The 131,546-nt window shown below is 36.6% G+C and overlaps 12 protein-coding genes across 37 annotated transcripts; 3 read left to right on the top strand and 9 right to left on the bottom strand.

Moving 5' to 3' along the window:
* The first annotated feature begins 3,918 nt into the window (after positions 1-3,918).
* LOC122306086 (bifunctional TH2 protein, mitochondrial-like) lies at positions 3,919-8,895 on the top strand. The gene is made up of 6 exons (XM_043118472.1): positions 3,919-4,356; positions 4,439-4,547; positions 5,853-6,143; positions 6,238-6,652; positions 6,784-7,050; positions 8,119-8,895. The coding sequence occupies exons 1-6, from the start codon at positions 4,157-4,159 to the stop codon at positions 8,529-8,531; spliced, it is 1,695 nt and encodes a 564-aa protein (XP_042974406.1). The 5' UTR covers positions 3,919-4,156; the 3' UTR covers positions 8,532-8,895.
* Positions 8,896-20,436: 11,541 nt separating this feature from the next.
* LOC122306084 (auxin-responsive protein IAA11-like) lies at positions 20,437-25,353 on the bottom strand. Of its 6 annotated transcripts, none has more exons than XM_043118470.1 (5): positions 24,461-25,353; positions 22,454-22,758; positions 21,779-21,914; positions 20,906-20,967; positions 20,437-20,810 (listed from the first exon to the last, which is right to left on the bottom strand). In XM_043118470.1, the coding sequence occupies exons 1-5, from the start codon at positions 24,859-24,861 to the stop codon at positions 20,761-20,763; spliced, it is 954 nt and encodes a 317-aa protein (XP_042974404.1). In that variant the 5' UTR covers positions 24,862-25,353; the 3' UTR covers positions 20,437-20,760. The 6 variants fall into 6 exon arrangements, with proteins under 6 accessions (XP_042974404.1, XP_042974405.1, XP_042974401.1 ...); XM_043118471.1 differs by having other exon boundaries at positions 21,779-21,908; XM_043118467.1 differs by having other exon boundaries at positions 21,779-21,908; positions 22,433-22,758; positions 24,461-25,348.
* Positions 25,354-27,721: 2,368 nt separating this feature from the next.
* On the bottom strand, positions 27,722-35,677 carry LOC122306083. The gene is made up of 4 exons (XM_043118464.1): positions 35,468-35,677; positions 35,239-35,373; positions 32,873-33,060; positions 27,722-28,093 (listed from the first exon to the last, which is right to left on the bottom strand). The coding sequence occupies exons 1-4, from the start codon at positions 35,524-35,526 to the stop codon at positions 27,900-27,902; spliced, it is 576 nt and encodes a 191-aa protein (XP_042974398.1). The 5' UTR covers positions 35,527-35,677; the 3' UTR covers positions 27,722-27,899.
* A 1,042-nt stretch (positions 35,678-36,719) lies between these two features.
* On the bottom strand, positions 36,720-41,502 carry LOC122306082. The gene is made up of 2 exons (XM_043118463.1): positions 41,002-41,502; positions 36,720-39,427 (listed from the first exon to the last, which is right to left on the bottom strand). The coding sequence occupies exons 1-2, from the start codon at positions 41,108-41,110 to the stop codon at positions 37,845-37,847; spliced, it is 1,692 nt and encodes a 563-aa protein (XP_042974397.1). The 5' UTR covers positions 41,111-41,502; the 3' UTR covers positions 36,720-37,844.
* A 3,361-nt stretch (positions 41,503-44,863) lies between these two features.
* LOC122306079 lies at positions 44,864-46,896 on the top strand. The gene is made up of 4 exons (XM_043118458.1): positions 44,864-45,160; positions 45,290-46,140; positions 46,256-46,428; positions 46,550-46,896. The coding sequence occupies exons 2-4, from the start codon at positions 45,343-45,345 to the stop codon at positions 46,683-46,685; spliced, it is 1,107 nt and encodes a 368-aa protein (XP_042974392.1). The 5' UTR covers positions 44,864-45,160; positions 45,290-45,342; the 3' UTR covers positions 46,686-46,896.
* Positions 46,897-48,053: 1,157 nt separating this feature from the next.
* LOC122306078 (nuclear transport factor 2) lies at positions 48,054-59,491 on the bottom strand. Of its 2 annotated transcripts, none has more exons than XM_043118456.1 (9): positions 59,081-59,491; positions 58,844-58,978; positions 55,313-55,622; positions 54,193-54,446; positions 53,322-53,514; positions 52,658-52,779; positions 52,500-52,565; positions 49,324-49,405; positions 48,054-48,595 (listed from the first exon to the last, which is right to left on the bottom strand). In XM_043118456.1, the coding sequence occupies exons 1-9, from the start codon at positions 59,117-59,119 to the stop codon at positions 48,450-48,452; spliced, it is 1,347 nt and encodes a 448-aa protein (XP_042974390.1). In that variant the 5' UTR covers positions 59,120-59,491; the 3' UTR covers positions 48,054-48,449. The 2 variants fall into 2 exon arrangements, with proteins under 2 accessions (XP_042974390.1, XP_042974391.1); XM_043118457.1 differs by having other exon boundaries at positions 54,193-54,443; positions 59,081-59,490.
* Positions 59,492-62,132: 2,641 nt separating this feature from the next.
* On the bottom strand, positions 62,133-83,370 carry LOC122306076 (pre-mRNA-processing factor 39-like). 9 transcript variants are annotated; one of them, XM_043118448.1, is made up of 14 exons: positions 83,154-83,370; positions 81,664-82,115; positions 75,093-75,202; positions 73,570-73,799; positions 72,793-72,960; positions 71,983-72,355; positions 71,085-71,228; positions 70,206-70,358; positions 70,016-70,132; positions 65,414-65,494; positions 65,162-65,311; positions 64,172-64,471; positions 63,268-63,381; positions 62,133-62,472 (listed from the first exon to the last, which is right to left on the bottom strand). In XM_043118448.1, exons 2-14 carry the CDS (start codon positions 82,112-82,114, stop codon positions 62,368-62,370), a joined length of 2,496 nt encoding a protein of 831 aa, XP_042974382.1. In that variant the 5' UTR covers position 82,115; positions 83,154-83,370; the 3' UTR covers positions 62,133-62,367. The 9 variants fall into 9 exon arrangements, with proteins under 9 accessions (XP_042974382.1, XP_042974385.1, XP_042974380.1 ...); XM_043118451.1 differs by having other exon boundaries at positions 62,133-62,469; XM_043118446.1 differs by having other exon boundaries at positions 63,268-63,384; positions 81,664-82,157; positions 83,154-83,369.
* A 4,679-nt stretch (positions 83,371-88,049) lies between these two features.
* LOC122306935 (plasmodesmata-located protein 1) lies at positions 88,050-89,858 on the bottom strand. The gene is made up of 2 exons (XM_043119509.1): positions 88,920-89,858; positions 88,050-88,387 (listed from the first exon to the last, which is right to left on the bottom strand). The coding sequence occupies exons 1-2, from the start codon at positions 89,680-89,682 to the stop codon at positions 88,251-88,253; spliced, it is 900 nt and encodes a 299-aa protein (XP_042975443.1). The 5' UTR covers positions 89,683-89,858; the 3' UTR covers positions 88,050-88,250.
* A 7,031-nt stretch (positions 89,859-96,889) lies between these two features.
* LOC122306072 (probable inactive histone-lysine N-methyltransferase SUVR2) lies at positions 96,890-104,860 on the top strand. Of its 7 annotated transcripts, none has more exons than XR_006241441.1 (11): positions 96,890-97,444; positions 99,387-99,622; positions 99,760-99,795; positions 99,891-100,389; positions 100,653-100,861; positions 101,063-101,899; positions 102,081-102,343; positions 102,535-102,649; positions 102,736-102,802; positions 102,921-102,971; positions 103,517-103,542. XR_006241441.1 is itself a non-coding variant. In XM_043118443.1 (11 exons), exons 2-11 carry the CDS (start codon positions 99,440-99,442, stop codon positions 104,410-104,412), a joined length of 2,271 nt encoding a protein of 756 aa, XP_042974377.1. In that variant the 5' UTR covers positions 96,890-97,203; positions 99,397-99,439; the 3' UTR covers positions 104,413-104,860. The 7 variants fall into 7 exon arrangements, 4 of the variants coding, with proteins under 4 accessions (XP_042974377.1, XP_042974375.1, XP_042974376.1 ...); XR_006241440.1 differs by having other exon boundaries at positions 102,505-102,649; XR_006241442.1 differs by having other exon boundaries at positions 102,464-102,649.
* A 477-nt stretch (positions 104,861-105,337) lies between these two features.
* On the bottom strand, positions 105,338-110,658 carry LOC122306071 (cellulose synthase A catalytic subunit 4 [UDP-forming]-like). 2 transcript variants are annotated; one of them, XM_043118438.1, is made up of 12 exons: positions 110,561-110,658; positions 110,158-110,365; positions 109,923-110,041; positions 109,413-109,470; positions 109,141-109,291; positions 108,318-108,930; positions 108,057-108,194; positions 107,754-107,879; positions 107,444-107,656; positions 106,831-107,346; positions 106,306-106,656; positions 105,338-106,147 (listed from the first exon to the last, which is right to left on the bottom strand). In XM_043118438.1, exons 1-12 carry the CDS (start codon positions 110,588-110,590, stop codon positions 105,566-105,568), a joined length of 3,105 nt encoding a protein of 1,034 aa, XP_042974372.1. In that variant the 5' UTR covers positions 110,591-110,658; the 3' UTR covers positions 105,338-105,565. The 2 variants fall into 2 exon arrangements, with proteins under 2 accessions (XP_042974372.1, XP_042974373.1); XM_043118439.1 differs by having other exon boundaries at positions 110,158-110,362; positions 110,561-110,640.
* Positions 110,659-114,722: 4,064 nt separating this feature from the next.
* LOC122306069 (cellulose synthase A catalytic subunit 4 [UDP-forming]-like) lies at positions 114,723-121,606 on the bottom strand. 2 transcript variants are annotated; one of them, XM_043118432.1, is made up of 14 exons: positions 121,474-121,606; positions 120,167-120,422; positions 119,984-120,082; positions 119,672-119,879; positions 119,402-119,520; positions 118,910-118,967; positions 118,650-118,800; positions 117,914-118,526; positions 117,670-117,807; positions 117,228-117,353; positions 116,919-117,131; positions 116,283-116,795; positions 115,690-116,040; positions 114,723-115,534 (listed from the first exon to the last, which is right to left on the bottom strand). In XM_043118432.1, the coding sequence occupies exons 3-14, from the start codon at positions 120,071-120,073 to the stop codon at positions 114,953-114,955; spliced, it is 3,162 nt and encodes a 1,053-aa protein (XP_042974366.1). In that variant the 5' UTR covers positions 120,074-120,082; positions 120,167-120,422; positions 121,474-121,606; the 3' UTR covers positions 114,723-114,952. The 2 variants fall into 2 exon arrangements, with proteins under 2 accessions (XP_042974366.1, XP_042974365.1); XM_043118431.1 differs by lacking the exons at positions 120,167-120,422; positions 121,474-121,606 and having other exon boundaries at positions 119,984-120,146.
* Positions 121,607-121,685: 79 nt separating this feature from the next.
* Positions 121,686-131,209, bottom strand: LOC122306070 (protein PHOSPHATE STARVATION RESPONSE 1-like). 4 transcript variants are annotated; one of them, XM_043118435.1, is made up of 10 exons: positions 130,950-131,188; positions 130,809-130,858; positions 129,252-129,289; positions 128,518-129,162; positions 128,183-128,393; positions 128,020-128,096; positions 127,363-127,402; positions 124,471-124,528; positions 123,484-123,553; positions 121,686-122,422 (listed from the first exon to the last, which is right to left on the bottom strand). In XM_043118435.1, exons 4-10 carry the CDS (start codon positions 129,154-129,156, stop codon positions 122,066-122,068), a joined length of 1,452 nt encoding a protein of 483 aa, XP_042974369.1. In that variant the 5' UTR covers positions 129,157-129,162; positions 129,252-129,289; positions 130,809-130,858; positions 130,950-131,188; the 3' UTR covers positions 121,686-122,065. The 4 variants fall into 4 exon arrangements, with proteins under 4 accessions (XP_042974369.1, XP_042974367.1, XP_042974368.1 ...); XM_043118433.1 differs by lacking the exon at positions 129,252-129,289 and having other exon boundaries at positions 130,950-131,187; XM_043118436.1 differs by lacking the exon at positions 129,252-129,289 and having other exon boundaries at positions 122,408-122,543; positions 130,950-131,209.
* Between the last annotated feature and the right edge of the window lie 337 nt (positions 131,210-131,546).

Genomic DNA, 131,546 nt, shown 5'->3' with positions numbered 1-131,546 from the left:
GATTTAAATTTTGAACTCAAAGAAAGCTTGTAAAATGATTGTGACAGACTGCTAAAAATAGTGACAAAGAGATATACAAATTGAGACAGACTGCTAAAAATAACTGATAGACAAATATATAGACTGGGATAGAGATGATAGACTGCTAAAAATTGATCATAGACAGAAAAGGTAGACTTTCTTTGTTTGTTCGAAGAAGGAAAATGAGATCGCACCATATATTTTCCTTTTAGTCATAGTTCAAAGTTTAGAAGTCGGAGCGGATATCAACTCTTAACTCTAACAATTTTTTTCACAATAACTCCGACTCCAACTTTGAATTTCAATTTTTTCAACTTCGATAGAGTCAAAATTGGAGCAGACGTCAGCTGAAGTCAGAGCCAGCAGAGTTTTGGCCCACCCCTAATCTTCACCCTATCCCTTTCTTCCTAGGAAAATGAAGTTGGCAATGCTTCTCCCATGCTGTGTATGTTGTGTTTGGATCATCAAAATGCCCTCAAAATAACTTCATGAATACATTTCAATTTAATCCGGTACAAATATGCACTCCAAGGACATTAATGCCACTAAAATAGGCATAATCTATTGAAGCTTTGCTATTTGTAAGTTTCGTACTTCCGACTACTTCTTGTGGGATTATTAATACTTTATTATCATTGTAGCATTTACTTTAATGTTATGTTAGGTGCATCTAAAAACACAATTGAAAATATACTTTTTCTTATCTGTTTCTCAAAATGAAGAGAGGTTTCGACAATTTATCACACCGTCTCATATTTAAGATGGGTGATGACTTATTTAGGTCAACATGTATATTCTTAGGAAAATTTTATATACCACTAGGTGGGAGTAACGTGCAAAGCACGTTTGTCTAATTTTATGAAATGATTATTTGTAAAAAATAATATATATTTTATAAAAATTATTGATGTCACTTAATAATTTAAGGCATATTGGAGAAAATAAAAAAATTAGTTCAAAATATCATATAATCCAATATAAGTTTATAACATCTATAATTTTAGTAAAGATATATACGAAAAATTTAATAAAAGTCTAACACAAACAGTAGTTCAAAATATGTGTCGTTTGATGTTTGTATTATAATTCATCAATTTATGTCATCCTGTAGATAATCAATAGAGACAATACTGAAATTCTTATTTTGCTGTTGGTTGAGTCGATCAGGGACAACATAAAGTTAAAACATAATCTTTTTATAAAATTTGTGGTATAATATTTTCTATATATAGCATATATATAAATCATAAAATATATTTTGAAATTGTTGGTCGAATTTACTCTTTCTTAATTAGCTCAAGGATCACGGCCTTTGTCACGTGCCTATCATAGCAAGCCCACGTATGGAATATGACTTAGCGAAAGCTACGTCCTACTACCATGAAAAAAAAAACACTTTGATTAAACACACTTGTATTATATATTATATGAGATTTTTAAATTTGGAATACTCAATAATCTGAGTTAATGAAACATATAATATACATATATTATACTTAGGGATTCACGTCTTATGCACCTAATACACGTGTATATGTTAAGGAGAAAGAGAAAAATATAATAACTAATCTTTAATTACTTATTATTATATAAACTATTAAGTATTATAATTATTGAGATTAATAAATCATATAACAACATTGAATGCTATCTCTTTCAACATTTATGTCTTCATTTTATGTGTCAAACCGTTAAAACAAACGGTGTTAACTTTAACGGAAAAACAAGAAAAACCGTTAAAACAAGATTTTCCGTTTCATATACACTTTTTATATATAGAAGATATTACTATCTTACTAAATAAAATGTAGTATATTTATTATTATTAAATAATCATATTCTTAAGATTTAATAGTCGGGTAAGATCTGAAGATTAATTTTTAGTTAAATGAAGGGAGTGTAGCATATTAATAACATTATATTCTTTGTTCAAAGGGAATCATCTAACAATCATGATGCAAAAGACAATTAACTCCATCAATAATACTACAATTCACACAAGATTATGTCCTATAGACTGGACACACATGCATATTGTGTTCATATGTAAGTACAATTTCATACGAATTTCATACGGCTGGAATTAAAACCCTTTGTTGTGTGGGTCCCATCACCGTCCATGCATGCATATATGCCCTCCATGTTTATCATATGAATTTCTAGCCTTCTTGAAAGTCTAAACACCCTGCGGACCTAAAATGCATTCACTTTTATCAAGTCTCCTCTTGATCAAGAAAATAAGTGGTATCAAATTATGAATGCACATGACATTGCAAAGTTAAATCTAAAAAGACCCAAAGTTCTTCATTTTTATGGCTTTTACACAAGAAAATCTTGATACAATTTAATTTTGACCCACAAAAAAAATATTTATATAATTTACCTACCCACTATTTTATATTTTCTGGTTCCAGCCCTTACCAATATTCTCTTGAAAATTAAAAGAAGAGCTTTATACCATGAAGTTATAAATGACACATTCAAGTAATACTAAATATAGTCATAAATTTTGTAAATATTACACAATTCTTTTGAAAAAAATACAATATATTATTAGAAAATTAATTTTTTCATGTGATATCATATTTAATTACTTTTTTCAAAATAAATGCTCAACACTTACACAGCCTATAATTATAAATATCATTTTTTCTTTTAAAATATCAAGTCATTTGTATTCTAAAAATAATTTACATAATGCAACTGGACACGTGGTAAATTGTAGTGGACTGGGCGGATACGATCAATGGATCTTCTTTGTATTCAGATTCTATATGGAAATCCATATCAAAAATTCTTCTTGGTTGATTAACTAAACTTATAAATTCTCACGTCACTAAAAAAATAATTTTGCTATGTATAAGTAAAGTCATGTACTAATCTACATACTAATATTGATTCTTTCGTATTCAAAATTTAAATTAGTATTATTTTCAATAAAATATATTTTTTAACCAATCATATTATATTGATATACATATTAGTATGCAGTTATACTTGTAACTAAATTTTTTCTTAAAAAAGGCGGACCTTCTTTGTATTCAGATTTTATATGGAAACCCAAAATTAAAGATTTTTCATAGTTGATTAATTAAACTCATAAAAAAGTAGATCTCACCTAAAACAAGTGTAAAAAACAATCATTCTTTGTTAATAAAATTTATTTATTTATTACAGAGAACTTACAAGAAACTTTATATATTTAAACTATGTAATTAGTATTACTCGTAAGCAAATTTATAATGATGTTCTTTTTCTTTTATTTTTCGGCGCTCTCAAACTCATCAATTTCCATACGGAAGGTCATGGCTTGATTTCAACTGCGACATCATAGCATTACGTCAGAATCAATATAGACAGCCCTTAGCACTACCAACAGAATGCTAATTTTCATGTCTATTTTTGAGTGCTCCGTCTCTACTTTTTTTCTTTTTTCAAATAATTCGATTGCATTAATAATATCTATTATCTTTTTCTTTTTTTTAACTTTTACGTTATAATAATATTACATATAAATTTAAAATACATTTAAAAAAAAAATACATCTATTATAAAATATAAATATTTTCATATGCATATCGTTATTTTTACAGAATAATATTAAATATAAATTTTAAATGTATAACTTTCTATCATCTCTTTATAAAAATAAATCTTATAAAAAATTGATTTCTTTTTTTTTTTATATAAAAAATAATAAATATATCAGAAATAAATAGATCTTTCAGGGAGGGAGCCCACGTAATCCATCCCAGGGATCAGCACCGAATACGTACTTTTATCCTAGTCGGCAGTGCAATTGAGCCCATCTGTCCTACGTGTCAAACCCCTACGGACGTACATACCCTCCAAATTATACGAGCTACCCAATTTACCCTCACCTCGCTCTTTCCCACTTTCACGGTCAGTCCTTTTCCTTTTAGCTGACCGCCGGCCTCTCTCTCTGTCTCTCTCTTTCTTTGGAGCCCGAGAGAGATGTATGGAGAGGGATTTGTGTGAGTCCAGTCAGTGACTGTAAAGGAGTCCATTCTTCTCACATCTGGTGATTTTTCTTTGAAGCCTTTAGAATTTTCTTGCTGGATCATCCATCCGCAAAGCTTTGATCGCCGAAACGGCGTCCTTGAGAGGGAGAGTGATGCTAGGGGGCCCTGGGCCTGGGACCGTGGTGGACGTCGGAGGTATCGCGAGCAGATTCTGGATCAAGGTCCGGACTCACTCCGTATTCGTTCTCTACACCCCCTTCTTCGTTTGCTTGGCCTCTGGTCACCTTGACTCCGATGCTTTCCGCCGTTGCATCTCTCAGGACGTCCATTTCCTCAAAGCCTTCGCTCAGGCGTAATCTTCCTCATCGTTGCGATCACATGACATTTACGTAGCTTCAGTTCCCAATCTGAGGACTATTCGATTGTATTTGCAGGTACGAAATGGCTGAGGATTGCGCGGACGATGATGACGACAAGAGCGGAATCCGCGACTTGAGGAAACGGGTGGTGCAGAGGATCAAAACGCACGATGCTCTTGTCCGAGTACGCTTTACTTACTTTACCAAATCAATAAGCTGTTTTTTTCCTCTCTATTTTCTTTTCTTTCTTTTTTGCTTTTCTTTTTACGTTGATTTTATGATCTCACTGTTGTTTATTCTCGTCATTTTCAAATTTGGTTCGTATGTAATCAGTTTTTAGGCAAGGCCTTTTTATTAGGTCCTGTTTGGCTCCCGAGAAAACCGATCCAACAAAAGGAAACTAATTATCCAAGCTAAAGCTTCTTCTTCTCTTTTCTTTTGTCACCTAGGATCAAGTACCTGATTTGCTCCCGATAAAACTAAACCAAGAGAAGCAAACTAATTGACATGACTAAACAACCTTTTCTTCTTCTCATCCTCCTCCTTTTTGCCTCTTCACTTGATCAGATTGAGAAACAAAAAGTTGGAGGATAAGTTAAGCATCGGAGATTTACCAATCCTTATCATACTTGTTTAACTAAACAAATCTTGGAACTGGACTTGTTCCTTATCCATTTCTGGCTATTTTATTCTGCCGTTCATGCGTGTTTCCTGTTCCTCAATATTTACTTTCTTGCTTTCTCTTTCCCTGGGTTTAGTGAACCATCAATGGGCCTATATTAATTTCACATTCGGAAAGATTCTCTTTTAATATTTATAAACTCACGTAAACATAAAGTGTTTCTTGGATAGTGTGTGAAATATAACACTGTGATCTTTTAATTTATGCGTGTTGATGATCGCTACAAGAGCTTTGATTATGACTATTATCTTCATTGCCAGTATCCTCACATGTGAGTGAGTTACAGTATGATACTTATCTTCAGACTAATAAAAAGAATCACTGCCATATGAAATGAATTAGTATGGCAACTGACTTCTATTTCTAGCTGTCCGTTGTGAACTACTCCATTAATGGAAGGGTTTATTTTGGCATTGATCTGTCAGATTGACCGTTTCTTGCTATTATACCATGAACTAAATTTTTATTCTTTTATTTCATTGCCATGGTGATGGAATCAGTGGGAGCAAGTTATGTTCATGTTAGTGAGGTTAGTTTTTTGTTGATTAGCTAATGTCCACAGGCACCACAAGCATCTGTCTGTGCCTACCATCTACATTTCTACTACCCCTTCTCCTCTCCTTTTTATTTTTTTCACCTTTGTCATATGGGCATTGAATGGGCTTGTTTTTCTTGTAGGCCGGTTACTACTAGGTTTGTGAAATGCTGAACACCATTCTTTAATTGGAATGCTTCTTTGTTACCTATATTTTGTATTCTCATTGGCTATCATATTCAGTATGATTAATCACAGGATTACCATTGCAGGAATGGGGCTTTGAACTCCCAGATGAGAGCATTTCAAACAATGCAACAGTCAAATACACAGATTTCTTAATGGCAGCAGCCTCAGGGAGAGTTGAAGGAGAAAAAGTTCCTGGTAAAATTGCTACTCCCTTTGAGAGGACAAAAGTTGCTGCTTATATTCTTGGTGCCATGGCGCCTTGTATGAGACTCTATTCCTCTATAAGTAGAGAGATACAGGCTCTTCTAGTTCCAGATGATAGAAGTCATATTTACAAGAAATGGATTGACAGTTATTCTTCTCAAAATTTTGAGGTCTGTCATTGTTTTACCTTTTTGTTCCGTATGTATTGAAGTAGCTGGGGAAATATATGTTATTACCAGACTATGATCTTCTTTCTGAATTCAGGAATTTGCTTTCCAAATTGAAGACATGCTGGATAAACTAAGCATCTGTTTGACGGGTGAAGAGCTTGAAGTCATAGAGAAACTTTATCATCAAGCTATGAAATTAGAAGCAGATTTTTTTTCTACTCAACCAATTTCTCAGCAAACCATAGTCCCTTTGGCTCGTGTGCTTGATCCTGCAGAAGGTAGTCTTACCATATTTTGTGACTTTGACAGAGCATGCACTGCCTTTGATTCCTCTGCTATATTGGCAGAGATTGCAATCATAACAGCACCAAAGGCTGACTTGGATGGATCTGAAACCCAAATTACTCGAATGTCATCAGCAGACTTGAGGAGCACATGGAATTTTCTTTCCACCCAGTATGCTGAAGAGTTTGAGCACTGCATGGAAAGTATTGTGGGTGGCAGACAAGGTTTGATAACTGATAAGTAGGATTATTTCTTGATATATGCCTTATACTTTGAGTTCTAAAATTCTGAGCATTTTCTAAAAGTTAGTCAAAGAGATTTCTTACGACGAATTTACTGGCGTGTGTCTTTCTAGCGGAAAAACTTGACTATGAAGGTCTGCGTAACGCCCTTGAACATGTTGCGGAGTTTGAAAAAAGAGCAAATACACGGGTGATTAACTCAGGAGTACTTAAAGGCTTGCATTTAGAGGATATAAATCGGGCTGGCCAGCGTCTAATTCTTCAGGAAGGTTGTAGAGAGTTCTTTCAGAAGATTGTGACAAATGATACTCTGAAAGCTGAATTTCATATACTTTCATACTGCTGGTGTGGTGATTTCATTAGGTCAGCTTTTTCATCAGGTATGATTTGCAAACATATATATGAATCTTTACCATGTAGAGATATCCGTATGTATAACGTGCGAAGAAACATTATGTCAAAAGAACCTCAAAAGAAAATTATTGCGAAAAGTACATTTTACACCCTCAAATGACCAGAGGTTTTGCATTTTGCGCCCCCAACCAAAACTGTTATATTACACCCTTCAAAACTACTAAAAGCCTACACTTTGCAACCATTCAATTCTGGTCATTAAGATTGATGAAAATAGGTGATGTGACACAATTTTGAGGTGGAATCTTAATGGGGGTGCAAAGTGTTAGTTTTCAGAAGTTATAGGGTGCAATGCGTCGGATTTTGTGTATGAGGTGCAAAGTGCAAAACCACTGGTAGTTTGAGGATGTAAAGTGTATTTATCCCAAAGTTAGTTATTGATCATCTTGACTCATCCTTCGATTCATTTGTATATGTGGGCTATCAATGGTAATATTTAGCTTGATGTCTTTATCCCCACATGTTCTGCGGAGCTAAGATGACACCTGATATCTTCCTCATTATCCTCCTCATAGGATAATCAATTCAACACCTTCCGTGAAATTTTCAACCCTCATAGAAAGGTGCTTTGGGAAGTCTCGAGTCTTACGCAATACTAATCTGAATCTGCTGCCTGCTTTCTTGTTTACAGATTCATACTGTAAATCCACCAAATTCTAAGACTTGACCCAGCATCTTCTGGTTAGAATCCCATTATTGAACTAAAGACCCACTCCCTTCTAAGTTATAAATATTTTATTCTCTAATAATTTCAGTTATGGGATTTCAAGTTGAACAAACTTGTCTTTCATTTGGTGGCTTATTTTGGAAGGGATGGAATTTAGGGTATGCCGGTTGTGTATTGCTTTTGACATTTTGTAGGATGAATAATCTTCTATTAATCTTGTTACGATATTGAGGATGTTGAAACGAATGTACTCTCTCTCTCTCTCTCTCTCTCTCTCTCTCTCTCTCTCTCTCTCTCTCTCTCTCTCTCTCTCTCTCTCGTATTGGCATTTTGATGATTGAGGTCCCTTTTCTATTTCACCGAGCAGGGGGTGTAGATGAATTAGAAGTACATTCAAATGAGCTTACTTATGAAGAATCTGTGACAACGGGTGACATTGTTAGGAAGGTGGAGTCTCCCATGGAAAAGCTTCAAACCTTCAATGACATCCTAAATGAGTGCAACAAAGAAGGCAGGCGGTTGACAGTATATATCGGAGGTGCAGTGGGTGACCTACTTTGCCTGCTTCAAGCAGATATAGGCATTGTGATTAGTTCAACTCCAAGCCTGAGGAGACTGGGAGATCAGTTTGGTGTTTCTTTTGTCCCATTGTTCTCTGGTTTGGTGAAGAAGCAGAGAGAACTAGTTGAAGATGGCTCCTGTGATTGGAAAGGGCTATCTGGCATTCTTTATACAGTTACAAGTTGGGATGAGATACATGCGTTCATTTTAGGGTCGTAAGTACCTCACTTAGTCGGGTGTGTCTTCTTATTGTTAAGACAATTTCTTAAGGGTAATTTATTACGCATTAGGATATGTATATAGTTCAAAATCAAATGGTGGCTACTTTATCCAAAGGACCACAGGTGGCCCTTAAATCTTTTTTTACCTTCAGGGTCTACCACCCATAAATATACAGAAGTTTTACTAGTGGGGAGGAAAAACCGAATACTAGGTATAGTCAGACTCGAACAATCCCTGTTCATTTCATTGATTTCCTGTATTCATCTCCAGCTTATCTTCAATTTTTGTCGTTGTTGTATGACTTTGATGTTTCAAACTTGTTCATCGTGATAAAATTTAAGTGGCAACTTTCTCAGAGTCAGAGATCTGTTGATTTGCTCATTATCTAATTACTTTTTGTGTCAATAGATGCTAAGTATCTATGAAGGAGAATGAGAGTGGTTCCAAATTCTGAAGCTTCTGAACTGCTGATTAATTGCATATATGTGACATTTCCAAACTGGCTTGCATGCTTCCTTGTATAAAAAAACCGTTACTGCTTTTTGGAACTTAGTTTGGAGATGTCAATGGCAGTTTGAGTTGCAGTTGCAGAGCTAGTCGGATGGGCGAGTCACGGCAGGTGCTGACAGTGGAGACGACTTTGCTCGTGGCTGCAACCTAAGTCGGTAGGCATAGCCCTTAAATCGTTTTTGAAAAAATTATGTATAATTTTTTATGTCCTCACAGTACTAAGAGAGGCAAAGCCTCGGAGAAAAAGTAAGAGAAAAAAAATCCACGGGGTTTCCATTGCTTCATGCTCATTACAAGGGAATATCACGGATAACCATGTCACAATCCTATTACCAATGCTGGAATTATTTGATTTTGAGGTTGGTTTCAGGCATCTCACACTCAGCTTCTGACAAAATCATTCCCCTGAATCATTCGAGGTTGGTTGCAGGCATTGGCAAGTCATCTCATACTTGTACATTACTCTCAGTTTGTCACAAAATCATTACTCTGAATCATTCGAAGTTGGTTGCAGGCATCTCATTCTGCTGTTACTTTCAGTTTGTGACAAAATCATTCCCCTGAAATACATCCCTCCTACCAAATAACAGAGACAAGAGTCCGAGTTACAAACTTTAAACTAGTTACTCACCAACCCATGTTGAAAGAGTATTCTGGCAAAATAACCCGGTTAATTTAGATGATGCAACCCGAGTACTTACGTACAAGTTACAAAATTAAGAGATCCTATGCGCCTATATCGACCACTTACCATGCGATACGTGATTTTATATATCGACCACTTAGATAAAAGTTCATTTAAAATATACCACATCAATATCCATGATAAAATTCGAAGAATATTATCATCTCATTATCTGCATTTCCTAATTACTCATTCCAATAACTTCCCTAAAAATGATAAAATATTCAAGTCCAAGACCAGACTTAGCCCACCAGGCCATCACTAGAAGACAAAAGAAAAGAAAGTGAGAGGAGACAAAGGTGGGACAAGGGAGTGAAGGTGTCAGTAAGAAAGGATGAGAAATAAAAGAAAAAATGAAAAGGAAATAAATAGGTCAAACACGCAAAGGTGACCATACCTCATCACTGTAGACGACACATATAAATGGGTCAGATAAAAAGAAAGTGGCCAAACAACAAATGGGGAACTTCAACTTTCTTGACTTCATTAGCTTCTTCAACCTCTCGAAGGGAAGCTCCAGCGAGAGAGCTTTTTTTTAATAAATATATTTAAGATCTCTATTGTACAGTAAGAAATGAGGCTATAAGAGACTATAAATAAATATATTATGGTAGATTTTACCTTCCCAAACTCTCATGGACGTAGACATTATGTCAAACCACGTGAATCTCTGTATCTTAATCTCGTACTTTTTCTATATTTATTTTCTACATACCGTGGTGGATGTACACACCGATACCGTACGACAGCACTGTACCACTGCTTGAGGCACCAAAGCATACTAAATGAGACCTAAATTGTTATAGAAGACCAAGAATGACTCTTTCTCCTCTTCCGACTTGTGCAATTTTTTAGGCATCAACATTCCCAACCATCATTACCAATCCTGAATTCATGATCTTAAATATTGTTAAACCCAAAGTTTCAAGTTTTATGTAATTATAAATCTACACATGGATTTTGATGATAACAAATGAATTCAAAGAATAAAGGAGTTTCAAGCTCAAGTTGTTCACACAATAGAATCAAGCACGTCAAAGAACCAAGCATGAGCAAGAAGGAAACAAATTCACATTAAAGTCATAGAGTAATGTTGTAAATCTCTTAAAATTCAAAATTAGGATTAATGCTCAAAATTAATATTTTATCATAAAGCATTAAAATACATTTTCCACATGTGCATGAATATTTTTGAAAATTAAATTTGAAAATTTTGAAAGATGATTGATTGTCATCTTTTGTATGTGCATGCCTTGATTAAAGGGTTGAACTTTGAAAATATTAAAGATGATTGATTGTCATCTTTCACATGTACATGTTTTATTTGAATATTTTCAAAAGTGATTGATACTTTTTTAGACTTATACAAAAGGTAGATGATTTTGTTTGAAAAATTTGAGAAGTAAAGTGTGCTCATTTTGTCATATACAAAAAGTAAAAGATTGGTTTGAATTTTTTGAAAAGGAAAGTGTGCTCATTTTGTCATATGCCAAAAGTAAAAGATTAGGTTTGATTTTTTTGAAAAAGTGAATGATATTGTCTTTGACAATTAAAAAAGAAGAACCTTTTATTTGAATTTTTTGAAAAAGTGAATGATGTTGTCTTTGACATGTGAATCTTTTTAAATTTGAATATGAAGTCTCATATGCCTATAAATAGATCATTTGAGAGTTTCACATTCACAACACCAAGAGCATACAACATTCATTCAAAGCTTTCATTCTCTCTTTTCTAAACATTGAGTCTTAATCCTTGTTCATTTTGAGAGATATAGTTTGCGCTGTATTGTTCTTATTTTACTCATTGAGGAGTGTTTTCTGATAACCTACCCACTATCAGCTTTTGTATTAGAAAAATGGTGTGTATAACCCTTGTGCGTGTAGAAAGTATTCTATACGGGGAATAGTTGAATCACCACTTGTAAGGTGATTGCAAGTGTAGAGGGTGTTCTACACGGATCCTTTTGTAGCGGTGTTGTTCAAATGTGTAATAGGTTTCTATCTCCACCTGAAGGAGGTTGAATAGTGAATTTGGGAATCCTCAAAGGGTAGCTTGAGGCGAGGACGTAGGCAGTGGGGCCGAACCTCGTTAACATACTGAGTTTGCTTCTCTCTTACCCTTACTCTTTATATTTATTGTTATTTCATATTTTGTTTATATTTTATATTATATATTTGATTTATAATTGTTATTTTTTTAACACAACTCAATTCACCCCCCCTCTTGTGTTAGTCATCTGGGCAACACTTTGTATCAGAGTTAAGAGCTCTATTATAAGATTAACTATCTTTTGAGTTAAGATTTTATGGCTAACATTACAGTTTCATTTAGTGAAGGTCAATCTAGCAGTCGGCCTCCACTCTTTTGTGGAGATAATTACTCATTCTGGAAAGTTAGAATGAGAATATTTCTTCAAGTTCAAGGTAGAGAAATCTGGAAATGTATTGTAAATAGACCTTATATTCCAACAAAAGTGGTTGATGGAGTAAAGGTCAAAAAGGAAGAAGAAGAGTTTGATTGTGAAGACGATAGACTTTATACTTTAAATTTAACTGCTATGAATTTATTATATAATGCTCTTAATGGAAATGAGTTTAATAGAATAATGAATTGCGCTACGATAAAGGAAATTTGGGATAACTTGGAAGTAACTTATGAAGGAACTTTCCAAGTCAAGGAATCAAAAATTTATATTCTTACTCATGAATATGAAATGTTTAAGATGAATGATGATAAATCTATTTCTAATATGCACACTCGTTTTACTAACATCATAAACAGCTTGACAGCTCTTGGCAAAGTTTATTCCAAAGTGGAGATAGTAAGAAAAATTCTCAACTTTTTACCAAAATGTTGGGAATAAAAAATTACAGCGATTTTTGAAGCTAGAGACCTCAAGAAGCTCGAAATCAATGAACTCATCGGGTCACTTATCACCCATGAGTACACATTGAAAAGAGGAGAAGAAGAAGGAAAGCCAAAGAAGAGCTTAGCACTTAAAGCTGTTCCTCATGAAAGTAAAAGTGATGAAGATGAGAAAAATGACGATAAAGATGAAGAAGTTGCGATGATAATAAGAAGAATTCAGAGGTTCTTGAAGAAAAATAGAACTCATCCGAGGAAATCCTTCAAAAAGTTTTCCAATAAAGATTCAGGTAAAAATGACACTTTAATTTGTTATAAATGCAATAAACCTGGTCATATCAAGCCAGATTGTCCTCTGCTAAAGAAAGATCAAAACAAGGGCAAGAAAGCAATGAAAGCTACATAGGATGATGATTCAAGTAGCTCAGATAGTGAAGCAAGCAATGAAGAATCAGTAAATCTTTGTCTTATGACTAAAGATGACATTGAGGTAACAAATCTTGATAATATTGAAAATCCTTCATATGAAGAATTGCAAAATGTTTTAGAAGAGGTTTATGAGAAATTTGAAAAATTAGGTATCAAATATACTGCTTTGAAAAATAAAAATTTTTCTTTAACAAATGAAATTGATATTTTAAGAAAAGAAAATATTATTTTGAAAAATGAAAATCTTGAATTGAATAAGAAGAAAACCGATTTAGAAAATATTGTTGAAAACTTTACGAATGGAAAAAGAAATTTTGAAAAACTTCTTGGTAGTCAAAGATGTGTTTTTGACAAGGCAGGCTTGGGATATATGCCAAAACAAAAATACAAACCTTATAAAAATTTCTTTGATAATCCTTCTATATCAAAAACCAATAATCAAAATTCTTTTCATAAAAATAATTTTGTCAAAAAAAGATATTATTATAATCATTCAAGTTCTTCATAGATGTCACATACTATTTACAATTTCTGTAATAGAAATGGTCATAATTATCATACTTGTCCTATTAGAAGAAATTATACAATGACTGTTAGGGCCATATGGGTATCTAAAAATCTTGTTTCTTCTAATACTAATAAATAAAGGACTCAAAGAACTTGGGTACCAAAAAAAATCATTTTAATTGTTTTATAGGTATGCATGAAGTCATCTACAATCTAAAACAAGTGGTTTTTAGATAGTGGATGTTCAAGACACATGACGGGAGACAAGACTAAGTTCTTTGATCTTAGATCTAAAGAAGAAGGACACGTGACATTTGGAGACAACTCGAAAGGGAAGATCGTGGGAATAGATAAAATTGGTAATGAATCTTCTCTCATAATTGAAGATGTTCTACTTGTTAAAGGTTTAAAACATAATCTTTTGAGTATAAGTCAATTATGTGATAAACGATTTACAATTACTTTCAAAATGGATAAATGCATTATTTTGAATGATTATGATTGTAATATTTGTTTTATTGCTTTTAGAAAAAATAATGTTTATACAATCGATTTTGAAGAAATTACCTCACAAGATGCTATTTGCTTTTCAGCTCAAAATGAAACTAATTGGCTATGGCATAGAAGATTAGGTCATGCCGGGAACTTATTTCCAAACTTTCAAAAAATGATCTTGTGAGAGGTTTACCAAAAACAAATTTTCTTAAAGACAAAATTTGTGATGCATGTCAATTTGGTAAACAAACAAAAACTTCTTTTAAAACTAAGAAACATATTTCCACTACTAGACCATTTCAACTGATACACATGGATCTTTTTGGACCAAATAGAGTTGCAAGTCTAGGAGGAAAATATTATGCATTTGTTATTGTTGATGATTTCTCTAGATATACCTGGGTCATCTTTCTTGCTCATAAAGATGAGGCACATAATACCTTTACCAAGTTATGCAAGAGAATTCAAAATGAAAATGGCTATACTATTTTAAGTATCCGAAGTGATAGGGGAAAAGAGTTTGTTAATAAAAATATTGAAACATTTTGTGATGAAAACGGTTTTGTGCATAATTTTTCTGCTCCTCGAACTCTTCAACAAAATGGGGTAGTAGAGAGGAAAAATAGATCTCTTCAAGAGATGGCAAGAACAATACTCAATGAGAACAACTTGCCTAGTTATTTTTGGGCCGAAGCGGTAAGTACTGCATGTTATGTTATAAATAGAGTTATGCTAAGGTCTAAATTAAATAAAACCTCCTATGAGCTTTGGAATGAGAAAAAACCCAACATTGGTTACTTTCATGTATGTGGAAGCAAATATTTTATTTTGAATGACAGGGATAATTTAGGCAAGTTTGATGCAAAATCTGATGAAGGTATCTTTCTCGGGTATTCTACTAATAGTAAAGCTTATAGAGTATTCAATAAAAAGACTTTGACTATACAAGAATCTATACATGTAGTATTTGATGAATCTAATTCTCCACTCTCCAAGAAATCTATTGATGAAGAAACAGGAGGTATAAATAACACGGAAAGTCTCAATTTCAACAAAGAGAAAACAATAGAGGAAGTTCAACATGGAGCCATTAGGAAAGATCATCAAAATTTAATACAAGATGCAACCAAACAGTAGAAATTTGTGAAAGATCATCCAGTGGAACAAATTTTGGGAGAACCTTCACAAGGTGTAAGTACTCGATCATCTCTTAGAAATATTTGCAATCATATTGCTTTTCTATCTCAAATTGAACCCAAAAATATTGATGACGCACTTCTTGATGAATTTTGGATTCTAACTATGCAAGAAGAGTTGAATCAATTTGAAAGAAATGATGTTTGGACACTTGTTCCTAGACCCAAAAATCATACTATTATTGGAACAAAATGAGTTTTTAGAAATAAGAAAGATGAGTCCGGAGTCATTACTAGAAATAAGGCTCGACTTGTAGTCCAAGGTTTTAATCAAGAAGAAGGAATCGATTATGATGAGACATATGCACCAGTCGCAAGATTAGAAGCTATTCGAATGCTACTTGCATATGCTTGTTATAAAGATTTCAAACTTTTTCAAATGGATGTTAAAAGTGCTTTCTTAAATGGTTTTATAAATGAAGAGGTATATGTTGAGCAACCTCCAGGTTTTGAAAATCATATTTCCCCAAATTATGTTTTCAAACTCACAAAAGCACTATATAGACTTAAACAAGCTCCTAGAGTTTGGTACGAGAGACTCAGTGGTTTCTTGATTGAAAAAGGTTTTTCAAGAGAAAAAATTGATACAACTCTTTTCATTAAATATGAAAATGATGATATTCTTTTGATTCAGATTTATGTTGATGATATAATATTCGGTGCTACTAATGAAAATATGTGTCAAGTTTTTGCTAAGACTATGCAGGAAGAATTTGAGATGAGCATGATGGGAGAACTTATATTCTTTCTCGGATTGCAAATTAAGCAAGCAAAAAGTGGGACATTCATCAATCAATCAAAATATATTAAGGAATTACTGAAGAAGTTTGGGATGGAAAATGCTAAAGAAATTGGAAGACCAATGAGCCCATCAACTAAACTTGATAAAGATGAATCCGGTAAGCCAGTTGACTCGAAGATATATCGAGGTATGATTGGTAGCTTATTATATTTAACAGCCAGTAGACCAGATATTATGTTTAGTGTGTGCTTATGTGCACGCTTTCAATCATCTCTAAAAGAATCACATTTAATTGCAGTTAAGCGCATTCTTAGATATCTTAGTGGTACAATTAACTTAGGGTTATGGTACCCCAAGCACACATCTTTCGATCTAATCAGCTACACAGATGCAGATTATGCTGGCTGTAAAATAGATCAAAAAAGCACTAGTGGAGCATATTATTTCTTAGGTCATGCACTAGTTTCCTGGTTTAGTAAAAAATAAAATTCTGTTGCACTATCTACTGCTGAGGCAGAATATGTGGCTGCTGGTAGTTGTTGTGCTCAAGTTCTCTACATGAAGCAACAACTTGAAGATTTTAAACTCATGTATAATCACATTCCAATCAAATGTGATAATACAAGTGCTATAAATCTTTCAAAGAACCCAATACAACATTATAGAACTAAGCATATTGAAATCAGGTATCATTTTCTTCGAGATCATGTGCAGAAAGGAGATATAATATTAGAGTTCACAAACACACACAATCAGTTAGCAGATATTTTCACAAAACCTTTACCAGAAGATAGATTATGTATGATCAGAAGGGAAATAGGTATGATGCATGCTATGAATATCTCTTAAAAGATAGACCAGAGTCAATAAAAATAGAGATAGATTTTTTAAATATTTTTACATAAACTTGAGATTCTTAGCCTCATGTTTGAGACGTTCATTCTCTTCATACAATATCATGTCATTCTTATCTATGGGAACCGGCAAGTGGAATGAAGAATCTAATAAAAATTTCAACTGTTTATTCTTTTGCCGAATGATTCCTTCCCTTGTGTGAGACTCTTGAACAATTCGTTGAAATACAACAATTTGTTCTTTGAGCTTTTCAACTTCGTGATTTTTGGCTTATAGCCGCTGAGAAAAAGCAACAATAGAGGAAGAGTAGCGAGTCCCAAGACTCACCAAGTCATAAATAGCATCAGAATCTGACTTATTAGTCAGATTATTATTTTCTTGCTGCAACATGGCACCAATGACAGCTGCAGAAAGGACAGGAGGTTGAGATGCAGAATACCTCATGGATGGATCTAGAGAAATGTTAGAAGAATGAGCCATTGAGAAAAGAATAGAAGGCTTAAAACGAGAATGTTGAAGGAATGCAGATGAGTTATAGAAATGAAATGAAAAATTGATGCGGATTGGATGAACTTTAGGATTGATTTTATAGAGATAGCATAAAGAATAAGACAAACTATTGTCTCTTCAAATCTTATTTAGTCAAAAGAAATACAAGATATGTTGGACACACATTGTCAAAAGTTTTCTTACTAATCCAGCGAGATTAACAGTAGATTGTCCCTATTTTTCTAGTAAACGATGAACCTCTGCTGTTATCTGCCGATGTTGACCTTGTATCTGAACCATTTCTTGTTCCAGCTCCTCTATTCGTGGTTGCAGATCATGAACATACCAATCTGTAAATTTTTTCAACTCTTGGTTTTCTTGCTTTAGCCTTTTATTCTCACTATCCTTATTAGCAAGCTTCTGTTGTAACTCAAATATTTGCATGTTAAGATAATCAATCTCACTCACCCTCGCCATTAACCTCCTAGACATGATCGTAACAGAGGCAGCATATTGACTACTGAACATTCTTGATTCTGCAATAATCTCAGAATCAGCCTTACTAGAAAAACGGTTCACTGCTCCTATCATGGTATTGACGGCCTCAGGAGAAAAGATTGATGACTGATGCGTCAAGGGTTCCTGATTCAAATCTGGAACATTAGTGGAAGAGAATTGCTCAGCCATTCTATCGTTGTGGAAAAACAGAACTCAGGTCAAGAAGCGATTATTTTTTTGGCATCCGATAGATGAAAATGATTATTTTTTTTATAGCAACTCAGAGCCTTCAATCACGTTTGTCAACAACATCAGGAGATTGTTTAAATCTCCAGCCGCACTAAATTCATAGAGTTAGGCCTCGAGACTTTGCAGCATTTGTCGGGTCACAGATGGCATCTTTTTTCAACTATCTACAGTGACTATTAAACGCATCGTTTTCTTCAGTCCATTTACCTGCTGCCGATCCTTTTTAATGATGCCAAAAGGGGGAGAAGTTTTAGACTAGAACATTAATATTGTTTAAATTACTAAACTTGTTATATATGCTTGGAATTATATTTATACTTTTGCTTGAAAAACTAACGCATATTTTCAGGGGGAGCTTAAGTATTAATACAGGTTTCAGGTTCTATCAAGTATTTGTCATCATCAAAAAGGGGGAGATTGTTGAACCTAAGGTTTCAAGTTTCATGTGATTATAAATCTACACATGGATTTTGATGATAACAAATGAATTCAAAGAATAAAGGAGTTTCAATCTCAAGTTGTTCACACAATGGAATCAAGCACATCAAAGAACCAAGCATGAGCAAGAAGGAAACAAATTCACATTAAAGTCATAGAGTAATGTTGTAAATCTCTTAAAATTCGAAATTAGGATTAATGCTCAAAATTAATATTTTATCATAAAGCATTAAAATACATTTTCCACATGTGCATGAATATTTTTGAAAATTAAATTTGAAAATTTTGAAAGATGGTTGATTGTCATCTTTTGTATGTGCATGCCTTGATTAAAGGGTTGAACTTTGAAAATATTAAAGATGATTGATTGTCATCTTTCACATGTGCATGTTTTATTTGAATATTTTCAAAAGTGATTGATGCTTTTTTAGACTTATATAAAAGGTAGATGATTTTGTTTGAAAATTTTGAAAAGTAAAGTGTGCTCATTTTGTCATATACAAAAAGTAAAAGATTAGGTTTGAATTTTTTGAAAAGGAAAGTGTGCTCATTTTGTCATATGCCAAAAGTAAAAGATTAGGTTTGATTTTTTTGAAAAAGTGAATGATGTTGTCTTTGACAATTGAAAAAGAAGAACCTTTTATTTGAATTTTTTGAAAAAGTGAATGATGTTGTCTTTAACATGTGAATCTTTTTAAATTTGAATATGAAGTCTCATATGCCTATAAATAGATCATTTGAGAGCTTCACATTCACAACACCAAGAGCATACAACATTCATTCAAAGATTTCATTCTCTCTTTTCTAAGTATTGAGACTTAATCCTTGTTCATTTTGAGAGATATAGTTTACGTTGTATTGTTCTTATTTTACTCATTGAGGAGTGTTTTCTGATAACCTACCCACTATCAGCTTTTGTATCAGAAAAATGGTGTGTATAACCCTTGTGCGTGTAGAAAGTATTCTATACGGGGAATAGTTAAATAACCACTTGTAAGGTAATTGCAAGTGTAGAGGGTGTTCTACACGGATCCTTTTGTAGCGGTGTTGTTCAAATGTGTAATAGGTTTCTATCTCCACCTGAAGGAGGTTGAATAGTAAATTTGGAAATCTTCAAGGGGTAGCTTGAGGCGAGGACGTAGGCAGTGGGGCCGAACCTCGTTAACATACTGAGTTTGCTTCTCTCTTACCCTTACTCTTTATATTTATTGTTATTTCATATTTTATTTATATTTTATATTATATATTTGATTTATAATTATTATTTTTTTAATACAACTCAATTCACCCCCCATCTTGTGTTAGTCATCTGGACAACAAATATAAAATGATATTTGGCAAGATAATCATAATAAAAACTATCTTTTTTTCATTTTCTCCTTTTAAATTTATATATTTCTATTGATGATCGTCAAATGAGATAATGAGATGCCCCTAACATGATCAATGTTGAGTTCGGCATCATCAACGCCGGGTTATTTTGTCTACCTGCGTACGTTTGTGTGAAATCTTCAGCTATTTAATCAAGTTCCAAGGGTTACATAATCTTGAAGGTGGAAAACGTGTCCCCAGTTAAGAAAGAGCGGTACTACTTTGCCGCTCAGTGTGTCCTACTCAATTGACCGCTAGGTATTTTTTATTTATTTATTTTTTCGCATTTTTTTAATAGGTTATTATATTTTTTTTAAATTAAAAAAAATACATATCAATATATTTAAAATCATTTTCTTAATCACTAAGTAAAAATAAAAAATAAAAATTGCCCAGCAGTAACTTTGAGCGGTCGAAGGGGAGGGGCATACAAGCATTTCTCATTAAGAAATTTAATACCTCCTCATAAAGAACAAAATATCTACCGTAGGCTCGTAGCCAGGAGGAGGAAACTAAAACAAGCCTATTTTGGCGTTGCAGAAAACTTGAAACAAAAGCATCCAAACACTCACATTTACAGCATAACCAAACAATATTTACTGAACGGCGCATTTGTATAACAGTAAGATATTGAAAACTAAGATATGTCAGTTGCTTCCAAAATGCAGGGAGAGGAGAACTCCCGGGAGAATCGTGTGACAAAAACAACTGAACTGAAAAAAGATATATGTATACTGCATATACATATTTGATGAAGAGCACCCCAAAACAAACAGAAGAGCCGTGGATCAGCCATTTACTTTTCAAAAAGCTTCGACTATGCAGCATTTCTCTATTTTGGTATTATATCACTTTCAAGCCAAATATCATCCATTGCTAGTGTTTCAAAAACCAGGTCTAGATGGGCTTGTTCCTTTGCCCCCCATTACTTTCTTCTAACCTTGGAGCTGCATTAAGAGTTGATTTAACAGGATAGTATCAAGTTAAAGTGATACTGCATCTTTGAAATCTCAATCTTACGGTTGATTGCAAATCTACTTACCAAGTCCATTGGCTTCAGATGCCCTCATAATTCTTAGCCTCCTCACAGAGTTAATGAACATCCTGAATGCAATTGAAAGAATGTATGAAAAGAGTGTGACAATAAGACCAGTTAATGACTAATAGCAAGGCCAGAGATTAATAAAACTTGTTGGAAGAAGACAAGTATTTAGTCCATTTTTCTGCCCATTGATTTATTTATTTATTTAGTTTTTACATCAATTTATACCCAGTTCAATGCCCCCACATTCTCTATTCTTTCATTTGTCCAAGAATAGGATGAAACCTAGAATGTCCACACACCGAACATAGAAGATAGGATATCAAGAGAGCACCTCATTGGAGCTCTCCCCCCTAGATAACCTGGAACTTTGAGACTCCGCAGAAAAAGTCTCATTATTCAGGGGTAAATACCATTTTTTTGCCCAGTAGGGGTATATACCATTTATATTATAGTGGTCTCTTCCATGTATTTCTCAAAAGCATAACTCATGAATTCATTATATGACAATGAATTCAGAGTACAGACCGTGACAAGAAGAAATTGAATGAAAAGTAACTGGGATGAGATTAATTGTTCAGTTTTCAATCAAAATAAATACAATTTGAACATGCCATCAATGAAACTAATGCCTGCAAGTAATTTGCACTCCAATCTTGCATATTTTTACTAACCAACTCAATTTCATGAGTTAAAACTGTGTGTAGTTATTGTAACATTGCCTAACCACTACCTGCATCTAGGCAGTGCCAAGGTGACAAAAGTAACAAACTAAACAGTTGTGGGGCATAACAAAATCAAATTATTGAGAACCGTATCCTCAAGAAGGTGATTTCTTAGGCCAAGTAATCAAATGAAACATATAACACATACCCCCAAGGAACATCTCCAACAAGCATCCAGTCTCCCTCTTTATCTTCATACGTGAGCACAAACCCTGATGATCCATCCAGCAATTTTGATGGTGTTATTGCGTCAACCATCATGTCATGTTCCTCTCCACCTGATCCTAACCACAGATTAACCACTTATAAAGATCAGACAAACGCATTTCTGCATCATGACAACCACAAACAATAAAAAGGATTTCCTGTAATGTAATCTCTTAGATTTCAAATTTAGCTTCAATTTTTACTTCAAAATTTAGAGAACTTTTGATTTTTCCTGCATGAAATCAAAAAATTATTGGAAAATTTTTGGGGAAGGGTCACAAACATTAGAAATTTGTTCTGATCGGGGGCAAAAACTGAAGCCAAAAGTGTCAAGGTGTAGCTCAAAACGTTGGCTCATATAATATCTGACAAGTTAATTTAGCACACGATCCCTTACATTTATTCTCAAGAATATAACCATTGAACATAGATCTAAAACTATTCATTTGGATCAAAATTTTCATTTTTTAGTCAGATCCCCTGTTAGCTGAGAGCACAATGACACCAAAGCTAATAGGGATCGGCAAAGAGATAGCCTTTGAAACCATAAAATCAATCCTTGAAGTTCAAAATACAAGGTATATGGAGCACTCACGTATTGAGTTCATTATCGTACTTGATGTCGCAAACATATCCTCCAGTTTTTGCGCCAAGGTTTCATAGCATCTGTGTGAGCTCAGATCCACCTTCCTTCCTATAGGAATTCCATCCATATTCACCTTCACAAACAGAGAACTTCTTAATTGTCCCTTTTCATTAGCATTAACGCAGGCATTGCTAGTTCCCTTTCCAACTGCAGGATTACTGTTTCTACTTTTTACAATCAGAGAGTTGAATACTTCAGTGGCTGGTAATTTTGCTTGGTTGACCAAGCTATTCATTCTATATGCTCTTATTGGCGGCCATCCCACAACCTGACTGCTTTAAAAATATAATGATAAGTCCCATCAGTGAAGAAAACAAAACTAAGATAAATAGGTTACTGAAATGCAATCACCAAAACTTATAAGATGTAGCACAAATAGAAAGATCCAAAGTTCAAAAAAACAAAAGAAAAAACCAATACCGCGAGAATAACCAAAAATAAACTGTTTTGTACATGGAAAGATTTTCTTGCTTCTTAAAGACAAGTGATTAGAACCAATAAAAAAATGATTATATCCCAAAAAGTGACTAAAGAAACTAATGGGCCTTGCGGAAATAGGCATGATACTGCCAAAAATCTACACCACAAGGAATAATCTTAAATTATAAAAAATTTGACTCAAAATTTCAGATGTTACCAGATAAGTTTTCAAATGGGTGGACTGCTCCTAACAGCATCACGATCACATTTATAATATTTTTTCCGTGATCAGCAAAACTTTCAGTTCAGCTTCATTATTGTTTCTAATAAATATATGAAATGCAACAACTCTAGCCAGGACAATGATGCTGGAAAATTCTACAACATTGGTCTAAAAGCTAAATTCTGTGGATGGTGCCGACAGGCAGGGCCTCCCCCCTCCCCCAAAAACAAGGGGCAAGTTTTGAAATTGTTAGTCCATGCTCATCTTGTATGGTTTCAACAATTGCATCAAATGCAATGAAAAAATAAAACTGCGTATTAAATAAGACCTCAGATCATATGTTTATTTGTCAACAAATCAAATTGGAACAAGATGGGAATCCTTATCAATATGGTTTCAACAATTGCATCAAATGCAATAAAAAATCAAACTGGGTATTAAATAAGACCTCAGATCATATGTTTATTTGTCAACAAATCAATTTGGAACAATATGGGTATCCTTATCATTAGAGGTAATTTTAGATGATTCTTACTCCAAGTTGTTTTAGGTTAAAATTGGGGGTTAACTATTTGCCGGATTGCTCAATTTTTTATTCTGATCAATAGAAATCATGGGTCTTCCAGAAGACAACGGCAAAGCAGTGTACAAACCCCAAGGTTGCCATAACCTAAATCTTAGGATATAGGCACAGCAAAGACTCTCAAGTGACCAAAATGATAGAACCTAATATGTGCCAGCTGACACATTTTTGTCAATTAAGGCCTATAAAATATAATCAACCTGTAATGCAAATGGAAGCAGATGTAAAGATAGTTAGGAGACGAGTGAATAGGGAATCAGAACTTTTTGAGCTTCCTCTCGGATAGATTCCCAAATAGGACGTATGGGGGTAACTAGAATTGCATATAAAATCTCAGATAAGCGAACTCGATTGTGTATGTGAATGACCCCAAAATAAAGGCAGGCAAAAAGGCCCATATGTTCATGAGAATCAGATCCCCCAAATCCAATAAAAAAAAAAAAAAAATCAGAAATCACGAAATTAATTGGCGATTTAAACAAAGTCAGAAAAGAAAATTGGAGAAAAAACACAGTACAGATCCAGTTCATGAAATGACAACAGAGTAATTTAACTTGATTAAAAGCGCATAAATTAGATATCTTGAAACTACAAAATAATAGAGCAATTCATTGAATAAACACAACTCAGAATACATTTAGCAGAAAGCAAAGAAACCAAAGGAAACAATAAAAATACTAAGCCTAAGTAATCTGGGTTAGAAAAAAATAAAAATAAAAAAGCATATGCTATAATCCTAAAATCTTACTACCTGGCACCATTAGCAGCAGCAACAGAATCAGCACTTCTCTTGGTCCCAGCTGTAACATTAGCTCTGCTCAAAGAAGAGGAAGAGGACGACGACGATGAGGATGAAGATGAAGAAACTGAAGCTGAAGTTGAAGAACCCACGTAAGGAAAATCCTTGGCCGTCAAAATCCGAGCATATTGACCACCCCTTGGACCTTGTTGCGCCTTGCAAGCACCCACACCAACACCAAGACTCAATCCAAGACCCAGCTCAAGCTCAGACTCATCCAGGCACGAAGATGAATCCTCAGAGGACAAGACCGGGTTGTCCTCCTTTGACACCGTGGACATCGACGCATCACTTGTACTAGATCCTCCTCCTCCAGATACCGCTCCAGCACCACCACCAACAACACCCTGCATTGAAAAATCTTTGTAGCTTGTAGAAGCTCCCAGACAGACCCAGAAAAGACTTTTAAAGAATAAGAACAAGACCCAGGTAGGTGATAGAGAAGGGGACGGGGTTTAAGAGAGGCTTAAATATTGAGAGGGCCAAGAAATGGAAAAGGAAAAGGGAAAGGAAGGGAGACAAATAGAGAAAATAAGAGAACCGTCAGGGCTGTGTTTGGTGGGTATTGGGAAAGGAAGGAAGCAAAGGATGGAGGAAAAAGGTAGGGTTGGTGTGGTGGGGAAGGCAGTGCTGGTGATGGTGACGGAGGAAAAGGATGTGCTTGGGAGGTAAGAGCAGTGATTGCAGTGTGGCCCACCTGTCTGGTTTATGCGCCTCCATCAACGAATCTTTAGCATCCAACCCCAACCAAAAAATAAAAATCTTACTTCTGGAAAGAACTCTTTTTAACAATTTTTTTCTTGGAGATAATTTCTGTTTGAATTTCTATCCACTTTAAACTATAAAAAATAAATCTTTGAACCCGATCATCGACATATATATTTTTTTAAAACCTGGAATATTCCTAACAAAACCTAATTTTTTGCATTGATAGGAACAATACCATGACAAACAATCTGATTTTTTTTATTATTAAATGAAACATGAATGGTCACCATATTCTGTTTTTTTCTTTTTTTTTTCTTTTTTTTTAATGACCAAGAGTGGCACCATATTAGCTTTAAAAAAGAAAAGAAAAAAAAAAAAAAAGTGACCCTCAGATAATCATAAACTAAAACCATCATGAATTAAGTTTCTGGGTCGACCTGCTGTACCTTTTTGGTGGGGTTGGAGCTTGAAGTAAGCTGGATAACAGTAAAAACTACAATTTCATTTGATGTTACACCATCTAAAGGGCTTGATCGAACTTTAAACAATTATAAAAAATAAATAAATAACCACGTCAAATTAACATAAAATAGTAATATTATTTTAATATTTTATTAAAATACGAGTAATATTAACATAAAATTATAAGAATAAAATATTATTAAAATATTATTTTTTAATATTATTATTATTTAAAAATTTTTAAAAAATAAATTATTTATTATATTTTGTATAAAAATTTAAAAAATTTATAATAATAAAATAAAATGAAATTATTGTCAAAAAATAAGAAAAAGAAGGATAACAGACAAAATACTCTCTCTCGTTTTAAAAAGCGTAGGGGAAATAAAGCAAAAAGACAAAACTGACCATATTTGAATAAACTCGGGTCGGACAATTCCCAATCGATCTCCATCGGCCCTAAAAAGTCATCTCCACGATCATATCGCCAGAAATTATTATCCTACGGAGTAGGACCCACGACCTAGGTGCTCCCAAGGACCCAACGACAACCCGACAAGGTGGGGGACCACACATCACAACGTCGGAGTGATGACCAGTTGGGCCCCATGTTTGGTGAAATCGCGAATTGTGACACGTGGGGTACCACGGACCACTTGATTTTATTACCGACAGCTCAACTAACGATCAGAAGACGTTAGGCGGCCTTCCCAAGTCCGCATTTCAATAAAAGGAGATTTTGAGATCCGGAGTTCCTGTCCGACCGCGGCACGCCACGTGGCAAAACTCGAGATCGTCGGGCACGGCGCTGTCTTGCTGGGAGGAGACAGAGTCCACCGTTGCCCTCACACGTGTGTGCTCGAGGGCCCCACCAAAAAGGTTGATTTCTAAACCAGCTGTTTATAAGTTTCCCCGCCCACCAATCACTGTTCTTCTGACACCTTGACAGTTCACGGGACACCTCTATTTTTTTAATTTATTTATTTATTATTATTATTTTTTTAAAGTTGGCGTTCGAGTCATATGGGAAACTTGATTAACCAATTTTTTACGTTCAACAATGTCCGAAACATAAATTGATACAAAATAGACACTTTAGCGCGAGTTTAGGTTCAGAAATGAGATAAAATAAAATAATTTAAAATAAAAAAAAAAAATTTTAAAATATTATTATTATTTAATAATTTAAAAAAATTGAATTATTTTATTATAATTTATATAAAAATTTAAAAAATTTATAATAATAAGATAAAATAAGATAAAATAATTTTTAAATCCAAACGAGACGTTAATAATTGATGTACTCTTTTCATAACTTACGTCTTGTTAGAACATGGATGACTCTTCATTGGCTGGGTCTGACTCGCTTGGCCCAGCAACCCAACCAATCTAGATAAAAAGGCCCTAGACCAATGTGGGAAAAAGTTTCAAAACAGCAGTCACTCTAACACAACTCTCCACACATAAATGGCAATAAAACCACACCACATTAAAATGTCAGATATAAAATGTGAGCTAAAATCTCGACAGAAGCCCCCCCCATCCCTGATAGAGTGCACAGATGATGGTAACCTAACACATAAGACGTCGCCCGGAAGAGCCACACAGCCCACACTACATTAAAACCTACAACATGTATCCAATACAAAGGATGGGCCCACCTAACACAAGAAATGGGAGCCCCGCCTCAGCAAGAAGCATAAAAGAAAGCATACCATAAACACCAAGACCTTTACCACTTGAGTTAATCTCTTCGAGTTAACTAATTATATCTTAGCATTGGTTTGGAGCAGACGACAAGACAGAGAGAGAGACAAATTTGACATCCCGTTTCTTGTAGGTATTGTTGGATTATTTAAATTTTTCATCTCAGACACAAAATTCTAATTTCATCATTACAACTTTCTTAAATCCTCATACAAAATATAATAAACAATTCAATTTTTTCTTAACTTTTTCAAATCTCAAAATAATAATGATATTAAAATATAATATTTTAATATTTAATCTTAAAACTCAAAATTCTCATCTGAAAATTATCAGTAGCCAAGCAGAACTTAATTTCATTACATTCCCAAAGTATCTCATCATATTCTTCAAAAGAAAGACAAAAATTTCGCAAAACTTACTTCATTCACATATCAAGTATGGACCGGAGGTGTTTGATTTACCAACTTTGAAATGGTGGAAACATGTTACCATATTAAAAATCATCAGACTTTCATTTCTGCTCTGGATTCTGTGACTCTTGAGGCTTGCACTCGGTGCATGCTTTACAAGCTGGGGGAGTGAAGTCAGATAGACTAATCCGTAATGTTTGATGCTTGTCGTCATTTCCAGGAATATGGAGAAGAGCATCCATGATTAGAATGTCCCAATCACGAGGCTGAAGGGATGATAGCCAGGAGTCATCAGCTAAAGAAACATGGTGACTGTGTTAATAAAGTCTAAAAAATAGTGAAATTCAAGTGATATAACAGACTGAAATGCAGTGAAGAGGAGCGAAACCAGAATTCGACTTGGGGGGCCATAGCCATCTATTCGATGATAACGATGCTTGCATTCTTGGTGTATGTATATTTTATACACTTTGTTGTTTATAATTATAAAAAAAAAAATATATTATAGACATAATTTTGTTTCCTATTCCTTTAATTTATAACAAGACTCAATAATTGACCATATTAAAATTCTCAATTAAAATAAAATAAGAAATCACACTGTATTTTTTGCACTTTATCCCGTCTCAATCACGTCAAAGAAATGAAAGCTACGCACCTATCTTGACCAACTACAGATTCTAGTGCAAGTCCGCAGCTATGACGCGAAAGGGTGCTCCTACCTTAGGTTTTTCCAAGCTAGTGGGGGCTCAACCGCTTCAACCAAATCCATGTATTTTTCATTGCGGCTTAAGCTTAGATAAGATAAGTTGGAGATTAAAATAAAAAATTATTGAAATATATTATTTTTATATTAAAATTTAAAAAATTAAATTATTTATTTTATTTTATGTAAAAATTTTAAAAAAATTATAATAACTAAATAAGATAAGATGAAATAAAAACTTATGTAAAAATGAACGAAATTGTTTGAATGAACTCAAGAGAGGATATGCAAACGTTTAAAGGTTTAAAATAGATGCTTTGATTTTTTTTTTTAAATGAAAGACTTTTGAGTTTTATAAAAGAAATATATATGAACACATATATATTTATATATTCATGCTTTAGCAACCAGGTTTGGATATTTTTTAACTCATATCTTCAAGTTTTTTAAATTTTGGAGGTATATTTTTGGATTTTTTTTTATGTATGTACACTCATTTTTATATTTTGGAAGCAGAATTTGTAACAGCTGCTAGAAATTCAATTGTGGAATTTCTATTGACTTCAGGAACCTCGTGAAAACTCCGTAAGTTTACACGAATTGATTAATCGCATAGGTTTTAACATGTTAACATAGTTAGTGTTATCCCTCACTATGGTGCTAGAAATGCGATTTTAATTATTTGAGATAGTTAGAAGTGTCAGAATACATTATAGTCTACACCACTAGGCTTAATTGAATATTGAGGATTTTTCAGTACTAAGTTTGTTACGTTTATTTTTGGAGTGAATAGTAAGCTCGGTAAACGTACTAAGCGCAGTGTTTTTCAAAATCACAGTATGTAATGTCCAAATTAGGTTAGCAAAATTTTATTTAAACATATGGAAATATTTTAGCCACCTTACTCTTACAAGTCTACTCCACATTTGGAAAATATATTGAGCTGATTTTTGTAGACATTATTGGATAGAATATTTTGAGATAATCTTTTATAGATATTTTGGGTAGGAGAAAACCACACTCAACTCTCAACTCCAGCCTTATCACCTCCCTTATCTCGTCCATAAGTATGTCCAGCCAGCACCCATGAACTTATCTTCAATTACACCTTCCAATAAAAGATTATCAAACACTCTCTCTCGGACAGCTTTTAGGAGTTCTTTTGCACGCTCATTTTGAAGCTGTTGTAAGTGTTTTATCATAAAGTCTCCTTCATATAAGTTGTTTCTTTTTTAGTCTAGTTTACATGGATATCTTATTTGCCCCATTTGAAAATCATTTGGTCAGTTAAATATTGTGTAAACTATAGAAAGGTCATTCTGGGAGATAAACTGGAGAATATGTTATAGTTTGGAGTTTTTGACCAAGCTAATAGATAGATATTGGTCCGAAATTTTTATGGAGTATTGTTAACATGTATATATGACTATTGGTTGAGGATTTTTACATGATTAAAAGTTTTGATGAAAGATTTTCTTAGATTTAGAAACTTAGAAACTAGAAGAAGAAAAACAGTTTCTGTTTTGAGAAAGTTTAAATCTTTGGTGGTCTAAACCTATTCTAATGACTTTAATAATTTTATTGGAGGATCTTAAGTATCTTATATACATGTTATATTATTATTTTGAAGATATTTGATATTAGTTTCAAAAATATGAAATTTTATGCAAAGAGGTATTCAAATAAGCCAAAGTGTGGATATTCTTGGCTAAATTTATGTTTTGGTTAATTTCTAACCATGTGATTGTTTTAGGACATCTTTTTAAACCATGTGATGGTTTGGTTTGAAGATCATATATTTATAAGTCATAGATCAAGAGATTTATCAAAACTAGTTGAGGAAAAAGTTTCTGTTTTTGGACTAAGTATAAAACCAAAAACTCCAAATGTTATTTTGTGATTTTGGTGACTTTGGTTTGATGATTTAAAGCATGGTTAATGTTAGGATGATATTATGAATATGTTAGAAGTAAGATTTGATTTTTGAAATTCTTGGAGATGTTTTGATTTAAGGTCAAAACTTGTGATTCAAGTGCTTTGATATTTTTACAAAAAAGTTCGGTGTTGATTATTAGTTTTTTCTAAATGGATATTTTAAGTATGGTTTTGAACTTAGGATTGGAATATGTTTGTTGCAAAATTTTGGTTTAAGCATGAGTTTTGAAGTTGAAAGGAATTGCAAAAAAAAAAAAATCAAGGGAAATGGCCTATGGATGTTTCGGCCATAGTGTGTTTTTCATAGTTGTGTTTTGTTTTAAATTTTTCTGAGTTGATATTTAAGTTTAGGACAAAATTTACATGAGGAATGTAAATTTTGAAAACTTTTGGAGTTAGTATGCAAAATCCTTAAGTTATGGGTAAAACGGTTATTTTCCCACATGTAGAGAGTAAAATGAAAATTTTACTTTTTAAGTTAGTATTTTCCATATTTCAAATTATTAGTGATTTAGTTCTAACTTTTAGAATCACAATTACAGTTCCTCATGATCGCACTTGAAGTTTTATAAGAAACACGGAGATCGAGGTAAGTTAGCTTTTAACTTACTAGCAGTCTACTGTGTATGTGTACTAAGTAAAAGAACTACAGTGTATGTATGTGTGTTATCATATATGTCATGCCATGCCAAGTTATCACGTAATTGTCTATTATACAGAATTTATTCTGTCATCAATTTTTATCTGTTACATAATATATTCTGTCATGTATTACTGTACATTACAAATATGCCATGTTAAATATGTTGTCTATTATATGTTATGCCATGTTACGAAATGTTTCTATCTCAAGTTGGTCATGTATTTCAAGTTATGTTCAAATCACGTTATGTTACGTCAGGGCTCCAGTCCTTTCATTTTCCAGTCACGTTTCATCTTGAGTACATTCAGTTTGTGTAGAATACATGAGGCCACAACAACTGTGGAGTATGTATTTAACTGCATTGTGATGTGTAGAATACATGGGGCCACAACAAATGTGGAGTATGTATTTACACGTAGAATATATGGAGCCACAACAACTGTGGAGTATGTATTTTTCATGTTAAGTCAAGTTTGCGTAGAATACATGGGGCCACAACAACTGTGAAGTATATATTTTTCATGTTAAGTCAAGTTTGCGTAGAATACATGGAGCTACAACAAGTGTGGAGTATGTATTTACACGTAGAATACATGGGGCCACAACAACTGTGGAGTATGTATTTTTCATGTTAATTCAAGTTTCAGAATAAGTTCATACTAAGTCAAGTTTCAGATCAAGTTCATGTCAAGTCAAGTTCAGTTCATGTTTCAATTTAAGTTATGTCAATTATGCTATGTTGTACGCTAAGTTATGCTTTAATTATTTATGAATTTGATTATACATTTATGCTTTTACTATCATCCATGCATCATTAGCATGTGTGGAAGTTTTTTGTTAACTTGCTGAGATTTGTAATCAAATCTCACTGTGGTAGTCCCAACTACCATTCCTCCCGAATGGTAGATCTTGTTACAGGACCTGAAAGAGGATCAGGAGCTGACCAACTAGACACAGTCGATTGAACGACGGTGCGTCGTTAATGTTAATATGGTAGTTAAATTACTACTTGTACGATGAAGTTGCATCTCCAGTACTTTTGGATCATAACTATTTTGGACTAGTGTTGTGATTTTAGTTGTTCAATAGGTTTTTATGTATGAAGTATGTTTTAAGCATTTGGGATATTTTCAATTTGGTTCATAGTATTGCTAAAAAAAAAAAAATTATCCGCTGCGAATATTACATATTGTTAGATGCATGTGAGGAACATTGCATCTTATATGTCATGAACGGAGGCAGGTAACCTTGTGTTGCATGTCTCGACGCTTCAAATTTCTGTTCGATCCCAAACGGAATTTGGGAGCTTCACAGAATTTATGGCCTTTAAGAAAATATAGAAACAGTTTTTTTTATTATTATTATTTTAAGAAGACTCAAGAATTTTAGATGGGGTTAGAAGAAGATTTTTCATATTTTTTAAAGATTTCAAAAAGTTTCCAAATTTTTTAGAAACAATCTTATTTTTCACCAAATTTTATTTGAATTTGATTTTTTTTTTTTTTTTTTTTTGGGAGGCCAGGGGCCACCTCTGGACTCAATGTAGTTCCGCCAATGACAGTGAACACAGGTTAGATTAACTGTAGATCATTGTCATCATCATTATAATAATCCAAACAAAGCTTTTTATTTTACCAACTTTTCCTAACCAATGCAGAAAATGTCCAACTCAGGGTGCTTACGAGGATTATGGGTTTGGATGTGGGAGCAGGAAATGTATGTGAAAGAGTTTGAAGATGGAACAAAAGAGAACTAAAAATATAAGCATTGCGTTGAAGTGGAGTACAAACCTCCATTATGGACTGCCTTCAACTGGAAAATTCCCGAGCCTTGTGGTCCAGACACAGGAAATGTACAAGACACAGAATGCCTCTTATGAGCCATTGCAAGTGATGCACTGTACCATGGACCCCTTTCAATAGGTTCCCCAATGGCGTCTATGACTGCCTGGTTCTTACTGGCTTTCTCTAGGGCCTTGCTGCAAAAGATTTTAGGCAAATCTTGATTCAATTCAATTTTCTTATGTCAATCTTCATTTTCTTCTCAGCACCGAAAACATTGAAGATGGAGACAGAATAAGGATCAAGAGAAAACATTGTCTGGCAGAAAGTATAGATATATTGGAATGTGCATAAACTGAAGTAACTATGTTCGCATTAAACAAGAAGACATAATAAATAACATATATAGATATAGTTCAACTAGGCTAAACCCAAAAATAACATATCTAAATCTAAAATGGGGTCAACTTCATGTACCTTTTTTCAGAAAATAGGGGTAGTCATAAGCATCCTTTCTGCCATACAGAAGATCACACTCTCCCATACCTTCTTGTTTATCATATCCTCTTTTAATAATTTTACCCATGTTATTCCTCTACCCATTATCACAACAACTTGAATCGGATAACCTTTTTTTCTCAAAGACGCATTCATCAGTCTCCACTACACATGGTTGATTGAAGGATGACTACTTCAATTTCAATAAGAGGGTTGTTACATTCTACATGCATTGAATTAAAAACATTTAAACGTGTAAATGTAAAAGAACTAAGGTCTTGGTGAGTCTGATATTAGTACTCTGATTAACCTGAGGAGTAAAGAACTTTTTTAGGAGAATCAAGATAAATCTGTTATCTTTTAAGATACCTTTATACTTTGATTTCAACAAAGAATAGAAAACTTCAATGATATGTATATTCACTACCAGATGATATGATTCATGAGGCTTAATCTGGTGGTATACCTACTCAATATATTAATTATCTATAAGTAATTAAGGACTAAAAGTGTTATTGTCATGTCCGTCTAGTCTTCAATTTGAAAAACCAATCAACTGGTTGCAGGCACTCAATAGGCAGCATAAGTCTCTTTCTCTCTCTCTCTCTCTTTTTATTTTAGATGATGGTGGAACCACCCCACGGTAGAGCCCTTAGGACTCACCCATAGAACCCAAAAGACAGCTCTTAGTTTGTATATGCCAACTTCATAGTTCGCACTCTTTTGTACCCAATAAATTAAAATGCTTAAAAGTTCTATACGAAATGGGTTATTTTTCCAACAATGAGCATTCCATTAAAACTTCCAACTGAGCCATGAAAAGTAAATAACAAGCCATGACGTGATTTGACGAACAGATCCACCATGAATGTGGAGTACTGACAAATAGTTTATTCTAACAATTTAACACTAAAAATGAATACATTCAAGCACCACCATCTCTTGCCTAGAGCTCACGAATACTCATATGCACACACCTGGCTACCAGCAAAGTCTCATGCATACAGAATCCATGGCTGACTTATTGACCAAGATTGTCCAAACGTTCCTCAGACAACTTTCGTATTTCACAATGGGAAACTTATAAAGCTGGCGAAAACAATAGCAGAAACAAGAATGCAAGATCTTGATATGAGCCCTCCCATAGACATTGCACCTAATTGGTATCTTGTAAACCCAAATCAGATGGGACCCTACAAGTGAGAGCAGGTTTAACCTAGCATCATCATAAGTCTTAAAAATCTGAGTCACATACTCTACACTTTATGACTATGTTCTAACAACTTTATTCCAAGTTCAAAGGATGTCCAACTGATGGATGCAATTAACATACCCAGAAAAAAGGTTAACTGGTTGGCTTAAAACAGTTACAATGAAAGCAAAAGACAGACTACTGTTAATGGCTTAACACAATCTACAGAGTCCTGTTGATTGATCTACAATTAGATGAATTTGTCCATAGAACCAAAAAAAAAAAAAAATCAGGAGCCCCGAGTCAATGAAGACTGAGAAAATTGACTCACAAACACATTTAGTTTTCATTAGGAGCTCCATTGTAGAATTCGGGCCTAACCGTCGGAACGATGGAACCTGTGGATGCAACTCAACATTGGCCAATATCTCAATCGTCATGCAGCCATGGTTTGGAGAGGGGGATTGAAGATTATCGACAGAAGAATAAACAGAAAATTCATGAATAGTAGCTTTTTCTGGGCTTCGGATCTCTAAATTTATGAGCAGAAACAAATCATTCGCATTAGAAACATTCTCCCTAAAAAATCTACTGAAACCATGACAACTTTCATGTTACCCATTTAATTGAAGCAAAGTCCTAGTGTCTTATACACTAGAACACAACTGAATACAAGGCCACATACCTGCTACAGCTACGATAAATAGCAAGGTCGTCAAGCGCACTCAGAGCGACACCACCTGTTCCGGTAAACAAAACAAAAGACACCGCCTTTCGAGCCAATGACTTGCTGTTATCTTCATAGGTGGGCTTTGCAGAGCTGCAGCAGAAAGTCGTGTTGGTAACATATCACGACTTTCAAATTCCTAAACCAAATAATTAAATTAATGTGAAATCTGGAATTAATTGTCTACCCAGAAAGCTGCGACGTTGGGGAGCTTTTGAACAGGGAGATTAGTCTTCTCCCTAACATTTCCCACCTTTGAGCTGATAGTTCGCTCTCTCCAAACGCTTCCTCTGATCAAAGATGGTCCTTTGCAAGGTGTTCGCTTCCGCTTCATATGGAGTCATGGACGCCGTATGCTAGGCGGGACAGCAAACCACAGCCAGACGTGGGTAAACCCGGTTCAGTGTATCGTTGGCCGAGCTACAGCCTACGATATCCTTTCAAACCGTTTGTTTGTCGTTTTTTTTTTTTTTTTTTCTCGTTTTTTCGTTTCGTTTTTTCTCCAAGATCTTAGACCGTTTGTTTGTTGTTTTTTATCTGAAGAATAACTTCCTTAATTAAAAACAAGCAAAACATAAACACGAAGACACGTCTCACTAGCCGCTTCGTTTAGTTATGCAGTTTAGATAAGATGAGATATTTTAAATAATAATAAAATTTTTAAGTTAAGATGAAATGTGTTAGTTTGTAAAATAATGTATATTTAAATAATGAGATAAAATGAGATAATTTTTACTTTTTGAGATGGTTTGAAGAGGTATTTTATAAAGTAGGGTAGATTTTGTGCCAAACTCTTGGTTGCACTCACTTTAAAATGGCATGACTTACGTCTCATATATCTCATTTTAAAATTTATCTTTGTGTAAGTATCTATTTCCATTTGAACTCTTAAAGTTTAAAGTATTAAACCGTTATTCGTTTGAGTTTGAACTAATACCATTCCCATACCTTAAACCCAACCCAACATGAAAGTTACTTGTGATCAAAACAGACATTACAATCTAGCTTGCTCAGGAAAAGGAGAAAAACAAAAAAGAACATCACAGGCTATCTCAAAGCCTTAGCCCAAGTGTACAAGTTTTATAAAAATCAGGTGAGTTGAGAGTCGGTTTGAACCAAGTTATGGCTCGAGGCTGAAAGGCTGTAGTTGTTCCGCCTCTGGTTGAGCATAAGAACCCTACTCTTTGTAAGTGCCAGATAGACCTAATGTTTAATAGATTCAAAACCTTGATATTTCAAGATGAGCAATACTACCTACAGTCGTGGAATTGCAAACGCCGTGCAATCACTTTGAAAAAGAATGGGATCCACGATTAAAAAGTTAATTTTTTTTCTCATGTGGGTTTCATATTAATTTATTTTTTTCAAAGCGACTGCACGTCGCTTGCACAACCACGACTGCAAATATCATTTCTCTTTCAGGATATGGAATCTACTCATTTTCAGTCGAAATCAAAATTCAAGTTTCACCATAACCGGACTCAAAACAAACAAATGGTTTACAATTGGCATGCCAATATGTTTGCCAACCCAGACGAAATGATTCTCTCAACTCCCAGTCATTGCAAAAACCTCTCACAACATCTGGATGATTCTGATATACACATAATACATTAGGCATAGGGATCCATGCAATACCCTACCCGGATTGCAGGAAATTTGAACAGGGTCACGGGCAGTGGCCGCCCCGCTTCCTTGGGCAGGTGGCCCGAGCCCCTGCATGTCAGGTGGGGCATGTAGACTCCTGATCCTGATCCTGATCCACATATTGCAACTACTTGAAATTAATCTTCTGATTCAATTGTACGCATAACATCCACCACCCATCTCTACAGCACTGAACGAACCAAAAGACTACATCTTGGAGATCAACTTCATGAAATAATCTACTGTTGGATTTCAGAAATTTATTTCTTCAAGACCCCATGTCAAAGCCTGAACCATGTCAAAGCTTGAAGAATATAGTAAAGTAAGCCTGCAGTCATGGATGTCGTAAAGTGCAATAGTTGCTTGTCTTCCACGTACAGAACCCTAGCCTTAAAGTCTTACCTATCTGACAAAGTCATGAGATATGTTTGTACAAAGTGCTTAGGAATGGTGATCCCAACATTCCTTCTTGACCCATCATATTAAGTGGAATTAAACCAGAACCTTTAAAGCGCGTCTCTGCACAAAAATTTTAAACCCATACCATTTTATTGCAGCGTGACCTACCCAAAATTACATGCTTCAAGAGACGTGTCGATGGCCCGATCATATTACAGCATTGATCATACTTCATGGGAATTGCTCATTTATAACCACATGAACCATGTAGGTCCACTAAAAGAAAAATTCCTAACTTCTACTTCATTTACCCCTCCCCCTCTTCTAGCAAAGGATCCACTGCTCAAATGGGAGCACTAAGCAATCCTATCTAAAAGTACATATACAAGAATGAAAAATGTACCTTCGGCAAAATAAGACCAGCCTTCAAAACAAAACTGGCTACCCGTGTACATACATGAACAAAACGTGCAGGCAATGAAGAACCAATAGTCAATTAAAGTGGTTCTCCGAAAATTCTACCATCTTTCATCTCCCACCCAGTTGTTCTTCTCCTTTGGCCCAGTAGGACCGTCCTCCCCATACAGCTCCACCGGAAACTTATCAAATATGTTCTCCACTGAATATCGAAGCATCGCAGGCAAAATATTGATTATCTTATCCAGTTCAGTTCTTGAATCGTAGATGATGGTTGGACCCCACTTTCTCATAAACTGCAACCAAAAAGGTTCCGTAACAAGCCCATCTCCAAGATACTCTGCTGCAACAAGTTCATAATGGACGCTTGAATTGACATACAAGTTACTTCGGGCACAATCATTCCTTACTCCAATCCCCAGCTTGGAGGACCCCTGGAGATAGACTCCAGGATGAGGGAAGCTTGCATGACCACTTTTTGATGAGTAAACAACGGCCCTATTTCCCTCCATATACTCCAAATCATAAGCATCCACCCACTTACCGCCACTGTGCTGTGAGAAGTATATACTCCAAAGCTCCCCGGTGAAGTTACATATACGGAGTGTAAAATGCTCCCAGTCACCCACATGCTCTCCAATCTTGCTAAGAGCAATATTCACTAACCCAACTTTTAGTGTAGCAGGCCCATTGAAGGGGCAGAAAACCCACATTGCAATGTCAGTAAAAGTAGCACCAAAAGCAGGCTTCACGTGAACATAAAGTTTTGCACTTTCCAAGTTTCCATGTTTGACACTCTCTCTCTGATCATCACATGGCATGTCAATCCAAAACTCCCCGTCATTCACTCCCCCACCCGGCAAATTTGAGCCACTATCATCAATAGCTTCACCATCCAAAATTCCAGCTCTGAACAACAGTGCTCCATTTTTGAAAAACCATGAAACAGAAGATGGCAAGAAGACCTCTTCTGGATGAAAAAATACGGTAGGTCCATAGTGGTGAATTAGTGCATGAATCTGCTCATGGGTTGGCATTGCAGCTAAAATAGGATTTAGATTCTTCAAGCATGCAATATGAAGCTCTTCTCCAGCATCCCAGTGGCTACAGCAGAAAAATGTACCTACAGGAACTCCTCTCCCCAACATTCCCCGGTGGCAGGGTCTCATGTCCCAAACTTCAAATGGGAAATTTGGAGATTTAGAACTAGAATTAAGTATTGGGCGGTAAACTTCACATTTGTCGGTTAGATCAGCTCGAACACATCTTACTGCATCCAGCTCAGGCTTGTCTGGCTTGCTGGTAACCAAATAGCCCATGGGCTTGTAACCCTTAGGTGGCTGAGGAAGCCAAACATAACCACATGCACCGTACTTTTCCTGGCTTCCATCATCAGGAGTCCATACTAAGGCATAATCAAGGGGCTCTTGAAGAGCTGGTGACTTATCGGGGTCGCAAGAAGTAACTACTTCCCGAGCCACAAGAACAAATCCTCGTAATGGCTGGTTGTTAGGTTGGCAGTAGTGGCCAAGGCAATAGAACCCATCAGGTATATCCACCGGTTTATAAAATGCAACACCCTTCTTGTCTTGTGCCGGGTTGTAGCCCCAAATGAACTCAAACCTGGAGACCTTAATAACTTCTAATGCTCCCAAAATTATTTTTCCAGAGGAAAAACTTCCACCTAAGACGGCAAGCATGCAGTCAACTAATTTAACAAAGTAACTAATTTTTCACACTCATCATTAAAAAAACACTAATTTTTCGTGCTACGAGGAGGTTAAAAGCACAATGACCTGTTTCTGATAAGTAAAAATGCACAATGACCTTGAAACATGAAATTAATATACATATCTAAAATAACAGTAACCAAAGGGGTTTTTGTTCCATTATTAAAAGATAAATCAAAGTGCTGGAGCGCTGAAGTTAAAAATCATGTTCTAAGAATAAATCTCAAATGAGGAATAGAAATCCAAGATTCGCAGAATGCAGTAATTTCTCAAAGAGTTTTAGAATCTCCGAAAGGACCCCCCACTCCACTAGCTTCAACAGACCAAAACGTACCCCATCAAGGAACATAAAAGTGAACCCTCTTTTTTTTACCCACCCCTACAGAGTAAACCCCAGTCCCATGCACCGCACCCTCATAAGTTTCCCTACATAGAACTGATTAAATCACTAGTTTTTCACCAAAGGGTGTGACCACAAATGATTATTTGCACCCATGAGGTGTTGAACCTTGGACCTTGAAGGGAGTGATACCCCAAGACCAAGGCCTTCACCACTTGGGCAAACCCCTTGAGGTTTATAAAAGTGAACTTATAAGGGAAGTAAAAATTCATGGAAAAGAAAAGACAAAGAAAAACAGGGATAAGTTAATTTCAATTTTATAGAGGGTTCTACAACGAGGTATAATCATAAAATATTGCAAAAGTACATTCTAAATGAAAAGAATAACATCAGACACCATTTTATCTATTCCGGATCGCTCACCATGCAAAAGAAAATCAATGAGCCACCACTCTGATATGTACAATCAAATTTGAGTATTTTTTCTACAAAAGTACACAGTTCAACAACAATCTGGGTCGCCCATACCGTATAATAGACACATTCAAGATGAAATCGTATTTTCCTTTCTACGCTTAGGTAAGTTAAAGTACAAAGTAGCCTGCCGACAAAACATTACGAACCGTGTTACCAAAGGAAAGGAATACAGCTGATAATGAATAATGAAATCAGGGCCCCTCTCGCGCAATTGCTTTAGACCAGAATGCTAAACTCAGGGCAAGGGAAACATAAGCGATAATGATCGAGCTCAAGCTCAAACCATCATCGGAACTCCAAATTAACCCCGAACAGGTAAAAGACAAAAAAATTGCGCATTTTTTTTTAGTAATGTGAGTTTATCATTTTTATTTTTTTTTATTTACAACTCCAAATCCCTCTCTGGTATATAAATCGAATTGAACACACCGTTGCTCGGCAAAGTTGACGAAAAACTTTAACCGTAAGAAACAAACGTAACCAGCAAACAACTTCAACCATGATCCATTTCCACAAGCAAACCATAATCTAAGAAAAATCTAGAACCAGGAAAGCGAAAAAGAAAAAGGTAAAACCACAACTGACCCAAGATACACTCCTCAGCCAAACCCAACCATCCATGATCGACCAGAAAAAGGAAGCAAAACCCACATTTCATTTCCCCAAAAAGATCGGCATTAACCAAAAAAAATAGCCCCAAAAGCCTCATACCTTCAGGCCATTTGGGAACCGGAGCAGGCAGCGAGAAGGGCTCGGGCGAAGAAGCCGGCGAGAAATCGGTGACTGCGTTCCAATATAAGCACTTGCACCCAAACATCATCGCGAGAGGCTCTCTCACATGCAATAGAACCTTAAAAAGAATAGCTCACGAGGCCTTGATCTCCGAGGCCTCTGGAACCGAGAGTGGGATATGGTTCCGTGACCTCCCCTCCCACCTTCAGCATCAAATCATGGTGTTGGGCCCCCACTATGCTGCCCTGAATTATAATAATAATAATATGCAATGATATTTTGTAGTTCTTGAAGCCGCCTTTCCTTCTCCCTTCGAGCCTCCTTGCTATGCGTTGCAACTTGCTCTTGGATGTTTGGAAACTGGAATTTTTATATGTGTTTGTGGGTGGGTGGAGGAATTTCATTGCAATTTGTTAATGCAAATCATGTTGGTGAGAAAGTGGGGTCGGGTTGGCATTATGTCGCGTGGTGTATAATCATACTCGGGTGATCGAAACTGGTGAGGGGGTTGAATGACTCATATAAACTCGTATTTTCCTTCCTCATTTTTATTCTCTTTAATCATACTGACGCAGACTCCTTTTAAATAATTTCTTATTTATTCATTTAAATAAAATATTATTTAAAATAAATCATATTGTTGGATGTAATTCATTACATAAAAATTAAAATTAGTGAATTTATCTCAAAAGATTACAAAATTGTGAATTTAAGAAATGGGTTTATTTGAAATATTTTATATAAATAAATATAATAATAAAAAGAATTTAACGATTTAATGTTTTCATCAAATTATATTAATTTAAAAATTATATTTTAATATAATATTTTTATTTAATTATTTAATTATTTAATATCATATCATAAAATAATAAAAATAAATAAAAATTAAAATGAACTGGGTGAAGACAATTTCAGTGGAAGGACCATCTGAGGTGGGTTCAATTCAGTAGTCTCATCATCTGTCAGCTTGCAATTAGAGCAGTAGTGGGCCTGGAATCAACAAAGAATTTCACCTATCCAATATTATATTTTGCATTATTTCTTAAGAAATATTATCCTTTTTAATAATTCTATAATATTATCCTTTATAATAATTCTATAGTAATTTATGCTTTATCTCTTCCTTTTTTCTTTTTTTTTTAATTAGAGGAGAGAGAATGTTTTGTAGCTGTCTAAAATGACATTTAGGATGGCAATAACAATTAAAGTCAAGAGATATTTTAGGCTTTATATTCAAATTCTATAATAATAAATTGATAAAATCACACACTTTTTTATTAGAGACGGATACGTAACTATCATATGATTTGGACGTAAGATTCTCTTCACAACTTCTGAATATGAGGTGGGTTGGAGATTTATTTTCATGTGGTTTTGTGAAAGTGTGTTTTGAATTGAAAAGATTTTAAGAAATGTTTTCACCAGAGTTTGAAAATTGATGCGATAATATAAATGAGAAATATTTTAATTATAAATAAATTTCATAGAATTATATATATAATAAGATATAGTTCAATATGATACATTAAATTATAAAATTATTTTTACTGTAAATTAAATTTAATGTATTACATAAAATCACATTAAATTTATTTCTATAAAATCATTTTACAGATATTGTTAACATGTGATTTTCGTCAACAATGTGGAAGAGGAGAAGGATCTCCCCTGGCTTGCTGAGGCGGTCGTTGGACCCGAGTCGATGATATGTGAGCCCTGTGGTGTTGGGCTTGGATGAGGTAATGTGGGCCCTCGGCTAGTCCAATGCAGCTGTACGAAACCCATGTGTATGGTCATAGTGATGAACAGTAGATAAATACAAGAAAAATAGAGAAAAATAGATACGCGGATTTACATGATTCGACATTGGACTTATGTCCACAGAGTTTAGGAATGGAAGAATCTACTATATAAGCTTGATTTACAATCTCTCGAAATCTCTTATCCTCATTATACATTAAATTTATAAATCATTATTTCCGATCTGGATATTATTGCAAGGCACCATATCTAGAGGTTGAAGAAGCATCCCAACAAGCCTCTTAGAAATCTAACCAAGAGCCCATCAAAAAAGTCCCTCCTGAAAATTCTCTAAGTTGTCTGTCTCTTCTCTTTTTATTTATTCATTTCTTTTCATTTATGTCACGTCACCTTACCTCACTTCTCTTTTCTCATTCCCTTCATGTAAGCTTTACATTGATTCCTTTCCTTTCTTTCTTTATCTTGTATCCCCTCCTTTCTCCCCTATCTTATTTTCTAGGGAAGCTCCCTTGGTGGACTTAGGCTTTGAGGGCCCTTATAGTTGTTTAATAATTTGCACTTATATTATATGTATATCACATAAGAAGCAATTCATGTAAGAGTAAGTACTATGTATTGCGCTGAATGGCTTTCTCCTTTCTCTCTCCAGGTAATATATCCTCACACAACTTTTAGGTATAACCCCACTTCCTCTAGCCTGAGGGTGGCTCTCTCTTGTTTGGTCTTCATCAAATATATCTAAAGTTTTTTTCTCTTATTTTTTTTATCTGGTTTTCCTCTAGTTTCTTGCCCATAGCATCGAAAATGTATTAATTTGTTAGATGATAAAAGAAAACTGACTAAAAGAGCGGCACATATGTCTCATGCGCAGCTCACACCACATGTGAGACCACGAGCCATTGCATTAAGGGAGGTCTTTTGCCTCCATGTGCGGCGCCATTGGGGTCAGCGACCTTGAATTTATTAGATCTAACCTTTACTTTATTGCCAAATGTGGCACGTGAGCTACACGTGTTTCCACAAGCAATGCCGATTTTTTGCCAACAATTCAACTCATTTTTCGATTATTATTTTCATATGTTCATGTTTTTCCTAATCAAGAATCAAGATAAAGTAGTCGTACAAACTTATTTCAACCAATCTAGCCCAACAAAACGCAAAATATATCATTTCACTATGGTTTCTAGCCGTAATCTTATAGTTTGTTTATCAAACTATGGAAAAATCGCTATTTTTTCCTTGTAAAAAATTGGTGGGAGGAAAACTTCTGAGTCCATATCCCTATTTTTTTTTTTTTTTTTTATATTTCGTATGCGTTGTATTTGCTAGTTTTGAGATGATTGTTGATGACTCACCTATTGAATCTTGTATCTTATAACTCTTTAGTTTATCTATGATATACACTTGTTAAAAAAACAAAAATCCACCACTCATATTAAGAATAATGCTAGTCCCACCGCTTCCAACTCCCGCTAGGAGCTACCATTAGAATATTTTTTTGATTTTTTTTAACTTGATAATTAAGAAAATATTTCTTTTAATGATGTTATAATTTTTTTAAAAAAGATATTTAAAAATATTAAAAAATATATGTGAAAATAGACTAAAAAATGAAAACATCAAAATAACAAACTTCATATGAACGGCTTAACCTCGTATACGGTTATGCCAAAAAAAAAAAATGAAAATACTTTGGCCTTTTCTTTTTTTTTTATCTTTTTTTTTTCTTAATGATTAAGAAAAAATTGTTTAATATTATTATAAATTTTTTATATTTTTTATAAATATTTAAAAGTATTAAAAAATGATTTTTTTTTTTTAAAAAAAACATATTTTTTTAAGCCTAGCGGTAGCGGTGGCCCCAGCGGGACCATCGTCCAAAAAAAATCAAAGACAACGCATTCTCTCTAGTATCTACGTACAAAAAACACGTTTTAGAGTATTTGAACGTGCTCCAGAAGGACTGTAGTCAACCCACGTGATGTTTTTCTAATTGTTCGGTCATGGCATCGGACAGAGCAATTGCCTCAGTGGTCCAGGGTGAATGCGCGTGAGGCCAATCTGCTGGCCTTTGATGGAAAGGCAAGCGGTCAGGTTCTTCTGGAATCAAAAGAGAAACAAGTTGATATTTTTCCCCAGTTCGATCAGTTTGAGTTTGTTTTCTCCACCATACAAAGTGTTTTCCTTATCTCTCTCTCTCTCTGTTTTTTCCCCTTTAAGACGAAGAAATTGAAAGTAATTACCCGTGAAGCACCATATATAAAAGGGGCTCTGCCCACGGCTCTTTGGTTCAGTTTCTAAATTCCTTTTTAGATTTCTTTTTCTGTGTGGGGGTTCCCTGTGATCATTAGAAGACTCCTTTGCATCTCAAAAGGTTAATTTTCTTTCTGTTTTTGCCAACTTTCCCCCTCTCTGTATCTTTTATGAAGCTTAAGCTGAAGAAAAAGTAACCTTAAATTCTACTTTTCCTTTTAACTTAACTCGAATTTTCTTTTCTCCACAGGAATTGATACCCAAAACAAGAGAGATTGAAGCTGTTGTATTATCAAAGAAGAGATGCTGCTGAGAAGCTCTTCAACACCGGTTCTGGGATCCCTCTTCTCATCCTTCCCAGAAAGCCCCAGTAACTTCAATCACTGTGAAACCAATATCACCATCAAACACCCACCAACTGCCATTCCCCAAAGCCACCACAAGCTCTCACTCCGCCAAAATGGGTCTCTCAACCTCTCTTTATCCTCACGCATCTCCTCCCCAATTTCTCCATCCACCCGTGACCTTGACCGGAGTAGAGGCTTTCGAAGAGCTCAGTCCGAAGGAAACTTGGAAGGACTAGCCTTTGCTTCTTACAACAGCAATGATCAAGAACCCAACAAGGTTTTGGACAGACCCAAGTGCTGTGTATTGCAAACTATACCGTCTATTAGAGGTGGGCACGAAGATGTAGAAGAAGAAGAAAGGGATACAGAGGATGATGGAGAGAGAGAAGAACTGTTACAGAAGAATGAAAGAGGGGAAAAGAGGGCCATGCCAATGGAAACACAAACGCTCAGTTTGGAGAACAGAACGAGAAACATGGTTTTGACAAAAGGGGTGGCGGATATTATGAATGGAATCTGGAGTCAGGGTTTTGGAGATGAAAGAGAGCTTCTTGGCCAAGGGTTGTTTCTTGCAGGAGAGCTAGGCATTGGCAGTGGTGGTGACGGCATTGGCGGCGGTGGAGAGTCCAACTCAGCAGGTCCCGGCGGGGATGGCGAGGACAATCGAGAGGTTGAGGAGTATTATAAGAGGATGGTGGAGGAAAATCCCGGCAACCCTTTGTTTCTGAGAAATTATGCTCAATTTTTGTACGAGGTTAGTTTCGTCGCATCTCTTTCTTCATCAAGGCCGAGACTCTATAAAGTGCTTTGCTGGAATTCTCATCATTAGGGCATTTTCAGTAAAGCTTACACTCTTATTATATTGACAGTGGAGGAGAGATCTTCAAGGTGCAGAACAGTACTACTCTCGAGCTATTCTAGCAGATCCCAAGGATGGGGAAGTTCTATCACAGTATGCTAAGCTAGTGTGGGAGTTCAATCACGACCATGATAGGGCTTCAACCTACTTTGAACGTGCAGTTCAAGCCTCTCCTCAAGACAGGTACTGCGTGTTCTTTCGAACATGAAATCTTTACTACATCAGAACGAAGATTTTTGTTTTCTAGGTCAGGTACTTGGCATGCATTTCTCCTGCAATTTAACTTTGGATTCTTGGTTTCCAGCCATGTACATGCAGCATATGCTAGTTTCCTCTGGGAAACAGAGGAAGATGAGGATGAAAGTGATGTGCCAAAGGAGAGTGAAGTCATGCTCATGCCTTCACATTTTCATGGAGCTGTGGCTTCAGCAAGTGCTTAAAAGTTCAATGGAAGTAGAAGTTTAATTCCGAGACAATGGCGATTTAAAAGAAATACAGAGAGTGGATGGCCATGGTTTTTCATGTAAATACATATTTATTAGATGATAGCATTATTTATTAAATGGTAGCATTTGTTTCCCTGAGCTATTGACTGATGTCATGTTTCAATGATGATAAAGGATGGCCCTGACATTGCATGTGTATAGAGAATCATTGGCCTAACAATTTTTCCCTCTACATCTTATATCTTGAAGAGGTATATTTTAAGTGATTTTAGTTAACATGTGTCACGACAATAGGTGTGTAGTGTAACAAGAGATGAGAAAATCAATAATGAAAACTTGATTAGCAATGTTACAAATTGATGGCTAAGTTTTTGTTTCCCGTAGATAAGAATAGGAGTGGACAAACCTCAAGAGCGTAAAGCTCTAGGTTATTGCTAGAGGCCATTGTTTAGGGGTAAGGAGTTGAGTCCTCCAATACTTTCTTACCGCTACCAGAGAGCTGATGATGTCCGACACACGAACAACGTAGACTTGGGGGTGGAATTTTGGAGGTGTAATGGTGACAGAAAACAGAGCTACTTTGGATTAGCCAAAGCAACACAAAATGAACTAAACATGCTTATTACGCATACCTCTCTCTACCCTCTTATCACCTAAAATCGAGATAGACCGTTCTGAGGAATAGTCTTATTATCTGACAGGCAAGTAACACAATTCATCCTCTTGAATTTTACTATCTCAAGTATCCTGATAATAATCAAATCAGGTCTTAATAAAATGTCACCTGATTAGTGTGTTTTTGAAGAGACAAACTAAACTTAAGATAAACCCAAAAATAATAAAAAAAAAATTCATCGACAAAAACTGTGAGTGCTTTCTGGGAAAGAGGGATAGAGATGGGCACATAAAATAGACCATGGCATTGATTACGCAATTAAATTGAATAGCTATAAATACTGAAAGATTCACTTACGTGCCTCTCTCCGACTCTAGATCCTGACCGAATTCTAGGAGATCAAAATCATGAGAAGAGAACATTGACAGAAGCCGCTGCACCGCACCAAGCAAGTGTAGCCTTTTGACCAAGATTGCTATCAGATTTTTTTTTTTTTTACTGAATCCTGTAATAAAATGCGAGCGACGGGCAAGAATATTGTAGTAAAACATTGAAATATGAAAAGAGTACTGCTACATCCACAAAGGAATTGTATAAAAATAATTCAACAAACTAACGTGGCTTCATCTAATCTATTAGATCCACTTTACAATAAAAGTAACTTTGTAATCTAACGAACCACATCAAGCCACATTAGTTTGTAGGATTGTTTTTGTGTTAACCTTTTGTGGCTAGAGTATTTCCCATATGAGAATAGAGGTAAGCATGGATTCACAGACCAATAAAAAGAGTCATATACTGTGATAAGAACCTAGGGTCACCCATTAGGGAAGCAAACATGTTTTCCTGAAAACATGTGACTTAAATGCTTAGCGAAAAAAATCCCACTTGAATTGCATGATAAAACTCATTCATCGGGGAAAAACAACATACAAGAAACAACACAAACAAGTTTCTCACAAATCCCATTCACGTAAAATGGCACACCTGAAAGTACGACATATTTCCTGGAACCACTAGGAGGAAAGTGTGTGATCTAGATGAGCCCGAAAAGCTGAAATAACTCCCAAATCCAAAAACTAAGTTTGGCCCATGAATAGTTTCGCCTCTCGGTAGATACTTGATTGCCAGTCTTTTTTATCTCATCGTGAACCACGCTGATAAAAATCATTGCCTCTTAGTCTGTTGTATTCACCACTATCCTGATTGCTTCCCCTGCCCAAGCTCCGAGCACCAAAACGCCCCTTTGGGGCCTCTGTTTGGTAACTTCCTCTTCCTCTACCCCTTCCTGGTCAACGTATTTCACATAGATGTTAACAGACCACAAATTTGGTGAACTCACATTCAAGTCTATAACGAAACAAAAAAGAGAAAAGTTGGTTACTCCAAGCACACCATTGTAGTTGGAAAGAAGATGATATTGGGCATGAAAAATTCAATTACGTGTGTATGATAAGAGCCAGTTTGGCCCATAAGTGCTGATGAACCCTGTTTCTACATGTTGGTTTGACATGATTCATAAGATATGATCGACCACAAGCCCATATCAAAGCAGACACAGCGGGTATTGCTTTGAGTCTGAAAGCAAGGAGCTTGCTTATTCTTCTCAACACTAACTACCATAACAAAAATCATCACTACCACGAGTTGAGAGCAAGGACCATCACAATCACCACAGCTACTACAGCAGTAGCCATTGTGTTAAATAACACCCATGCTCCTGTGGCAACACATTGCCATCAAATCCATATTACCAACCCTCTTGTAGAAAAAAATATAATTTTGGAAAGTTTCCCTTTGTTTATATTCAAAATAATTTTGACGAGTTTTAGATATTCCAGGGAAATCATTTTAGCCAAGACTGCCTTAAAGAGCAATTAGTAGAATTGCACACAGCAAACAATTAAATAATAGATAATCAAGAAGGAATATGTTTGTTAGGTTCATTTTTTAATACGTCCAATCATGCTGGGTTAATGAATACTTCTTATAAGAGAAATAGTTTAAGGCACATACTTCCACCTCGATAAGCACTGCTGCTGTTTGGTCTCCTCTCTTCAATGTAGACTTGCCTTCCAGCCAATTGTATTGGAGATGCCTACAGAGAATCAATTTATGTTGGTCAACATCATATTAAAGAGTACAAACTTGACATTTAAATTATCAATTAAGCCGAGATTTTGGAAGACTATTAAAAAGATCATTGAAGACATACAACACGTTTTTTTTTTTTTTTTCCAAGTGACATTAATAACAGCACATAAGGCAGTCTTGTTCTTTAGGCACAACATATGACAAACAAAATATATCCTGTGTCCCAAAAATATAGTCCCATTTTACGTAACATACATTTCATGAGAATAACATTTAATAAAAATCTATCGATCTACCATAGTTTTGTTTTCCAGGATTGTCCTTATTACAAAAAGCGACAGGAGTATCAAAACTTAAATTTGAATCTGAATTAATGCATAAATAGGTATTATTGGAAAGTGAATTGCTTTTATATTTTGATTTTAAACTATAGAGAAATAATACAATATACTATGATATTTACATTAGAGTAAGATAACATCAATATATAACAAAACCCCTTAAAGTAAGTGAAGTCCCGTAAGTGAATTGCTTTAATAGTATATCTCTCTTGTTTTCCAACAAGGTTTGATGAAGAAGGTGCATGTCCATTTTATTTTCATCTTAATGTACTGGTAACAACTTTTTTGTTTGAGCATGCAATAGCGAGAGAGAACGAGAGAACCCTAGAGGAGCCACCGCCGTCGGCACCTATCCGGCGAGTGACATCACACGTCCGGCACAGAAAGGACCGGCGGACACAGGCGACATCACTAAAGGGTATATGGCGCCATATATCCCTCTGGTGACCTGGGTATTTCTCTACCTCGCCTCTGCCTGCCTTTTCTCGGTGGAGCCACCGGCATTTCTTCTCACAAAAAGTTGCGACGAGTCCCTGCAACCCCTTCGCTGGCTTTCGACGTCGGAGTTTCTCCAGCAACTGATTTTTTTGGGTAAGGTCTCTTTTTTCCAAGATTTGGCAGGAGCGGCAACCCTATTGGCTTCCACATAACTTATTGACAGGCACCGATGACCTCTTCGCTGGCCTCCGAAGTCGGCCTACCTCCGGCGACTGGTTTCTTTTGAGTTGGGCATTTTTCCAGCCTTTCTTGACAGAATGAAGCCCCGTACAGCTTGAAGTTGTATCAGTATGGGTCAAATGGTGCATTTTTGGGTGGAATCAAAGGCTTTTGAGTTTTTGCCAGAAACTTGGAGGTCTTCTTTAAAAATAGTGGAGAGGGGCAGAAGGTTTTGGAGATCGGTAGTAATGGGTCAGAATGGTATAGATTGGTTGATTGCTATGGTGGGAGAAGCATTAATGGCGGAGAGAAATACAGATTATACAAAACACTTGCATGAAGGTAATAGAGAATTCATGTTCCAACGATGCTCCAACAAGCATGGTTGGTATCTAACTATCACCGAATATGTTGGAGGCTGACAGACCAGTGTTGTAATTCCAGAAGGGCATGAAGGACAAGGTTGGGAGAAGTTTCCAGCAGAATTACGCAGAGCCATAGATATGCCCTGTGATGAGGGGTCAAGAAAGGAAAAGAAGATTGAGAACATCAAAGACCCAAGCACATCCACGGTGGTGAAGTGATCTTACGAGGCAGCTCTGAAGATGGCGTCATGCTTCTATGGCTTAGAGTAAAGGGAACGGTGACAGTGGTCTGCAAATCACACAAGCTCAGAACCAGCTTGAAGTGATTCAAAATTCTCTAAAAGATATGGAAACCCAACTTGCCGAGTTGAAGACAGCGATAGCTTGCTTGTCAACAAAAATAGACACGCTTTCAGCTGGAGGCAACAGGGCTGTTAAGACTAAGATAGGCCAGATTCCTTTAAATTCAGATAAAGGAAAACAGAAGATTGGATTTGGTCGTCCCTATAACCAAATCCAGAAGAGTGGTGAGTCGAAAGGAAATCTAGGTTATTTGAAGTGGGGTCTTCGCCGGATGTTGGTGTAGAGAATGCAGTAATGGAATATCATTAGCCTCAGGTAACACATGATAAACTGTTAGAAGGCATTACACCCTTGCCCAAAAATGGTAAAGGAGATGTAGGTTCTGCTGAAGTTGCTCGTTTAGGGTCGCCTGAGGTGAAGGGACTTGCTGTCACCCCAAAAGCTCTAATGGGGATGGAAAGAAACAATGGAGTTGATGAGGAGGTACGGGACTTGTCGTTGGTGCCTTGTGTGGAAGAAATTTTTTTTTTTTTTTTATAAGTAGCGTGGAAGAAAGTCCAAAATTGGGAATGCAATTGGTTAATGTGTCTGAGGATAGTGTTGCTCCCCTGGTCTCTTTTCCTCCAATGGCGGATTGGATTCTGCCTGAAGTTAACGAGATTCTGCCTTTCGTGGGGATTTCACATGGAGGATGCAAAGACCAATTCAATGAACTAATCATCGCAATCGAGGCAAGCCACGCGCTTGAAACCAAAAGTTTCAAGAAAAACAGGGAGTTACAACGCCTTTCTTGGGCAATTAACTACAACACTAAGGGAGGTAGCTCAGTTAGAGGGAAGTCTAAAGAGAGGGCAATGTGAAGACGGGAACAAGGGGCATTTTGGGTATTAGTTAATTGGGAAACAAGGGGTTGAGGTTCAGTGTAATTTTTGTGTATTTTGGTTGGTTTTGGGATTAGTATTGTGGGTTGTTTTTGGGTCATTAGGGCACTTTATTATGGGCTAGGTGTTTTCTTGTATATGTTCAGTGTACTTGGTTACTCCTTTTGATATATAAAATATTTTTACTTATAAAAAAAAAATTCATCTTATAACGTGTACAATAAAAAAACAGTGCACTGTCATCACAAAATTAATGATATAGCCTCAATTAAAAGCTCGACCCAGAAGATATAACAATGGGCAGGTAGATGATTAAAATGACAAGCCCAATCCAGAAAATATAAGTAATTAATATGAAAATAAATTCGATAGATCAAGCAAAGGATCACATCATAGGATCAGGTGTGTAGACAACCAGGGTAAAATGATTGCCATTATATAAACAGGAGATTCACCACAACTCCCCGAAGACATTTTCTACTAATTTAAACATGTGGAGAGAGAGAGAGAGAGAGAGAGAGAGAGAGAGAGAACACAAAACAGATAGAAACCTTGAGTGCATTTTGAACGCCCATAAGGTCTTCAAACTCGACAAAAGCATAACAGAGTCCAATTTCCTGTACAAATTGATTGCCTTAGCTTAGCTTCTCTTAAGGTTATATCATATATATATATATATAATCTAAATAAAATCAGTAAAAAAACTCACCTTGCGAAACCTAATAAAGATTCCATCAGGTATTATTTGGCCAAAGTTCTTGAATTCTTCCTCAATTTCTGCTTCTCTAACATTAGAAGGCAAGTTTCTCACATAGACAGACTTCGGTTCACCTGGAAATGATTGGGGAAGGATCAACTTAAAGAAGAAAAGAAAATACTTCAACATTAATATAAATGTAGAATCTCATAAATGAAATATCATCATGTTAATGCAAACTATATATAATATATTGGTACACGCCACATAAAAGTGGGAGTTAGGACTCATCACATGGTCCTCAAAGAATGAATCTATTTGCAATCCTCTTTGTTGATACACCAAGCACACCGCTCAAGTGGAAGCCTGCTACAACAGCTTACATAAAAAATTATTGATACTTTGACTCTATTTATAAATATAATGGGTCCCACAGTAAGTAGTGCATTACATACTAGGCTTGCAAATAGCATAATTCATTCTCGAAATGTCGGTTAAATTCTCTTATGAATGTTACCTGAATACATAGACATATATTTTGCTAACAACAATATATAGATTACATGAAACGGGAAGAATAAACATTACAGTCAGCCAAAGACCACTAATGAGTTCAGTTTATGAAACAATATATCAAATCTTGACAAATTTTCAATACATGAATCAAGAACTGGACCTTCTTCTTCTTCCACTGTCAGACCCTCCTCCACTACATCTACCCCAGCTTCAGGCACAAATGACAGCACAAAGTTTGACTGCTGAGCAGCAGGCAGCGGTGTATGATTCCAGTCTGATACAGCTGGAGAACTTTTGCGTAAAGATGGCTGGGATGCAACTGATGATGCAGCCTGTCCTTTAGAAACTCCCAGCTAGCAAATTTCAACCATTAAAAACAACACGCATAATGAATAAGCCAACCAATCAAACACAAACAAGTAAATTTCGAACTGTGAAAAATTGAAAATGAATTCAGTGTTACAAAATAAAGGATATATACATAAATACCAAAACCATCAGACAAATAGATATCGATAAAGATTCCCTCTTTTCTGTGCATAAATCTTTTTCTATAACCAACAACAAACACCCAAACCCCTCCACATGCATATTTTTGTTAATTCAATTAATGTATGCCAGATTTGCAATCGTTTCTATAACCCCAGTTCCTCTCATAAATGGTCTTTTCCCATCGATTATGCCTAGATCTTTGATTATTATTGCATAAATAATGATTAATGAGATCCAGGGGGTAGTGTAGCTCAAATAACAATCATCTTTTGATCATTTCAGCCAATTTGATAAGAATGCAACGAATGAAGAACAATATACAAGTGAAAAGCAAAGTGGAGTAAACTTTTGATAAGGGAAAATAAAACATAAAAAGCTACAAGTGAAACAAACAAAGCTCATACAGTGTAGAGGCATATTGGCAAAAGAAGAAAGCCAACAGCAAATTGAAAATGCACAAAAAGGGAGACAGGTGAGTTAACCCCCCCACCCCACAAAAAGCAACCCACACAAAATCTAAAAATGGAAGAGGTGCATACAATAGCAGCATAAGTTTTCTTTGGTGCCTCTCCCACTGATTCCTCCACAGCTGGAGCAGGGGCTTCGTGCACAGTGTTTATCATGCTTTGAAATGAAGGAGATGGCTCCTCTACAGGAGTTTCCTCCACCACAATTTCAGTCTCATAGTCCTCTTGCTGCTGTTGCTCTGGTAGACTGTACTTATCAACTAGATCATCTTCTATGTGGATTGAATTCACATAGTCCTGGGCCTCTTCCACATAGTCAGAAACTGCTAAAAGCACAGGGTTAAAAGAGAACAAAGAAAAAAGAACAGAAAAAAGTGATATGTTTGCCTATTAAAATCTAGAATAGTTAGATGCCTACACTGAAGAGAAAGGCAAACTTCTCAGAGATCAAGGAAATATCTATGAACATACCTAATTTTTTTTTTTTTTTTTTTTTTTCGGGGAACCTCTCCACCCCTACAGAGTAAACCCTGGTCCCATGCACCGCACCCCGGATGTTTCCCTACACGGAACTAGTTAAATCGCTGGCTTTTCACCAGGGCGTGTGGCCCTAAAGGATTGTTTGCACCCATGAGGTGTTGAACCTTAGACCTTGAAGGGAGTGAGACCCCAAGACCAAAGCCTTCACTAATTGGACTAACCCCTTGGGGTTCATATCTACTTTCCATATTAAAGAGATTAGGGAATGCCAATAATAGTTTGAATCCATAATTGATAAACATATCTACCTTCCAAATTAATATTAAAATACCAACAACATTGACTAGGAATCTCAATCATGACTTCTAATAATTATGCCTTAAATTGGTAAAATAAAGAAGAATCTATGACGGTATAACTAACCTTACAATTGCACCGAACTAAACACAATCTAGGACTCTAGGGTTGAAAGGCCAAGACTAGGCACTAAAAACTTGATAACTGACATGAAATGCCCAAGACCAGGACCCTAAAAACTTGCTGGAAAATTTGAAAACACATCTGCATCATACAATGAGTCCTATATGCATATAATTTATTTAATTTTTAGGTTGAGCCATACAAAAAATCTCACGCAAAGCTTCTGGGGTCCAATTACAATAATTTGCGGAGGAGTAATTTGATTAATCGCAAAGTAAAGCAGTGGCATTACCTGGCGGCTCTGGAAGAGTGTTAGAAGGATTTGATTGCGTGTCGAAATTGCCTTCTAATGGAATGGGTGCTTGATGTTGGTATATTCTTCCATCATCAACAAACTGAAAGATATCATTGAGAACGAAGTAACCCTTCTCTTGAGGAGCAAGGAAAAAGCTCTGCACAAAATTTCTCCTTCCACTGAAATCTCTGGTTTTAACCAATCCTGAAACCATCACCAAAACACCTCCATTCCAAGAATCAAGAGAGTTGATTGTCTTGATCTCAATTGCAGTAAAATTTAGTGATATGAGAAGTGTATGGATTTCCTGTAGAAGGGAAAAAACCAACAATAATCAACATGGAGAAAATGCAAAGAAAGGAGTAAGAAACATACTAATTCCTAAAGCAAAAGACAACCAATAGGGCAAAAACAAAAATTTAAGGAATCACTGCAATTGTATCTGCAAGATAAACAGCCATTTCAAATTGCATCTATAAGATGTTGGCATACAAATTTCATATCACGATTAATCTTACTACAAATGTTGTCTGCCCCTTAACAAGCCCCTTGGAATCCTGAAGTGGTAATAACGTGTGCAAGAAAATTGTATGCATAGAAAACTTGCTTCTTGCATTCTTGGCACAAAAGAGGAAAGTGGCTCCAATAAAACATGCTATTTCGGAATTCCTAACTATTTTCTCTCTTCATTTAGGCTCCCCCCTTTTAAGTGCAAAGATGATTGCCATGGATCCACGGGGACAATCTGGGAATAACGGAGATCAGGTATGTGGAAACTAAGAATGTGTTCTGCTATTAAACAAAGAGAGGAGACAATGGGCATTAGACCAATCAAGAAGTTCCACCCAACTCTACTAGAATGGTTATGAAAATTTAGATAGCCAAACCATAGAGTAAATACTTATCGAAGTCAAGGATGAGCAAGAATGATAGAGAAATGTAGCTTCAATAGAGTGGTTCTTGTTTTTGGAACCAATATAAAGCATTAGGACTGAAAGTGTTCATCTTCTACAAAACCCCATGAATGAAAGCACGCCCTCTATTGTAGGACATAGAGAGTAAGAAATTTAGAAAGTATGTGTGGTATGAAAAATATCCTTTCACATACTGATATCACCTCACAACTCTAAATAAAAAAGAATCAAACAATATGTATAGGTTGACTTCCCAGAAACAGACAATATTTTTTTCTTTATAGGTAAACTTCCCAGAAACTGACAACACTTGGGGCCAAGAAAAAAACAATAGGACTTTTTATCCATTTCGTTTATACATTTCCACAATCACAAGATCTATCAAAAGTGACTTCTTGTCATTGGCAAAAGATGGGTGCCATGAAACTATCCCCTACAATCATATGTACCGTTCTAATTATCGACCTATCAATACGAAATTCTAAGGTAGATTCGGCATTAACAACTTGTAAGAGTTGTTAAATTGGTTGGATCTAATAAAGTGGAAACAATTTTCATTGCATGCCTTTAAGATTTCGTAAAGAAAGCAGGTCACATGTCAGGAACTAGTGCAATATGCTTTATTAAACCTAAATAACAAAAGAAAAGTATTGACAGCCTCTATCTCCATGTAAACCATACTTGGTTTGAGACATTTTGCATATACGCTTTCATAAATGTTTGCCTTAAAATATGTCATAAACACAGTTTCCTTTTGCAGATATATAAATTTAAGTCAATAAGATTGCTTGCTAATGTATATGTCCATATACTCGCACAAATGTATAAGGCATAGTGACCATTTGTTCACATTTGAGCATTTCATGGCTTTATATGATTTTGGTCAGGCCTTGGATTTGCTCCTCAATGGTCACCAGTTCGAGTCCCCTCAGGACCACTGAAGGTTTACTGGGCCGTTAACTTCAGAGTCCCGTGGGATTGGTCGAGGTGCGCGCAAGCTGGCCCGAACACCCACGGATATAAAAATAAAAAATAAAAAATAAAAAGATTTTGGTGATGGTTACTTCAGGCATTTATTTTATTAGGATTGAATCACTTTCCTTCCAAACATTCCAGAATTCACTCCGCAAGCCTATTCTGGCATTAATATCTTGCTATAAACAAAAACGTAAATTAGTAAGGCAATTATTCTCGAACTGCACACTTTAGATATCTCTTCCTTATCCATATTGTGCTAGTTCGTGATTGAATTACCAGTTTGTTTGCCATAAGATTATTCTTAATTATTAAGAAGAAAAAGTTTTCATGTCATAAGATTGCCATCAAAAGTAGAGATGTTTTAAATAGTCGTACACGACTATAAGACCACTTAAACTATACAAGAAAGCAAATCAATTGCTAGTGTCATGGGCTTGGCGAAATAATGAGCTCCTCTATTGTACTAAATGGAAGGAGTTTTAGTGACTTTTATGCTACTATCCGTAGCACGTAGTTTGTAATTAGGCTTTTTCTTGTATACTTCCTGTGTACTCGGGTTTTGCCTTTTTACGTGGATCAATAAAATCTCTTTTATCTATCAAAAAAATAACAATGAGCTCTAGGAAATTATTGAAATCTATGCTTCCAGTGTTTCTAAAGTGCTAGCATGGTTTGACCACACCAATGAAGGCAAACACAAAATATTCTTATGCATCTTTCCAGCCCATTAATACCATCTTCCATCTCAAACCCATCCAAAAAGAAAAATTCCAGAGTCATATTTATAAAAAGAAGTGTCAAAAGGTCAGGAGACAAACATCATTTCACTCTCCTCTCCAAAACCATGACACTTTGCCCAATATTTATAGTTAAAAAAAATGAACACACACGTCAAGCCTAAAACCACAGTTAGCCATCTCTTTGGCAGACACCTCTAGGTATGACACTCATGTTGACCCATTTTAGATGCCTATTTGGATGCCAATACAAAAAACTTGCCCTATGTTGTCCGTAATCATGTATCCCATACATCTGAACCAACATGTCTGGTTCATAAAAGCACACACTACTTATAAAAATAAAATAAAAGCACACATACAGTCATGCCCCTATGAGTGGTCTCTGACACCTCATATCCGTTTCCTTGTCCACAATCGCAGGAGAATTCCCTCTGGTTATCTTGTATAATATAGATGCATTTTATTATGGATGACTAGAATCCCTCCTACATTTCCATAATCATTCAATAACAAAGATTTAAATTAACACCACAAAAAATAAAAGCCACTCTCACCTACTGATCATAAAGCTAAATCTTCTAGCACATAATATAATAAAATGAGAGCTGAAAAAAAAAAAAAAAATTAACCCCATACTATATACAAACAGGTTCATCCTCAAAAGGTGAAAAAAACCATTCCTCAGAGTCATATTCCATTTTTAAAAGCATAAATACACAAACCCAAGAGTATAGAGATAATATACTTTACCAAATCTGATTCCCATGTTTTGCACAAGAAAACAAACTAGAACCCACAAGAATCAAGCTTTATCTAGAATGAGATAAGTGGTGATAAAAAATAAAAAATAAAAAACATATAAGCAGTTATCCACAAACAGTTCCCGAAAGACTTACTAGCATTGCAGAGGCGGACTCGCTTGAATCTCCATCGACTCGTATCATGGTGCTGCCTTCGGTGTAGAACTGATGAACACGATCGGGCTGTTGCTGAAGAACTAGATAGTACTGTCCCACAAAGTACGACCCCACCTGCAAAAACCAACAAAACCCCATATCACCCATTGAAATAAAAATGTCTTTGTCATACATCTATAAACTCCCATATCCATGTGCGCGTGCATATGCAACGACCTGAGTGGCACTGACACGTCCAGGGTAAGAAGAGGACATTTTCAGTCTCCTGCTCGCTCCCTTTTTCTAGAAAAGCATGCAGTAGCCAAAAACAAAGATTTTGGGTCGCAGATCCACTGACAGGTATAGTATACCGAACCCTAATCTTCAGTAACTAGGGTTTTAAATGACAGTTTTTCGCGTCAGATAAAACACAGTTGACAGAAACAGTGCTTGGAGATTTCAGAGCAAGGAAGAAGGATTAAAAGATATCGAGAGAGAGCCAGAGAAATAGACGGATTTTAAACGGAGAAGGAAAGGAAAGATCGAGGAGAGAAATGAGAAGACTAAAGACGATAGATCTGCGAACAGAGAGAGATAGGGAGAGAGCGCCTTGTCTGCTGCACCGTGTTCTTCCTTCGCCAAACTTTTTGATTCGCTGCTTTTATACTGTGCTGCTGAGGAATACCACACGAAACAACGGCCGTCGGATTGGGTAAATGGCACTTAGGAAGACTTGCCAAATCACGACCGTCCATTACTATTAAAGAAACGTATTCTCAACGGCCCGCGGTTTATCTCGTATACCGTCGATATTTACAGTACTTGTAGGACTGGAGTGGTAAGCCTGATGATCGGACGGTGATGTGTCAGAAAGGTCCGTCACTCTATTATTTTTTTAAATTTTTTATAAAAAAAAAAATTAAATTCATCACATCCTATTTAATATATTTTAATTTAAAATATTAAATACATCTCAATTTAAAAAAAATTAAATATATTTAATAAATTTTACAAAATATTACTACTTATAACTCATCTTCATGCACAAGTTAAGCTTAAGAGTACTTCTAATGAATGTTTTATAATATAATTTTCTTTAAAATATAAAAAAATTCTCTTAAAAGTAGGAGTGTCAAATTGTGTTAACGGATCGTGTTTGTGTCGTGACAAAGCATGTATATTATACTATATAGATTAACCCTAACCCGACTCGTTAAGCTTATCGTGTCAAAATTTCAAACCCTAATCCAACCCATTAATATAACGTGTCGTGTCGTGTCAACCCGTTTTGATCCATTAGTGAATATTACTAAATAAATTGATATGAAACAATATGACATATTTCAAATTGTTTATATAAATGGGTTAAATATTCTTGAAATTAACCAGTTTGACTTGATTAAATTTAATATAATTTTTAATAAATGTTAAAATCACAATATCTATAAAAATTATAAAACTAACTACAAATCCAAAATTACAATCTAAATAATAAAAATATCGAAATTAAAATTCTAACAATTTTACTTTTGGGTAGAAGGGTATAATTGTAATTTTAACTTTCTTAACATGTCATAACGAGTTATAACGGGTTGATCCATTATCAATCCGTTAAGCAATCGTGTCTTAACGGGTCAACCCGTTTTGACTCGAACCTTTTAAGACTAAACCCTAACCCGCTATTATCGTGTTGTGTTCGTGTTAGGTTAACGGGTCGTGTAACATATTGCCACCCCTACTTAAAAGTAACCCCAATAGATCTTGTATTCTATTCGATATTTTGCTACAGGAATCCACTAAGTATAAAAGAAACTATTTATTATTGTAAATATTTTAAATTAGCTTCTCTCTTGTTGTTATTTTTTATTGGAGAAAAAGTATTAAAAAGTATAAAATTTAAATGATATAAAGAAAATATAGATAAGTTAATATAAGATATATTGTAAAAATTAATATGTAAAATAGAAAAAATGAGTTTTGATGATATATTTTAAATGATAAAATGAAAAATCCATTAGGAGTACTTTAAGGCCCCGTTTAATTGTTGGATTGTATTGAGATCAACTCAGTTTAGTTTAATTTAAGTTTAACATCCAAACACACAACTCTCAAATCACTAAACTCATATTAATTCAAAACTTCTTTACTAGTGAGATCTACAACTTTTTTGATTCATCATAAATAATATTAAACTCATTTTAATATCTAAACGCATATAAATTCATCTGAGCTTAATTCTATAGAACTCATTTAACCAACTTAATTCATTATTATTTATAAAAAAAAAAAAAATGAACTGACTCAACTTCACTCAACATCCCCACGCAACCTAAATAGTAAGAAATGCAATATCATACGAGGCAGCAACGGTGTACTTGGCCCCAACAGGAGTTGGAGAATCGTTTGGGATCTCTGGGCGTTGAGTTCCAGAGAGGGTTTTGCTTTTCCTGTAAAAATTTTTTTGTTCACAGGCACATTGATCGCACATCCGTATCAAAATTGAAAAGTGGAAATGTACTTGTAAGAGAATGTCAACTTGGCTTCCAACACCAAAACTCTACTTTAATAATAAACTCTACTTTATTTTAAAAAAACTATACAAAACTTAGGTACCTTAATACTACATCTAGCAATGCTCAAAAATAATTTATATAAACTTAGAGTGGGCAAGTTTTACGTGGACTCTTCAAAAAAGGTAAAACTTATGCGAAAAAGATCTGTTCTATCTTTTTTTCAAGGACTTATTCATCGCTATATTTGATGTCATCTGTAATTTTTTTTAACAGTTGAATATAGTATTAGATTTTATTCGGTTATACAAATAAGATTATATTAAAATATCTATGAATAACGGTTAGATAGTTTATAAATAATAGTAAAATAATTTGAAATTAAAATATTTTATATAATTTTATTATAATATTATTTTTTTAATATTATTTGTGTTTTAAGATTTAAAAAAATTGAATTGACCATTTGATTTTATTTGAAAGTTTAAAAAAGTTGTAATAATTAGAAAATGATTAGATGATAAATTAAAAATTTGAAATTTAAAAATGTTTGTATTTAAATAGTATTTAGATATTAAGATTAAATGAAATGAATTGAGACCGTCTGTGAAATCGAATGGAGGCTTAATCTTTGGTCAATCTTACGCCACTCACTAACAAGCACATGGGTGGTTGATTACCTTACGAACATCTGTGTTGCCGTTTTCTTTGCCATCATCCTCACGTGAATCCGAGTCACAGCTCCGTGCTTTAGTTAGAGCTCACAACAATGTTAACAATTTAGATCAAGCGAGGGGCATCAAATATTGCAAAAAGAAATTAATATACTCACACATACACACACAACCAATATATAATTGCCTGAAACACAGCTATGACGAAGGCCTCTCTTCCCTTAATAGTTCTTTGTTAGCTACACCATTCCCAGGTCTATGCAGAGACCAACAAGACAAACAAAAGAATTGATTGAGTATGCCAAAACCATGCCATAATTCAACAATTGACTTTGCCGCTTCAGTAGTAACTCCCATAATAGGCCTGCGGAACTGATGCAGGTTGCTGCAGCAGGGCGGCTACCACTGCAGTGGGCTGTGCATAACTTTGTTGTGGGAAAGCCTGCTGAAATTATGAGCAAACATTCAGCAGTAGAGATGATGACAAGCAAGCAGAGAAAAATTAGAGACTTCATAGTGTCTTTATACAAGCCCCAATAGGTTGTGGGGGGAAGTTATAGAGATGAAACATTTCTTAAATCCCACGCCTCTGCATAAATAATTAAATCTATCAGAGGAGAGTCCTAAACTTGGACTTGCAGTTTCAAGTGTGTACATACTGCAAGGGTATGTGGAGGTGTCGCACATTACGCATGTAGACAGATACCAATTTGAGTAGAAATGGAAGTTCATTTGTCAAATATACGAACAAACTTGATTCTGCAGGAATCATGATGCTTTTTTGTTTGCCACGATTATTAAATACTCCAAAACAGGAGCTGAAACTCGGGTACGCGAGACACAAGTTTGAATACTCATGCCTCCAACAATGGCAACCTGAAGGTTGAGAGAAACCTATTCAAAGGATACAAGTCTATAACTCAAAAACAATTGTGGACTAGCAATAGACCCCAACTTCTTTTGTGGAGACTTCAAAATGCACAAACCAGTTCCAATGTGGCTATAAAGAAATCATCTAAAAGAAACGACAAACAAAAACATTAAAAATCTGGGTTCTCCGGCCCAAAATAAATAAATATAACAGGAAAAGAAAAACAAAGACAATTCCAATGCAATATCAAAGAGAGGTCGTCAAGATGTAACCCAACTTTAAAAAATGATCAATAAGCAGCCAGCCAAAAAATAAAAAATAAAATGGTAAGAATTTGATCCACAACACATGACAAGTAATACTAGGTACCTGCGCAGGATATGTAGTAGGATAAGCCCCATAAGCGGCAGTTGGTGGTGCTGATGCTACCATTTGTGGATTAGCGTAACTGCTTCCATAGCCACTATATGCACCATATGCAGCCTGCTGTAAGATTTAAAGGTTCTTTTTATAAATAATAGCCATAATAAATCGAGGTCTTCAAAAAGTTTTGGATTGCAGGTAACAACCCTTTGTATGCATGTGCAAGCAAACAAAACTATGGAGAGCTATTAAAACAGCACAAACACGTTTAATCTTGAAAAAAAAAGTAACAAAATCTCATCTTCTCTTGAATGAACCAAGCCCACGGTTCACGTACAGTCTCTTTGTATATTAAGATTGAAATTTTTTGGAAAGTAGTCAAAAATTTTATTGATGAAAACAAAGTGCGCAGCCTAAGTGCACAGGACATATACAAGAGAAATGCCTGATTACTAAGTGGTAAGATTAAAAATACATTCTGAACAACCAAAATTCTTGATACATTGGGCATGTGACAATACTTTCACACATCGCTCTTTTAGATCTACGGTAAGTCAAAATGAGTGTTGAAGAAGAAAGTTTTGGGCTCCACTAATGTCTGTTGACGATACTCAATACTTCAATTATACCTTTCTCTCCAAATGACACAAGTAGGAACCATTTTCCACACCACGATGTGACTTACCCACTCTATGTGACCTTTTCCCAACGTGGGACTAGGGTGTTACACCAAAATACTTCTTAACGAACAAAACCCATCAATGAGAAAAAACGAAAACCGAACTGTAAGTAGAAATTCTTGTGATGTGGAAAATCCAGCAATTAAGTCAACGATTTCCCTCAACCAGCACATGATAAATAACATATATATTTATATGTACATAAATTAGTGTGAAGAAATGGCATCTACCTGTTGTGTATTGCCAGGGGCCCACTGTTGAACTGGTCCTTGCGTAACTGCTGGCCAAGCTTGATGCTGCAAACCATAACCAGCTGTCCATTGGCTTTGTGCACTTGGATATGCACCCGTCAAGGACTGCGCAGGTGAAGGAACAGAATAAGACCTGGCTATTTTGGCCTTATCTGATGCTAGAAAATCCTCTGCATGGCGTTTTTTCAACTCTGAAGTGCTCTGATGAGGCAAGAAAAGCTTAGCATGCCGATCCTCAGCCTTCTTGATGGATTGTGCATCCCCAAAGACATTCAGAAACTGAAAAATCCAGGTAGGCACAAAAGACTTTGAGGCAAGTTTCATTTCTCACAGAATAAAATATGTGATGCAGTTTCCCCTGAACATAAGCTATTATGCATGCGTAAACATGATATATACATAAATGAAAGAATATCAAGATCAGAATTGGTGTTTGGAATGCCAGAAGATATTCAACCCAGATGCAAACTAAATCAAAAACTGGAATCATATCTTTAAAGAGTGATATTAAAAACAAGAATATACAAACTCTATTAAAACAACAAAAACAGGGGTTAAACGATAAGAGGCTTAAGCTTGAAGAATGCACATTATGATTAATAATATACCCAACCCACTAGATCTGATCAAACTCTGTATGCAAGGCAAAAGCATTGAAGCATGCAATCAACAATCAATTAGACCTTTTTTTTTTTTATATTCACGATTCACTGCTGGAGAGGAATTTCTGTTGATTGTCTTCTTCTTCTTCTTCCAAGTTTACAACTAGAGGAGGTGCCTTGGAGCTATAGCTCATGTCATCCTCTACTCTATTCTTAAAATTAGTTTCTTAAAGAAAGAAGGATGCTGGAAAATTGCCAACTGAGATCTTCAATAACAAACAAAATATAACCTTTCATCTTTTCCACTCAACAAGTTATATCTGGAAAGTCATAAAACTCCACTCATCTAAATGCCAAACAAATTTACCTCCAAAAAAATGCAAGAAAGCTCTTCCCTATCAGCTGGACCAGCAACATTGGGGCTCTCTAGGTCAGGAACTATGAACTTAACAACCAACGAATCTAGATAATTGATTCTCTTTGGTAAGGACTGAATTGACTCAAAATGTATTAAAGCCTGCAGGCACCATGGAAGCAGATGCAGCATATCAGCTAAAAGAATCTTATTGAGAGAATATTGGAAAACAGTGCACATCTGCATGTGAGAGAGATTATAGACCTCAAGAAGTGGTTTGGACAGTTGCACATGCTCAAGTGCTTGAACTAGAATTTCCCTAGCCTTTTCTTCATTACCAGAAACCTACCATTAGAATCGGGGGAATGAGAGACATCAGCTATAATATAAAGTGCGGATAAATATCTCTGACCAATAATCACTTCCACAAATGTCCATGAATTTTGAAAACAATATGCCTATTTTTAGTAGTGTTCACTTTGATAAGACTAAAAAAAACCCACAAAATCTCTGAAATTTAAACTGCACAAGTAGTAAGCAATCAAAAGGAATAAAAATAAAAGAATCAATCAAACCAAAAGCATTTTTTTATAGGTTAAAAAAAAAAATTATTAATAAGACTAGGCATAGCCCAAGTACACAAGAGGTATACAAGTGTTTACACCTAGTTAAGAGGGAGAGGTAGAAACAAGAAAGGAAAATCTAGTCCATTACAATCTACAACACCCGCCCATAGGAACAGAGTTTTAACAAAGAACAATCTAATCTCCTCCAATGTTCGCTCCTTATCTTCAAAAGTCCGATCATTTCATTCCTTCCATAGGCACCAAAGAATACCCACACGACTGTGATTTGTGGAATTCCGCCCAAATTCTTCCAACTGGCCAAGGGTTCAACCACCACAACATGCGTAACCCAGGCTAACTCTAATCTTCTAAAGACATCATCCTATAGTGATCTAGACCTCACAATGTAGTAGAAGATGATCCATAGTCTCAACATTCTTTTTGCACATACAACACCAGTCCACGATAATCATCCGGCATTTTCATAGGTTATCCATAGTCAAAATCTTGCCTAGAGAAGCTGTCCAAGCAAAAAAGTTTGCCTTAAGAGGTGCCTTGTTTCTCCAAATACTTCTCCATAGGAAACTATTGTGTTGTGGATTGATGAGGGTCTTATAGAAGGAGTGGACTGAGAAAGCACCTTTTCTAGCGAACGTCCATCACAACTTAATTGATGAGGGTCTTATAGAAGGAGTGGACTGGGAAAGCACCTTTTCTAGCGGGTGTCCACCACAACTTACGAATTCCCTGGGTGCTCAATCTCATGGCATACAAATTTCTGACGAAATCAGCAAAGCTGTCCACTTCCCAATCATGTGCCGCTCTCATAAAATTCACGTTCCATTGGATTAAGCCACTGGACATCTCCTTTAGATCCGCTACTGATGCTTCTTGATCACACGAAATCCTGGAAAATGTATGGAATGTGTCCTTAAGGGCTTGTTCTCCACACAATAATCATGCCAAAATTTTATTCTTTTTTTTTTTTAATATATAAGTAAATCAGAGTATATTAATGAAAAGAATAGGCAAAAGCCATGTTCAATACAATGAATGCCCTACTACGTAGGATCAATAGATACAAGAAAATCATGAAAATTTTGGTCATTAAAATTAACAATGGCCCAAGTACAAAGAGTTCTAAAAAAGAAACCTTTTAGTTCCTCCATAGATCTCTCTTTGTCCTCGAAAGTCCGTTCATTACACTCTTGCCACACACACCACATGATGCAAATAGGGATCATCTTCCACATAGCCTTGATCTTTTATTCTAGATCCATCACCCATCACAATTCTAGTGTGTCGAGCAAACACCCCCAACCTCTCTGTATGTGCTTCTAAACTCCCACACCATATGCCCATTGTACCTCCCTAGTATCCCCCACCCCAACAACCCCAAAAACCACCACATAGATCCGTACTTAAGATCAATCACCAACTTTCATAAAGCTTCCCTCTCCATGTTATAGTACCACAAGCATTTCCCAAGAAGGGCCCAATTGAATACCCTCAAGTTTCTAATGCCCAACCCACCCATAGATTTTTTATTTTTTTTTACATCAGGTGTTCGAAGACAACGTCCCGACTAATCTCGGGGCCGCACAAGCCCTAAATTGTTTGCACCTAAAGGGATTTGAACCTTAGACTTGAGGGGAGCATACCCTAGGGGTACAAAGATTGGAGAGCAAACCTTATCCCACTTGACTAGGTGAAAACTTAAACTCATCCCCCAACCCACTCCAAAGGAAATCAGGCTGGAGTTTTCTCTATTCGGATCACCACGCTAGCCAGAATTGGGAACAAAGATAAGAAGTGAGTTGGTAAATTGGACAAAGTGCTCTTGATTAGGGTAGTCCTACCACCATTTGACAAATATAATCTCTTCCAACCTACCAATTTGAGTTCAATTTTCTCTATTATTTCATCTCATATAGATTTAGCCCTGAAAGAGGCCCCCAAAGGGAGGCCAAGGTATTTCATAGGAAATGAGGAGACGTTGCATGCAAGAATGTTGGCCAACCGCTAGTGGTTACGAACATTTCCAATTAGAACCAACTCCGATTTGGATAAATTCACCTTCAATCCTGACACAACTACGAAGCAAAGTAGGAGAGCCCTTAAGTAATGCATATGATTGGTCTGCTTTACCAAATAACAAAGTGTCATCTGCAAACAATAAATGAGAGCTATTAAGAGTGCGTGTCCTGATTGGTGTTGCCAATTGAAAATCCTGCCAAAAAGCCATTGTCAACCATAGTGGACATCATCTGACTAAGCACTTCCATAACAATGACAAATACAAGGGAAAACAATGGATCACCGTCTTAGACCATGTGAACTAGTAAAGAAACCAACTGGACTACCATTCACCAAAACTAAGAACCTCGCCGTCGAGATGCAATATCTAATCCATGAGCACCATCTCTCTCGAAATCCACACCTCTCAAGCAAGTATAGTAAGAAGTCCCAATTAACATGATCATAAGCCTTCTCCATATCCAGTTTACATAGAACATCCGGTTCTCCTGATTTTAATCTACCATCTAGACATTCATTAGTGATTAGTACTAGATATAATATTTGTCTTCCTTTTAGAAAGGCGGTTTGGGGTCTCAAAATAATCCTCCCCAATACCTTCCCCAAACATGCTTAAGACCATGGAGATAATCTTATACACCCCATTCACAAGACTAATAAACTGAAAATCTTTAATATTCAAAGCCCCAACCTCCTTGGGAATAAGCGCAATGTTGGACATTATTGCAACAACCCCCTCCGTAACATTCCCGATATGCTACAATTCCTTCAGGAGAGGTGTGACCCCTTGTGATTCCTACGCTAGATATTCCCTACACTCCATCATCGCCTTTTGTCCACTCAGAGCCAAAGAACCACTGCCGGACGGTGAGTTTTCAATTTGATCCACTTTTGTGGTGGTTACCAACTCCGGCGATAGTTCCTCCCTCTGCACTTTTTCTCCACTTGATTCACAGGCAACGTTACGTTGGCCTATCACGAGTCAATCTAGAGCTTTTCTGGCATGGGTGGTTGGTTGTCGGCGACTGATGGCCCTACTTTTCCACATTCGCCACAGAACTGCCATATGGATCAAGATATATCGAGGCCCATCTCCATCTGATCTTTCCCTTCATCTCGGCTGCTTACGTGATGCCTAGTAAGGGGCCCATGTGGTGGCCTAATAAAGCGGCCCATGATTTTTTATTTCCCCTTAGCCCCATCAAAGCCTGATGGTAGGTTGTGACATTGAGCCCTTTAAGTGGCTTCCTCATTTAGTTCCCCTGGGCCCCTATTCGAGAAGATCACGCCCAAGCCCATACCGTTTCCTTTATCTACAATTCGAATTAAACCATTCACTTTCTCCTGCAAATCATCCAACTGCATTTTCATTCCCCATAATGTACAACAGACATCCCCCTCTACCATACTTCGATCGTGCCTGACATGACCACCTCCTTTCAACTGAGCAGCAGGTGGGCCTGCAGTGTGTTGTGCATTCATTGTGCCTGACACTCTCGATAGCTAGTAAATCCATATAATCTCCTCCCCTGTTCTAAGATGGGGTCAATTTTGTCGACTGTTTTGGCACCTCCTTGTAGGAGCGATTATTCCGGTGATGACCCTCCTTCGTTGGAACCAAAGATAAGTTCCTACCTCCATAACTTTCCTCCATTCGGCCAAAGTCCATCCTCCCTCTGTTGTGCCTTGCATTACCTCCAACCACCAAATTGTCCCGAACTTCTAGTATAGTGCCCGACAATCTCTTCCACCCCCTACCTTCCCTTTCTTCCAGCATGAATAAAAAATTCTGTTTGCCACCAACTCCATATTCCACTAAAAATGCCCATGCACGTTGGAACATCTCTAGGCTATAAAGCTTCTATTACCATCCCTTAGAGAGGCATATAACTCCTTTTTATTGCTTGACGCAAGCCCTCCAGCAATCTGATGACCCACTTGACCGTATACATCCCCAGAGACAACTCCTTTGATACTTTCCAGCTCTCCTCAGTGATATGAATGAAGTTGCCTACAGTCGTGACTCTAAAAGTTTTAGATTCTAACACAATCTGCTTCAAGTATCCATGCTTCTAAATCGCCACAAGTGTGGACAATTTGTTACTCATCCAAACTTGAAGTTACAAACACCCATCCTGCTCTCATTTAAAAACCCAAAAAGTACATTTTCCAGCAAAAAGACCTGATCTAATTCTGCACCAAAAACATTATACCTGTAAACTACAGAAAACACACAGACAGGCAAACATGTTGCCCAACCTACCATGTATACAAACCGAGAATATTGTGCATACAACATCGGTAACGTCTGTGAATGTTCTTTTCCTCTTTCAATAGCAATGGCCTGTTCATACAAGGAGTAGGCATCTTCCAGATTCCCCTGCAATAAAAGAGAAATGAGACTAAAAAAATGTAACATGACCATCTTAAACAACATTCTTGACCCAACATACCAGCCGATATTCCATATTTGCATGCTTAATAATTGCTTCAATGAGACCAGGAGAGATTTCAGTATGAACAAGTTGATAGGCAGCTTGAGAACCAGGTATATCCCCAATTTGCTCCTTAAACCGAGCAGCAAAAAGGTGAATCTCTGGTTGTCTCTGTTACAATTTTGGCAGAAAAAAAAAATGAAATCAGATATAATGTAATTAAATTTAGAAAAGAGAGAAGGGATAGATAACTGTGTTATCCCATGGCTTAATGCTGACATTGGAAGCTGAAAAGACACGGCAATGTAAGCTCGTTTGCAAACAATATAATCTATTCATTATCTATAATCAAAAGATAATATCCAGTTCTTGAAAGGCTAATATAAACACACGCGCACACACACATCCGATGGCCAAAAAGGTCTTCTAACCCACAGTCTATTCATATGAATAACAAGAAAGGGAAAAGGAACCAATATGTCGTCCATCCTTACACTGCTTGCTTGGAGGGATTGAAGTAGGGCTGGGAAAGGGAAGGAGGAAGCAATGACAGAAGGGAAATTGATTTGTTAAGTAGGTGGACTTAAGGGCACGGGAAGTATGGAGGAGGGAGAGACATAACTAGTGCAGACCCACCAAAACCAATTCGCCCAACAGCAGGGCAATTGTAAAAGGAATAGCTATAAGCTAGCTTCTTACAAAAGTTGTTAAATTTCAGCTTTGCTCCATCGTAAACCACTTAAGTAGCGGCATAAACGTAAAACTACATATCATGTTTTTTAATAAGTAAAGGTAATCCTTCCCTCCTACCAAACAATAGGTAGGGAAGTGAGCTTCCCTTTTTTCACTCCTCTCCCAATGTCTCAATGAAGAATATTCTTATAAAAAATATGCTACCTTGACAAACACTTGAGATGCACGAGCAAGTGCATTATTTGCAAGATCCAACATTCCACTAGCTTCCATGCATAAAACATAACGCATCCAATACTCGGGATAATTGGCACATGCAATCAAACATCTTTCATATAACTTGACCACCTGATTCACATAGAAGACAAATGACCACGAATTATACCACCATTATCCATCTTGCGTAATTAAAAGAATATCACAAAGCAGAAAGGAGACATGCATAGGATATACTCTGTCAGTAGAACAGAAAGGCCCCTAAAAAATGAGGGAGGGACCTCTTTGTCCGACAGGACAGGTGATTAACAAGATAAGGACACCTGCATTCATAGCATTAAGAATAAAATTCACAATACAAGCACATCATCAACCCGACCCATCCACTGACAAACGAGGGGTTGAAGCACTTAGCCTTAAAGAAACCAATTTGATGCTATGGGCCAGACCATTAATATGTTCATTTACTCATCAAAATAAAAAATAATAATTTTTTTTTTTTTACAAGTAAAAAGATATATATTAAATCATAAAGAGGGCAAGGCCTGAGTACACGGGGGGTATACAAAGAGCCTAGCTACAGTCTAAGAGCTGCAAAGGGCAGCGTGAAGTTCAGTAAAGGAAGTGCCATTCAGTACAATAGAGGAGGCCCATAATACTAGAGTGTGGTAGAAGAAATAAAAAATAATAATAATAATAAAGAAACCAAATTGAAGGCACATGCTTTGGTCTCAGTTCAATTTCCCATTCAAAAAGTTGTTTCATCCAATGGTTTAGCCAAGAATACAACGGGTCAGCAGATACTATTTAACTGTGACCCAATATGTACGAGAAGGACAACAAAACTACAAACCAAACAATGCTGAAAGCACGTAAACTCAAATACCTTGTTAAAGTCGCCTTCCCTTTCCATAAAATCCAAATAGCTATGCCAATTTTCAAGCTCTGCAACATTGAGAGGCCGCACATGAAAGTAGGGTCTCCTAATTGCTGTTTCAAAACCAATGATCTTAGAATCAAACTCTTTAGCCTTCTTATACATCTCTTCTCTGATGGCGATATACTTCTGCAACTCCTCTGCCTCCGTTAAGCCAGCACTTACAGGTTTAGGAAATTGTTCTGTACCATCAGGATGAACCTCTCCCTCATTGGCTTGGACACTAGCCTCTGAAAGTGCTGCAGCAGCAGCAGCAGCAGCAGCAGCTTCCTCAGCAGTCCTTAATTCAGACAAAGGTCGACTTCCAGCTAACTCCTTAAAGCTGTAGCACCATTAGCATCAGGGCTGTAAATAACACTTCAAAAAGGAAATATTGTGTGTATCATGGGCTCCGAAGAGAAGTATGAAGATGTTGTAATCAAGCCACATATATGGAAGATTACAACATCAGCAATTGTGAACAGGCAGGCTACATTCATAAATCCGAGTTTGGTATTAAAAAGTACTTGCAAATATTAGTGAATCAAGAAAAAAAATACATTTCAGGAGTGAGGAAAACAGTGCTTTATCTGACCAGAAATTATACAGAATCTCCTCCAAAAACATCCAACCACCCTAAATTTGCTGAATGCAACACCAAACATACATAAGAGCTTTCCATGAAACATAAAGCCAACTCAAGGAACCAAAGCCAACTCTAAGCAAAACGAGTTTGACAAATAAATATAAAATGCAATGAACAAGGATTCAGGGAATCACCTGTTAAAATAGCGATCCAATTGTTGATTTGGATACTCCAAAATCCTGGTGTAAATCATAGCAAGACGGCCCCACTCTTGCTGCATGTACTCATATTCAATGTATTTATCCCAAAGAGTGAATGACAGGTAATCTGTTCCAACATAAGCTAATCCTCGTTCAAAGAGCCTGGAGCACCATATAAATAATAGGAACTGTTATTCTACAAGTATGAACACCAATTCATTTAACCCAAGCACATCCATAAATGGTTGCAGTGTCAGAACGTCAAGCAGAAGAAACAATTCATTGTTAACAGCATATCACTTCCAAACGCTGCATTTACCTTCCTGAAAAAAAATCATACTATGTCCGTGAAATGGAGCAGTGATAGAGGCCATCTTAGCCCTTAACCTGACGAGATCTTCCCAGCAGCAATTTGCATATTGATGAACCTCAGCGTCAAAGTTAAAGATAGCCATATTTCAATGACAACTATATGACTACGGCACAGGCTTTTGGAGAAAAAGAAGACAAAAGAAAGGGTATATGAGGCCAAAAAACTGAATAAGAACCTAAAACAGCTACACCTTTACAATAGCATCAAATCAATGCTTTGCACATTAGAAAAAAAGCATTTCTGTAGTGCATTCTCATCAAACCTTTCCGCCATAAATGTGGAGAATCACTGTTGCAGGCATACTGAAATGATGTTAGCAGCAATAAACACTATAGCCATGCAATAACAATCTACCAATGTCGATTAAGAAAAAAATGAGCCAAACCAAAATATATTACCTACGGATGGTTTCTGGATCCCCGTATGTGCTAATGGCAAATATACAATAATGCAACCAAATATCCACCGAATACGTCACTCCTTGTACTGCCCGTTCATAAACCTCCACTACTTTCTCAACAGAGCCTAGATGAGCCTCATGGTCTGCATACTTTTTCCAATAACCATAACACAAAGGAAATTCTGCCAAAAAAGCATCATAAGCTTTTCGGATTTTCAAAATGTTCTCCTGCACCAGGCAGAGATGAAGATGTTATTTCCCCCAGGAAATAATAAATCATAGGGCAATAACGTCGAAAACAAAGGTCTGAAGACAACCAGAAACAGCAGATGCTTATCACTCTGAAAAATTATATCATGAGAATTCTCATGAAAAACGTACACAACTTCATTCTAAAAATAATAACAAAAACTTCAAAAAGAAACAATGTCTTACCCATCCACTGGTATGCATATAATGTAAACTGTAAACCCCAAAAAAGAAGCCCATATAAACAAAGGCAAACCCAAATTTAGCAACATTCAAACACTTTCAAATAAGATTAGTGCGGTGAACAGCAGGAACAGCCCTATAAGACTTCTTGATTAAAGAACAATGGCATTTTAATGACACTGGACAAGGGAACATTACTTTCATCCAAACAGCACCCCAAGATTGGGAAATGGAGATGTTTTCCTCTTTTTTTAATCTCTTGTATTCTACGAGTATGGGAGGGGGTGCAAAGGATAGCATATCATGTGTTCCATCGAAGTTTCAATGCTCAAAGGTTCTAACCCTTTCACATTTCATGTAAATAAAGTTTTTTATCAAACAAAAGGGTGAGAGCATGCCAAGACATAAGCTTCTAAGTAAAGTAAAGTAGAGGGGTTGCTAAAAGCCATAAGTACATATCTATTCCTATTACAAAAATACATATGAAAGTAAAAAATGTGTATCTCAGGTAGCTTGCTAATAGACACTTAGATCTTCAACAACTAGCTAATGCAAGGCACTAGGCAAGTAAAGAGAATACAGACCATCTTTTTATACCTTGCTCCAAAACTAGCATACATACTTTTTTGACAGGAAAACCATAGATCTTCTAAAACTTTTTTTTTATAAATAAGAGTTTTCTTTGATAAGTAAAATCTTCCAAAACTAGCATGTATATTAAACAAGCACATTAAAGTTAACAGCCAACTTGTTGAGAACATCTCGTCACACAATTTCTTTTATGACAAGATATCCCTAATATGCAAACACAACATGATTTTACCCAGTTAAACCCATTACCCGTGTAATGCGTCCCCATCGTACAAATCAGGTAAATCATCAGCTTTTAATTGATAAGACATGGGCCATAGAAATTTTTTGCACCCAAGAGTTTGAACCTTAGACATGGAGGGATCATATCACCAAGCCCAAGGCCCTTAGCACCCCTAGGGGTTAATTTCATCACACCAAATAACAAATAGAAAACAGATAAAGATTGGTATAATTAACAAAGTGATTCATCATAAATGCAAGAAAACGTAAACATACCTGCGCCACCTTCTCGGTCTCTTCAATTAGGGAAGTCCATGCGTTAAAATCTAAAGCATTAGCCCTCACAATGTTCCACAGTCGATCTTCTTCAGCAGACACAACTGGTACTACGAATAAAAAGGAAAAGGATTAAATACAATTAAGAAATTATTCATTTAACTCTGCATAGAGATTTAGCAAGAATATAAGTAAAGCAGAGGACACATTTAAGGGGATGTTTGACAACTGAAATCCCCTCTAAAGTCAGGGGATTTTTCTTTTTCTTTTTTTTTTTTTCTTTTTTTTTTCTTTTTTTTTTTTTTCTTTTTTTAAGAGATAAATATTATTGAAATGAATGAGATAGGCATAAGCCGTGTACACCGGGAGTATACAGAAGAAAGGGGGGATTTTTCAGTTAAAGATGTTTTCATTCCAAGGCATACAACACTTGTAGCATAAAAACCCCTAAAGTTTTCAAAAAACATGAAAACATCAAACCCTATAAGCAATTTCAAATTAAAATCTAGCTGCATTATGTTGACAGAAATATCATTTGTAGCTTATGGGGCTGTTCATTTGTGGGGTGGACCTATTTAGCCTCCTTGGGGGCCTCAGGTGGGGTGTTGTTAATGTGGGATAGGAGAGTAGTGGAACTAGTAGAGGTTTGCTATGGGAATTATTCTATTGCGGGGTATTTCAAGAACATTGAGGATGGGTGGGAGTGGGCTCTTGCGGGAGTATATGGGCCTAATGTTGATAGAGACAAGAAGTTATTTGTGGGACGAATTGGTGGATTTGTATACTTTATGGAAACTCCCTTGGGTAGTGTGCAGGGAATTTAATGTTTTTCGTTTCCCTTGTGAGAGGGAGGGGGCTTCCTCTTTGACAAGGGCGATGGAGGATTTCTCAGAGCTGATATTTTATCTTAATTTGATTGATCTCCCCTTGCATGGGGGGAGCATTACGCGGTCCAGCAGTAAAGGGGGGTCAATGTTGGATAGATTTCTAATCTCTACTTCTTGAAAGTCTCGGTATCCAAATTTATGTCAGAAGCAATTGCCTCAGGTTTGCTTAAATCATTTCTCCATTATGTTAGATTGTAGGGGCATTTAGGGGGTAAACGTTATTTCAAATTTAAGAATATGTGGCTTCAATCGATTGATTTCGTGGAGAGGGTGAGGAATTGGTAGGCCTCTTATTCATTCCATGGCACATCCAGTTTCATGGTTCACAGTAGCTAACAAATTAAAAGCTCTTAAGTTTGACTTAAAGCGGTGGAATATTGAGGTTTTTAGACACACGGATGAGTAAAAGAGCCTTCTCTAGGAGGAGTTGAATTTTCTAGAAGCGCCCACCGGGGGGGGGAGAACTCTGAGGAAGGTTGAGGTTGTGGCGAAGATAGAGAGGGTTTTGTTGTTGAAAAAAATCTCTTTGAGACAAAAAACTAGGATGTTATGGTTGAAAGAGGGAGACAAATGTACTAAGTTCTTCCACAAAATGGCAAACTCACATAGGGGGAACAATGTTATAGAGGGTATCCAATCGGGAGAGACGTTGTATCAAGCAACGGAGGATGTTCAAGAACATATAGTGAGCTAATATGAGGAGCTTCTTAAAGAGTCGGCGGGATGGCGCCCCAAATTGGATGGTTTGTCTTTTGACCAGCTAGATGATAATATTGCTAGGTGGTTGGAGAGACCATTTGAGGAGGACGAACTGCATCAAGTGGTGCGTAGTATGTGTAAAGACAAAGCCCCGAGCCCCGATGGGTTTTCTATGGCTTTCTTTCAAGAGTGTTGGGATGTGGTGAAGGATGATGTGATGCGGGTTTTTCAAGAGCTTCATTTTTGTCACAAGTTTGATAAGTCCCTTAATGCCACTTTTATCACTCTCATTCCAAAAATTGCGGGGGCAATGGAGTTGAAAGATTTTTGACCCATAAGTCTGGTAGAAGGGATTTATAAAATCATTTTGAAGCTGCTAGCAAGTCGTATGAGTTTGGTGATGGATAATATAATCTCCAAACCTCATAATGCATTTGTTTGGGGTCGTCAAATTACGGATTCAGTTTTGATAGCGAATGAGTGCTTGGACAACCAGTTGAGGGATGGTGCCCTGAGAGTCCTTTGCAAGTTGGATATGGAGAAAGCTTACAACCATGTGTGCTGAGATTTTTTGCTCTATATGTTAAGGAGATGCAGATTTGGTGATAGGTGGTGTGGCTGGGTTAAACATTGTGTTTCGACTGCTCGGTTCTCCGTGCTAGTCAATGCCACCTTGTGGATTTTTTCAGAGTTTGAGGGGTTTGAGACAAGGTGATCCGTTATCTCCTTTTCTTTTTGTTGTTGTAATGGAGGCATTGAGTCGAATGTTAGAAGCTGAGGTAAGGGGTCAGTCCCTGGCTGGTTTTTCTGCAGGAAATAATTTTTTTTTTTTTATAAGTAAACGGTAGTATTAATAATAATAGGCATAGCCCAAGTACACAAGATGGTATACAAGAGATAAGACCTATCTAGGTCGCTATAGAAGTCGCAAGGAAATCATGTACATTTAATCCATTAAAGTCTATAGCTAAAGTCCACATAAATAAAGTACTGAAAAAATAGCAACGAAGCTCCTCTGATGTCCGCTCCTTATCTTCGAATGTTCTCTCATTGCGCTCTTGCCAAATGCACCACATAATGCAAATAGGGATCATCTTCCACACTGCTTTGATTTGTGAATCTTCGCCCGGCATCGCCCAACTGGCCAATAACTCAACCACTGACTCCGGCATTACCCAGCTTAGCCCTACTCGACTGAAAACTTCATACCACAAAGCTCTAGCTGTCTCACAATGTAACAGGAGATGGTTCACTGACTCACCAGATTTCTTATACACACAACACCAATCGGTAATGATAATTCGACGCTTACGCAAGTTATCGGTAGTCAAAATCTTTCCTAACGCTGCTGTCCAGGTGAAGAAAAGATCTTTGGGAGGCGCCTTATTCCTCCACAAGCTTTTCCATGGGAAATGAGGATTTGGTATAGTTGTAAGGGCCTTATAAAAAGAGCTAAACGAGAAAATACCCTTACCCACAGGTTTCCACCACAGCTTATCTTCATGCCTTCCATTCATCTTCATAAAGTACACTAGATTGAAAAAATCCGTGAAACTGTTTACTTCCCAATCCTGTGCTGTTCTACAGAAAATGATATTCCAATGGACTTGGTCCCCAAAACAAACCAGAAGATCCGCCACCGAAGCTTCTGGGTCAGACGCCACTCGGAATACCGACGGAAAAGAATCCTTCAAAGCCTCCTCCCCGCACCATATATCTCTCCAAAATTTTATACGTGTGCCCTCCCCCACCAAAAGTTTCGTATGGTTGGCAAAAACCCCCCACCCTCTTCTTATAAGCTTCCAAATCCCCACCCCACAAGGCCCAATCCCCTCTCTAGTCCACCATCCCCCCATAGGCTGCCATGTTTGCTCTCAACAACTAATTTCCATAATGCTTCCGGTTCCATATTGTATCTCCATAATCATTTCCCGAGCAATGCCCGATTGAAAGTTCTTAGGTTCTTTATCCCCAACCCACCTGAGGAAATAGGTCTGCAAACCTTATCCCAACTGATTAAGTGAAACTTGAATTCATCTCCCATCCCCCTGCACAGGAACTCACGGTACAACCTTTCTATCCGAGCTGTCACGGAAGCTGGAATACGGAATAAAGATAGGAAATATGTAGGTAAGTTAGAAAGAGTACTCTTAATCAAGGTCACACAGCCTCCTTTTGACAAATACAATCTCTTCCACCCAGCCAATCTTCGTTCTATCTTCTCAATCACTAGATCCCAGATAGCAACAGATCGTGAAACAGCCCCCAACGGTAGTCCTAGATAGGTCATAGGGAGAGTAGCAACCTTACATCCCAAAATACTAGCCAACTGCCGAGTGCTACTGACATTCCCAACAGGAACTAGCTCTGATTTATCAAAGTTCACTCTCAAAACCTGACGCTGCTTCGAAGCATAACAAAAGTGCTTTCAGAGTCCTAAGTTGTTCTTGTTCAGCCTCACAGAAGACTAAAGTGTCATATGCAAAAAGTAAGTGGGATATCGAGATTAGACCCCTATTCAGATCACCCACTGAAAATCCAGCCAGCAGACCGTTGGTAACTAACGCCGTTAACATCCTACTCAGAGCCTCCATGATGATGACAAAGAGTAATGGGGATAGTGGATCTCCCCGTCTTAACCCCCTCGAACTGTTAAAAAAACCTTTTGGACTGCCATTGATCAACACTGAAAATCTTGCCGTTAAGATGCACCATCTAATCCACCTACACCATTTTCCCCCAAAACTACACCTCTTCTACAAGGAATAATAGTAATGGGTTATCTATCTCCCATTTACTGTATGCGGATGATACATTAATTTTCTGTGATGCGGACAGCGGACAACTTAAAGCTTTAAGAGCTGTACTCCTGTGTTTTGAGGCAGTTTTGGGTCTCAAGGTAAACTTTGAAAAGTCGGAATTAGTCCCGGTGGGGGAGGTGGAGAATATAGACCACCTAGCTGATATGTTGGATTATAAAGTGGTAGATCTTCCTTTGAGTTATCTCAGACTTCCTTTGGGAGCCTCTTTTAAAGCAAATTCCATTTGGGATGAGGTTGTAGAGAAGGTAGAAAAAAGATTGGTGGGTTGGAAGCGGCTTTACCTTTCAAAAGGTGGGAGAGTAACTCTTATCAAAAGTACCCTTTCAAACCTTCCCACTTACTATCTCTCTTTTTCCTTTACCGGTGGGGGTGGCTAATCGGATTGAAAAAATCTTTAGAGAGTTCTTGTGGGGTGGTTTGGGTGAGGAACACAAATTTCATCTTGTAGGGTGGCCTAAGGCATGCAGTCAAAAGGAGATGGGAGGCTTGGGGGTGCGGAATTTGTACACTTTCAATAAAGCTTTATTAGGAAAGCGGTTGTGGAGATTTCAATCGGAAGAGGATTCGTTGTGGAGAATGGTAGTGGAGGGGACGTACGGATGTGATTAGGGGGGTTGGAGCTCTAAGGAGGGTAGGGGGACTTATGGGGTGAGTCCTTGGGAGTTTATTAGAAAGGGGTGGAAGGTGTTTGCAACACATATCACTTTTAAGGTTGGTGAGGGATCAAGAATTAGCTTCTGGTTTGACGAATGGAGTGGAGAGAGAGCTCTATTTGCTGCTTTTCCAAGAGTTTTCAGATTAGCCGAAAATCAGCAGGTGGCTGTTTTAGATGTGCTGTGTTGTGCTACCGGCATAGTGCATTGGAATTTGTCTTTTTCCAGAAATGTGTAAAATTGGGAAGTGGAGGAGTTAGTAGGTTTTTGCAGTTTTCTTTACTCCATGAAGATAGGAGGGTATGGGAGAGATAGAATGCCGTGGAAACAATCAGGGAACAAAATTTTTTATGTCAGATCATTTTATAGGGTGTTGCAAGACCAGCCTATGAGCTCCCTTGCAAGACCGCCAGAATTGTTCCCTTGGAAGAGTCTATGGAGGGTTCCGGTGCCATCAAAAGTTGCATTTTTTGCCTGGACTGCAGCTTTGGGTAAGATTTTGACGACTGACAATTTAAGAAAAAGAGGGATGATTGCATTGGAATGGTGCTACCTGTGCAAGGAGAATGGCGAAACAACTGATCATATTTATTTGCATTGCGAAGTGGCAAGGATGCTTTGGGATGGCATTATATGTAGGGCTGGGTTGAAGTGGGTCATACCCAAGAGGGTGGTGGATCTCTTAGCTTGCCGGAAGAGGCACCATCAATGTTCACAGCTGGCTGCGATGTGGAGGATGATCCCTTTGTGTTTACTATGGTGCCTATGACGGAAAGAAATGAGAGATGCTTCAACAACAAGGAGAGAACAGTGGGGAAAATCTAAAATTTTTTTGTATTTTCTTTGGTCTAATGGTTTTCGGCTATTGTACTAAAGGGAGGGGATGTTCATGTGTTTTTGATTTCCTTTAAGCTTGCTAGAGTGTAATTAGGTGCCTCTTTCGTATACCCCCTAAGTATATGGGCTTTGCCTAGTTGCATTCGATCAATAAAGTTTATTACTTATCAAAAAAAAAATTAATTGATACTTTCTTTATATAAGCATTGATTGATTAATACATTTTTTAAGGTATATTAATACTTTACCACCAATATACTTTTAAGAATGTCCAAAAAAGGCAAGCACCCCCATATACATTAGAATAGTGAGAGTATATACATCCCTGGTAATAAAAGAATTACAACAAAAAAGCCAAATTAAAAGGATTGTGCAGTTCACTGATACATGAATCCAGCTAAAATGTCTAAGTTCATAAAGCAATAATACCACACATGGTTCAGATCCATACACACATTCACATAACCATGTTTTCAACCCAAACAAGATATATAGGGTTTTGTTTCCAGCACTGAACTACAATTCAAACCGCAATAAAATGTTGTTATAAATAGTATCTATCATGTACTGGAAACTGCTTTTCCATGCTGAATGATATACATTCTAAAACTGCCCAAATAATAAAATCACAGCATCACACACAAGTATAGAAAGTGCAAACGGAAAAACATACCAAAACCATCAAACTGTTGCTCATCCGCAGATCTATCTACATGATCTGAAACATGTCCATTCGCAACTCCTATACCATCAGTAACATTCAGAGATGATATATTACCACCAGCTTGAGAAAATTCTGTTGCTGCATTTTCCAGATCAGTGACTTCCTCACTAGTATTAGCAACTTCAGCAGCTAGGTTTGCTTCAGATGTTGTAATCACATGTGCTTCTTGTACGTTGGGATCAGGATCTGTACCATGTACATTTCCATCTCCCAAATCAGAACCAACACGAACAGTAGAACTTATATCAGCGGGTGCAGCAGATGCATAAAAAACCCCAGTAGCTTCAGAAGGGGAAGCCCCAGTGTTGGGAACAACATTTGAGCTGGCATCAGAATAGCCAGTGGATGTATAGTCCATCATGGCAGAGGGCTCAGATACGACTGTTTCGCTGTCTCCCATGCTTTGATGCACAGACTATTAGTTGTTAGCAAACATTGCAAGACTGCCAAAAATAACATAAAGCTGTAAACAATTTTAAAGACAAATGCGCCCCTGCTGCATGTTTTTGCTTTAATTCTTCTCTCTTTTTTTTCAAAAAACAAAAAACTATCGCAATCCAAAAAACATTTATCAACCAGTGATCACATTATAAATTAACTCAGAAGGTATAAGGATGCCGTGGGAGGGGGCAGCTAAGAAGGTAAGGGGCGAACAAAACTGGTTCATGGGATATGCAAGTATTAAATCAAATAAATTAGGACAAACCATGGATGGGGTTTGCCTTAAATCTGCTTACTGAATTGCTTCAATAAAACCAAGATTGAGCTATAATTTTAAGCCTGTGACAAAAGCAACGCAAGCCCAAGGAACTCTTTACTCGGTTCTCTTTATGTTTTTTACGGAAAAAAAAAAACTCCTCGACTGTGAATATTTTGAACTCAAAATAAAACAAACGGAACCAATCTACAGAAACGTTTCTTTTTTCCGATCGGTAATCAACCTACAGAAACATAACAGCCAAGGCTACATAAAACTAGCACCAAAGGATCGACCAAAAAAGACTACAATGAAGTAACAACAACGCGCGTGGGATCCATACACAAATTCATGTGACCGTGTTTTCAAACCAAACAATAAATATAAGGTTTCGTTTCCAACGCCAAACTATAATTCAAACCGCAACCGTCCGAAACTGAACCGAAGGACAGAGAAATGGGTAGTATGGAGCACGTAAGGAAAAGAACATGAGAAATGATGTCGTTTGCAGAGAGTTTTGGATTCGGCTCCGAAGGTTTTGTGTCGATGTTTTGTAAAATTTGCAGTAGAAGTAGGGCATGGAATGTCGGGGAGGAGGATCAATTAAATTAACAATAGAACATTATAATTAACTTGTTAGGGCTGGCACCGATTCCGAAGGAGTCGAAAACCAAGCTTCCGTTAGATACCGAGGGATATAAAACCGATAGAGAGAGAAATACAGAAAGAAAGAGACCGATACCTCTGAAATGGAGCTCTCTCAGCGGTAATTGTGGTAGCAATTCGGCAGACAGTGTAAGGGGTTTTTCAGTACTCCAGGGTTCGACGTTCGGAGCGGGGCCTGTGTGAGTGTGAAAGACGAACGAACGGAGGGAAGCGCCGAAGGCAGAAGAGGTGGTTATATACCTACATTAAACCGACGCCGCTTCAGCCTCCATTACCTTCTGCAATTTGGCATTTTAGGCAGTTTGGTTATCAAATTCATCTCAACTCTTCTTATCTAATTAATATAATTTTTTAAAATTTTAACATAAAATATAATAAATAATTTAATTCTTTTAATTATAAAATAATATTTTATTCAACTTTTAACTTTTATTTTAACTCAATTTAATTCAACTCAGTTTAACATCTAAATGCAATCTTTTTGAATACCATTCTCGGACTACATGCATGTTTGGAATTGCCATAGAATATGGCTTTTAATTAATTAAAATTTTGATATTGAGATAAGATAAGATCAAATAATTTTAAATAAAAATAAAATATTGTTAAAATATTATTTTTTAATATTATTATTATTTTAAGATTTAAAAAAATTGAATTGTATATACTATTTTGTATGAGAATTTTAAAAAATTATAATAATAAGATAAAATGACTTGAAACAAATTTTATATCCAAACATTTATAATTTAAAAGTAATAAGTTTTATTATTATACAATTATTTATTGTTTGGTAATTATGTATCTAAAACACTTTTAAATATATTGTATTTATTTGAAAACAAAAAAAACTATTTTTTGAGAAATAAATTACATAGAATGGTCTTTGATTTTTCACAAATTATGACTATGTATTTGATAAAAATCAAATCTTATAATCAAATAACAACGAAAATAGTATTTTTCTAATTGTTGCATGCTTGAGTATTTTTTTGTTTCTTCATCCTCCATGCTTTTCAGGAGGTGGATAATCATCGTCCTCATCGTTGCTTGAACTCAAGATCCTTCCATGCTTTTAGTATATGGTTTTTTAAAAGATATCTCAATATAAAGATAATTCTCCCCCCCTCCAAAAAATAAAAGAACATTTTTTTAACAATTGTTTCATACTCACGCTTATTTTTTGTCATTAATAAAATCTCACATTTTTTTTACATCTCATACAAGGTAATAAAATATCTTGATCTCTTTTTATAAGTTATTTGGTAAATTTACAATCTCATTTTCCTAATTATTTATACTTTTATTTTCACGTCTTCTACTGGCTAACTTATTAATTTGAATGAGTTTTGTTAGTAAGTACATATATATTACTATCAAATTAACAATTAGGAGTAAAGGTAAAAATAAAAATATATAACTAATTTTTATCGTTTATTTACTTAATTTTTATCGTTTGTTTCAATAAGTCTCACATAACTATTTCTTTCTTAATTTTTATTGTTCACTTAAGTTCGATGAAGCTCAAGTAAAATGTTCATATTTGTGATTTTAGTAATTTAGTTTGTCCTTAGGTAGCTATCTTATATGGTTAATGTTAAATGTTGGTGACATACTTTTCTATTTTAAATATTGATTATTGTTCACTCGTACATACGACACATTTTGCTAATTGTTCCCCATGCACTAAATCTTAGTTTCGCCCTTGATCTTCTATTTATTTTTCCAAATTCCAAATGTTTATTCAATGGTGTATCTCGATGCATGATTAAATATTTTACACATACTTATTGGCCAAAGACCACGACAAAATTTCAATAGATGATATCATTCCCTCTTGTATGACTCCATGTATCCATTCATATGATGATATCCAGCATCTAGCAAGTAATATTTACTATATAAAATTTATGAAAAAATTATTCATTAATCATATTTAGTTAATTAATGTCATTTTTATTAAATTCAAACATTTAGATGGACGTGGAAAGTAGTCATTTTTGAATAGCTTCCATAAAAATACATATATCATATACGTACCTTCCCATCCAGCCCAAACAAAGATGAAGCGTATAAAAATCACAAATTGCCATAACATTCCGAGTAGGTATCCATTTTTTACTAACAAATAGAATTTGTTTTGTTGGATAAATAGTAACTAACACGTGGGTTCTATCAATAGCTTCAATACAATTTTGAAGTATGGCCAACATTGCTCATGTTCACGGTTTTTTTTTTTTTAAACATCCTTAAAAAACACGTATCACCCATATGGTTTTAGTATTTATCATCAAAACAACTCAATTTTATCATTAAAGTGCTTTTAAGACTATTTTAATAATTTTGAAGACTCTTACCGTATTTCTAAACATGTCCTAATAATTTTTATCCAAATGTGACCAAATGACTTTTTTATTTTTCTAATTTTCTTTTCACTTTTTTTTAAATGATAAATCAGCTATAAAAATAATTTATTATCTAAAAATTTTAAAGACTAAAAAAAAGGGTCATATTTTTCAAGCTAAATTTGAAAAATGTGTCTTTATACAACTCCTAACAATAGAGTTAATTTTCCACAGTTGCTAATTCCTTTTTAGGTGAATTTGTATGAAAATTCAATCTCCAAATACACTTCAGCAATAAGATAAAAGAGAAATACTACTTATCATTCATGCACTATATGCCAACATGTGATTTTTTAATTTGATCATTCTATTTAAACATACATGTACCCATAAATATTAGTGTATTTAAATAGAATAATAAAAATGAAAAATCACATATTAATGTATAATGTAGGAGACGACAAATAAAATTTTTCATATTGTCAGATTGCAGACATACTAGTCGATGCTAAGGGTGTAAACCAAACCCAAATTCGGTGGTTTTACTCAAAGAAATGTGAGTAAAAAAGAAGAAGATCTCAATCCTTTTTTTTCTTTTTTAATATAAACTTTTCATTCCATTTAACATCAGTCATTACAAAATTTGTCTCTGTTTAGACATCCCATAATGAAATCTGGGACATCCTCTATCCACAATTTTTCTTCATCTAAAGTTAAAGCTTTTTTTGCTAAAGTATGAGCTACCATATTCTTTTCTCTATGGGCAAACTGTATAGTCCAGTTTAATCTGTATTTAAAAGAATCATTTACATCTTCTACTATAGGACCGTAACATGTCAATACTTTATCTTTACTTTTCATTACAGAAATGACTTCCTTTACATCCCCTTCAAAACTAGCCTTCTGGATATTGAGATTATTACATAGTTCAACTGCTTTCCTTAGTGCAATGCACTCTGCCACAGCTATCTATTTTTCAAGGTGGAGAAGAAGAGGGTCACTTTTCAAGGTGGATGACTGTCTATTTTACGCACACGCAAACAAAGAGCAAAAACAAAATACAGGTTTTGCGTCATCTAATTGCTTAATTTTCCAATGTATTAGGTAACAATTCTATTGAAAATAACCTTAATATGTCATCGATTTTTTATGTCGGGCAGATCATAGGCTAATCATGTAAACTTTCTTCGGCTATTTTGCATATCTTTGGACTCAAAACTGGCAAGTGGGATTTTTTTTGAGTTCCAAGATCATAAAGATTTCAAGTGACATAAGTAATGTCGGAATACTGTGCATTGTTTATATGTATTTTCTTACTGAAACCTCTTCCCACCGTGAAATGTTTTTTATTGTATGGCTAAGGAAACAGACCAGTCCAACTACTCTTCGTTTAAGTTATATAAACTTACAATCCATTACACCTTTGTTTCTTATATTTTAATAAAAAGTTATTCTATTTGTAAACTGATGATATGTAATATTTACATTTTAAAAATTTTATTTCAAATTAAATTATGTCTTGCAAACGCTTTATTAACTGTATTATCCACGAGTTTTGCTACACATAAATCCACATACCACACACCACATACTATACATTTTTTTAAAGATTTATTTTATTTTATTCTTTTTAAACTAATTAAATTCTTTTATTCATTATCCATATACAAAAAATTTGGTAAAAGAAAAAAAAATTATAAAAAAAATATGGTATGTAATGTGTGGACTTATGTTTAAAATTTTTCTTTACACACGACATATAAATAAAATCTTCCTTTGATAGATAAAAATATTAATTCTAATATGATTATCAAAGTAACGAAAAATAGATAATACCGTGCAATTTTGAGATTTGAATTTTTATATATATCTATTCTATTATAATAAGTGACTATCTAACTGTGAATACTAATTTTGATTGATTTTTCATTAACTTTTGTTGTTTTTCCGTTAAGTTTTGTTTTACTAAAAGGCTCTTAAGATACTTAACTATTTGACGTGTAGCTCTCTTGTCAAATTTAATGAATGATGTTGTTTTACCAAAAAATCCTTAATAGCCTTGCGGCGCACATAAATTGACGTCTTTTTTTCATATCTTTTTTATTTTGATGGTGTACTCATTTTTTTTTTTGTTTTAATTTTTTTAAATAAAAATATTAAAATGACTTTACTCTTTAAAACATAAATGCTTTAGAGCATTTTCATTGTAAAATTCAACTTTAAGTAAATTTAACTAATAAAATACTTAAAACACTCAATATATAATATTTTAATTAATAGAATTATAAAATGTGATAAAAATAAAAAATAAAAAATTTGTTAAATTAATAATATTTTATTACATATTAAGTAAATAGACAATTTATTATGAATGCAAATCAATGCTCATACTTTGTTAAAGTTTAGATTTTTTTTATCTTTATTTTTTGTCTTTTTTTAACTTTATATTTTCTTTTTCCAGACCAATGCTCATATTGACTGTTTCAATTTTTATTTTTTTTTTTAATTTAAATCTTTATGTTAGGTGCATTCTAAGCTAACGGACTCGGAGCCGTTCGTGTACATTGGAATACTTTCTTTTCTTTGATATCAAAAGTTCGTGACCATCGATCTCATAAAACATTGCAAACTTCATAACCCAACCCTTTTTATTTGGGTAAGTATAAGTGTTTCTAGTAATTCAACACTCATCTTACCCTACTCAGTGATCTTCATAAAAATTACATAATCCTCCATTGTATACAGACCACGTTCAGACTATCATGCACATATACACAGGTCGGCAAGATCCAGGAATACTGAAGGCAATAAATTAGCAATGATGAAACTCAGCCTCCGTGCTTATCATGACCTCGTTTCTTGATCACTGTTCTAACAAACAGGAAACAAACTATAATAAAGCCAAAAGCTGCCAAACCTCCAACTGCAAGAGCTACTGTCCTCTGAGTGTGTTGCTGCCCACTCCCTACACAGCACCGTTCAAACATCCCTATTATTAAGAGAAATATTGACAGAAAATAAACTTAAAAAGTTGACGTAATTTAATATAATATAATATGTTAGATTATAAAATTATTTTTATTAGAAAATAATTATAATATATTATATAAATTCATTTTAATTTATAAATTTATAATTTTCACTAATGTACCTGCTCTATTTTAATTTTTGAAATAAAAGTTAAAAGTTGAATAAAATATTATTATAATATTATTTATTATTATTATTATTATTTTGAAATTTAAAAAAATAAAATTATTTATTATATTTTTCTTAAAATTTTAAAAAATTATAATAATTAAACGGAAGGAATTGGAATGAATTGAAGTGGATCGACTATGCAAACTGCCCTAAAACTCTGGTATCAATTAAGGAAGGAGATCATGATTTGTGACCTGCCAACTGGGCATTAAATAACAAACTACCAGATAAAAAATAAGTGAAAAAAAATAAACTAATAATGATATTTTGAGTCTCTAGCTAGAGCCTAGCTTTACCTGATGATGAAGTTACGCTTGGGACACCATATGGGTAATAGTTAAGATAGCACTTCTGGAGGTACACTTGCCCAGAGGTAGAATCACCACACTCAGCTTTGGCCCTCTCCACTGCACTCTTCACACAATCCCCACAATCATCACTGCCCAAATCGCCCTCACACTGCCCCAGCACATACACTGACTCGTATCTGCCTGTGTAAAACAAACCTCCAGCACCAGCTCCACTGCTGTTAACCCCACTCTCTACCATATTCAAAGCCTTGTCCCTCTTTTGCTCAAAACCAGTTTCACTTGCTTTGGTTGATCCACAAACCCTGTACAAAAATTCAGTATCAGAAACTTGTTTGAACCCAACAACCTCGTACCGCAGGTAGCACCCGTTGAGTTGAATCCTAGCTGCTATAGCTTTGCCACAGAGCTTTTCAGCCGTATCTGATATCTTGCTCACACAGCTGTAGCACTCGGGCAGCGTGAGGTCCCCTCTGCATTGGAATAGACCTGTAATGTTATTTTGATCTTCACCTGAGGTTGTGGTGGTGGTGGCAAAGAAAGTTTTTTGTGAAGATTGTGAAACCAAAGAAGACAAAAGGGCCTTGAGGTTTTGTGGGTAAATATTTCCAGTCGGGGCTTGGAATTCTCGCTCTGCACAGCCCTTGAAAACCAAGTTTGTGTAGTCTACAGCGCTTGTAACACAGGGAACGAACACTGAAAGCACGAGATACATAAAAGAGAGAGAGAGAGGTGTCTTGGGCAGACCCATTTGGGAGTTTCGAGTATCTACGCCAAACAAAGACGGTTTGACAAACAAAGACTGTGTTGGGCGGGACAGGTATTTGGGAGTTTCTAGAGATAGGTTAGTTGAAACTTGAAGGCAAGGACGTATGTGGGGACTGGGACTGGGCTGCTTGGTGGGGTTGAGATCGTTTTGGGCTACTCTTTTTCGCCCGTCTTAAATCTTATGGTAGCTCTAGCTCAACGCTTGCATTAATGAGCCAAACATACAACTTCCACGATGTTTGACTGAAATATTCTGTTGCAAAGTAAAAACTCTAGCCGAATAGGAGTATGAAAATAAATACTTTTATGGGAAATCAATGATATATTTTATACGAGTTTGAAATAGTCACGTAAACTAAAAAAGGAAAAAAGAAAATAATAATGATGTCGTCTTTAGTTATACTAGCTACTATAGTATATTTTAAGATAAATTATTAGATAATTTAGGAGTATGAAATCATGGATGACATAGTATTCTCGTCCTATTATATGATGTTGTAAACTTTAATGTCATGTCATCTTGCGATAAGATGGATGTTGTAAACTAATGTCATGTCATCTTGTGATAAGATGGAAGTATCGTGTGTCTTTACTCCATGAGTACGCAATAGTTATTCTATGTTTTAAGTGATTTTATGTGTTGAATCACTTCAATGCACAGAGATTTGGGTGGGATTTGAATAATGAGACGTGAGATTTTTTAGATAAAAGAAATAAGTTAAATAAAATATTATTAAAATATTATTTTTTAATATTATTATTATTTTAAAATTTAAAAAAATTGAATTATTTATTATATTTTATGTGAAAATTTAAAAAATTTTTATCGATAAAATGAAACATTTTTACTATTCAAACAAAACCTTGGACATATTTGATAATAAAAAATTCTCATTTCAAATTTAAAATTTTCATCTTATTATTATATTTTTTTCAAAAAAGTTGTAATTTAGGACAATTTTACCCTTTTTTCTCTCAAAGAACCCTACGGCATCTTTTGGTTTGCTCTTGTTCCATGGCTGCCGCCGTGGCCCCTCCTGGGCCATCGGTGTCGTCTGGGCGGCAGAGGTCCCTGGCTGAGCTGGTCGCTCAGACGCCCCAACCTCTTCCGGAGGTGGAGCTTCCGTTTCGTCCGGCAAAATTGGTGGATGGGGAATATTGTGTGGTTTTCTCCAAAGAAGAGATTGAACGTTCGGCTGGCCCTTTCAGGTTCTCCATGGTCCTCAAGTTTCTCAAGCAGAGGCCTTCCCTTGATGTTATTCGTGCTTTCATAAAGAGTAGATGGGGGCTGGACGCTCAACCGGTGGTTTCGGCTATGAGAAAGCTCCGAAATGTATTTGTCCGGTTCTCAAATGAAACTGACTTCGTGAAGGCTCTGTCTAGGGAAGCAAATGAAATTGAAGGAGTGCCCTACCGTGGGTTCCATTGGAAGCCCGATTTTGATGAGGAAGCTGAGCCGGCTACGGTACTGGTATGGGTCTTTCTCCCTGGTCTTCCCCCAAATTTCTTCCATGAATCTTGCTTGCGAAATATTGTTGCTCCCATTGGCCGGTTTTTACGTCGGGATAATGCTACTCGATGTGCAACTAGAACTGATGGGGCTAGGTTGTGTTTGGAGATGGATGCTGGAAAAACGCCGCTTGCTGGTATTTGGATAGGAACCCCGAACCAGGAATGGAGTTGGTACATTGAGATTGTTTATGAAACATTGCCTGCCTATTGCTCTAAATGTAAAATGCAGGGACATAATTTACAGCTATGTAAATGGAAGGAAGGGGCTAGAACGAAGAATGATCGGAAGGGAAAAATGGAGGAGAAACAATTGCAGGTCTGGAAGCCGAAAGTTCTTTCGGAACACCAGGTGATTGCTGTAGAGCCGGTTGCTGAGAGTGGTGAAATGGTAGGAATGGATGATCCAAGTGGCTCCGCAGCAGAGGTTGGGAAAGCGGAAGTGACTGTTATTGAGCCGGGTATGGAGGCAGGAATTAATGTGAGGCCTGATATAGAGGTTCCGACAATTGCCCAGTGTACTCGGTTGAAGGATTCATTGATGGAGGACCCCATGTTGGCTAGTGCGCAGGGGCCTGAGGATCAGTCCGTTTGTTTGGAGTTTGGAAATATGATGTTGGATGCAGGGGCCGTGGGGATGTCTGGCCATGTGGAAGATGTGTCACGGATAGATGCAAGGTATGGAAATGTTGAGGAGGTTTTAATTGATTCAGGGACTGCTGGGATGACTGGAAACATTGTGGATGGGACGAATGGAAATATGGAGGTGGCAGCGCTGCTAGATGAAGCTACGGGAACTGAAAACTTGTCACATAATCAGGTTTTGAATGATGAGTCGGGTGCTACCAAGAGTGCAGATGTTGTTGATCTTGGGCTTGGTTTGTCTATGATGGAGGTTAATATTCAACGTAGTTTGTCTATTAATTATGGGGAGGGGTTTGAGGAAGGACTTGATGAGGTGGGAAATGAAAATGGGTTAGTTGGAAATTCTATGGATGAGCAGAATATTGACATGCGAGTGCAAGAGAATGTGAGAATGCATAGTAAAGAGGATTGTGGCTCTGAACCCGAAAAGGAGAATAGAGAACATCTTGGAAAAAATAAAGTTTATCTCTCGGACAGTGATGCTAAAAATGGAAAGAAATTGCCAAAAGGGGGACGTTTACTTAGAAGTTCGACCCGGGTTCCAAGCAAACCTGTTCGTATGAATCTATGATATGCAACCCTCTGTTCTGGAATATCCGGGGCCTCAGATCGTCTCGGAGAAGGGTGTGTAAGTTGGTAAGGAAATTAAATTTGAATTTTATTATGTTAGCTTAGCCTTTTGCTGATGATTACAGGATGGTTAGCCTTCAAGATTTATTGAAATTTGATTGCTGTTTTTCAAATTTTTGTGTTGGTGGAAAGCTTTGGTTACTCTGGAAAGAAGATTTACATTTATCGATTATTAATTACAGTGCTCAACATGTGACTGTTTCTATGAGCATGGATTCTCAGCAGGTTGTCATTTCTGTGGTGTATGCTAAATGTAATCATGTAGAAAGACGGGAGCTTTGGAGATTGTTGCAAGCTGATGCGGTACAAGATGTACCTTGGTTATGCCTAGGTGATTTTAATATTATTCGTGGAGAGGAGGAGCATCGTGGTGGTAGACCGAGATTGCGAGTTGCCATTGATGATTTTAATGATTTCATTAATAACTGTGGTCTCGTTGATATGAAAGCTGTGGGGAGTAAATTCTCATGGTGTAATGGTCAGAGGGGACTAGCTCGGAGCTGGTCAAAAATAGATAGATGTTTAATGAATGTTGTGGCTGCAGGTGTTTTTCCGGACGCTTTATGTAAGTATATGGCACGGACTACTTCTGATCATGCCCCGTTGTCCTTTGTGTTTAAGAATTTGGGGCATCGCTATGGTCCTTCCTCCTTTAAATTTCAGCAAATGTGGGTTTCTCATAGTAACTTTTGGGAGGTGGTTAATGATACTTGGAGTCATTCGATTGAGTCTATGGGTCTTCGTGGCCTTGCTACCAAGTTAAAAAGAATGAAAATAGTTTTAAAGGACTGGAATCGTCGTGTTTTTGGTCATACGGAGACAAAGATCCAAGATTTGGAGAGTAAAATTGAGCAGTTAGAAAGCCAACTACAGGAGGGTTTTTCAGAAGACACTGAGCAATGTTTATTGGAGGCCAAGGAAGATCTTGCAGTTTGGATGAGAAGAGAAGAAACAAGGCTTTCACAGCAGGTGAAGCTTAGGTGGATGGAGAAAGGTGAGGCCTCGGCTCAGTTTTTTAAAACTTTTGTTTCTCTTAATAAGCCTTTTGTGCAGGAAATGAGGTGTCCAGATGGAACTTGTTTAAATTCCCCGGAAGAGATTCATTTAGGTGCTGTGGATTATTTCAGTTCTTTTCTTCAGGCACGTGCTTCGCGAGTTCTGCCTGATTTGTCACACTTGGTGCAAAATTCTATTTTTGAGGAGGAAAATACAAATCTCCTCCAGCTCCCTTCAATCCAAGAGGTTAAAGAGGCTATGTTTTCTATTCCTGTGGATAGTAGTCCGGGTCCAGATGGGTTTGGATCAGGTTTCTATAGGGCATGTTGGGATATTGTTGAAGCTGACGTGGTGGCAGCGGTTCGGGAATTGTTCCTTGGCACTCCAATGCCGAGGTTTTACTCTGCATCCTACATTGTTCTCATTCCAAAAATGCAGCGGCCTACTGGTTTTGATAAGTTCCGCCCTATCAGCTTATGCTCCGTTGTGTATAAAGCCTTTTCCAAGATCTTGGTTAGAAGATTATCTCCTATTCTTAACAGAATCATCTCTTCAGAACAATGTGCTTTTCTTCCTGGGCGAAGCATATTTGAGAATATTTCTTTGGCACAAGAAATGATACACATGATTAATAAAAAGGTTAGGGGTGGGAATATTGTTATTAAAGTGGATATGGCTAAGGCCTATGATAGCATCGATTGGGATTTTTTAGTCCATGTTATGGCTTCATTTGGTTTCTCTGGGAGGTTTTGCAATTTGATCAGAAATTGTATTTCAACTCCTTGGTTCTCGGTGGTTATGAATGGGTCGTCTAAAGGTTTTTTCTCCAGTGGGCGAGGGTTGCGCCAAGGTGACCCCCTTTCACCATATTTGTTCATTCTCGTGGAGGAGGTGCTCTCCAGGCTTTTGAAGCATAAGTTTCTGAGCGGTCATATTGTTCCGTTCTCTCATCCCCGAGGTACGCCTCTTGTTTCTCATTTACTATATGCTGATGATGTTATGTTGTTTGTTAATGGTGGAAGATCTTCTTTGAAAGAAGTTAGAGATACTTTTGATTTATATGAAGCCTGGTCTGGACAAGTGGTGAGTAGAGAGAAGTCCTCAATCTTTTTTTCTAAGCATGCTTCTAATGCTCGGAAACAGAGATCTTTACTTTTGACATCGTTCTCAGAAGGTTTTTTCCCGGCCAAGTATTTGGGAGTCCCGCTCATGGTAGGTCGTCTAAAAATATTGTATTTTGATGATTTATTATGTTGCATTCGACGGAAACTGGAAGGTTGGCAGAATAGGCTTCTATCTTCTGGTACTCGTCTTCTCTTATTGAGACATGTCCTGGCCAGTATCCCTATTCATTTGCTCTCTGTTGTGCATGCTCCTAAGGCTGTCATGGCAACTTTAAAGCGACTTATGAGTAATTTTTTCTGGGGTTCCTGGAATGGTAAGCAGAAGCGTCATTGGGTAAGTTGGAATAATATATGTTCTCCTATTCGAGAAGGAGGTTTGGGTCTTCGAAAATTAGAAGAGGCCCAAGAATCTTTATTTATAAAGCTGGCTTGGAATTTATTGACAGGTGATTCTCTGTGGGCAAATTTTTTCAAGGAAAAGTATGTGAAAAATCAGCATGTGACTTTGGTAGATCAACGGAAAGGAACCGTTTTTTGGAAGCATATTGTGGGTATGTTTCCAAAGGTTTTAGGCAATTCTTGGTGGAGGGTGCGGGATGGTAATGTGTCTTTTTGGAGAGATCCTTGGCTTAAATCGGGAGCTCTTATCAACTCCTGTGATATATCTAACTATCCTTTTTTGAAAGTCCGGGAATGTAGGCTTCATAATGGTTGGGATATGGATTTGTTACATAGTTTGGTGGGGGACACTAAAATGGAAGAAATTCTTAATTGCCTCGGTGCACAAAAAGAGGGTGGAGATTTATTGATTTGGAAGCCAAATCTGAATGGGGTTTTTTCCTCAAAATCGGCCTGGGAGTGTGTTCGTGTTCGTGCACCAAAATTTGAATGGGCTACCTGGATTTGGCATTCAGCTCTTCCAAAAAAATATTCGATTACCATCTGGAAGGCTATGCACTATAGTCTTACTGTTGATAGTCGTATTAGCTCTTTGGGTATTCCTTTAGCCTCAAGATGTGAATGTTGTATGCAGGGGTGTGTGGAAGATCAAGAGCATGTTCTGGTTTATGGGAGGATTGCTGCTGACACTTGGAGGTGGGTATCTACACAGTTAGGGATGCCTTATGATCCGCAGAGATCTTGGAGAGCAACTATGGAGTTGTGGTTTAGGCGTGCTACTCATTCGAATCAAAAAGGTACTTTGCTTGCTCTTGTTCCCATTATTGTGACTTGGTCCCTTTGGGTGTGGAGGTGTAAGGCACGTATGGAAGGGAAACACGTTGCTGTGAGTTCTCTCTGGGGTTCTATAAAGGCAGCCATTGCATGGGTGGGTGTCAGGCTACGTGCTAGTAAAAAGATAACTGAAGGAGATGAAAAAGTGTTAAATTTTTTTTCTATTCCAGTTAAACATGTGAAGAGGCATAACTTTAGGTTGGTGAAATGGCTGAAACCAAGTCCGGGGTGGTTTAAATTAAATGTGGATGGCAGTTTTTTGGGAAATCCAGGTCGTATGGGTGCCGGGGGCATTATTAGAGATGAGAAGGGGCATCTTATTTGGACTTTTGCGAAGGAATTGGGACATGGCTCTAATAATGAGGCTGAGCTCATGGCGCTTTATTATGGTCTTCAATATTGTCAGGTCTTACATATTGGAAGAGTGGAGATTGAATTAGACTCGCTGTTGGTGGTTCACTGGTTGCAAAAAGGGCGTTGTGGTATATGGTATCTTGAAGATTATTGGGAAAAGATACAAGTTATGGTCGCAACTTTGGAGGTCAAGATCCAACACATATACAGAGAAGGCAATGTAGGAGCAGATTTCTTGGCTCGTTTGGCGTCTGGTCAGAAGAATGGTACATGGAGTTCATACAATGACGTGCTCCATTTGCTTAAAGGTATTTTGAAAGTAGATAAAATTGGTCTCCAGGCTATTCGTTTATAGGTTGGTTTTTTTTGGTGGTCTGTGGTTTTTTGTTTTGCAGGTCGGTTTCTTTGTTTTTGTGTTGGTTTTTTCTTGTTAGTTGGTTTTTTTTTGTGGTTAGGTTTTTTTAGCACTTGGTTTGGGCTTGTTTTTAGAGGTTTATTGTATGCCCCCAAGTGTTGTTTTTGTTACCACGGTATTCCTCCGTCGCAAGTGAGAGTTTATTAATAAACTTGAGACAGGGTTGCTATGTGGGTGGCTACTGACTCTTAGAAAAAAAAAAAAAATATTTTTTTCAAATCTCTATATAAAATATAATAAATAATTCAACTTTTTCAAACTCCAATATTTTAAACTCTGGTCTCGAACTTAAAATTCTACCCCCGTTCCAAATGTAATCTCTCCGAAAAATATTTTCAAAGTTTCATCATTCGCGGTGCGTTGCAGAAGTCGCAACCCCAAGCCGCAGCTGCCCTCGAGTCTTGACGACGCAATGCCCAGTCTCACATCCCAAAGAATTGCGTGAGCCCAGTGTTCATGCCGCTGCACGAAAATCCCTGTTCCTTACAACGTCGGCGGGTCTGGGGTGTGGGGGTGTGGCTGCCAGTATCTATTCACTCTCTCTGTCTCTGTCTCTGTCTCTGTGTGTGTGTCTCTCTCTCTCCCCGATGAATTTGAAGTACGTCTGCGGTGTCCTATTTCCAGTTCTCAGACTCCTTCCTGAAATTACTATATAATGCTGTTTATTTTGGGAGCACAAAATGCGCCTTTCGTTTCTTTCTTTCCCTATTCTTCCCCGAAGGGTTTTTTTTTTTTGGGTTTCTCTCGAAAACGTTGTACTTGTTTTGAGAGAATCTGCCTGCTTGGTTGCTGATTAAATTCAGGAAAAGGAAATAAACTTGCTACATTTTTTAAAATTAGTAAGTGTTGGTCCCTACAGTTTTACTCTATTTTTCTTAAAAGTTCCACACAAATGCTTTTCTACTTGTTTCTTAGTGAGTTGGGTTTCTTAACTTTCTTTTTCCGTTTTAGAGTATTTTTTTAGGTTCTCCGGGTTGTGATGAAACTTTGAGAATTTAGTTTGCTAGGATTATAGTTAACTGGTATCTCTTTGTGTATATGACATTTTGATTGTGAGTGTATGTGGCTTGCTTGTTTAACTTAGTGTGTAATTGAAAGAGAATCCAAATCAGAGAGTTGTGTAGTCACCGGAAGGTACAAGGAAAAGGAGTATTACTTTTTGCTGCTTCTGTTGAAGTAGTTGTTGTTAATTATAACTGTGAAATTAATATTCTATTTAAAATGAAGAATTTCTAAGGAAGGTGCTTATTGTTGTTTGTTGGTTTGATACGATTCATGTGAACCGTTTGTTTAGTGATATTCTAGATAGGAAAAGAAAAGCAAAATCAACAATTTGGAATCATGTTGTCTTTTTGGTTCTTTAAACTATTGCATATTTGTTCTTTTAGAGTTTCACTAACGGATTCCAAATTCCAATTTCGTATATTCTGGTCATTTGGTATCTAAGTGAAAAAGGTATGGAATGGGTGATAGGAATTCCATCGCAATGGTCAATAATGTTACTTTTAAGGATAATAGGCCTAATGAAGCTTCCCACTGTTTTTTCGGGATGATTGGGATGAGTGTGAGGGGATCGAATCCCCTTACTAGCTGGGGCTGTGTATGCCCTTAAAAAAGTTGCCTTAAAAATTGTTAGTTTATGCTGAAGGCTGATCTCAGTACTCTATAAATTATAAGTTTTTTAAACTTAAATAAATTTTCCTGGGGCTTTTGGCATCTGGTGGTTGAATTTTAAGAATGCTATCTGCACTGTAATTCTTGACCTGGTGGGATACGATCTAGCATGAAATGTGCTGCTTACTGCATACTGTGATAAGATGGGGGCAACTAATAATATGGTTATGTGGATTGCTTAGTTAGACTAATGATGTAATAGAGTAGTTAATTCGGTTCTTTTATTAGGACGAATTTGTTACATAGAATATTACCTTTTAAGGGAATTTTTCTAACTGTTTTGGATTTATGTTGATGCGAGTAAACCAGGTAAAAAAAAAAAAAAAAAACAAAAAAAGAAAAGAATTGTGGGTATCACTCAACTGTAGTTTCTTTCTTGATGTGTTCTGTCCCCCGTTGCATGAAATTTTTCAATCTTTTTGATTTCAATATATCTTGCATGAATTCTTTTAATTTTTTTTTTCAATATATCATTAGTATTATTGCATAATATTTTAAAATGTGGGAAAAATTAAGGAACGCTAGGTTTGTTTTTTTGAAGACATGGAACCTCCCCAAGGTAGGGTTCACCTACGGACCTAGTTATGGGCAGTAAATCCCGGATATGCTACCCAACATGCCAGAACCATGTATTGGGTAATACATAGGAATTCCTGTTGTAGAATTGAATTCATCATATCTGAATTTAGCTCATCTCAAGCCCGTTCTTTGACCACTAGGCTGCACCCTAATGAGTACCTAGGTTTTCATAACAAAGAGCATCATTTTGGTATTTACTATTTGTTTTGTTAGTTTACTGCAAAAAACTGGTACACAGATGATTTTGAAGAAGTAAAAATAATTATATGTGTTGACATGATCCAAGGGAATATTATTTTGGTGTCAATATAAAATCTATACAGGTAAAATACACTTGTCGAGTGTCCTGACTGGTGTTAGAACTGGTGTTTCAGTGTTAATATATCTATATATATACACTATAGTATATACATAACTGGTGTTTCTATTTTCTCTGCTACAGCATTTAATTTACTTGAAATATTTGCTGGACTTGTGCATTTCCTTTCAGACTCTTTTAGCCCCACACTCATATATTCTAAAATGTAGGGGTATTCAGCCTTTGTGAGTTGCTAAAATAAATAGCTGCTGAGTGATTATTAATGGCGCCAAATCCTAGAGTTGCAGCAGCCTTTCGTGCAATGAAGGATATTGGAATTAAAGAAGATAAAGTGAAACCAGTGTTAATTAAACTTCTAAAATTATATGAAAAAAACTGGGAACTTATTGAAGAAGAGAATTACAGAGCTCTTGCAGATGCCATATTTGAGGAGGAGGATATTAAGGTACAATTTCAGCATTTGTCACTTAGAATTTAGTTAGATCTGTTTTACACTTCCCTTGGTTTTTATCTCACACCAATGTTTATCTAATATGAATTCTACTTATCTATTACTTATTAATACTGAATCCTATCTATCAGGTTGTGCAACAAAAGAAGAAATGCAACAGCACTGATGTATGTTGGTCATTTCTCTTCCTGGCACAAGTGTTGGTTATTTTTTTCGTCTTCTTGTTTTTGTACCCATCTTGACTTGCCTTTCTAACCGGCAGGAGGAGGATTTGGAGGAAGAAGCTCAGATGCATGATGAGCCTGAACGCCCCCTAAAGAGGTTGCACTTGAGAAGTCAAGGTGGTCAGGTTTCACCGTTGGTCAACTCCTCCAGCCACAATTTGGATGGAAGTTCGTCAGAAAGGCCCAAAATGGAGGAGGATGAACTACCCAAGTCTCATTTCCAACAGCAGCCTCAGGAAATAATGGAGACACCTCAGCCCATCCAGCAAACCATCTCACCTGAGCTTAATATTGTTAACAAGGGCAAGAAACCTCTCTTACCTCGTATTGATTCCCTTGAGAAAAGATCCATGTCGGATAGAGAATCTCATGTTGTGCACATTAAAGAGCCAATGGTTGAGTCAGACATTGCTCTTTTACCCAAGCAGAAGGTTCCTAATACTCGTGTTTTGATTAAGCCAAAGGATGAGCCATTTGATGATAAGTTTAACAGTGACATACCAGACTACGAGGTGCCTATTGCAGTGATCCATCCAGGTGCATTTCATCCCTTTGGAGTGATATCTCTGTATTAACTTAGCTCATATATCTAGATACTTTTGGTGTTTATAATATTTTAAACATGAATGTCTCCATTATCTACGTTATGCTTTATTTAACTAACCAACCTTAATTCCCTAGTGATAAATTTAGACGACTGTGAAGGATGGAAATAAAAGGCTTGGTGCTGTTCAATAAGCTTCGTTTAATATAAAAACTGCAATTCATGCTCTCTTCTACAATCTTGGTTTTGCTTACAGATCCCTGTAAGGTTGGTTATTCAGTTGGGCATGATTCAGTTAAAAAACAAGATGGTCCAGAAATTCCAGCTTCCCAATGTCTTGGTGAAGGAAATAGAGGTGATGGTGCTCTAGCTCCATTGAGCGAGAGGGAAACCAACTGTACACTTGCAACCATCCCAGAGGAACCTCCTCCCATTGTTGAGATTGCCTCCTTGCCCTTGGGAGAGGTAAAGATTTCTCTGAGTTACACTTCCACTCTTGCAAGACTAGATTCCATATACCTAGTCGTGATGAGGTTATAAAACTGACAGGATAAATATTTGTGAGAATATCAAATCATTGACCCAAATTTATCTTTCTTGAAACTGCTGAAAGATATTTGTGAGGGCATCTTGGAACTGGGAACTTATGCCTCTTATGAATCGCAGGAAGGATCAATAAAGAGAATTCCAACTCCTGATGTATTGGGGAGATCTTCCCCAAAGGATACTTTGGATATGGAAGACAGAGAAGAAAATTTGAGCTTGTCACCCCATTCTTCTAATGGATCAGTCCATATTCAATGCTCTCCTGCAGTGGCTGAGCATCTTTCAAGACTTCCGCAGGCTTTGAATGGTCTTGCTGGTCACATACATGCCAGTAAGAAAATCACTAAAAGTAGCTGTGCTGGAAGTGAGCCTGAAAAGGAACTGGAAGATCCTGAATCAAGGAATTCATGTAGTTTGGTGGTTGTCCCGCAATATCAGATAAGTCCTAGTGATTCAATGTCTATCCATGATGTTAACGATGTCTCAAAAGGAGAAGAAAAGGTCAGAATTCCATGGGTCAATGAAATCAACAATGAACGTCTACCCCCCTTTAAGTACATACCTCAAAACCTTGTTTTCCAAAATGCTTCTGTTAACTTGACCCTTTCTCGGATTGGAGATGAGGATTGCTGTTTGGCTTGTTTGGGTGATTGCCTATCCTCATTTACACCTTGTCCTTGTGCAAATGAAACCGGATGCCAGTTTGCATACACACAAGGAGGTCTTCTTAGGGAAAAGTTCTTGGAAGAGTGTATATCTATGACTCATGACCCACAAAGATACCAGCACTTGTATTGTAGAGAATGTCCGCTTGAAAGATTGAGGAATGGGGACTGTTTAGAACCATGCAAAGGCCACTTAAGGAGGAAGTTTATCAAGGAATGCTGGAACAAGTGTGGCTGCAGTAAAAAATGTGGCAATCGAGTGGTGCAGCGAGGCATAACTTGCAAGTTGCAGGTGGGGATCGTAACTTGGAAATTGGATTTATACAGTTGTTCTCCTATGCTTATATAACAGTTACTTATTGAATTTACTCGTTGCAGATATTCATATCTCATTATGCTGAACTTTTTTTACTATTGAGATGCCATGTAATTAGTTGAAATGCAGCCTTCATGACTTTTGCTCTAAATCTCAGGTGTTTTGCACTTCTGAAGGAAAAGGGTGGGGTCTCCGAACCCTAGAGGAACTGCCAAAAGGTGCATTTGTGTGTGAGTATGCTGGAGAAATTCTAACCAACACCGAGTTGTATGATAGGAACTTGGAAAAAAACAAAAGTGGCAAACCGGCATACTCAGTGCTACTTGATGCTGACTGGGGTTCTGGAGATCTAAATAATGAAGAAGCTCTCTGTTTGGACGCAACATTTTTTGGCAATGTTGCTAGGTTTATTAACCATAGGTACGTGTTTTTACCTCAACTTTCTGTCTCTTTGAGAGTTTTTTATTGCTTTGAAATTTAATTTTATGAACATTCTGATTATTATGCGGAAATATATCATTAGAACTTTTTGTTGATAAGATTTAGCATATAAAGTGGTCAGCATATTTAACATATTATAGCAAGCCATTAGAAGTCTTGCATGAAAGTAGGCAGGCTGTGCTGATGCATTGGAAGGTCAGAGAAGACCAAGCTATCTCCTGGAAGATTTAGTGCATCTTAAGAGATTCTGAAGATCTCATACCTGAGTGTCTGGGATGCGTTCTTGTGAGTTATCTCGGTAGAGATGTGTTTACCAGGTGATAGAAATTCGATTTGCAAGTATGTGATTGTTTTGTTCCTTATTCCATCAGGTGTTTGGATGCAAACTTGGTCGAGATCCCTGTTAAAGTGGAGAGCCCTGATCATGCCTACTACCATGTATGGAGTCTTTGAAGCTTTTTGAAGCTTTTATTTGCATTTCCCCTGTGATGTCCCTGCTTAGTGTTAGCAAACTGAGTCGAGTCATGCATACTCATTTTGTTTTCTTCTTATGTAGCTTGGCTTCTTCACTACAAGGGTAGTAGCTGCCATGGAAGAGCTCACTTGGGTGAGTAGGTTTTTAGTTATTAGAGTGCAGTTGATTGTTGTTCGCATATATCGTGATTTGGTTTTGGGTTTTATACTGCCACCCTAATTTATTTTTGTTAGTAAAAAGAAGTTCTATTAGTACTCCCTCCCTATACTATTGCCACCAATGAAGAATATGGGTGGAATTGTTTCTCTGTTTTAAGAGCACTTCAATGAATCACCAATAAAACAAAATTCCGTTTCATGAATTAAACACATCAGTTTAAGGCTTTTCATTTTTCTTCTTCCTGCTGGGGTTTAGGTTGGAAAGCAACTTAACAAGGTACTCAAGCTGTTGCCTATATATGTTTTTGGTATTTGTGCTTGCATGCTTGCGTTTATACATTGAGTCAACTAACATGGTCCTATATTTCTCTTGGGACGTATAAATTCAGTTGTATCATGCTATCTTATCGTTTATTACTCAAAGTTCATGTTAATAGTGAATCAACTTTGAACTTTGTTCATGTATGCAATGAATCTAATTTGCCCTTTGTTGAGCTGTTTTACATGACATATCTGCAGGATTATGGCATCGACTTTGAAGACCATGATCAGCCTGTGAGGACATTCTGGTGCCGATGTGGTAGCAAGTTCTGCAGGAACATGAAGCGTTCAAATAGTAAGAACATTTTCTGTGTGCATGGCGTGCGTATGCATGGGAGTGTACGTGAGCCATGGGCATGCATGCATGTGCTTGGGCTACTCCATTTATGTTTTTAATAAAATATTTCGGTTATAAAAAAATCTTTAATGTTTCGTTTTATTAATCTAACTAAAGGGTTGATAGGACTATCAGTTACGTTTTGAATGTTTAGCTTCAAAATTGAACAAGACAAAACAAGATAAAGAGATTTGGTGATTCAGCAAATAACATCTGAGTTGATCAGGATCTTGGTTGAGGGTGGGCACTTTTCAGCATATCTATGCCTCTACCTGCCATGAAATTATCATAGGCCGTCATTCTTATAAGTAGGTTACACATTTGGAAAACGGACTGGGTGATGTTTTTGGTTCAACGCTTTGGTATTGGTTTGTCGTTTTCCCCTTTTGCTCTTAATACACTGTAGATTTGTCATCCGCTTGCTTTGTCTGTTGGCGTTCATGTGGAAATGGAAATTTAAGGTTGCCTGGTTTGCAACAAGTTTTGTTTGGAGAATTGGTGTTTGGTGTCATGGCATCTACTGGTTAATTTAAGAGATGTAAATTTAGTTCTTTACCAGCACACTTGATTCACGAAATTCAAGCCAGGAATATCATATAAAGTTAGGCTTAAATTCAATAGCAAAGCTTGCAATATCAAACGTGGGCCAATATTAGATTCAATCTTTGTAGTCCTTGTTACTGCCTGCTAGTGCTGCTAATGACGGTGGTTTTGTTTTCATGGCACAGGATCTAGATCTGCATCAATTGCAAGATGAACAACAATGGGGATTGATTTACTGGCCTTCTCCACAACGAAGAAATATGGATGAAGCAAATTGTACCAGACTAGAGTTTCTCAAACTCTACTGCCTACTGTAAAGTGGTGGATAGATTTTTCAGATGCTTTTGAACAAGATTTTGGTAGATTGACCATAAGTGGTTCAAAGTTATCTTCCCTCTTGACAAAAGATCTTGCCACTAACTGTGGGCTATCGGATAGCCGAGACAATAGGATTATAATTCTGTTTAGCTGTTGCTTTAGAGAGGGCGCAACTGTTTGTTAAATTGGTTCCACAACAGCACAACCCATGGGATGTGTAATGCATGTAATGGGAAATTTGGATTGCTAGGAAAAATAGCAGGTTTAACAACCTTGCTATTTGGTGACTGATCCAATTCTTTACAAGATTTCCAGCTGCTTCAGGGCGCTTTATTTTCTGTCAAGCCTGAAAAGTTGCTTCAAACCTTTTCTGCTTTCCCACTGGATGTTCTTAAGGTTCCTCTCTCTTTGGTTATACTCAAAAAACCATTTCTTGCTTAGTGGATGTTACCTCCAGTTGGTAAACTCGAATTAAATGTTGATGGAACTTCCATGCTTAATCCTTGAAATGCAGGCTGTGGGGGAGTAATCCAAGCCTATGATGGATATTTCATTGCTGGTTTTCCACTCTTGTCTACCGACTTAGCTAAAGAGGGTTTGTTCATAAGTTATCAATTGCATATCTCGGATTTGGTAGTTGAAACTGATTCTTCTGATTTCCACAATCCCAATTTAGACAATCCAAGGAATTTTGTCTGCAGATTAGTCTTTTCTTTGATTGGTTGGTATGTACTTGAGAGTTGAGTGGTTTACAATGTCTTGCTTTTGTTGATCTGTCTCAGATGATCTTTCTGAGATTTGCATTGTTTATTATTTCAAACTGCTCATAATATTCTCTTGAACATATATTAAAAATATAAAAGTTGTACATATTGGCAGGGCCGCTACCCTTTGATATGTAAAAAGTCTCTTAAATGCCTATACACAACAAATGAACAAACTCTCTTGGGAAGCCTGGGAATAATTGAAGACTGAAACAAGCAAAAAGTAGCGTACTGGAATCAACAAGAATGAGAATCGCTAGAAGGAAAAGGTAAACAATAGCAAATCTAGCACTCCACTCCACACGGTTTAAGAATTGGCCCTGTTTGCTTAGGCAAGAAAGGATCGATTCGAACCCAAAGCATTGACAAAATTGATGCAAGGAGTATGGACCAAAGGATTATAATGGTAGGGGTCCTGTTTTGCTTGCCTAATAAACCTTTGAGGAAAGGATAGAGATGAGCAATGACCCAGAAGGCGAAAAGCAGCTTCCCAAATAACAGACCCCATGAGCCAGAGCCATTGTTAATAGAATCGGAAACCCCCGCCACAACTCCTACTATGTTCATGATTATGAGGGTGGTTGGAGGGATGAGAAGGTTGGTCCACTTGAAGAGGTAGAGCTCCCCCACCTCAGCATCATCGCCTGCTTTTGATGTCACTGTGACGCTGGTGCTCACTCCAGCAATCACTTTGAGGAGGCCTTGAAAAACAGCGAAAAAATGTGCTGAAACGCCCCCAATCACCCAAAATTGCTCATTGCGCCACCAATCCTCAATGCCAACACCACTCCATCTGATCTCAAGCACGCTTGTTACTATGATGGAGAGGAGAAGAGCCATGAACCATCCGCCAGGAATGTTTGTCAGCTGTAGAAAAGGCAAAATATTTGATTATAGCAAGCAACTTTTTAGCTGTTCTCATGTATTAATGCCATTGATCAGAAAATTGAATATCCTGCCCCAGTGGCCTTAGGAATCTGTCATTCTTAATATGGCATTGCTGAAAAAAATCTAGTATAACTTACAGTGGGGATGATGAACTTTCCACTCAGAAGACAGATGGCCGGAACGGCGCAGTATGCAAGCAGAGGGATGGAAGTGAAAGGGTAAACAATGGCGTTAATGTAGGCCATTCTCTGCAGCCATTTCAGTTTTCCTCCATAAGCATACCAAAGTGGGCAGTGGCGACTAAAGAAAATTTCAACAGAGCCAACAGCCCATGTCAGAACTTGGTGTAAACGATCTGATAGATTAATTGGAGCCGATCCCTTGAAAGCCACTCGCTCTGGCATGCAGTACACTGACTTCCATCCTCTGCAGTGCATCTTGAGGCCTGTCAAGATATCTTCCGTAGAGGAACCATATATCCACCCAATCTGCAATGGGAATTGGAACTAGTCATTGTGCAATCGAATTGAATGGTGATACAACTCTTTTGTATGGGACCCAAAACCATATCAGAATCTGTTGAATTAAAGGCAAAATATAATCTTGAAACTCTATTATAAAAAAATATTCCCAAAAGAGTGGAGCTAGGAGCTAATGATCACCTCTTTTCCCCATTCAGTTTTCTGGTCATAGCAGCAACTGATAACATGAATGGCCTCCTTAATAAGTAAAGTTTGATCAGTCCCTTCAGGAAGGCCACCATCTTCCATAAGAGTGGAAGCAATAAAAACTGGAGATTGTCCGAACCGTTTCTCGAAATTCTTCTGTGACATCAATGATGATTTCTCAAACTGATCATAACCTTCGAACCCTTCTTCTATATCTTCAAGATCAAACGTAGGTCCAGACCCTTTTTTCAAGCAGCTCTTCCCCATCATTTTTTTCTTCTTGTTATAGAGTCCCCAAAGCAGGCTTTTTTCAGTACTTTTCTTCTTTGTCTTTGACTTCCTCGAACCCCCACAACAGCAGCAGCACCATGAAGTCCAGCAATCACATGTCATCTTTGGCCGCTTCTCAGATGCCGGTGGATCATAGCCGTACAATGCCTGCCTGTTGAATACACATCCAGTGCCAACGTAAATCGGGCCTTGGATGCCATCTAGGCCTTTCATGCTGACCTGTTACAGAAAGAACATTTTTTATGCTGAATAATAATCGTCATCCGTTTGAGATGGCTGATTATTACAAGATGATCAACTTGCATGCATGACTTACATCGTAGAGCACAACGTTGCGATTGGCATATCTATCATGACTATCGATGCCATCGAATCTTTGAGGAAATTGGACAAAGCAGAGTTTCTTTCCCACCTGGGGGTCCTTCAGAAAGCACATGGCTTCCCGTACAGCCTTGCTATTGTTGATGTAGTGGTCACAATTCAGATTCAACATGAAAGGTGCATTGCTAAGTACAGCAGAAACTCGTACCTATTGATCACATACACAATCCCAAGAGATAAGATTTGCAGATATCGCAATTTGCAGTCGAGAATTACATTGTTGGAATAACGAGCTAACAACCCACCAGCGCGTTCATGGCACCGGCTTTCTTGTGGTGCGGATATCCGGGTCGTTTCTCACGTGAAACATATACTAGCCGTGGCAACTCCTTACCTTCTAGATCCAGTGCACCTTCACTCCCAAGATATACCTGCAATGCATGTACGGTTTCCCAAACAAGAAAGTGTGGTCCTCTTGAGATTTTTTTATGGCAGTAGATTATCTCTATTTAAGTAGCATAATTTTGGTTTGGTGTAAAGAAAAGGTGAAAATTGGTGGATTAAAAAAAGTCGGAAAAGTCATCAGGGTAGGGATGATCTTGCTAAACCTGAATCATGCCTGGATGATCACCGGTATCGTTTCCTGGCCACGGGGCACCGTCTTGCATCACCCATCCTTCATCTGGTTTCTTCTGAGACTTTGCCACCAATGCATTAATCCTTACTTTGAACTCTTCATACTCTCTCTGCAATACAATACATGTACAATACATTCACTCAGTTCAGCCCTTTGGTGGCTGGGGAAACATGACTGTTGCATGAATGCTAAACAAAGAAATTTTATTAATTTCATTGATCTGTATGCTTACTTTCATGGACCTACGCTCCTTTACAAAGCTGGGCAGCACCTTGTCTTTTAAGTAATCAATCTTCTCAGAGAAGTAGAACTCTGGTGCCCTTGGCTCAATGTTATATTTCTTGCAAAATGGCACCCATCTTCTTGCAAACTCTGCAGTTTCTGCGATCGTTTCAAAACTGAGCATCGATGCACCCTCATCCGACACATAACAGCTCACCTTATCAACAGGGTAATCAACAGACAGGATGGAAAGAACAGTGTTCGCTGTTACGATTGGTGGTTCCTTGACAGGGTCAACGGTACTCACAAAGACATCAACTGGGGCTAAACGGTTTGGTTCTCCCTCACGCTCAAACCTCAGGGACAAGCGGTCCAAATAAGTTTCTCGGATGATGGGGCTCCATTTAGGGAATTGGTCAATTATCCAAGAGAGGGAAAGCCATATCTCGCATATTACGGAGATAAGCCACAACGGATAAGCATCATGTACTGGATTTGAAACTCGGAAGCGGAGGAAGAAAACAAGAATGATGAGCCTAAGAACAATGACTGAGCGATATGGATTGATTTTGCTTGAGGAGATTGGTATTTTTCGCCACATTGGTTGCCTGGCTTCAGCCAAACTGCAAAAGGAAGGTGGTCATGTTGTTGGTATATATACCGAGAAGTAAAATCTCAGTACTTTCATGGATCTATAAAATATTAAAATATATATGCATGGCTTTGTGGATTTGATCACAAATGATTATGTTCTACTTAAGGATATGATCATATTGTAGCACTAAATAAGGCCAGAAAGGAATAAATTAAGGAACAGATAAAACGCAGCTTACAGGAATTCATCGTCATCTCCCCGATCTTTATTTCCATTATCTTTGCCAAGGAAACCTCTCTTTTCTTGCTTGACCTTCCACTTCTCTACTCTCTCGTTCCATTCTCCATTATTGTACACCTCTTTCTCTCCTTCAAATTCCTTACCAGCAACTGCATGTGCCCCATTCCAACACCATTCAGAAGTACATAGATCAATAAATAAAAGAAGAAACAACATAACCCCTTGCGGTAAAAGGTGCACGTAAAACATTCTTAAAGATCTCAGCTTTACCATCTCCTTCAACAGAACCATTAGGATGCTGTTGGTGGTAATTGTAGTCCCCATTTTCCTGCAAAACTCATCAATATCTCATGTCTGTTTGAATTCCATATAATTAATTCTAAATATATGCCCATATATATATATTGATGACATATCTTTTAAAAATTTTCTTCTCGAAAATCTACTTGAAGATTATAAGAAAAAACCTCGGTTAAACATTTACAAAAGCTTACCTAGCTAGCTAATTTATTAGCAAATATATATGAGTCTTTTTCTTTCGTTTGAGGTATATATTGAATCGTAATTTGAACAGGAAGGCTTTTTTAAATAGTAGAAGGGAACAATAAAGTTTGGCGCCTCAGTTTTTTCTGCAGCATGACAAATAGCTAGAGAGATCATGCACGTACGTTGGCGTACGTAAGTTTTATTCTGGTGATCTCTTATTTGAAAGATGGCTATATATGAATCTGATTTATTGCACCACATGAAGTTTATATCATCGTAACTTAATGAAATTACCAAATGGTTAGTGACATGTTGCAAATCGGAGTCATCATGATGACCATTCTTAATCTGAAGATCATCGTCCGAATCGTCAGCATCGCTGTTTTCCTCGTCTCCAGCAACCCTAGGACATCCTGGGAGAGACAAATGCCGGAGAATGGTATGCATTGAGTCCCATTTACATATAAATACTTGATGATGTTATACAGAAGAATTAATGAGAGTGAAGGAGAGAACTTGATGATCTAACCCTTATGACGCTTATAGCGGGTGTTGCACTGAGGACAGCTCTGGTTCCCATATTCACTCCTTTCATAGTCATAGCAAGGCCGACAAACTGGGAACCCGCATTTATGACACGCCACAAACAAAGTACCATCTTCTTTGTATCCAATCTCATCGCTACAAACCCTACAAATTCTTGACACAGGCTGATGGCCGGTTGGAGGCCGGTACTGCTGCCATGCACATATAACACATATATTTGTGAGAAAATTGTAGGCATAAGTTATTCGTTGTTTCTGAACAGCTTAAAGTTTCAGAGCAATTAATGGTCTTTTGTTTTTGCCAAAAAAAAAAAAAAAAAAAAAGAAAAAAAGAAGAAGAAGAAAAAAACAACCTAAGAGATCATATGGAAAGAGGAAACTATCTACCTCGTCATCAGCCATCGTGTTGGAGGCCATGGCAAGCCAAAAAAATAAGATGAGAGAAAAATATGTTCAAGGATTGAGAGCTGGTGAGAGTAGATAAGGGATCAAGGGAGATATATATAGGGAAGAGGTGGGGGGCGAGTAAAATATGAGGAGCATGCAACTATGCAAGTATGAGTTCAAGTGTCTATACCATGAACTGTGAGTTGGGAAGTCATATGTTTGAGTATAGGAGACGTTGGGGAAGGATGTATCTCCATCGCAGAGATTATAGCCATTTTAGATGGGCTGTAACTTTGTAGGAAGCTACATTGATGGAGGTGGATCGAGCTTGAATCATCAGATTCTCCAAGTTGTGGTAACTTGGCTGCATATTTGCCCTGGACTGTGAAGGAAGTGTGGTTGGTGCAGTGTCAGGCTTTGGTACTAATTATTGCTGATGATCAGATTCGGAAAAGTTAGTAAATCATGAGGGTACGTTGCAGATTTATTGGGCAAATCAGGTGAAAATAATGGCTTCACTCGGGGAATATTTTGGTTGGCTTGATGTTCCGAGAGAGGTGAGAGGTTTTTGGTTGGTTGATGATGGAATAGGTTTATCCTAATTAAATAGTATATGATTTTTGCATCAATGTACGATTTGGAGAGAGGCTGTTCATTTATCTTTTTATGTACTGATCATGTTCATGAGTTTTTTATTTATTTATTTTTCAACTGTGAGGGTGTTCATCTATCGGTATCCATATATATGGACGTTTAACTTCTTTTGCGTGCTACTTGCTGGCTAGCTGTGTCAATGGTGCAAAGATACCTTACTCCCACACGAATTAGCTAGCTAGGTTAATTTAAGCCTGATATTGCTAGTAGTACTGCTGCCTGTAAAAACCAACACTAATTCATGATGCAAGTACCATGTAATTTTAACTGCATGGTTAAAAGAAAAGGCAAGTTTAAACTTAATACAAATTTTATTATAAAAAACTTATAAATTTAATATAAATGGTGACGCGTTGATTACCATATTGATTTGACTAATTTTTTATTTTTAATTTATGACATGATTTATATTGTATGTAAAGAGTACTTAATTTCCAATAAAACTTGCATATATATATATATATATAATGAGAGAAATGATAATTAATACAGTCTTAGCTAGAGTGTTAAATTTCCATGCACTCATTTTAAAAAAAGTATATTCTAATAAAAAAGAGTCATTGATTTTTTTATATAGATCTCAATTTTCTCTTACTTTTTTTCAAATAAAGTGTGCGAATTTTACATATTTTATGGCTTATAGTTCTAAGATGACAACTCATGTTATGTATATGCAAATGCAAGAGCTAGCCTGTTTGTAGAGGTGACAATATGTGATACGATCTGTTAATTCAATATGAATGCAATACAAAATTAGCGGGTTGAGTTTAATATTAACGGGTTCGGATTAAAACGAATTGACCCGACACGATTCATTAACATGTCGCTAACTGGTCAACCCAAAACCTGTTTAGTCCCGTTAGATTTCTTCTTTCCTCAAAATTACAATTATATTCTTTTTAACCTAAAAATAAAAATACTCTAACCCTATTTTGTATTTCCTAACTCTCTCTGAGTTCTCAGTTGAGTTAGTTTTCACAAGTTACGATTGTCTCCCACACTTCCTCTAGATTGTAATTTTGGTGCTTGTATTATAATTTTAGACTTATATAATTAGTTTTATATTTTGAGAGATATTATGATTTTAAATTTTATGTGAAATTATGTTAATCAGGTCAAATTGATCATTTGGGTCAATTAAACACATTTACATAAACGGGTTGTAACGGTGTCACAGATCAAAATGGGTCGAAATGGGTCATGTCGTGTCGATATATTTTTAATTAATTTATAATGGGTCAAAATGGGTTGTATCGTGTTAACCAATTATTTTAATGGATCGTATTAGGGTTTAAACGTTTGACTCGTTAAGTTTGATAGATCATGTTTGAGTTGACTCATATATTATAATATATACGACTTGACATGATACGAATATGTTTGTCACCCCTACCTTCTTGATATCTATCTGACGCACCCTACTTCCTAATTCTGTAGTTGTCTCTCTTATTAGGAAAATGATAAACACACGTTACATTTTATAATATTTTACACAACAATATTTAAAAGGAGGGGTATTTTTGTAAACTATCTTATAAAATTAACATCATTTAAAAAAAATACCCTTATTTTACAACATATGTTATATATAAATTATTGTGAAATATGTTGTCTATATATCATTTCTCCTTTTATTATACTTTCGAGTAATCTAAAGATGTAAACAAATATTCGATCTCCGATGTCTTAAGAAAAAGGTAAGGCTTTGGATTCAGAGTCCAAATCTATATACATGTCATGTCAATTATTACTCTCATGAGAAGCTTGAAATTGTTTGGAATTCTGCAAATTTATTTGAAATTCATACTATCTATTTAATTTAAAAGAAATTAAGATATTAGAGTCATTCACTTTTTAGCAATATAATTCACTTTTTTTTTTTTTTTTTTAATTAACAACAATCAATGCCTTCTTCCCGCCAGCTACCGCTCCAGGCGTCTCTCTCTCTCGATTTCTCTCTCCATCTCACTCTCTTTCTCTTTCTCTAAAGTTAGTTCGCCCATCGCTGGCGCCCCTGTTTCTCTCGCGCCCACGCAAAGCTGACTACAGCGTGCCGTTGGTGCCTATATGATCGGTAAGCCTCTCTTCCTCTTTCTCTTCTCTCTCCCACTCTCCAGAATTCCCTCAATCTCTCACATTCGATCTCTCGCTCACTTTCTCTGTCTAGCCGTTCCTCTTTCCTAGGAGTTTCTGGCTTATGAGCTTCTGGTAGTGTAATCGAGCGTTAGTTCTGATGAAGATCATTTGTTGGGTTATTGTATTTTTTCAGAATGAGTTAGTGTTGAGTGTTTTGAAGATTATTATTGAATCACAAGATGACTTTCTTTGCATGATGAATTCGGTTGGAGTTCTCAATAGGATCTTGTTTTTTTTTTTTTTGGATTTTTGCTCGTAGATTTTGAAATCTTTTCGATTTTGAGATTTAAAGATATATGAGTTTTGAAATCTATTTTCATGTCTACTCAATTATTTTTTGAACTTATAAAAAAGAAAGAGAAATGTATTAGCCACTAAAAAAATTCATAAAAATAAATTTCACAAATCAATATGATTTGATTGACACTTTAAATTATATATAAAGATACTTATATTATAAATCAAATCTAACATATTACATTAAATCATGTCAATTTATAAACTCTTTTTGTAGTTATGACTCTTTTCATGCATGATTAAAAATTAGATGGTTCAGGATATACACAGCCATAAATAAATGATTTTATTTATTTATTTATTGTTATTTTCTATCGAGTAATGTTAGATAAAGTTATTTTTTTGTATTTATTGTGCACTTTTCTGATTTGATTAGTTATGTCAATTTTTTTTAATATGTTTCCAATCACAGCAATGGAGTGTACAAAAGAGTAAGTAAAAATGACTTATATAAAATTTTTGATTAATAATTATTGGGTTGAATATTTGAGTTTTCAAGTTTTATAAATTTAAGCCACATTTTTCAATTTCAAAAATTCTATTTGTAGTTACTTTTACATACTTTTTACACATTCTATTAATGTGATTCACTGTGTCATTTTTTTTTAATATAAATAACTATTTTGACAAATCATATTAATGAAGAGCATAAAGAATATATAAAAATAATTGTACTTAACAAAACTCAAAATAAATATTGGGCTTAGAAGTGAAGTGAGTTTTAGAGAATTGAACCATATAATAAATGGTATGTAAGACGGACTGAATCCATGCTAAAAAGCCCAATAACAGAAATTTCTGTTAGAGCCCAAATAAACAGGTATTTAGGGCTCCGGCCCAGCTCAAAAGATAGGGAAATATGACTTAATTTAAATCAAAGAAATGATATTATTCGTTTTGCTGCTCCATATTTATTTTTTATGAATTAACTTGGTGAGTTTCCTTTCATTTTCATTGCTGAATTTTCATAACCAAATCTATATTTGCTTAAAATGTTGCATTAGAATAGGATTCTCTCCTAATGATTTATTTTAAAAATAATTGCATGGGGTTCAACAACTACACAGAGAAGATATTATAAAAGGGAGTTTGTAATCTCAATGTTTCTTATTATTTTTGAGTGTGCATGCTGGCAGGGGCTCTCCCCATGATTGGTACATTTCTTGCAAAAACTCTCTAGATGCCTATCTATGCACAACAAAAAGTCTCTTAATTTGGAAACCTAGAAAGAATTGAAGATTGAAACCAGAGTGGCATCAAAACTATAAGAAATCACTGCTAGGGAAAGGTAAAACAAGAGCTTGTCTAGCAGTCCACTCCACATTGTTTGAGGATTGGTCCAGTTTGCTTAGGCAAGAAAGGATCAATTCTAACCCAAATCAGTGAGAAAATTGAGGCAAGAAGGATGGACCAAAGGACTACAATGGTGGGAGTCCTGTTTTGCCTTCCCATTAAACCTTTGAGGAAAGGATAGAGATGAACAATGACCCAGAAGGCAAAAAACAGCTTCCCAAATAATGGACCCCATGAGCCATAGCCATTGTTAATGGCATCGGAAAATCCGGCCACAACTCCCACCATGTTCAAGATTATAAGAGTGGTTGGTGGGATGAGAAGGGTGGTCCACTTGAAGAGGTAGAGCTCCCCAAACTCAGCATCATCGGCTGCCTTTGATGTCACTGTGAAGTTGGTGTCCACTCCAGCAAGCACCTTGAGGAGGCCTTGAAAGACGGCAAAAAGGTGTGCTGATACGCCGCCGATCACCCAGAATTGCTCATTGCGCCACCAGTCCTCGATGCTAACACCACTCCATCTGAGCTCAAGCACTCCAGTTACTATGATGGAGAGGAAGAGAGCCATGAACCATACGCTAGCAAGGTTTGTCAGCTGCAAAACGAATACAATCTCTCTTTGAGCTTGTGTGACTAAGTGGGGGGAGAAAAACAAACAAAAACAATTGGTTTCAAAATATTTAGGTTTTAGCATGCAACTTTTTAAACTAATACATGCCATTGCTGAAATAAATTTCTAGTATAACTTACAGTGGGGATGATGAATTTTCCGGTTAGAAGACAGACGGCCGGAATGGTGCAGTAGGCAAGCAGAGGGATGGAAGTGAAAGGGTAAACAATGGTGTTAATGTAAGCCAGTCTCTCCAGCCATTTCAACTTTCCTCCGTAAGCATACCATAGTGGGCAGTGGCGACTAAGGAAAATTTCAACAGAGCCGAGAGCCCACCTCAGAACTTGGTGTAAACGATCTGATAGATTAATTGGAGCCGATCCCTTGAAAGCCGCTCTCTTTGGCATGCAGTACACTGACTTCCATCCTCTGCAGTGCATCTTGAAGCCTGTCAAGATATCTTCTGTAACCGAACCATATATCCACCCAATCTGCAGTTGGAAGGAACCAGTCATTGTGTCATCAAATGAGTGATAGAACTCTTTTAAATCATGTAATGAGTTTCAAAATCCTGGTTTTACTTTTATCCTTTCTTTTTATGGGATCAAGTAGCAGTTCAAAATATAGCGAGGTTCTTAAACTAGTTCTTAAACTAGTTCACTTTCAATGTTACCCTCCTATTTCAAGATACATTAATCACCTCTTTTAGTTATAGGAGTTAGAAACTAATCACCTCTTTTCCCCATTCAGTTTTCTCATCATAGCCGCAACTGATAACATGAATGGCCTCCTTAATAAGCACAGTTTGATTAGTCCCTTCAGGAAGGCCACCATCTTCCATGAGAGTGGAAGCAATAAAAACTGGAGATTGTCCGAACCGTTTCTCAAAATTCTTTTGTGACATGAGTGATGATTTCTCCAACTCATCATACCCTTCAAACCCTTCTTCAATATCTTCAAGAACAAACATAGGTTCAAACCCTTTCTTCATGTAGCTCTTCCCCATCATTTTTTTCTTCTTGCTGTAGAGTCCCCAAAGCAGGCTTCTTTCACCTTTACTCTTGGACTTTGACTTCCTGGAACCACCACAACAGCAGCAGCACCATGAAGGCCAGCAGTCACATGTCATCTTTGGCCGCTTCTCAGACACCGGTGGATCATAGCCGTACAATGCCTGCCTGTTGAATACACATCCAGTGCCAACATAAACAGGGCCTTGGATGCCATCTAAGCCTTTCATGTTGATCTGTAACCAAAGAAGATTTAAATCTTTATTCAGGAAATTGTGGTTTTTTTCCCTTTCTTTTTCACATTAGTAATCATAATCAGTTTGCGATGACTGATTATATGAAGGATCTGGATGGCTTACATCAAAGAACACAATGTTTCGATTAGCATATCTATCGTGACGATCAATGCCATCAAATCTTTGAGGAAATTGGACATAGCAGAGTTTCTTTCCGAGCTGGGGGTCCATCAAAAAGCACATGGCTTCCCTTACAGCCTTGCTATTGTTGATGTAGTGGTCACAATCCAGATTCAACATGAAAGGTGCATTGGTAAGTACAGCAGAAACTCGAACCTATACGATCACATACACGATACAAGCAATAAGAATGGGCAGAAGTTGAATTTGCGCGCGCACACAAAATACGGCTTGAATAACAGAGCTACCCACCAGGGCATTCATGGCACCTGCTTTCTTGTGGTGTGGATATCCGGGCCGTTTCTCACGTGAAACATACACTAGCCGTGGCAATTCCTTACCTTCCACATCTAGTGCGCCCTCACTTCCAAGATATACCTGCAAAGTAAGTATGATTCCCACAAGCAGTTTTAACAGCGACTCAACCTAAACAACCTTGAGAATTTTTTCTTTCGGGCAACAGATATATTCTCTCTAGTTAACTAGCATAAATGTTTGACTGTTGAAAATAATGAGGAATTGGTGGTTAAAAAAAAGGAGCCAGCAAAGTCACCAGAAACGGAAGCTCATTCGTTTTATTTTTCCTATCCATAGTCTTCCCGAGAACCAAACAGAAGCTAAATGTCAATTTGGGGTCAAATGACATATATATAGGTTGTCTGAGGAAAACAAAGTAGGGATGATCTTGCCAAACCTGAATCATGCCCGGATGGTCACGGGTGTTGTTTCCTGGCCAAGGGGTACCGTCTTGCATCACCCATCCTTCTTCTGGTTTTTTCTGAGCCTTAGCCACCAACGCATTAATCCTTACTTTGAATTCTTCGTACTCTCTCTGCAATACAACACAGTGACTCACTTAAACCTCCTTTTATTGCTGGGGAATCGTTGCAGGAAAGCTAAACAAAGAAGGTTTTTTCCCGTAAAATCTGTTCACTTACTTTCATGGCTCTGCGCTCCTTTACAAAGCTGGGCAGCACCTTGTCTTTCAAGTAGTCCATCTTCTCAGAGAAGTAGAACTCTGGGACCCTTGGCTCAATACTAAATTTCTTGCAAAATGGCACCCATCTTCTCGCAAACTCGGCAGTTTCTGAAAGTGCATCGAAAAGCAGCATTGATGCACCATCGTCCGATACATAACAGCTCACCTTATCAACAGGGTAATCAACAGACAGGATGGAAAGAACAGTGTTCGCAGTTATGATTGGTGGTTCCTTCAGAGGGTCAACGGTACTGACAAAGACATCAACTGGGGCTAAACGGTTTGGTTCTCCCTCACGCTCAAACCTCATGGACAAGCGGTCCAAGTAAGTTTCTCGGGTGATGGGATACCATTTCGGGAATTGATCGAGTATCCAAGAGAATGCAAACCATATCTCGCAAATTACAGAGATGAGCCACAAGGGATAAGCATCATATGCTGGAGTTAAGATTCGGAAGCGGAGGAAGAAACCAAGAACGATGAGCCGGAGAACAATGACTATGCGATATGGACTGATTTTGCTGGAGGGGATTGGTATTTTTCTCCACAATGGTTGCCTGGCTTCAGCCAAACTGCAAAAAAGGAAAGTGGCGTTGTTTGTACATTGTCCCCAAAAGTAAAAGCATGGCTTTGTGCATTTGATCACGAATGGCTTTGTTGTTGAAGGGAGTGGATCGAAAAGAAAGAACACTTACAGGTAGTCATCGTCATCTCCTTGATCATTATTTCCATCATCTTTGCTTACTAAACCTCTCTTTTCTTGCCTGACTTTCCACTTCTCTACTCTTTCTTTCCATTCTGCATTACTGAACACCTCTTTCTCTCCTTCAAAATCCTTACCAGCAACTATACATGCCCCATCCGCCACCAATATTCAAAAAATATATAGATCAATAAATGAAAGAAAGGAACAACTAAGCCCCTTGCGAAGAAAACTAGTTTAAAGATCTCTTACCACTTCCTGCAATAGAACCATTAGAATGCCGCTGCTGGTGATTGTAATTTCCATTTTCCTGCAAAAGTCACGACCTTAAGTCCTTTCCTACTGTCAGAATTCCATAGAATGTCCACCATATAGTACTGATCATGATCAGTCAGCTTATAAAAACATTTCTTCTCGAAAATCTACTTCATCAAGAGAAAAAGCTTCTTTCAACCCTTTTTCTTTTAAATTACAAAAGCTTACATAGTTTATTTAGGAAATATGCGTTTTCATCTTGCCGTTTGATGTATACGTACATGATGAAATCAAAATTAAATGATCGAGGAAAGTTTTAAACGGTAGAAGTTTTGGCCCAGTTTTCTTCTGCAGCATGATAAATTGCTAGAGATGATCATGCAAGTACGTTGGTGGAAGTTCTATTCTCTCCATGCATTGGAAGGATGGCTTAGAATCTGATTTACACCAACATATGAAGTTGATATATTAATATTTTTCCGGAATTACCGAATGGTTGATGACATGTTGCCTATCGGTGTCATCACGACCATTCTTAATCTGAAACTCATCCTCAAAATCGTCTGCATCATTGTAGTTTTCCTCGTCTCCAGCAACTCTAGGACATCCTGGAGAGAGAAATATCAGAAAACGTCATGTGTTGAATGTCACATTTTCATAAAAATCCTGATGTATGTATTGTATGTATGTATGTATGTATGTATATATATATACATACAGTAAAAAACGAGAGTGAAAGAGAGAACTCAATTAACTAACCTTTATGGCGCTTATAGCGGGTGTTGCACTGAGGACAGCTCTGGTTCCCATTACTCCTCTCGTAGTCATAACAAGGCCGACAAACTGGGAACCCGCATTCATGACACGCTACAAACAACTCACCATTTTCCTTGTATCCAATCTCATCGCCACAAACCCGACAAATTTTCAAGACAGAGTACTGACGAGTTGGAGGCCGGCGGTCTTGCTGCCATGAAGTACGTACATTTGTGAGAAAAAAGCTTTCAGAGCAATTGATTTTTTTTTTTTGGAAAAACAGGTTAAGAGATGAAGAGGAAAGAAACTACGTACCTCGTCCGCACCATTCAAACCATAATGGAGTACTTCATGAAGGGTACTGTGAGAACCAGCAACTTGGCCAGCCATGGAGTTGGCGGCCATGGCACTTGGCTAGCAAACAAGTGATGAGAGAATTAGAATAAGGCTGTGGAGGATTGAAAGGTGGCGAGAGGAGAAAAATGAAAGGTCATGTACTTATAATAGGGAAGAAATGTGCGGGGGAGAGCAAAATAATATGAGCTGGAGGTGCTGGAGTGTGAGTTGAGTCGTCTCTACCAACTGGAAGTTGGGAAGTCTCTGTGTTTGAGTCTAAGAGACGTTACCGACCGATTGGTGGGAGCGATGGGCTTCGTTTTTGCTTGCTTGCTTGCTTGTCTTCTGACTCTCTCAACTGTGCATATATAGCTTAGCTTGGTCTCCAAGGGAGTTTTAAGCCTGGCGCTTCTCTCGCCTGCACAAACCAGCAACCATATAATAATCATATTTTCTCAGCTGAGAAAATAAAAACATAAAAGAAAACTCTAAAATGACAAAAATAAAAAGCAAAAATAATAGCAAAAAAATAAATAAAAAATAAAAAAACTATACACAGTCGTAATGAAAAAGCAAAAGATAAAATATTGGAAAATTGATGAAAAGCCATATAATTAATCTGCTTGATAGCAAAAGAAAAAAAAAACATGATCTTGCACGTTTTCCTCGTTTTATCATTGCATGTCAACTGTAATAATTAATTGAACATTGTTCGATGTAATTAATTTCCTTCTAGAATAACTGGCATCGCAGGTTGTCGTTGTAAAAAATGTTACACAATTTTCATTTTCTGGGAAGTGTACAATACTTAAAGAAGAATTAAAAGAGCTTGTAACAATTATATACAGTTATTTTTGTATATTTTTTGTGCATTTTACTGATGTGATTAATCAAAATAATTATTTTATATTATAAAAAATGATACAACCAATCTTATTAATAGAGTACATAAAAATTACTGCATATATAGTTTTTAAATTAATAAATTACGTATTTATATTAATTTATGAAAATATATAGGATGTCGTTAGTAACTTCTATTTTATTGAAAAAAGAAATAAAAAATTAATCAAATTTATTTATAAACGAATGAATTAATAGTAAACAAAAAAAAAAAAAAAAAGTAGGCCGATGAACTCATGCATAGATAGTTCGTGTTCAAATAAAAATTGAACAAGCCAAGCTTGAACATTCAATACTCAATTCGATTAAGGATTTCAACATTTGCCAACATATATACTACATTCTTTAATAACCCAAATTTCATTACGATTCTATGAAATGCAGAGGACATTAAAATTCTTGACAGCTACGTGTAACAGCCTGCTTCTCCAATAACCCAAATTTCTCTTGAAAGAACTGGATGATAAATGAAGCTGCCAATTGACTCCAAATATGCAATGATTTTATTGTATTGAGCCGCAACAAATACATTCTTAAAGTGGGTGGGTTGATAGAATTCAACTTACAAAAAGCTGGCGTTTTTTGCACAAATCCACCTGCTTATTGCTTGGATGGGAAGCCTGGTTTGTAACTTTGTATGCCATCGATCCATGCTAAAGCCACACTGTTTTTCTGACGAGATCGCTATCTAAATCGGGAAAAAGATAAAAATCATCTGGGAATAAGAGGCTAGGGAATGATGTTTAGCGTAAATCCACATCCAACGAATGCCATGATAAAAATCATAAATGGTTTGTGTACTATTGGCAGTAACATGATTATTCATAGGTTAATATTGAGGATATTGGATTTTTACTACAAATAGCGTTCGATGGAGATATAATCAACAGGGTTCTGAGCAAAAGTTCCTAATGCATCTTCATCCTTGCTTAACTCAAAAGATCGTACAAATTAGAAGGTTGAAGAACATTATCATCAAATTCTTGACTAAAATTTGTTACTGCATCTGCAAATTGTCTTTTGAGAATATGATCACAGAACCAGAGGACCAATCTATCCATCAGTCAGCTTTGTTTGTCTTAACTCCAAGAATAAGATATTCCATTAATCAGTATGGTTTTGTCAGTCCAATACTGATTTGGCAGACGATATGGTTTATTAATCAGTTTTTGGACGCTTTGAGGGTTGGGAACTAGTTTCACAAGCATCTGGCTCAAAATTCTGAGGAGACTCTGCTACAGGTGCCTTTTGCTTCACACCCAGCTCCCGCGAGGTTTCTTCCAACCCGGAGTTGGCATTGACTGGATCATACACTGTATTACCATGGTCTACCTGGGAGGCTTCCGGTTCACTTTTGGCAGGGGAAACTGGGACATCCAAAGATGGGGAAGGAGAGTTCTCCAGAGTGGATGCTGATGCCTTCAGCTTGTCAATACCAGACTTGCATTGCTTCTCAAACATCATTTGGAGGTACTTTCCTTGTTCTTCAATTCGCAACTGTAGATTTCTTTGAATCTGCTCATAGGTCAAAGATAGTATTACACACCACCATAATTACAGATACAGCAACCCAGCAAGAGAGTATGAAATGTGAAAAAGGGCAGTCTTGATACACATGTTCACACACTTGGACGGCCTGAAATATTTGAAGCATAACATTATGTTTTGCCAAGTCACAAGCACACTATTATGTTTTGCCAATGATTTAAAAACGCATAAAAATCAAGCCATCAAAAGTATAGCATCAAGCAGTAAAAATTCCCAACTCGATAGTGAACTGAAACCAAATGTCTAAAAAACCTATTTAGCCCTATGCTTCCATGTTCAAGTAAATCAGCATCACCCAGTTCCAACATTAAACATTCAAGCTGATAAAAAGTGGAAGAAATCGATCTTCCATCCCTCCCATCACCCATGGTCAACAATAAATCCTATGAATCATGTTGGAAGTAGTAGGAAAAGTATTTCTTACCCAGTGGGATCCCACAATGTTTGAGAGGGATTGCGGTTTAGGTTCCATTCAGTTCCAATTGGAACATTGACTAGTTTATTTGGAGTATAAAACTTGAAAAGGTTTGGGCTTTCATGCATCATTACAAATGGTATCAAAGCCAATCCTCAACCAATAGTGAATTGGTTATAATACCCAAAATGAGTATATATGCGAGGTGAGTTGGATCCCATATTGTCTGAGAAGGAGAAATTCTTGTGTTTTACAGCGATTCCAATGGACTCCAATCATAACCTTGACTAATTGTTTTAGAATATAAGCCTAAATGTGACTTGGACTTTTCTTAGGTGGTTATTTTCTGTATACATGTAATAGAAAAGAGAGAGACATAGAAGAAACATACATGTCACACACACACAGATGGTATGCATCAAAGCCCAGAAAGCTTTCATGCCCAAACCCATGTTAATCATAACCAAGAGTTAGAATTGCTGGATAAGGTTTCTCATATCATATTTTGCTTATTTCACTGTGTGACGAAGGGCTGCAATGACAGAGTAAAGCTGACCTAACCAGATTTCCAATAAAGTGAAAGGAAATTCCTTTCTCCAGAAAGAATTCATACCTCAAGTTGTTCATGAAGCCTCTTCTGAACTTCCATCTGCATTCTCAGAGCTTCAGTAATCTTGATACCCCTGTTATCCAAACAAAATGACGTTCACAGAAAAAAATATATATCCATCATGATAAATCAGCAAATAATACGAGAGATCATAAGCTGAAGCATGCATGAGCTTGGATTATCTAAAACTAGGCTTACTGGATCATCATTTAGAAAAGTGTTTCTAGCCTATAATCTTAACCCTTTGGCCTCTCCTTTTATCTTGTTTTTTTTTTTGGTAAGGCCGGTACCGTGCTTTAGGTAGTTTGATCTACCATCAATTTTGGCAGAGCATGAAAATTGTAATTGGCTGGAAACAGTGACAGCACAATACATGTTCAAGGGGCAAAAGTTGCAATAAAACTTATATGCAAAGTTCTGGTTTTGCAGGCTTCAGTCTTTAAAAATGCACAGCTGGCTGGTAAAATTGGACTAACAACCTTCCCCCTCCATGGATACTAGAGTTGCTGAAGAAAATACACAAGAGCTTATTGATTATACAACTTAAAGCAGACTGTGAATTTGTATGAAATGTATATCCAATTATAAGAACAGTACTAATAGAATTCGTAAAAAGATTTGGAGCCAAAACAATTTTCAAGTCCACCCAATTCATAAAAAAGAGGTATTTATGCTTTTCTCTTTTAGTAAAATTATCATAAAAAGTTCCTATAAAAGTGGATTTTCCAAGCTATACCATTGCAGTATCCCATATAATTAGAAACTTCCTAACACCATCAGTTTCCTTGTACTTATAAAAAAGAGGCCAAAGTCAAGTCATCCATCTGGAAACAGGATAAGCAATACATAGTGACCCATTGTGTACAGAACATGTCGCAATAAACTCCACAAACAGGAAAACATTGTGTACTCCTGCAAGCCAAAGAATAAATGTAACACACCACATGATTCAATAGGAATTGTCCAGGTGTTAGTAATTAGTTGACTTACGTTTTCAGGTCAAGAGACGACAACTCTTCAAATGTAGTCAATTTCTTCTCAGAGGATCCTGCAAATTGAATCCAACAACCCACTGTCTTAAATTCTTTTTATCTAACTTGTATATAAAAAAAAGTCAACATCTCTATGCCAAGATGAAAATCTGTGAAGAGGAACAGCTAAGCCAAGACAGATTAGAAAGAAACTGTTTCTAGTTCATGCTACATCAAAGGGACTGCCTTCATTGAGTGAAGTCAACATCTGCTACTCACACAAAATAATGGAGAGAGGAACCTTTTAATATCTAGGGGAAAAGCAATGGAGAAACCAACCTTTGATTGGGATTATGGCTAAGATAATTCAAAGCCACTTTGATTGGGATTCGGTTGGGAAATTTGAGAAAAGCGTCAATGCCACTTTTATTGTGATTATTCCCACGATGATTGGGGCATCAGAGGTGAAGGATTATCGACCCATTAATCTTGTGAATGGGGTGTACAAGAGTAAGGGTAGACAAATTTTGGACTCGGTTCTCATTGCCAATGAATGCATTGATAGTAGATTAAAATCAAGGAATCAGCAGATCTTATGCAAGTTGGATATGGAGAAGGCCTATCACGTCAATTGAGGTTTCCTACTTTACTTGTTGGAGAGGTGTGGATTTGAAGAAAGATGGTGATCGTGGATCCGGTGGTGTCTATTCATGGCGAAGTTCTCAGTTTTGGTGAATGGCAGTCAATTTGGCTTTTTTAACAGCTCTCAGGGTCTCTAAGACAAGGGGATCTTTTGTCTACACTCTTTTTTGTCATAGTCATGGAGGTGCTTAATAGAATGATTTATGCCTTGGTTAACAGTGGCTTTGTGGCTGGTTTTTCGGTTGGCAACATTAATAGGGGTATCCTTAACATTTCCCATTTGTTGTTTGCAAATTATACTCTGATTTTTTGTGAGGTTGAACAAAACCAGATTCGGGCATTGAGGGCACTTATACTCTGTTTTGAAGCTGTATCCGGCTTGAAAGTGAACTTAGCCAAGTCAGACTTGGTTTCAATTGGTAATGCTCGCAACATTCGGCAGCTGTAAAGTTTCCTCTCTTCCTACGAGTTACCTTGGACTTCCTTTAGGGGCTGCTTCAAGGGCTATATCTATCTAGGATACAATGATTGAGAAGATTGAACGTAAATTGGCAGGTTGGAAAAGATTGCACTTGTTGAAAGGTGGAAGGCTCACCTTAATCAAAAGCACCTTGTCAAATCTTTTTTTTTGATAAATAAAAAATTTGGACCATTTCTCGATTTGTGCGTGTCATCCTTGCGCAGACCTTGTCAAAACTACCACCAACTTATTTCTTATCTTTATTCCCAATTCCAATGAGTGTGGCAACTCATATAGAGAAACTTCATTGTGAATTCCTTTAGAATGGCTTAGGGAATGAATTCAAATTTCATCTGGCTAAATGGGATAAGGTACGCTCCTCAATCTCATCTTGGTGGGCTGGGCATTAGAAACCTAAGGGTTTTAAATCGGACCCTTATTGGAAAATGGTTGTGGCGATTCAATATGAAACCAGAAGCTCTATGGAAGTTGGTGATTGATTAAAGTATGAAGGCTTATGGGGGAGGTGGAGCACAAGGGAGGTACATGGGGTGTGTGGAATGGGAGTTTGGAAGCATATTAGAAGGGGGGGGGGGGGGGGGGAAGGTTTGCTCGTCACACTAGACTTGTGCTGGGAGATGGCTCTAGAATTAAATTCTGGTACGACTTATGGTGTGGAGATAAGGCACTCAAGGATTCTTTCCCTTCAGTTTTCAAGATTACATGTGAGAAGGAGGCTCCAGTGGCTGATCTCATGGGGATAGCCGGTGACCTAGTCAAATGGAATGTGAGCTTTATCAGGGTGGCCCAAGATTGGAAAATTGACAGCTTTGGATATTTCTTTAGACTCTTGTACTACATGAAACTGAGCTCTCGAGGATTTCGTATGTTGTGGTGGGTACCTATAGGAAAATGTATATTCTCGGTTCTGCTCTTCTATCAGTCACTCACACAATCGCAAAACAATCACTTTCCATAGAGAAGGATATGGAGAAACAAGGCGACCCCCAAAGCGGCATTCTTTGCTTGGACAGCTTCCTTGAGTAAGATTTTGACGATGGATAATTTATGGAAAAGTAGAGTGATTATAGTGGACTAGTACTGTATGTGCAAAAATAGTGGGGAGACTATGGATCATCTTCTATTGCATTGTGAGGTTGCTAATGTTATGGGAAGATGTATTCAGATGATTAGAGCTAGCTTGGGTTATGCATGCCACTGTGGTTGAGCTTCTAGCCAGTTGGACAAATCTAGGCGATGTTCCACAAATCATAGCTATGTGGAAGATGGTTCCTGTCTGTATTTTGTGGTACGTAGGGCAGGAGCATAATGACAGGACGTTATTATAACATAATTTTTAATATTATATATATTTTTTGGTATTTGAAAAAGTTGAATTGTTTTTTGTATTTTGTTTGAAAGTTTGGAAAAGTTGTAATGATTAGTTTAAAAATGTTTGTGTTTGAGTGATATTTGGGAAGGAAATGAGATGAGATGAAAAATATTACCAAACCTCCCCTTATATTTCCATGGAGACATAAACAGGGGCCACAATATATGCTAAACACCCCACCACTCCTCTTCCCAGCAAATAAAACATTCAATCAGAAAGGAGCCAATACGGTAAGGTATATAACATTCCACCCACATTCTTCTCAGCAAAGGAAAACTTCAAATAGAAAGGAATTGATACATTTAGGTAAATGACAGTAGCATTAATATAACAAAAAAAAAAAAAAAAAAAAGGGAAACAAGTGTGCATGTATGCACATGCAAGCATGCCCACATAGATGTATACACGTTACATACCTTCTGACGAATCTGGTCGGTATCTAGCTGTCCTATATTTCTGCAGTTCATGGAACAAGATCTTAAAACTAAACACACATACAACATACACTCAAATTATTTCAGTAAGAGGCTAATCTCACGGCAAAGGGAAAAATGACTCATTTGGGGTTGCGTTAAGGATATTAAAAAGTACTTAAATAATCTTAAAACCTCTTTAATAATAAAATTAGATTGTTTGGGTATTACATATTAAAGTACTTTATAATCTCAAATAAGCTAAAAAGTATGTTTGAGAAAAAGTACCATTTTGATGCTTTTCTTCAAATGTGATTTTCAGGATAATGCGGAACATAGTTCCAATTTTAAAGAAGACTATCAATGGGTGAAAACATCCATACAACTTTTAAATAATTACAACTTTGCCCTTTGATCTTATCACATGCACGGCACTACAACTTTCAAATGACCTTTTATGTCATTTCTATATCAAAAAGCCATTTTTTATATTGTTTCCAAACAAATGTAACATGCTTGGAAGTGCTTTAGACATATGGTTACCAAACAATAAATTGTTTTTTAATAGTAGAGCTTATTAGTTAAGCTCAACAACTATAAGCCTTAAGTTAAAAGCTATATTATCCACCACAATCTCAAACTTGCACTAAAGCATAATACCTGCAAATGGCTTTTCACATGATAGATAGTCAATCCTTCAACTTTCATGAGCTTCAGCACACCCTTTGGAGTAGCACCTGTAAAATGAGAATAACAAATCAACTAAAGAAAAAGTTACTTAAATTTAGGCCATGACTGTGGCGAGGACATGAGAGTTACGTACTTTCACTACCGCCAAGTTTATTGACAGCCTCCACAAAGGCTTCATGAAGTTCTGGTGTCCAGCGCATGCGTGGCTTGGATGGAGCACTATTTGCTGAGGAAGAAGGGGTAGCAATAGGGACAATTTCTCCAGATGGAGCAGGAAGCTGCATATGAACTTCAGACTGATATGGTTGAGAATTTGGAGATGAATTGGACACCTGGTATGCAATCTAAAGAAACAAGACCAAAATGTTTCGAAATTAATTATGCTAGAAAGTACCTATTTTACCCATGGACTTTTTTTATAAGTACTTATGGATGAAATTTAATGACCACATCTCATGAAGATCCAACCTTTCGTTCCAAATCCATAACACCGGTGTCACCAAGAAGCTCAGTCCAATTAGAAGTCAAAGCATCGTCATCAGTGATTATTAGCTGGTCCGCCCATTTACTATATTCCTCAGATGCTATGGCAGCATTACAACTATTGCTGCCTGCCTGACCATTCTCAATAGAGGTATTTACAGGAAAATCAAGAAAACTTGGAAGTGGATCAGTATGCCAGAAATCAGTGTTTTCTTTAGCATAATGACTTGATGTTGTAGATTGAAGAGATCCTGAATGAGAATTATGTGTTAATGGCAGAGATGCTCCATTAGTTGATGACTGAGAAATGAAAGGAGAGTTTCTTGAATGCTTTTCATGGGGTGAAAGAGATGAGTAATGAAGATCTGATGAAAGACCAGGGGATGATGAAAATATGTGACCAACTAGTCCACTATTAGAGGGTAAATGACGTGCATGGGTGGGAGGCCTTGTCACAAGTTCTCTTTCAATGGAAACCCGTTGCGAGTCTGGCAGCTTGGGAAATGTCTCTTTCAAAGGGGCTGGAAGGACTGGAAATGATGATGACAATGCTCCAGACATCCCCATGTTACTAAGCTGCTTTGCACCTGATCTCTGAATTGATAAAGCAGGGCGTGCCTCCATTTCGTCCTAAAATTAAATATAAGAAGAATGTGTTAGTTATTTACAATTAATCTCAGCTTATTTTGTGTGGCCCACCCTGTTATGGTAATACTCACCTACTAATAACCCACAGAAAGCACCCTGGATGCTTGTTCTTGACAACAACACCAAGGAAAATTTATTCAATTTTTACATATGCAAAAAAGAAGTACTATATCAATGTAAGCTACAAACCAAATGGAGACAAACCATAATAAGAGTTTTTTTGGTGAAGAAGATGAGAAGCTTTCCAGAAACCTAATAAAGGCTGCTGGCGCAGATAAATTTTTTTTGATAAGTGCGCAGATAAAATATATAGACTCACATTAACAATAAGCTCTAGCCCAATGGTTGAGCTCATTGCCCTTGTGTGTGAGGTCTTGGGTTCAAAACACCGCATAAAATACCTTTTTTTAACACTATTTCCAAAGAATTAGCAGAACGTAATCTAGATTTTTTAATGCCATTTCCAAAATATCCTTTTTCTCAAACGCCAAGCCACTTCCCAGGTAGCGCTGATCAGCCATCAGTCAGGGTCAGTGTCCAATAAAGCATTTCCAACTCAGCCTATTGGAGGTCCACCCAATGTTAACATTCAGATTTATTCTCAGTTCTGGCCCCAAGAGGTGGACACTACCACCTTGCTTGGGCTTTGAACACCCTGTCGCCACATGATTTTCCATTCCAGGCCATCTTGTTTGCTACATGAGTGAGTCCTGTCCATGGGGAAGGAGGCCCCATTTGTTTCATGACATCCACAGATTCATTTCAAAAGCCAAGAATGTCAGAGAAGTTAGCCGACCTAAATACCTCTTTCCTCATTGCTTTCTCATTCAGTCGGGTCTCATTAAAGCTTTAATATGCTTTTACATCCTGTTCACTAACACTAAACTAAGAGCAAAAGCCTATGATGTCATTACTTCCCAACCATATCTGACCAGAAGTTCACATTATGAATAATCGTTAAAGCACTAGTACCAAAAAAAAAAAAAAAAAACTGAGTATACCCCTCTAATATCAACAAAGACACCCTAATTCATAAATTTGTGGTTGTCCAAACATAATATCTAGTCAAATATTCAACTCCTAACGGTTGGCTCAAGTGGTAAAGGCTTTGATCTTTGTGGTATGCTCCTTCTAGGTCTAAGGTTCGAGTTCGCTTGAGTGCAAACAGTTTCTAGGGACCATCGGATTAGGGGAACTTCTTTTTGAATTAACCGAGGTGCACTTGCCGAGGGCCTGTTCATCCCCAGGATTAGTCGGAATTTTTTTCTTGGATACCCGGTGCCAATTAAAAAAAATAAAAAATTCGACCTCACCTAGAGTCACTTCTTAACTATCATACACAAATACATACGGGTTCCACTAAGTAAAAGTTTTCACATTTACTTCATATAGGACGACACTCTATCTCTATCACAAGCTATCATTAAGACACTTCCCCAAAAAACCAACAAAAAGTGGGAACTAGCTCCCTAATCAAATACAATAGCACATGAGTAACGAATCCACCAAAAACAAGCCACGTAAGCCATCGTGAAAGTCAATCCCATTACCAAACAGAAGTAACAAAACATTATCCACCAAAAAACAGCCAACATCAAATACAAATGAAAATGAACGATCAAACTCACCCTCGATACGGATTGAAAAAACAACAAAAATTGAATACGGTTATCCCAAACTGCACGAAAAAAGCCAACATGACCTTCAAATTTGATCAAAAGAACGCAAATTGAACGAAATTATCAAGCGGGTATTTACCGAATTCTTACCTGGCTAAAACCTCATAAGAAGCTCGGGAATTCGGAGCTTAAAAGGCTTAGAATGGATTCAAAGAAAATAACTTGGGCCCAGGTCAATGGAGACTAGGCTGAATACGAAGACGAGTGTTTTGGATACCGTCACCGGCGTGCCCAAGGAAGTGAACGGTGGGTGACGAATGCGCTTCGCCCCTCTCTGTGGCCACTTTGCATTATAAGGAACAGTGAATTTCCACGCGCCTTAATATCGCGTGTGAAATAGTGTAAGGGAATAGTTCAGCTCATGTGCTGCGGGGCTACACTTGGAAGTACTTGATTGGTGAGTGGAGAAAAATATCCGCAAGAGTGCACCGGGGTCTTAGGGCTCGCCGTTTGTATTATGATATTATTATCATTCTCCTTGCCATCCTTTTTCCACTTAAAAACTATTGTCAAGATAAAAAAATAATAATATTTATAATCATAATTATGTAAATATTGTGTAATTTTTTTTAAAAAAATTAATATAAAAAAATTAATTTTTTAATTTTTAATTTTATTTTTTTTAAATAATTATGTAATATTTATATATTTTACGACTGTCTGTAAAATTATTCAAAAAAAAAAAAA

The sequence above is a fragment of the Carya illinoinensis genome, chromosome 4 (assembly GCF_018687715.1).
Source record: "Carya illinoinensis cultivar Pawnee chromosome 4, C.illinoinensisPawnee_v1, whole genome shotgun sequence".
Lineage (NCBI taxonomy): Eukaryota > Viridiplantae > Streptophyta > Magnoliopsida > Fagales > Juglandaceae > Carya > Carya illinoinensis.
The sequence above is the reverse complement of the archived record's forward strand: the minus strand, read 5'-3'. Positions and strand labels throughout refer to the sequence as shown.

What these genes read in the sequence shown, in the direction of transcription:
- LOC122306086 (XM_043118472.1), top strand. Translation starts at nt 4,157, where the DNA reads ATGCTAGGGGGCCCTGGGCCTGGGACCGTGGTGGACGTCGGAGGTATC. An exon ending in CTCAAAGCCTTCGCTCAGGC is followed by an intron (nt 4,357 to 4,438) that starts GTAATCTTCCTC and finishes TTGTATTTGCAG; the next exon opens with GTACGAAATGGCTGAGGATT. An exon ending in TATTGTGGGTGGCAGACAAG is followed by an intron (nt 6,653 to 6,783) that starts GTTTGATAACTG and finishes GTGTCTTTCTAG; the next exon opens with CGGAAAAACTTGACTATGAA.
- LOC122306084 (XM_043118465.1), bottom strand. Translation starts at nt 24,861, where the DNA reads ATGCAGGGTGTTGTTGGTGGTGGTGCTGGAGCGGTATCTGGAGGAGGA. An exon ending in TACGATAATGAACTCAATAC is followed by an intron (nt 21,915 to 22,432) that starts GTGAGTGCTCCA and finishes ATCTGTGGTTAG; the next exon opens with GATCAGGTGGAGAGGAACAT. An exon ending in ATCTGAAGCCAATGGACTTG is followed by an intron (nt 20,811 to 20,905) that starts GTAAGTAGATTT and finishes CTCTTAATGCAG; the next exon opens with CTCCAAGGTTAGAAGAAAGT.
- LOC122306083 (XM_043118464.1), bottom strand. Translation starts at nt 35,526, where the DNA reads ATGTTAGGGAGAAGACTAATCTCCCTGTTCAAAAGCTCCCCAACGTCG. An exon ending in CCAACGTCGCAGCTTTCTGG is followed by an intron (nt 35,374 to 35,467) that starts GTAGACAATTAA and finishes TTTCTGCTGCAG; the next exon opens with CTCTGCAAAGCCCACCTATG. An exon ending in GAAGGCAGTCCATAATGGAG is followed by an intron (nt 28,094 to 32,872) that starts GTTTGTACTCCA and finishes ATGTTTCTTTAG; the next exon opens with CTGATGACTCCTGGCTATCA.
- LOC122306082 (XM_043118463.1), bottom strand. Translation starts at nt 41,110, where the DNA reads ATGATGTTTGGGTGCAAGTGCTTATATTGGAACGCAGTCACCGATTTC. An exon ending in GGTTCCCAAATGGCCTGAAG is followed by an intron (nt 39,428 to 41,001) that starts GTATGAGGCTTT and finishes TTGCCGTCTTAG; the next exon opens with GTGGAAGTTTTTCCTCTGGA.
- LOC122306079 (XM_043118458.1), top strand. Translation starts at nt 45,343, where the DNA reads ATGCTGCTGAGAAGCTCTTCAACACCGGTTCTGGGATCCCTCTTCTCA. An exon ending in ATGCTCAATTTTTGTACGAG is followed by an intron (nt 46,141 to 46,255) that starts GTTAGTTTCGTC and finishes TTATATTGACAG; the next exon opens with TGGAGGAGAGATCTTCAAGG. An exon ending in CAAGCCTCTCCTCAAGACAG is followed by an intron (nt 46,429 to 46,549) that starts GTACTGCGTGTT and finishes CTTGGTTTCCAG; the next exon opens with CCATGTACATGCAGCATATG.
- LOC122306078 (XM_043118456.1), bottom strand. Translation starts at nt 59,119, where the DNA reads ATGTCCTCTTCTTACCCTGGACGTGTCAGTGCCACTCAG. An exon ending in CACTCTTCCAGAGCCGCCAG is followed by an intron (nt 54,447 to 55,312) that starts GTAATGCCACTG and finishes CTGTGCTTTTAG; the next exon opens with CAGTTTCTGACTATGTGGAA. An exon ending in GCGTTCAAAATGCACTCAAG is followed by an intron (nt 49,406 to 52,499) that starts GTTTCTATCTGT and finishes GATTCTCTGTAG; the next exon opens with GCATCTCCAATACAATTGGC.
- LOC122306076 (XM_043118446.1), bottom strand. Translation starts at nt 82,114, where the DNA reads ATGGGAGACAGCGAAACAGTCGTATCTGAGCCCTCTGCCATGATGGAC. An exon ending in GCAACAGTTTGATGGTTTTG is followed by an intron (nt 75,203 to 81,663) that starts GTATGTTTTTCC and finishes TTTTATTCGTAG; the next exon opens with TACCAGTTGTGTCTGCTGAA. An exon ending in ATTCTCGGTTTGTATACATG is followed by an intron (nt 65,495 to 70,015) that starts GTAGGTTGGGCA and finishes TTCTAATGGTAG; the next exon opens with GTTTCTGGTAATGAAGAAAA.
- LOC122306935 (XM_043119509.1), bottom strand. Translation starts at nt 89,682, where the DNA reads ATGGGTCTGCCCAAGACACCTCTCTCTCTCTCTTTTATGTATCTCGTG. An exon ending in AAGCGTAACTTCATCATCAG is followed by an intron (nt 88,388 to 88,919) that starts GTAAAGCTAGGC and finishes GGTGCTGTGTAG; the next exon opens with GGAGTGGGCAGCAACACACT.
- LOC122306072 (XM_043118443.1), top strand. Translation starts at nt 99,440, where the DNA reads ATGGCGCCAAATCCTAGAGTTGCAGCAGCCTTTCGTGCAATGAAGGAT. An exon ending in GCTAGGTTTATTAACCATAG is followed by an intron (nt 102,344 to 102,735) that starts GTACGTGTTTTT and finishes TTATTCCATCAG; the next exon opens with GTGTTTGGATGCAAACTTGG. An exon ending in GAACATGAAGCGTTCAAATA is followed by an intron (nt 103,614 to 104,383) that starts GTAAGAACATTT and finishes TTCATGGCACAG; the next exon opens with GATCTAGATCTGCATCAATT.
- LOC122306071 (XM_043118438.1), bottom strand. Translation starts at nt 110,590, where the DNA reads ATGGCCTCCAACACGATGGCTGATGACGAG. An exon ending in AGGAGCGTAGGTCCATGAAA is followed by an intron (nt 108,195 to 108,317) that starts GTAAGCATACAG and finishes ATTGTATTGCAG; the next exon opens with AGAGAGTATGAAGAGTTCAA. An exon ending in CCGGTGCCATGAACGCGCTG is followed by an intron (nt 107,657 to 107,753) that starts GTGGGTTGTTAG and finishes TGTGATCAATAG; the next exon opens with GTACGAGTTTCTGCTGTACT.
- LOC122306069 (XM_043118432.1), bottom strand. Translation starts at nt 120,073, where the DNA reads ATGGCCGCCAACTCCATGGCTGGCCAAGTTGCTGGTTCTCACAGTACC. An exon ending in GTTTGAATGGTGCGGACGAG is followed by an intron (nt 119,880 to 119,983) that starts GTACGTAGTTTC and finishes ACTTCATGGCAG; the next exon opens with CAAGACCGCCGGCCTCCAAC. An exon ending in GGAGATGACGATGACTACCT is followed by an intron (nt 118,527 to 118,649) that starts GTAAGTGTTCTT and finishes CCTTTTTTGCAG; the next exon opens with TTTGGCTGAAGCCAGGCAAC.
- LOC122306070 (XM_043118435.1), bottom strand. Translation starts at nt 129,156, where the DNA reads ATGGAGGCACGCCCTGCTTTATCAATTCAGAGATCAGGTGCAAAGCAG. An exon ending in ATGTGAAAAGCCATTTGCAG is followed by an intron (nt 127,403 to 128,019) that starts GTATTATGCTTT and finishes CATGAACTGCAG; the next exon opens with AAATATAGGACAGCTAGATA. An exon ending in TCGTCTCTTGACCTGAAAAC is followed by an intron (nt 123,554 to 124,470) that starts GTAAGTCAACTA and finishes TTTGGATAACAG; the next exon opens with GGGTATCAAGATTACTGAAG.